This window comes from Megascapheus bottae, chromosome 17, assembly GCF_031878675.1.
Source record: "Megascapheus bottae isolate mThoBot1 chromosome 17, mThoBot2.hap1, whole genome shotgun sequence".
NCBI lineage: Eukaryota > Metazoa > Chordata > Mammalia > Rodentia > Geomyidae > Megascapheus > Megascapheus bottae.
Window position 1 is genome coordinate 36,194,775 of NC_143525.1, and position 137,394 is coordinate 36,332,168.

At 47.0% G+C, this 137,394-nt stretch overlaps 10 protein-coding genes across 16 annotated transcripts in view; 5 read left to right on the plus strand and 5 right to left on the minus strand.

The window, feature by feature from the left end:
• Positions 1-1,199, minus strand: part of Plekhh3 (pleckstrin homology, MyTH4 and FERM domain containing H3) — a 9,522-nt gene extending 8,323 nt beyond the window's left edge. For 3 of the 4 annotated variants that reach the window (XR_016538353.1, XM_090350925.1, XM_090350924.1), the window contains exon 1: positions 500-1,199. Coding sequence is in view for 3 of the 4 variants with exons in the window: in XM_090350925.1 (XP_090207051.1) it covers positions 500-661 (162 nt within the window). In the remaining variant the exon portion in view is untranslated. Of the gene's footprint in view, positions 127-499 lie in introns of those variants that run through there. The other variant, XM_090350926.1, reaches the window with a different exon arrangement.
• Positions 1,200-3,421: 2,222 nt separating this feature from the next.
• Ccr10 (C-C motif chemokine receptor 10) lies at positions 3,422-5,219 on the minus strand. Its single transcript, XM_090351526.1, has 2 exons — positions 5,196-5,219; positions 3,422-4,489 (listed from the first exon to the last, which is right to left on the minus strand). Exons 1-2 carry the CDS (start codon positions 5,217-5,219, stop codon positions 3,422-3,424), a joined length of 1,092 nt encoding a protein of 363 aa, XP_090207652.1.
• Positions 5,220-5,999: 780 nt separating this feature from the next.
• Positions 6,000-21,360, plus strand: Cntnap1 (contactin associated protein 1). The gene is made up of 24 exons (XM_090350927.1): positions 6,000-6,286; positions 7,176-7,277; positions 7,366-7,559; positions 7,990-8,137; positions 8,224-8,427; positions 8,882-9,066; positions 9,723-9,866; positions 10,490-10,751; positions 11,401-11,550; positions 11,821-11,992; positions 12,458-12,564; positions 12,706-12,825; positions 13,189-13,392; positions 13,565-13,721; positions 13,818-13,945; positions 14,241-14,426; positions 15,110-15,331; positions 15,643-15,882; positions 16,836-17,189; positions 17,327-17,454; positions 18,277-18,370; positions 18,527-18,772; positions 18,875-18,922; positions 19,991-21,360. Exons 1-24 carry the CDS (start codon positions 6,220-6,222, stop codon positions 20,323-20,325), a joined length of 4,197 nt encoding a protein of 1,398 aa, XP_090207053.1. The 5' UTR covers positions 6,000-6,219; the 3' UTR covers positions 20,326-21,360.
• Positions 21,361-22,190: 830 nt separating this feature from the next.
• On the minus strand, positions 22,191-62,949 carry Ezh1 (enhancer of zeste 1 polycomb repressive complex 2 subunit). Its single transcript, XM_090350928.1, has 21 exons — positions 62,901-62,949; positions 55,835-55,925; positions 53,918-54,045; positions 53,247-53,375; positions 50,812-50,931; positions 47,565-47,685; positions 45,408-45,584; positions 43,891-43,993; positions 43,018-43,181; positions 41,061-41,152; positions 35,473-35,653; positions 34,939-35,120; positions 31,465-31,556; positions 29,701-29,741; positions 28,962-29,087; positions 27,540-27,718; positions 26,314-26,409; positions 25,861-25,942; positions 24,901-24,981; positions 23,964-24,048; positions 22,191-23,719 (listed from the first exon to the last, which is right to left on the minus strand). Exons 3-21 carry the CDS (start codon positions 54,032-54,034, stop codon positions 23,659-23,661), a joined length of 2,229 nt encoding a protein of 742 aa, XP_090207054.1. The 5' UTR covers positions 54,035-54,045; positions 55,835-55,925; positions 62,901-62,949; the 3' UTR covers positions 22,191-23,658.
• A 13,667-nt stretch (positions 62,950-76,616) lies between these two features.
• On the plus strand, positions 76,617-78,488 carry Ramp2 (receptor activity modifying protein 2). Of its 2 annotated transcripts, none has more exons than XM_090351730.1 (4): positions 76,617-76,859; positions 77,305-77,370; positions 77,789-77,912; positions 78,038-78,488. In XM_090351730.1, exons 1-4 carry the CDS (start codon positions 76,733-76,735, stop codon positions 78,291-78,293), a joined length of 573 nt encoding a protein of 190 aa, XP_090207856.1. In that variant the 5' UTR covers positions 76,617-76,732; the 3' UTR covers positions 78,294-78,488. The 2 variants fall into 2 exon arrangements, with proteins under 2 accessions (XP_090207856.1, XP_090207857.1); XM_090351731.1 differs by having other exon boundaries at positions 76,620-76,859; positions 77,804-77,912.
• A 5,049-nt stretch (positions 78,489-83,537) lies between these two features.
• Vps25 (vacuolar protein sorting 25 homolog) lies at positions 83,538-89,508 on the plus strand. Its single transcript, XM_090350929.1, has 6 exons — positions 83,538-83,637; positions 83,845-83,990; positions 85,378-85,431; positions 85,821-85,909; positions 87,152-87,227; positions 88,851-89,508. The coding sequence occupies exons 1-6, from the start codon at positions 83,585-83,587 to the stop codon at positions 88,961-88,963; spliced, it is 531 nt and encodes a 176-aa protein (XP_090207055.1). The 5' UTR covers positions 83,538-83,584; the 3' UTR covers positions 88,964-89,508.
• A 962-nt stretch (positions 89,509-90,470) lies between these two features.
• Positions 90,471-108,151, plus strand: Wnk4 (WNK lysine deficient protein kinase 4). Of its 2 annotated transcripts, XM_090350932.1 has the most exons (19): positions 90,471-91,131; positions 92,546-92,718; positions 93,650-93,870; positions 94,118-94,275; positions 95,053-95,141; positions 95,304-95,520; positions 97,447-97,711; positions 97,906-98,027; positions 98,247-98,305; positions 98,406-98,523; positions 98,739-98,855; positions 105,138-105,275; positions 105,780-105,819; positions 105,909-106,507; positions 106,616-106,676; positions 106,786-107,170; positions 107,260-107,459; positions 107,568-107,665; positions 107,772-108,151. In XM_090350932.1, the coding sequence occupies exons 1-19, from the start codon at positions 90,517-90,519 to the stop codon at positions 107,772-107,774; spliced, it is 3,678 nt and encodes a 1,225-aa protein (XP_090207058.1). In that variant the 5' UTR covers positions 90,471-90,516; the 3' UTR covers positions 107,775-108,151. The 2 variants fall into 2 exon arrangements, with proteins under 2 accessions (XP_090207058.1, XP_090207056.1); XM_090350930.1 differs by having other exon boundaries at positions 107,568-108,151.
• Positions 108,152-108,846: 695 nt separating this feature from the next.
• Coa3 (cytochrome c oxidase assembly factor 3) lies at positions 108,847-110,604 on the minus strand. Its single transcript, XM_090350936.1, has 2 exons — positions 110,196-110,604; positions 108,847-109,191 (listed from the first exon to the last, which is right to left on the minus strand). The coding sequence occupies exons 1-2, from the start codon at positions 110,569-110,571 to the stop codon at positions 109,085-109,087; spliced, it is 483 nt and encodes a 160-aa protein (XP_090207062.1). The 5' UTR covers positions 110,572-110,604; the 3' UTR covers positions 108,847-109,084.
• Positions 110,457-125,311, plus strand: Cntd1 (cyclin N-terminal domain containing 1). The gene is made up of 7 exons (XM_090350935.1): positions 110,457-110,955; positions 117,480-117,555; positions 118,470-118,644; positions 119,613-119,775; positions 120,991-121,135; positions 122,609-122,705; positions 123,840-125,311. Exons 1-7 carry the CDS (start codon positions 110,787-110,789, stop codon positions 124,005-124,007), a joined length of 993 nt encoding a protein of 330 aa, XP_090207061.1. The 5' UTR covers positions 110,457-110,786; the 3' UTR covers positions 124,008-125,311.
• Positions 124,833-137,394, minus strand: part of Becn1 (beclin 1) — a 13,075-nt gene continuing 513 nt past the window's right edge. Inside the window, exons 3-12 of one of the 2 annotated variants that reach the window (XM_090350933.1) lie at positions 135,850-135,917; positions 133,649-133,707; positions 132,937-133,027; positions 132,697-132,833; positions 132,358-132,552; positions 131,158-131,304; positions 129,870-130,019; positions 128,110-128,170; positions 126,906-127,048; positions 124,833-125,599 (exon numbers count right to left, since the gene is read on the minus strand). In XM_090350933.1, the coding sequence (XP_090207059.1) occupies positions 125,431-125,599; positions 126,906-127,048; positions 128,110-128,170; positions 129,870-130,019; positions 131,158-131,304; positions 132,358-132,552; positions 132,697-132,833; positions 132,937-133,027; positions 133,649-133,707; positions 135,850-135,917 (1,220 nt within the window). In that variant the 3' untranslated portion in view covers positions 124,833-125,430. The remainder of the gene's footprint in view (positions 125,600-126,905; positions 127,049-128,109; positions 128,171-129,869; positions 130,020-131,157; positions 131,305-132,357; positions 132,553-132,696; positions 132,834-132,936; positions 133,028-133,648; positions 133,708-135,849; positions 135,918-137,394) is intronic. The other variant, XM_090350934.1, reaches the window with a different exon arrangement.

The following is a 137,394-nucleotide window of genomic DNA, read 5'->3' on the forward strand; positions in this document are numbered from 1 at the left end:
TTCAAAGAGCCACAGCCCCAGGCGCCCTCTCCGTGGGGTCCCCGCGGCGGATCCCAAAGCTCCGACGCCTTTCCCCCCTCGCCCCGATCCCCGCGGCGGCAGCTCCCGCATCTAGTCCCCAGAACTCACGAACTGGGAACCCAGGGGACCCAGGCGTTCGAGCCGCCCAGCCGGCCTCGCCACATTCCTTGGCGCTGGCGGAGGCGGAAGGAGACGGGATGGGACGCGGGCCCGGCGGGGAAGGGAGAGGCCGGGCCAGGTCGGGCCACGCGTGACGCCTCAGGGCCCCCAGCAGGTGGACAGCGCCCAATGTGCGGCGCGAGGCCCAGAGGCACATCGCGGGTAGGGCTGTTCCTGGAGCTCCCAGGGGCCCTGGCCTCCAGGCAAGAGCCTCCCCGGAGCCCCCGGAGCCCAGAGCGCGGCTTTTGGCTGCAGTCGAGCGCGATCGTGGTGAGAGGGGTAGAGAGCAGGCTGCAGAGCCCCCGACCCCCAGACTCACCCTCCCGCCGCCCGCTGGACTCGGGGTCCGCAGCTCGAAGGTCTCCTCGTCCTCGTCTTCGTCCCCGTCCCCGCTAAGCTCGCCGTCTCCGTAGTCCCGGTGCAGAAGAGTGAAGCCTCGACGGCAGCAGAGGAGCCACCACAATCCCCCGGGGAGAGGCATCCGGACCAGCCGCTGGGGTGGGGGGGGGCGAGGGCACCGGCAACCCCGGCCAAACAGCAGGGGATCGGAGAAACTGGCGGGGCTCGGAACCAGAGCTGGAGGGGGGGAGAAGTGGGGAGGGGGGAGAAGTGGGAGGAGAAGGGAAAGGAGCTGGGAGGAGGCGATGTCCAGCGCTGAAGTGCCGGGAGGACGCTAGCGAGAGCCTGCGGGGGGCTCACTGTCTGGGTCCCCGAAGGGGGATGGGGGAAAGCGGCCAGGGCCGTGGGGGGGGAGGTGGCAGAGAGCAATGTCCGGAGCGGGGAAGGAGTGTCCGTTGTAGTGTCCAGCCCCGTGGGGGGCAGTGTCCGGTGCAGTGTCCGAGGTGGGCAGTTGTCCAAGCTCCAGGGAGGGTCGTGTCCGGTAGGGCGTCCGGTGGCCGGGGCCCGGGCGGCGCGCGCTGCGCTCCCTGCAGCCCCGGGACTGGCGCGCTGGGGCCGCGAGCTCGGCTCCCGGACCCCGCCTCCCCGGCCCCCTCCTCCTGCGAGGTCCCCCCTCCCTTCCCTCTCCTTTCTCTCCTCCCTTCTTTACCAGGCAGGATCCACGTTTCGTCACCACCTCCACCTCCCAATCCCCATGCCTGGCGCCGGGCGCGGCCACCAATCAGCGGCTGGCAGCCGCGGCGGGTTGCGTCACGTGCTCCTGGCTGGGTGACAGCGAGGAGGGGTGGGGGGGGGAGAGCTGGGGAGAGGCGGGGCGACGCCGGCCACGCCCAGCCCCTGAGGTCGGGCGCGGGGTGCCGGCGACGTCACGGGAGCCCGCCTTCCGCGCCCTGCTTTTAACTCTTGGCTCACCGAGGGCAAAACCCTCTTGAGAAGGCGTCCTGGGCAGCGCCGGACGCCGGGCCGGAGGGAGGCCCGATCGTTGCCCGGAGACCGCCTGTCCGGCTCCGGGGGGCGGGGGGTGTCCCTGTGTGAAGGGGGAAGGGAGGACCAGCGCAGGTGACCCAGCCCTGCCGACGGCTTGGGAACTCCACACGTCCAGTTCCTAGATCTGAGTCACCTTACTTGTGAAGTGCAGAAGCCGCGGCGGGGACTCCGGAAAGGGGAAAAACTCGTACGCACGTCCAATCCTACCTAGAGCTCCACCAGGGACACTGGCTTGGGCTTTCTGGGGAATTCGGCGACGCACAGGAAGGGGTTAAACGGGGCGCTCGGGCGTCCAGGGCGGGGCTGGGGCGACAGCCGGAGCCGGAGACGGCGGGGCCGGGGCGCGCGCCTTGCTGACTCAGCGGCGATCCCCGCGGTCACCGGCGGGGGGTTCCAGGTTAACCCCCCCTCCCCAAGGGCTGGCGTCTGAGCCGCTCCTGCATCGCGGGCCCTCGGGGCCGCCGAGGCTTTCTGCGTCTGCGGAGGTTCTTGGAAGGACAGCTAGCCCATCAGGGCGGGGCAGGACCGGGCGGGGACTCTGAGGCCAGCACCTCCCCGGAGACCTCCCCGCCCGGCCCCGCCCTCCTCGCCCCCAGACTTCAAGCTGGGGCCGTGGGTACAGCTTTGCTGACCGGATGTTCAACTTCAACAATTATCACACGTGAACGCCATCCTGGCTTGTTGTGATTGCACAAGACAATGACCAGGAATCAATGCCACCATCTCTGTGCCCCAGATGGAAGTGGCGTGTACTAAGATTTCCTAGGACTGCAGACTTCACAGCCTTAAGCTTCCCTATCCGTCTGGATCCCAGGTCCCGGTCTTTAAAGGACTTCTTCCGGATCCCAGGTCCCGGTCTTTAAAGGACTTCTTCCAATGTCTAACCTCCTCCCTCTTTCCTGGGCAGCTCAGTGCATTTCCTCTTGACCTCGTCCCCAGGGGAGAGAGAGAAGATCAAGCACTCCTACCCAGGACCTTTTGGAAATTTGCGAATACAGTTCCTTCCTTGCTTCCACCACAACCCCCCCCCTCTCCCCGCCCAGGTGAAAGACCCCTTCTTCCCTTCCCCCTCTGTCTCTTTCTTCTCTTCCTTACCTTTCTCTGTCTCTTCCATTCTTTCTCCTTCCCCCCTTTCCTCTCTGAAACAGCCTCTTGCTGTGTATCCTATGCTGGCCTTGAAATTCGAGTATCTCCTGCCTCAGTTTCCCCAGTCCTGTGATGCACCAGTCTCGTGACAAACTCTTCCCCCCCACCCACCCCCCGCCACTTTCCATCATAGAACTTTGGAAGGAATTGTAAAGTGCTCATCTGACACAAACACCCACCCCAAACGAGACCCTCCACCGTGGTGCCTCCTTCCACACCAGGCCCAGGCACATATAGTCCCTAACAGCTCGGTACTTGCTAAGGCAGCCATTACTGGATAGCAAGCACCTTGGTTGTTAGAAAGCCCTGCCTTAAACGCTATTTCTAGAGGAACCCCCGCCCCTCCTAGGCTGGCAGCTTTCCCACCTCACCTCTCTTGGCAGAGGCGGAGTGAAATTGGAGGGAGTGTCAGTGCCCAAGGCTTTAGCAGACTCAGCAGGCCCCCTCCTGCCTCCCACTCGGGCGCGACCGCGGGGTGGGGGCGGGGTGGAACCCACTGTCTCGGCCCTGCCACAAATCGCTTCCAAGTCCGTGCTTCAAAAATAGTAACCGTTGTTTGGGGTTGCATCTCATTTCCTTGTTATCGATCTCTTACGGCAAGGATCCTGGAGAGCCTCACCTCTTCCTCCGTGTCCCCCCGCACCGCCTCCCCTCACCCCCCTCCCCATCTTCTGCTCAGCCCTCCCCCTCCTCTGGATTCGTAGCCTCCTCAGCCGTCCCAGGAGAGACTGTGGGTCTCGGTGGGAGGGGAGCAGGAAGAGAGGCGGGGCCGGCGGGGCCGGCGGCTGCGGGGCTGAGGCCTGGGGCTGCAGCCCCGCTCCCCGAGCAGCCTGCGCAGGTCCTGGCGGAAGCGCAGGCCCAGGAAGGCGTAGAGCACGGGGTTGAGGCCGCAGCGGAGCAGCGCCAGGCCGCCGGTGACCAGCAGGGCCACATCCTTGCGCTTGCTGGCGGAGCAGCTCCGCTCGCGGGCGGCCAGGAGGTCGGCTGTATCCAGCAGCAGGGCGAGGCTGTAGGGCAGCTGCAGCACCACGAAGGCCGCCACCAGGGCCACCACCACTCGCAGCGCCCGCCGGCGCTCGGGCCCCCTGGCGGCCAGCAGCGTGCGGCCCAGGAGCGCGTAGCAGGCTGCCATGACGCTCAGGGGCAGCGCGAAGCCCAGCGCCAGCTGCGCCACGGCGCTGGCCCCCTTCACCGCCTGCGTGAGGCCCTCGGGGAAGACGAGGCGGCATCGCCGCTGGCCTTCCCGGCGACCGTCCCGACTGAAGAGGAGCGCCGGGAGCGCCAGGAGCAGCGACAGCAGCCACACGACGACGGAGACCCAGTGCGCACGGCCCGGCGTGGAAGGCCGCCGCCCGGCTGGCAGCGCCCGCGCGATGGCCACGTAGCGATCGGCGCTGATGCAGGCTAGGAAGAGGAAGCCTGCGTGGAAGGAGGCCGAATAGAGGCCAGAGACCGCTCGGCAGGTGGCACTTCCCAGACTCCAGCCCTGAAGAGCCCCCACTGCAGCGAAGGGCAGGGTCAGGGCGAGGAGGAGGTCGGCCACAGCCAGCTGGAGCAGGTGCGCCGAGGTGGACGAGCGAGCAGTGCGGCGGGCCGCCAGATGGGTGGCCAGGACCAGGCCATTGCCGGCCAGGCCAAGGGCAGACACCGTCAGGGAGACGCTGGGTTGGAAAGCCCGACTGAAGGCCTGGACGTCCACCTTGTAGCAGATCTCGGGCAGTGGCTCAGCTGAATACGCCTCCTCCCCGTCAGTCCCAGAATAGGGGTCCCAGGCAACCTGGGGAGGTCAAAATGAGAGGAGGGAAGACTGTAGGAGACACTTTCCTACACAATGCCCTCCCCCCACGGATGTGACCAAGGATAACTACACCAGAAAAAGACAAACTCCTTTAGACTTTTCCTAGCATGTGCGGAACAGGCCTTGGCTTTCTTACACTTCTCCTGTTTCTCCTTCCAGTTTTCCTGGGTGACCTTGAGCAAGACACAAGGAGTGGTCTTTCTCAACCTCATTTTTCTAATATGCAATGCCCAAACCAGAAGACCTGTCCAGCCTACCTAAGAAAGGCTTATGGAGAGGGTTGTTTGAATGAAATAGGAAAGATCATGGATGTGCAGTATCTAGCCCTCTCCATAAACTAAGCATTTGTATTATTCATAAGCCTTAGTGCTTCTGTTCCCTTTGCAGCGCCCTCTTCTGGAAGGTGGGCCAGATGCAGGCTTTGCCTCAGACCTGGACCCTGGACTTCAAGGGAGTGGGTTTTGGTCTCCTTTCCCTTCTCCACTCCCACCCCACCTCTAGGTGCAGCACAGACACACTGAATCACACATGCTAAGGGGAGGGTCTCAGGAGTTGCCATGTAGCTTTCTGGGTTTCTGCATCCATCATAGGATGGCAGAGGCCTGTTGTCAGGTTCAAAATCCCATCCCTCCCCCTTCCACACCTTCTCTTTAGCCCTTCTCCCCCTCCCTGCCCCCACTCCCACCTGCTCTGTGGGCTCCGTCCCCATCTCTGGCTACAAGAGTTTCTGAAGTATAGCCACAGGGAGGGTGGGTAGAAATTAAATAACTAGTGAGACAGGAAGGAAGGGGCGGGGAGAGGGACCTAGCAGGCGGTGGGTATTGGGGTCTGCTGGCTCATTTTTCCATTCCACCTTATCTAGACAGTTTTCCTTTACCCTGCTAGTGTGGAAATAATGGCTTTTGGGATATCATGGTTTCTAGCTAGCTATATGATCTTGCATAGACTCTTTGACCTCTCAGAGTTGCAAGTCTTGCATTTCAAAAGTGGAGTAAGGCAAAAATGCAGAATCTCTAGAGTTAAGTTCCCAGCACCCAAGACTGGACCATAATCTGCCTTCAGGAAAATGTTCTGTTATTTACTCTTCATTCCATCTTTAAGCATCCTACTTCTTCCTGCCCCTTTCTTGGACTTTATTTTCTTTCAGGGTCCTTCTAGCTCCCCTACCCCACCCCCCTTTATTTTGGCCATCCCTGAGGCCCCAGTTTCTGCCAATCTTCGGTTACTTCTTTGCCTGGGGTATTTCCCAGTGGCTGGGGGTTCTGTGCTCCCACACTGTCACAGCAGGGCTGAGCCACGCGCTTGCGCGGGTTCCGGGAAAACGCGCGCGTGCCAGGAGAGAAAGGCTGGGGAGGTGGGGGGGGGGAGGTAAGAGGAGAGAGACTGGAAAGGAGAGGAGCGAGCAAGCGAGCGAGTGAGAAGGAGCAGAGACCCAGTGGGGGGGGAGGGAGAGAGACAGAGAGAGAGAGAGAGAGAGAGAGAGAGAGAGAGAGAGAGAGAGAGAGAGAGAGAGAGAGAGAGAGAGAGAGAGAGAGAGAGAGAGATTGAAGGTTAGCGGAAAGGGGAAAAAAGGAGGGGTGGGTAAGGAGAAGAAGAGACAGCGGTCAGCTGCGAACCCCAGGAGGAGACCTGGGAACCTGAGCCAGAACTGGAAGTCCAGCCAGAGCCGGGCACCAGGAGCAGGCTCCGGGGCTGGCCAGGCCTGCAGAATGCATCTCGGGCTCGTCTGCACCTTGCTGGCGGCCGCGGCCTCCGGAGCTCGGGGCTGGGGCTACTGTGAGTGCCGGGAGCGCAGGTGGGGTTGGGCCCCGGATTCCAGAGCCTGCAGGGCGGGTCCGCACCGCAATGCGGCGGCGGCGGGGTGGTCGCCGGTCTCTCTCCGCCCGCGCGCGCCCGCTCGCTCCCCACGTTTTCCTGCCTCTCCCCCGCGCTCCGCAATGCAGCTCCGAGACAGCGGCACGCGCCCGGGACTGGGGCTGGGATCCGAGCCGAGGATGGGGTCACCCCAGGCAGGGGTGTGGGGGAGTAATCCGAGAGGGCGCGGGTAGCAGCGTTTGAGGTTAGGCTTGGGCTTAAATGTGGTACTGGTGACACAGGCTAGGGCTAAGGTTTGGCCAGGGGGCTGGGACTCGGTTTTGGAGCTGGCCCAGGGGCTGGGGTTTGTGGCTGGGTCTGTTGTTTTTGTTTGTTTGTTTGTTTTTACTGCTGGTCATCCCGACTGGGACTGAAGGTGGCCGTGGAGCTGGCCTGGGTGTGAGGACTGGGGTTGGGAGGTGGCTGGGTTGGGAGCAAGACCTGGATTTGGGATTGGTACCCACTTGGGGAGGGGAGTGATGAGTGCGAGTGACACCAAGTTTGTGGCTGCCTTTGGTGGTGTTTTGGATTGAGTTAGGCTCTGAAAGACGCAGCAGTGCGGGCTTGTATTTGGGGAGTGCCCAGTGCGGGTAAGTTCTGGGACAGGAAGGGTCTGCCGCCGGACCCAGAGTTCTAGCTGAAGAGCATCCACCGGGAAAGGCCGCAGCAGCTGTTGCTGCAGCGCAGGCGGAGTGCGGATGGCTTTAAGGTCTGCCACAGGGGGCAGAGCAGAGGCTGCTGCAGCCTCTCCCTGGGCCTGGCCTCGGCAAAGCCACACTAACCATTCGTTTCTCCCCCCCCCCCACCCCAGATGGCTGCGATGAGGAGCTGGTGGGGCCTCTGTTCGCGCGCTCCATGGGTGCTTCCTCCTACTACAGTCTCTTCACCACAGCTCGCTTTGCCCGCTTGCACGGTGGGTGAGCATGCCGAGCTAGGTGGAGAGGGGGACCTCGCAGGGCTGCAGGATGATGGCTGGTAAAAAGCCCTTGCCTCTTCTATAGGCATCAGTGGATGGTCACCCCGCATCGGGGACCCGAATCCCTGGCTCCAGATAGACTTAATGTCGAAGCACCGGATCCGAGCTGTGGCCACGCAGGGCTCCTTTAATTCTTGGGACTGGGTCACCCGTTACATGCTGCTCTACGGCGACCGTGTGGACAGCTGGACGCCATTCTACCAGCAAGGGCACAACGCGGTACTCTCCGGCCCTGCTCGGGGGCACGTACACCTAGGGGAGTCCCTTCTGCCCCAGGCTCTGGGCTGGGCGCTAGGCTGAAGAGAAGGGGGAGGGGACGGTAGTGAAGGCGCCGAGGGGGAGCCGTGCCTCCACTCTGGGGATTAAGGACCGAGCTGAGCCCCAGGAGTGCAAGACACCTTCAGACCACAGGGTTTAGCACACAACTTCAAGATGCAATCTGGGAGAGCTTCCAGGAGGCCACACTTGATTTGAGCTGGGCGGGAATCGTGGAATGGTGGGAAAGGGCAGTGAGGGCTGGGGAAACGCTGGGTGTACAGGCCCCAGCCAGGGGACATCGAGGGTCTGTCCCCACCCCCAGCCTCAGTCGAGACCCGGGGGCGGAACGTAAGGCGGGGGCCGTGGTTACTACTCTGCCCAACCCCCGCAGACCTTCTTCGGGAACGTGAACGAGTCGGCCGTGGTGCGCCACGACTTGCACTACCACTTCACGGCGCGCTACATCCGCATCGTGCCCCTGGCCTGGAACCCGCGCGGCAAGGCCGGCCTGCGCCTGGGCATCTACGGCTGCCCTTACAGTAAGCGCGGGCGGGGGAGGCCACGGAGGGAGGCCGGGACACCGATGACGTCCGGGTCCCCGGCCCACCTCCCGTCCTTCCCGCAGAGTCCGACATCCTCTATTTCGACGGCGACGATGCCATCTCGTACCGCTTCCCGAGAGGGGTCAGCCGAAGCCTGTGGGACGTGTTCGCGTTCAGCTTCAAGACGGAGGAGAAGGACGGGCTCCTGCTGCACGCCGAGGGCGCCCAGGGCGATTACGTGACCCTCGAACTGCAGGGGGCGCACTTGGTGCTGCACATGAGCCTGGGTGAGGAGCCTCTTCCCCTCCCCCAGCCCTCTCCCCCCTCCCCCACCCGCGCCGGGCGTGCGCGCGCAGCCACCCGAGCCAGACCCATTCCCTGGAGGTCTAGCCCAGACTGCCCTTGGCTAGCACTGGGTGCTAGAAAAACAGGACTGGATTCTAGCCTTGGCTGTGTGACCTTGAGCAAGGCATCTCCCTGGCTTCTGTTGGCTCATTGTAAACACACACACACACACACACACACACACACACACAGCTTCTCATCACACCTGCAGGATTAGACACAACCTGAATTTCACCCATGGGGTAAGAGGCCCCTGAGGTTAAATGGCTTTACACGTTCTTCCTTTAGCAATCTCCCCGCCCCAGGCTCTAGGCTTCTCTCCCAGGCTGCCTGCTCTCGGCTGCTGCTCTGACTGGAGGCTCACTAGGCCTCACTTTTGTCCTGCTCCACCCTCAGGCAGCAGCCCCATCCAGCCAAGACCTGGACACACGACTGTGAGCGCTGGCGGCGTCCTGAATGACCAGCACTGGCACTACGTGCGGGTGGACAGATACGGCCGCCAAGCAAATCTCACCCTCGATGGCTACGTGCAGCGCTTCATTCTCAATGGCGATTTTGAGAGGCTAAACCTGGACACGGAGGTGAAGAGGCACCTTTTGGCTGGGTGTTGCTGGGGAAATGGGTGGAGGATGGTTCTCTTTCTCAAACTTTCTGCTGGTTAGAAAGGCCTGAGATTTTGTCTTGGGTCCACTTCAGATTCTGTGGAAAAGGTAGGAAAGTTGTTCCCTTGGAGGTTGCCACAATTGGAGTTAATGAAGACCCTGTCCTGAGTCATCAGTGACTCCCTCCTGAAATCCTAGCTACCCAGGAGGCTCTGATCTGAGGATCTGAGAGCTGGTCTAGGCAGGAAAGTCAAAGTTCAAGAGACTTTTTTATCTCAATTGGTTTTTTAAAAAAAGGACCTAGAAAATAGAGGTGTAGCTCTAGTGAGAGAGCCCCAGCCTTGAATGGAAAAAAAAAAAACTTAGCAACAACACCCAGGCTCTGACTTCAAGTCCCAGTACCAAACATATATGCACACACCCTATCCCCAGCAGGTCAAAAATTGACTTACAAGAGGCTTGCAGCCAATTTGTGATGGAGTAAGGGCTCAAACCCAAGCCTTGGGAGGCAGTGGCAAGCTGGGGAAATGTGTCAGGTTTGAGTTTGGAAAACGTACAGCCGCAGAGGAGGTGGGGAGAGAAAGGCACCAGGGTCTCAGTGCCCAAAGAACATCTTCCCCTGCCCCTTCTCTCAGATATTCATCGGGGGTCTGGTGGGCGCTGCGCATAAGAACCTCGGCTATCGGCATAACTTCCGTGGCTGCATGGAAAACGTCATCTTCAACAGGGTCAACATCGCTGACCTGGCTGTGCGGCGCCATTCCAAGATCACCTTCGAGGCCAGTGGGCTGGGGGAATGTGGGACAAGGGGGACCCCAAAACGGCTTGAAAAGCAAAGAGGCGGAGCAGGGAGGGATCAAGAGAGTCAGACAAAAGCTGAAGCTTCTCTCCTCAACCAGATAGATTCTCAGGAGGCACCAGAGCCACATACTTCCTAGCTAAGACTGTTTAGCCCATCACCTTAGATAACAGTTGAGAGAAAAAAGGTGCAGAGGCGGGGTGTGGCTTGATCAGGGCTCAGGCAATTGTGCAGAAACAGAGTAAGGGCTTGACTAAATAAGGATTCAGTGATCTCTGCCACTGGCCTCTGACTCTTGAGCATCTGTGCGTGTTCTGAAGCTGGGAAACCCGGGAGGGGGTGGCCTCCAAATTGCCTCCCATGCTCAAAGGAGGAGAAAGAAATGCTAACATGGCAGACCAGTGGGAAAAAGTATGTGCAGAGGGTCCCATGGGTCAATTTTTTTGGATTCCCCTTACAGACAGACTATTTGGTTGGGAAGAAGGGTCCCTCCCCAATGCCAAGGGAATGCTGGGACAGGGCCTTGGACACATGTGAAATTCAGTTCTGCTTAGCACATGGGGGTCCCTGTGCTGATTGATGCGTCTTCACTTTCTCCCCTAGGGTAAGGTGGCTTTCCGTTGCCTGGATCCAGTTCCACACCCTGTCAATTTTGGAGGCCCTCACAACTTTATACAAGTGCCCGGCTTCCCACGCCGAGGCCGCTTTGCAGTTTCCTTTCGCTTCCGCACCTGGGATCTCACCGGGCTACTCCTCTTCTCCCGCATGGGGGACGGCCTGGGCCACGTGGAGCTCATGCTCAGTGAAGGGCAGGTCAACGTGTCCATTGCACAGACCGGCAGAAAAAAGCTTCAGTTCGCAGCTGGTGAGGGGGCACAAGCAGGCTGGAGAAGGGTAAAGGGGTGCAAGGGAAGTTCTAGGCTGGGGCTGAGGCCTTTGAATACCGATGGGAGGAAAGTAAAAGGGCAGAGGGTCTTGAGGTGCTGGAAAAGTGGGAGGAGGCAGCTCTGAGGAACTAGGAATTCTGGGAAGGCTGAGGAAGGCGGAGAAATCAGGGATAGGTGAATTCCTGGAGGCATTTTCTTTTTCTGTTGTTTCTGGTGCCAGTCTTGAACTCTAGACCTGTGTGCTGTCTCTGAGTTTCTTTTGCACAAGGCAAGTGCTATATCACTTGAGCCATAGCTCAATTCTGGTAGCTTGGTGGAGGTAAGAGTCTCACAGACATTCCTGCTTGGTCTGATTTTGAACTGGGATCCTCAGATCTCAGCCTCCTGAGTAGTAAGGATTACAGGTGTGAGCCACCAGCATCTGGTTGTTGTTCATTTCTGACTTTGAAGACTCTATGTCAATTGCTGGGGCCCTGGATAGTGAAGAGAAATAATCAAAGACATCAGCATTCAATAATGAGATGCACGGAAGTTATTGGGGGCACAGAATGGGTGGCTGTTGCCACCCCCCTCCTCCTATCTATGTTACGGTTCCTCTCTCCCCACATAACCCTTTTTCTTGTTCAGGGTACCGTCTGAATGATGGCTTCTGGCATGAGGTGAATTTTGTGGCACAGGAAAACCATGCAGTCATCAGCATTGATGATGTGGAAGGGGCAGAGGTCAGAGTCTCATACCCACTGCTGATCCGCACAGGGACGTCTTACTTCTTTGGGGGTAAGTGAGGGACAACCTAGTCAGACCTTCTTTTCTGGGTGGGAAGGCCCCTTCTAAGTCCATTCAGTTGGGGCCACATGGAGAGTTTTGCAGAGATCAAGCTTTCTTTCACCACTGGGGCCTTGGGGAATGGAAGGTCATTGCTAAAGTCTACATTTTGGCTCTAGCCTCCTTTTTCCCTTTATAAATCTGACTCTCCCTTGGCATCTCCCTGGGGGAAGGTCTCTGGGATCTCTCCTGGGGAGGGCCTTACAGGGGTGGTTGCTCCAGGTTGTCCCAAACCAGCCAGTCGATGGGGCTGCCACTCCAACCAGACGGCATTCCATGGCTGCATGGAGCTGCTCAAGGTGGATGGTCAACTGGTCAACCTGACTCTGGTGGAGGGCCGCCGGCTTGGATACTTTGCTGAGGTCCTCTTTGACACATGTGGCATCACTGATAGGTATCCAGAAGCCCCTCTCCCTAACAAGAGGTGACCCCTTTGAAGTCCACTCCCACCCTCTCCCAGGGAAAGTGTCCTTTTCAATAATCTCCCTTCTCCTGTCTCAGCTCCTTAGTCACCCCAAGTGGGGAAAGATTTCTCTTTAACCTCCTACCTATTCTTTCTTTCTGTAAAGTGTACAAATGATCAGAGTAGAAACAAAAGCTCCTCATTTGCTCCTAGAAGGTTTTTCTCTTGGTGAAGTGGTGAGGGTGGTGGAATAAGGCATTTTTCAGTTGGAGGGAAGGGAGACTTAGCAGTTATTTGAGCCCTGGGGACCGCAGAGATTTTTTAATGGACTAGTTAGGCAGTAGGTATGTGCCACTGAGTTCTGGTGCTCTGGGGATTTGAGAGTGGAGCTTGCAGAAGTCAGACCCCCTCTCAACCTCCCAGTAAGGCCCCTCCCTTGGTGCTGACCCTCCCCAGATGCAGCCCTAACATGTGTGAACATGATGGCCGCTGCTACCAGTCTTGGGATGACTTCATCTGCTACTGCGAACTGACTGGCTACAAGGGGGTGACCTGCCATGAGCGTAAGCCGCATGGGGTGGAAAGTCTGGAGAAAGATTTCTGGGAATGATGAGGCTGCCAGAGATGGAGGGGCTAGCTTTCATCTAACTCTCAAAATTTCCCCTCCCTCCCCATTGCCTTTTCCCTATGCTGCCACCTACCAGCTTTGTATAAGGAATCCTGTGAGGCTTACCGGCTCAGCGGGAAAACTTCTGGAAACTTCACCATTGATCCTGATGGCAGTGGCCCTCTGAAGCCATTTGTAGTGTATTGTGATATACGAGGTAAGTGGTTCTGATGGGTAATGTGAGAACAGCTGGCCAGGCAATATGGGAGATTTGGGTGGGGTGCATGGAACACAGAGTGAGGGGCAGAGGAAAAGATGGAACTGATGTAGATGGATAAAGGAGGACAGAGGAGACATTTAGGAGTTTGTAATCTAGGTTTGCAGATACATTCCCATTTCCTATCCATTCCAGCTGTCTCATCGCTAACCTCCAAAATGGAAGGCCCACGGCTGAGCTGGGGGGGCTACTGGCCACATCTCTTGAGTCTGAGTGGCAGCTGTATTGGTGGCTATGGGCAGGGAGGTGGGTAGAGAATGTTTATGTCCAGCCAAAGTGCTGTCCCTTCCTTCCCCTCCCCAGAGAACCGAGCTTGGACAGTTGTGCGACATGACAGGCTATGGGCAACTCGAGTGACAGGTTCCAGCATGGAGCGGCCTTTCCTGGGGGCTGTCCAGTACTGGAATGCATCCTGGGAGGAAGTCAGTGCCCTGGCCAATGCGTCTCAGCATTGTGAGCAGTGGATCGAGTTCTCCTGCTACAATTCCCGGCTGCTCAACACTGCAGGTTGAGGCTGGCATCAGGGAGGGCAAGGAGGAGGAGCTGGAGAGGAGATGGGGGTGGGGTGAGGAAGCTGGAGGGTTCAGCTTAAAGGAGTCCAAGTCAGGGCTGGTTGGAAGGGCTTGGGCAGCCCAGATGGAGGGGCAGGGCCTGGAAGCTTCCTGGGTGTCTTCCCCAGGAGGGTACCCCTACAGCTTTTGGATTGGCCGAAATGAAGAGCAGCATTTCTATTGGGGAGGCTCCCAGCCTGGGATCCAGCGCTGTGCCTGTGGGCTGGACCGGAGCTGTGTAGACTCTGCTCTGCACTGCAATTGTGATGCTGACCAGCCCCAGTGGTGAGCTGGAAGGAGAATGGGGTTTTTGGGGGAACGGGATGGAGGGTCTTGGGTTGCTGAGAGGCAAGGTTGAGTCAATGCATCCTGTTCCCACAGGAGAACAGACAAAGGCCTGCTGACTTTTGTGGATCATCTGCCTGTCACCCAGGTGGTAGTGGGGGATACAAACCGCTCCAGTTCAGAGGCCCAGTTCTTCCTGAGGCCTCTGCGCTGCTATGGTGACCGTGAGTGGCAAACCCCTTTTGTGTGCCCTCTCAGATTAGCTCTTCTGTTTCCCAAATCCAGGCCATCTGACCAACTGGGGGTCTCTGGGCCACATTGCAAGACACCCTTGCTGTGATCTGACCATTTTACCTTGCTCCTCTGCACATGACTCTTCATTCTACATTTAGTCTCTCTTGGTCACCCTATCCATAGCTATGTCCTCCCTCCCTGCCCTACTGAGGCTTCTTGTTCCTCTACCCCCTAACCTCCCTGACAAGGCCTCCCTTTGTTTTTGTTTTTGTTTTTTTTTTATAGGTAATTCTTGGAACACAATCTCCTTCCACACTGGGGCTGCACTACGTTTTCCTCCAATCCGTGCCAACCACAGCCTCGACGTCTCCTTCTACTTCAGGACCTCAGCTCCCTCAGGAGTCTTTCTGGAGAACATGGGGGGTCCTTTCTGCCAGTGGCGCCGGCCTTATGTGCGGGTGGAACTGAACAGTGAGCAGCCAGATTTTGGGAAGGGTGTGGGGTAGAAAAAGAAATCACTGGCATAGCTGGGCAAGAGACCAAGACAGTCACCCATTTGAGAGGTAGTGAGGCAAAAAGAGTTTAGATGACTCTAGACCCTACACTTAGCTCTGACTTGATGATTAGCTTTGTAACCTTGGGCACCCATTTTGACTCTGAGTCTTAGGTTCTTTTTATTAGTTTTGGCCAGTCCTGGCCTTGAGCTCAGGGCCTGACCACTGTCCTTGGGTCCTCTAAAGATTAGAGCCCTATTACTTGAGCCACAGCACCACTTCTAGCTTTTTCTATATATGTGGTCCCAAGGAATCAAACCTGGGTCTTCGTGCATGCTAGGCAAGCAGTCTACCACTAGGCCAAACTCCCAATCCTGAGCTTTAGATTCTTTATGTATAAAGTATTAGACTCCTGAGGTCTCTCCTACCTCTAATAGCTAGTTAGGAGGTCTAGCTGGGAATCTGGCTCTCAAGAATCTGTGGTTTAAGAGGATGGAGGGTACATTTTAGGCAATTTATAGGCTTTGTTCCAGGTTGTAGGTAAATTGGAAAGACAGTCAAGGAACTCCTGCAGATGAAGAGAGGTTGTATTGGGCAGAGCTATGGGGGAACTCGGAAGTCCAAGCCCTTTCCCTCCCTGTTCCATGTCACATTGTCCAGCATCCCGGGATGTGGTCTTCGCCTTTGATGTGGGGAATGGAGATGAGAACCTGACTGTACACTCGGATGACTTTGAGTTCAACGACGATGAGTGGCACCTGGTCCGGGCTGAAATCAATGTGAAGCAGGCCCGGCTGCGGGTGGATCACCGGCCATGGGTGCTGCGGCCCATGCCTCTGCAGACGTATATCTGGCTGGAGTATGACCAGCCCCTCTATGTAGGTGAGCAGGTGTCCAGGGAGGCAGAGGGAGAGCCACCCTTTCAAGCACACATTCAGTGTTTCTAGGGACCTCATAGCTTACTCCTAGTTCCTTCTGCTTCAGAGTGATCCAGGGTGCCGCCGTAACCCTAAAATCCCTGGAGTCCCAGGACACCCTTCTAGCCCCTTGGCGCCCTTCCCATCCGGAATAGCTATTCTTGTCTCTATCTACATTCTGCCCCCCCCTTTGTGCTGGGGCTAGAACCCAGGTCCACTAAGCATGTTGCACCCTTGAGCCCCCCTCCTAAATCCCTCCTCTCATCTCTTGACTAGGATCTGCAGAGCTTAAGAGACGCCCATTTGTGGGCTGCTTGAGGGCCATGCGTCTAAATGGAGTAACTCTGAACTTGGAGGGCCGCGCCAATGCCTCTGAGGGCACCTTCCCCAACTGCACAGGCCACTGTGTCCACCCCAGGTTCCCCTGCTTCCATGGGGGCCGCTGCGTGGAGCGCTACAGCTACTACACATGTGACTGCGACCTCACGGCTTTTGATGGACCCTATTGTAACCACGGTCAGTGCTGCTGGTTATGGGGGAGAGGGAGCCATCAGGCAAAATGAGATCTAGAGAGGAAAGGAGAGAGGGTACCAAGTCAGCAAATGGGAAAACAAGCATTGCCACTGGGCTCCAGAGCTCTAGGCTATAGGAGCCAGGCAGTTAAAGTCATAAGGAAAAGGAGATGGTAAAGAGCTCAAAAGCATGAAGCCTATAATTTCCTGCATTTCTCCATTATTACTGAGGTAATGCAGGCTGTCCCTCCCTCATGCATATTGACTTTGGGGTGTATGATGCATTCCTAAAACATGTCTATAACCTATTCATGGGACTTGAACTCTGGGCCTGGGCGCTGTCCCTGAGCTCTTCAGCTCAAGGCTACAGCCTTACCCTTGGAGCCACAGCTCCACTTCCTGTTTTCTAGTGATTAATTGGAGGTAAGAGTCTCACCGTGCCGGGCTGGCTTTGAACCGCAATCCTCAGATCTCAGCCTCCTGAGTAGCTAGGATTACAGGCATGAGTCATTGCTTTGGGCCGCCTAGTTCTTGATTATAGAGCCTTGGCACTTAGCATTGCAAGATTTGGCAATTACCCTAGATGTATGTTCCCTAAGACTGACTCAGGGGGCTGAGTGAGTAGGTGGGTTTCTGAGAGAAGCCTAATACACTAGGGAAATACAGACCCATAGGGAAGTGTGAGAGGCGCATGTATTGGATGGCAGCAGGATATCTCAATTCAGATTGTGGCTCTCCACTTACTGGCTTTGAACCTCGACCCTCAGGTCCCAGCCTCCTGAGACACTAGGATTACAGGTGTGAGCCACCACACCCGGCTTTAAAGAGTCCGTTTTGTGACAGGGCCTCAAAGGGACCTAAAAGTAAATGGAAGATTATGGTAGTGGCAGGAACTAATGTGAATCTGTGTGTGAAGGGAGGGTCTGAGGCTTCTGACGTCACTGTCTTTGCCTCCAGATATCGGTGGTTTCTTTGAGCCAGGCACTTGGATGCGCTACAACCTCCAGTCGGCACTGCGCTCTGCAGCACGGGAATTCTCCCACATGCTGAGTCGGCCAGTGCCCGGCTATGAGCCTGGCTATATCCCCGGCTATGACACCCCAGGCTACGTGCCTGGTTATCATGGTCCTGGTTACCGACTGCCTGACTACCCACGGCCTGGCCGGCCTGTGCCTGGGTACCGGGGGCCTGTCTATAATGTGACAGGAGAAGAGGTCTCCTTCAGCTTCAGCACAAATTCTGCCCCTGCAGTCCTGCTCTATGTGAGCTCCTTTGTGCGTGATTACATAGCTGTACTCATCAAGGAAGATGGTAAGACTCACAGGGACTCCTTCCCTAGACTCTACCCTCCCCTGCCTCCATGTCTTAATTCCTATAGCTAGTGAGTCAGTAATTCCAAGGCCTCTGAGGGTGGCTGAGAGAACTTGTTTCTCCTTCTCACCCCACAGGAACTCTGCAGCTGCGTTATCAGCTGGGCACCAGTCCCTATGTGTACCAGCTGACCACCCGGCCAGTTACTGATGGCCAGCCCCACAGTGTCAATATCACCCGCGTCTACCGCAACCTCTTCATCCAGGTATGTGTGGAAGCAAGTGCACCAGTTCACTTACAACCTCATACTCTTAGTTGTTGCACCCAAGAAAGTGTCAAGCACTTACTATGTGCCAAGCATGTCTCAACATGCTGAGGATACCCACGTGTCACCCCATGTGTCTCGCATATCACCTCAGGCAAGCATTCTTTCTTATTTCCATTTGAGATATCAGTAAACAGGCTCAGAAAATAAAGTGGTCTTCTCACAGTCAAACCTCTAATAAACCACAAAGGCAGCACTCAGAATCGGATGGTTAAGTGGGTAGGGTGGTACATATCCATAATTCTAGCTGCTCAGGAGGTGGAAGCAGGAGGATATTGAGTTTGAGACCATCCTGAGCAAAGCTAGCTACCCTATCTCAAGAACAAAATAAAAGCAAAAGGGCTGGTAGCATAACAAGCATGAGGCCCTTGGGTTCAAATAAAAGAAGACAAAACCAATCCAGGGCCTGGAGCCAGGCCTAGTGGTAAAAGGCTTGCCTTGCATGCATGAAGCCCTGGGTTCGATTTCTCGGTACACAGTAAAAGCCAGAAGTGGTGCTATGGCTCAAGTGGTAGAGCCCTAGCCTTGATCACAGAGAGGCTTAAGCCCTGAATTCAAGCCCCAGAACTGGCAAAAAAAAAAAAACCAAAATCCAGATTGTATTAGAATCATACTAAGTCTTCCATCTGGGCTAGGGGTGGCCCAATTCATATTGAGCAATGACTTACCTGGATGGGAGCTACAGCTTGAGCAGGGTAAGAGAAATAATGGTCTTGACTATGTCCATCTCTGTCTTCCCTTCCTCACTGCTTCCCCCTTCAGGTGGACTACTTCCCACTGACAGAACAGAAGTTCTCATTGCTGGTGGATAGCCAGCTGGACTCGCCCAAGGCCTTGTATCTAGGGCGAGTGATGGGTAAGCTTAGCTGAGGGTGAGTCTGGGCCAGAGAGTTGTGGGTAAAGTCCCTGGAGCCTCAAGGAGAGTAAGGATGATGAGCAAGATTGACAGTAAGAGGGGCAGGACTTCCGAGTGGTCCAAGCCCTTCTCTTTCTGGATCTGCCTCTCCCTTAGAAACAGGAGTCATTGACCCGGAGATTCAGCGTTACAACACCCCAGGTTTCTCCGGCTGTCTGTCTGGTGTTCGATTCAATAATGTGGCTCCCCTCAAGACCCACTTCCGAACCCCTCGTCCCATGACTGCTGAGTTAGCTGAGGCCTTGCGAGTTCAGGGAGAACTGTCAGAATCTAACTGTGGAGCTATGCCACGTCTGGTCTCAGAGGTGCCACCTGAGCTTGATCCCTGGTATCTTCCCCCAGGTACATCTCCAGGACACACTAATGAGGGAAGGGTGGAGGACAGGGAGGGGAAATGATTAAGTTAGGGGAGGGGACTCCTAATTTGTATTTTCTTCTCTTTAGATTTCCCATACTACCATGATGATGGATGGGTTGCCATACTTTTAGGCTGTAAGTAGCATTGACCATGAACCTGACTTCTCCAAACCCTGACTATCTAGATTCCCTCCTTGCCCTATCCCTAAGCCTGAGGAGGGGCAATGGTGCTAGATGTTAATGATACAAAGAAGGATGGTAAGGCTTTGCTGAGGGCTAGAGATGTTTTAATGTTTGAGGATACTATAAATTTTTTATTAAAATGAAATATTAAAATGCATCTATAGTTAAAAGGCTGAGGAAACGGATAATTACTAGGCATGTGGAAAGAAAATGTTAAAAATAGAAGTTGGGCTGAGTGCTGTTGCCACATATCTATAATTCTAGCTTCTCAAGAGGCTCAGATCTGAGGCTCACAGTTCAAAGCTTGCCCAGGCAGGAAAGACTGTGAGATTCTTCTTTCCAGTAAACTGCCGAAAGAGCTAAAAGCGAAGCTGTGGCTTAAGTGGTCATTGTGCTAGCCTTGAGTAAAAGAAGCGCAGGGTGTGGTGGCTCACACCTGTAACCCTAGGGACTCAGGAGGCTGAGATCCTGGGATCAAGGTTCAAAGCCAGCCTGGGCACAATAGGACCTGAGACTCTTATCTTTAATTAACCTCTAGAAAATGGGAAGTGGGACTTGGCTCAAGGGTAGGGCAGTAGCCTTGAGTTGATGAGGTCAGGGACAACGCCCTGGCCGGGTAGGGTGGAAGCCTTGAGCTGAAGAGCTCAGGGACAGCACCCAGGCGGAGTTCAAGCCCCATGACCCACTAAAAAGAAAAAAAGGGTATAAAAGAAGTGCAGAAACAGCTGGGCACTGGTTCATGCTTGTAATCCTAGCTACTCAGGAGGCTTAGATCTTAGGAGCTCAGGGACAGCTCCCAGGACCAGAGTTCAAGCCTCAGGACCCACATTTTGAGAAAAGCAAAAAAAAAAAAAAAAAAAAAAATTCCCTGAACTCAAGTTAGCAGGGGAAACCACAGGAATTCAGACTTACCAGACACTTGTATTGTGTTTATAGCACAGATACAATTGACTAATGCTGGCTAAATGTGCGTGGAGGCGAAACCCCGCAATGTTGACTTGTCCTTCTTCTTCCTTTCAGTTTTGGTAGCCTTTCTGCTGCTGGGGCTGGTGGGAATGTTGGTGCTCTTCTATCTGCAAAATCATCGCTACAAGGGCTCCTACCACACCAATGAGCCCAAGGCCACCCATGATTACCATCCTGGCAGCAAAACGCCCTTACCTCCTTCAGGCCCCACCCAGGCCCCTGCCCCCACACCAACTCCCACCCAAGTTCCAGCCCCAGCCCCAGCTCCAACCCCAGTTCCAGCCCCAGCCCCAGCTCCAACCCCAGTCCCAGCCCCAGCCCCAGCCACTGGCCCAGGCCCCCGGGACCAAAACCTACCCCAAATCCTGGAGGAGTCCAGGTCTGAATGACTCAGAAGGGCTTGCTTCAAGGACCAAGTCCAAATCCTCTGAATTCTCCATTTCCTGCCTTCCCCCCTCCATCCCACCCCACCAGGGACATTTGGCTCTTCTTAGCTGGCTCTGCTCACCCTGAAGGTTCTCCTGCCAAGTTTGGTGGGCAGAGCTACATATGGGACCAAAGGGAGTGGCTGAGCTTCACTGCCTAGACCAATGCCCTGCTTACCCACTTTCTCAGGCTACTGGCTGTTTGTGTGCCCCAGAGGAGAAGCCTTATGGGGTAGAGACAGGCCCCTTCTTGCCATCTCTATCCCTGCTGCTGCCGGGGATTAACAACAGAGTGTAGGGGAGAAAAACTGCCTTCCTTCCCATGTACATCATCAGCAGGGACAGATGTGTGGGACTGCAGGGCTGCACAGGGCATGGGGGGAGGAGGCTGCTAATACACATACCCTCAGCCTCTCCCCTGCCCTGCTGAATGTCTTCCATCTGCTTCATCACTGTCCCTCATCCCCCCTTTTGTTTTTACAGAGATCAAGTGGCCTCAGTTTAGCACTTTAGTACCTCTGCTGCTTCACATGCTTTGGCCAAAGCCAAAAAAAACAAAAACCCCAAACCCTGCAAGTAGAGAAATAATGCAGATACCCTGCTAGCCAGTCCTCTATGCTTAAACCCTTTCCTGAGATATGCAATAGCCTTGGTGCCTGCCCACAGGCCTGGCCCCCTCTCCATTGCATGAGGAGCCCTCTTTCCTCCGCTCAGAGATGCTGCTTTGTCTGGAAGCTCATATTCTTTATATATATTTTTGGTTGCAAAGTCTCTCTCTAGAGAAACTATATTATTATTCTAATTTTTAAATTATGTTTATATATAAAAGAAAAACTCAGTCAGCTGTCCTGTCCTGTGCTGTGCCACAGTCCAGTGAGCTCCTCCTGGGTTGGACTCCTGAGTCCTGGTGGCCACTCACCCAGCCCACTTGGCCTAGGGCAGAGCCTGCAGTGCCCTTGACTCTGAGCTGGTCCAATAAAGCAGAGTGGCAGAGCTCCAGTCTGTGTGCCGTGGCTGGTGTCAGGGGTAAGTGGGGGGATTTTAAAAGAACTGCTCTGAAGGTCTGAGAATGTCTAGGAGTTCTGGGACCCTTTGTTTCAGGGGCATGATCTATCCTAAGGTCTTGGTGGACTCCTTACCTTGAAGAATGCTGAAGCTCCTACCTCCCATCCTGCACTCATCCCGCATCCTTCCAGCACCAAAGCACACACAACACAACTTGCTCGAGTGGATTCTAACAATTTATTAGATAAGAGGTCACAAGCCACAGGACTTTAAAGTGCATGAAATTCACTGGCGATAAAGTTGCACATACACCAGCCTCCCCCACCCAGTCCCCACCAGCTCACTCCATCATTACATGTGGGAGGAGGGGTTAAGACCCGTCATAAAAGGGAGGGGGAGGGGAAAGGGGAGCAAAGGATAGGAATGCTGAAGGAAGAGTATCAGTGGTATGGAACTGGAGAAGGAAGGCCTGACCAGTGATTCTGCTTGCTGAAAAGAGGGTGGGGTCAGTCTAACCTGGCAATGGCTGCCAAATTTTTTCTTTTTTCTTTTTTTAACCTATGTCTACTTCATGGGCTAATCCTTGCCATTTCAGGCAGCCCTAATGCCTTCATTTGTGTGGTTCCCCCCACCCCCCAAATTAATGATTAATTCAAAGCCCACAGGCTAGCTTGAGAATATCCTGATACACACAAGGAGAACAAACACAGCACACTAGGATTTCAGAATGATGGTGGGAGAAAGATGCTGCTGGACATGTGCTGAGTGTGGAGTGCCTACGTGTGTGTGTGTGTGTGTGTGTGTGTGTGTGCGCGCGCGCGCGCGCACACATGCGCGCGCAGGGCCCACACAAATTCCTAAGAGGCAACTTGGCCAGAGGGAGTCCCATTTCCTTGATGGGATAACCATTGATGTGGCGATTACAGAGTGTAGGAAGAGAGGCTCTGGTTCTCCAGAAAAAAAAGGGAAATGCCTGCTCCCCATTCTAATACTCCCTAGGCCAGCCCATACCTGCCTGAGCCCTTTCTACCCAGCACAATGTTCTTTGTTCCCTGCCAGCTCAGCACACCAGTCACAGATCCAGGGCAGCTTTTGCTGGCTCCTGACTTGTAAATTCTGTGTCAAGCCAGTTCCTCCAGCCTCTCCTCGATGAGTTGGGACTAGAGGAAAAAATGTCTAACCCCTCTTGACCCTCCTTCCTCTCAAATGGGATTTGGGCAGGAATAAGAGACCTTGGCTTAAATACTACTCCAATCTACAGACCTTCTAAAAGAAAGTTAAAGTGCTTTGTTCTACATGAATCCCAGAGAGAATGGCACCTTGGACTGCGTCAGGTGATTTGCCTGCTCAACACAGCAAACACCTTCTGCCAGTCTGCCCTGCACCATGACGCCATTCTAAATGTGTGCAACTGCGCCCCTCACCCATCTGCCTGCAAACATACTGCCAATTCACCCTTTCCTTTCCAAACAGCAGGTGCTTCAGACAGGGCCTAAATCATACCAATGATCTATCCCCTCTCTAATCCAGCCTCATTCCCAGGCACTTGGCCCTTTGGACCTAGCCTCTGGGAACAGAAAACCTGAAAAAAAACAAAAACAAAAAAAACTGGACAGTCCAATGAAGCAGACACACCAGGCGCTTTACCAGGAGCATGTAAGGCCTGCCTGCAGTTATTGAGCCACAACTTTGGAAGGAGATGGGGTATTGGTGCCTGTTCCCAGTAGCCTGAAAACACCACACCCCTCCAGAGCACAGGGAAGGACTTTTGAGACTTCAGTTTGAACCTAACTAGCAGGAAGAGATAGGAAGGAAACGAACTCCCTCTGTATACACTCTCCCTCTGTATTCACTCTGCATTAACTGCAAGCTTGCCTCTAACAAGCACAGTAGGCTCCAGGAACCAGACTTCATTCCGATATTCCTGGCACCCCACTTATAAGGACCCTTGTTTGGGAAAGCTAAAATGACAGTACTTGTCAGAAACTGCCAAAGTGGATTCCTGAGGTTCACAGCCTGGAGGGCTGAGGAGAAATCAAGCGTTGTCATCCAGCCCAGCCTCTGCCCTTTTCCTTTGAGGAGAAGGTTGAGATGCAACCTCCACATCTGAGCTTTCTTGCCTGGAAGACCAGGTCATGGTTGCTTCCGTCTTCCCTCTTCTCCTGGGACAGAGTGGAGGCCTTGCTACAGGAGGAGTGGGTGGGGTTTCTTGGTGTGGAAGACACATAGTGCAGGGGCTCGAGCAGCAGTGGTGTGTATATGAACAGACTGCCTGGTGTGGGGCCAAGAGGGCTAGAGGACATCAGTTTCCCTCTCAATCCCCACATACTTGAGGGCATCAGCTTGGCTGTACCTGTCCCAGAGCAGGGGGAAGAGATAGGTTACTCTTGAGGCTTTTGTGATTGTTTTACTTCCCCTCATGCTCCCTAAAGTCATTTGCAACATTCCCACTCTGAGTAAGGAAATGGGCATGGCGCTGACCAGTATGAGACTCCTTCCTTCATCCTTCCTACCCGCCATTAACCCCAAATCAATTCCAACAGCTATCCTGTTTGTTGACAAGGCTCCCTCCCTAGGGCCATTCTTGACCAGCTCACCTGTAATCAAAGAAGAGTTCTTCACCAGCCTGAATTGCCCTCTTTGCAAAGATCCCAATGCGATGATCTCCATTTACCATGACCACTGCAAATAGGACAAACCCAAGGCTAGCTTCCCAGTCTCTGTAAGTCACTGTTCAGGAGGATTCTAGGCTGATTTTCTCCAAATTCCCAGTGGAATAAAATGGAATTAGAAAGTGATCAATGATGGTAACTATCTCTATGCTTTTAGATCTGGGAAAAAATTATCTTTAGATGATATATATAGGATCTGTGTAATCATGCTTTTATTTTATTTTATTTTGCCTGTCCTGGGGCTTGAACTCAGGGCATGAGAACTGTCCCTGAGCTTCTTTTGCTCAAGGCTAGCACTCTACCACTTGAGCCACAGTGCCACTTCCAGCCTTTTCTGTTTATGTGGTAATGAAGAATTGAACCCAGGGCTTCATGCATGGTAGGCAAGAGCTCTACCGATAAGCCTCATTCCCAGCCCCAGATCAAGTTTCTAATTTTAAAAAGTGGGCTAGGTGCCAGTGGCTCATGCCTTTAATCCTAGATATTCAGGAGGCTGAGATCTAAGGATCAGGCTTCAAAGCAAGCCTGGGCAGGGAAGTCCATGAAACTCTTATCTCCAATTAAGCACAGAAAAACATGTATTGCTTTGGCTCAAGGAGTAGAGCATTAGCCTTGAGCTGAAGAGCTGAGGGACAATGCCCAAGCCCAGAGTTCAAGTCCCATGACTAAACAAAAAAAATTTTTTTTTAATTTAAGAAGTGGGTAATGAAAGAAAGAGAGCCTAAAATGATGCTAGATATTAATCACAGTTTATCTCTGGACAACAACAACAAAAAAGCTCAGCTATGAAAAAGTTGAACACAGAATAGAAATCATTATAAACAAGGCCTCCACTCCACCTGCTGGGTTACTGGGAACTCACCTTTGGCGTAACAGTTAGGGTTCACTGAATGGTTTGCAAATCGAATTTTGTTTCCTTTCCGGGTAGCATCTACTACAAAATCTGTATGACATATATAGAAAAGACAAGTGACTCCAAACTTCTTGAGTTAAAAACCAATTAAACAGTAACAGAAACAATTCAATTCAACAGTAATGTGAAAGCTAGGCGAGGTGGCTTACACCTGTAATCCTAGCTACTCAGGAGGCTGAGATTTGTGGTTCAAAGCCAGCTTAGGCACTAAAAAGTCCATGAGACTTTTATCTCCGATTAATTACCAGGAAACTGAAGTGGCACCTTGGCTCAACGGGTAGGGTGATAGCCTTGAGCTAAAAAGCTCAGGGACAATGCCCAGGCCCAGAGTTCAACAACAAAAATAGTAATGTTGCCTGTGAGGTGGCTCACGCCTGTAATCCTAGCTACTCCGAGGATCATGGTTCAAAGCCAGCCTAGGCATGAAAGAACATGAGACTTTTATCTCCTATTAACCTCTAGAAAATAGGAAGGAGGGCTGTGGCTCAAGAGCAGTATCCTTGAGCTGAAGAGCTCAGAGACAGTGCCCAGACCCAGAGTTCAAGCCCCATGATCCAAAAAAAAGTAACATAAAACCCAGTGTGGTAACAGGAGCTTGGGAAAGCATGAAGCTGGATTATTCTGGCTCATGGGACAGTGCTTCTTTTGGGTCCTCCTTTGTTTCAGTGGTGGCTCTTCTCCTCCTATCTGCTGAGCAGGGAAGTTGCTGAGGTATAAGCACTTAGTTAGTGCTTGTATTCCAAATGCAACTCCAAAATGGAGGTACTGTATTCAGTCTTAACGCCTTGTTCTGTGTATCTGCTGGAAGATTTAGAGGTGGTCTCAACCTAGACTACAGCAAAAGCAATTTGGTAGAAAGACTCACACATGACCATACAGGGACAAGAGAAAGAGCTACCAATGACATACCATTGTTGAGGTTGAAAAGGAAGCTGGACATATACTTGTCATAGACCTTCCCTCGTCGATCAGCTTCATCCTGAGAAATGAGCTGGAGAGATACACAAGGAACAACTGAGAGTTAGGTTGTCTGCTTGGAGCATAACACGTCACCTCCAGAAAGGGGCTGGGAAAGGGGCTTACTGAGTATTATGACAAGAATTATAGGTGCCTATGTTGTGTCCATTCCCACCCAGGATGACCAGCATTAGATGCCCCACGTCACTCCTTAGTCTGTCCTGAGGTGTCAAAGAATTGAAGAAGAGTGGTTTATGTCAGGACTGCAAACAGTTCTGTGGGATCCCCCAAGAGGCCACATGAGAACTCAGCTGAGTTATTTAGAGACTAAGTCACAGAAGCCTAACCCACAGAAAATCAGAGTTTCTCATCAGTAAGAGCATGGGCCAAACCCAGAGCACTCACCTCACCACAATATTCAGATATGAATTCATTTTTCTGCACAGACTCCTTAATGAAGGTGCCCCATCCGGCCACATCGGAAGGGGCCAACAGCAGGTGCTAGGGAGAGGGAGGCAAGCCTCAGATGAAAGGGTGGGTATCAGTAAGAAGGGGTGTATGGGGTGGGCAGGTGGAAAGATCTAGCAACTGTTAGGAGGATCTGAAAACAGAAAAAGGTCTAAGCTATTCTAATCTAGTTGGGGGAAAAACAAGACAGGGAGGTGGGGAAAAGAAACAAGACATGTCTTCCTCTTCCCCAGGGACCTCCTGGGCTATAGGAGAGGCACACATGGACAGTATTTGAGCTGGGAATATAGCTTTGTAGTATCATATTCCTTTCCACCTCTTTCGGTTAAAGTGGCCAGTTAAAGGGCCATTTTTTGATCGCACAGGATGATAGAAAATTTTAATTTGGTAGTGCGTGTGCGCATGTGTATGTGTGTGTGTTTATTAAGAATTATCAAGTGCTTTCACATATAAATCCTGTAAGAGAAAGGGCAGGGTACTGGTGGCTTACACCTTACAATCCTAGCTACTCAGGAGACTGACATCTGAGGATCTCAATTCGAAGCCAGCCTGGGGAGGACTTTTATATTTAATTAACTACCAAAAAGCTGAAGTGGAGCTATGGCTTAAGTGGCAGAGCACCAACCTCTAGCACTTTTCTTTTTTGCCAGTCCTGGGCTTGAGCACAGGGCCTGAGCATTGTCCTTGGACTTTCTCAAGGGCAGAGCTCTACCACTTGAGCCTCAGCACCACTTCCAGCTTTTTTTTTTTTTTAATGAATGTGGTACCGAGGAATCGAACCTGGGCCTTCATGCATGCTAGGCAAGCACTCTACCACTCAGCCAAACTCCTGGCCTTGAGCACTTTTTATCTTTATTTTTGGCCAGGCCTGGGGCTTGAACTCTGGACCTGAGTTGCTGTCTCGGAGCTTCACTTGCTCAAGGTTAGTGCTTGAGCCATAGCGCCACTTCCAGTTCTTCCAGAGTAGTTTATTAGAAATAAGACCGTCGTGGACTTTCCTGTTTGTGCTTGCTTCGAACTGTGATCCTCGGATCTCAGCCTCTTGAATAGCTAGAAGCTGAGCTATTTGGACCTGCACCCCCTATTTTCTCCCCCCCACACACAAAAAAAGAGACTATTCCTTTCATCCCACTCTATTATCTTAACCTGTGCAAAGGCCCCACCTTCTTGAGGCCACGTTGGATGCTGCAGTTTTTGCAGGAGACCACCTTGCAGTCCCAGTGCTCTGAAGCCCCACAGGTGAGGCACAGGTCAGGGTCACATTCTCGTACTGCCAGATAGCAAGGACACTGCTTGGTATTGCACTGGGTCTTACATCTACAGCCAGGGAAACGATTCTGACCTGAGTGGGGAGACAGGTAAGATCAAGAAGCAAGCTAATACTCAACACAGATGGACTCAGGGATAGCAGAGAAGTAAATACAATGTGGTTAAGGATGCTTGGCAAAACAGGACAGAAGCTTCCTTTCTAATAATCATATACTCCAGTTCTGTTTTTGCTTTCCAAAACTAAGTGCCTCACAACACTCTTATCTGTGAGTAGACAACAGGTGTGAGGCAATTGTGAAGAATCTACCAGAGATTCCCCAGCAGTGCCCCCACTTCCTTCCTTGTTGGCAGAATTTGAAGGGAGGTGGAGAGGACCCCAGAGAAAATGAAATCAGGACTTTTCACTGTTAAGTCCTCATCATCAAAACAAGTATCATTTTGAGAACGCAATGCATCCGTTTCACATCATCTTCCTCCACCCAAATCCCTTCCCACCACCAGCACCTCTCAGTTGTGGCAAGATCAGTATCTGCTCTTTATTAGAAGCTTCCTGAGCATCAACTTCTGCAGGGCCTGGAGGCTTCCCAAGTGGGGAAAGACATGGAAGGATAGGAAGGGAGAAAACTGCTTTTCACCTCTGCTGACATCCAAGCCATTGTCGCCTACCTGATATTTAAAACTTTGGCTTACTTTGTGTGCTAGAGATTGCATATAGAAATCCCATTCTTGAATACGTATTGGTAAAACTTGAAATTTGAAATATGATGTAAAAAAATCAATGTTAATAAAAAAACCTGGCTTATACAAATATATGGAAATGTCATAATGAAACCCTTCGCTTTGTAGAATTACATGTGCTGATAAGGAAAAGCTCTAAAAGGGCCGGGAGTTTGGCCTAGTGGTAGAGTGCTTGCTAGCATGCATGAAGACCTGAGTTTGATTCCTTGGTACCACATATACAGAAAAAGCTGAAAGTGGTGCTGTGGCTTAAGCGGTAGAGCACTAGCCTTGGGAAAGCCCAAGGACAGTGCCCAGGTCCTGAGTTCAAGCCTCAAGACAAAATGATCCCCCTAGCTGGAGGACATGGTACACACCTGTAGTCCAGTGACTCAAGAGGCTGAGAAGGATCACTTGAACCCAAGAGTTCAGAGAAGCTTTGGCTCTCTTTAAACAAAACTCTGACCTTTCCAGACTTTCAGCATATTGCTTCCCCTATTGACTGCCCATAAGACAAGCAAAAGAGGCGAGAAGGGGAGGCTGAGCTTCCTGAGGCTGAGTGCTTTAGGAGACAGTAGGGAAAAGTGTGGCTCTCTTACAATCTGGATTGCACTGGCAGAACTTCTCACAGAAGTTCTGAGTCATGATGCAGGGGCAGGCACTGTCACAGGGCCGGTCTGGGTGGTCACAGGGTTGATAGTTGTACACTTGTGTAGAAGAGTTATCTAGAAGAAAGAAGAACCAAGCAGGACACTGCTGAGACCAATCTCCCTTCCAAATGTTCCAGTGCCTGAGTCTAACCAGGCTCTGGCCTTGGATACGCCTACAGTGTCTGAGGTTCGAAAACAATGTGGATGACTGTTGTGCACCATCTATAATGGGGCGGTCTGTTTTGTGGGCAGCCTGTGGAGATAGTCTAGATAACAGGGCAGCCATTCTAGACATTAAACGAGGCTTGGAACCTGGCAAATAGCAAGTTAGGAAACTCAAGAGACCACAAGGCCCCTTCTAAGAGATCTTCTTAACAGCTATAAGAGGCTCAGCCCTTCTTAGCTGCTGCACAGAAATCTACTATCTGCGGAAGTGGCCAGGGTCAACAAGTGTAGCTGTAGGTGGGGCAGGGTGATATGGCCACAGACCTTGAACTGAAATGCTAAGTGATAAACTGGCATTATTTCCCCCCCCCTTTCTCTCTCTTCTTTCTTCCTTTCTACTTCTTTCTCTTCCTCTCTCTGTCTCATTCTCTTTCTCTCTCTCTTTTTTTTTGTGGTGTTGAGAAGGGAACCTGAGGCACATGGTAAGTTTATGTTCAGGCTACATTCTTAGCTTTGAACTTACCTTTCTTCAGCTGAATTTTCCTGCAGTGAGCAGCCCACAATCTGAAAAACAGAAGAAATGTGTTTGAATCACAGCCCTCTGGAGCTAAATAGAGGCCAGGTGATCTGCTCTGAGGCATTCTGATAACCTCCAAAATACCTTAATAGGAGGTGCCTTCTTTTGCTATATAAGAAGTAGAAGCTGGGCCTGGAGGCTCATGCCTGTAATTCACGCCTGTGTAATCTCAAGAGGCTGAGATCTTAGGATCGAGGTTCAAAGCACTAAAGTCCGTGAGATTTTTTGCCAGTCATGGGCCTTGAACACTTTTTTCTCAAGGTTAGCATTCTGCCACTTGAGCCACAGTGCCACTTACAGCCTTTTGAATGTATGTGGTACCACAGACTCGAACCCAGGGCTTTGTGCATGTGAGGCGAGCACTCAACCACTAGGCTATGCTCCTGGCCCAAGTCCATGAGACTTATCTCCAATTAACCACTGAAAACCAGAAGTGGCACTGTAGCTCAAGGAGTATAGTGGTAGCCTTGAGCTGAAATGCTCAAGGACAGTGCCCGGGCTCAGAGTTCAAGTCCACCAGACCAAAAAAAAAAATGAGGTAGAGCCCATCTTTTATTCTAGCTGGCCTATGGCTGTAAGATTTAATACAACCCCTCCCAAACAAATAGAATAAAAAGTAGCATAAAACTCGGGCTGAGGCTGGGAATATGGCCTAGTGATAGTGTGCTTGCCTAGCATGCATGAAGACCTTGGTTCAATTCCTCAGTACCACATACATAGAAAAACCAGAAGTGATGCTGTGGCTCAAGTGGTAGAGCTCTAAGAGCCTTGACAGTGCTCAGGCCCAGAGTTCAAACCCCAGGACTGGCAAAAAAAACCCAAAACAACAAAAAAAATTGGGTCGGGAGTTTGGCTAGTACAGAATGCTTGCCTAGCATGCACAAAGACCACGGTTCAATTCTTCAGTAGCACATACATAGAAAAAAGCCAGAAGTGTTGCTGTGGCTTAAGTAGTAGAGCTCTAGCCTTGAGGAAAACCCAAGGACAGTATTTAGGCCCTGAGGTCAAGTCCAGGACTAGCAAATAAATAAATAAATAACATTAAAAATAGCCCAGGCCTATATGTCTACTATAAAGTTATTATATCTCCTTCCCTCCTCTTTGCTGAGGCAGGGTGTGGGAGAGTTTTAAGACAGCATGTGGAAGGCCTTTCAAGGGATCTTCTCTGATTGAAGGAACTGACAAGTAAGAGCTGACAAGAGATATAAAAGGACTTCCTTCTACATCTGGAATTGGCATCAGTTCCTTCTTTTGGCAAGTAATAGTCACTGGGAAACTGAGCTACAGTGAGTACTGAATTTAAAAAGAAACTTCCAACCCTAAATAAAAACTGGTTACAAGACAGTGTTACACAATTAAGGAAAATAACATGTTGCTAAGCAAAGAAAAGGAATAAACTGTCAGAGTTGAGAAGTAGGCAACCACCCAATGAGGAGAAATGGTCTCAGTGTGGAGTCATGAGCCAGCTCACATTCTAATGGCCTGGAGATTAAATGGAAAACCAGACAGCTACTTCGGGGTCCATAAGACGTGGGGGCAGGGCCAGTCCCAGGTAAAGATTTTTAAGGAGCACTGAGAGTACGAGCCCTCAGCTGTGTGCTGACTAGCGGGTTCACGCTTATGCAATGGCAAAGAGGGAGGCAAGTATCAGCCCAAGAGATCAGGACACAACACATCCTGGTCATAAAAAGTCTTTTGTCTAATCCTTGCCTGTGCTTTCTTTTCTTCTTCTGTGATGGGTTCATGAGCTCATCTGTTGGCAACTTCAGGATAAGGGATTCTTTCACTGCAAACTGAAAGACCTGTAAGAGAAACCCAACAGGATCTGTCATACCTTCTAGAGTCAGATGACCATTAAATGGCCTAGCCAACTATTGACTTGGGGAGTTCTAGAGAGCTTGTAGGCAATAGATTGAATATCTATTTAGTCAGAAAGAAACAGAGCACCGAGTGTAATTATGGAACCACTGGCTGTGAAGGTTAACTCTTTAATCATTTACCCTGAGATTCAGGAAGGAAGAAATGGAGTAACACCTTCCCTTATCAGCAGCTCTCATCTACCACCCTTTCCACCACACCACAAGTGGGCTACTTCAACTCACAATGTGAGCTGTTTTTTTTTGTTGTCAGTCATGGGACTTGAACTCTGGACCTGGGCACTATCCCTGAGCTCTTCAGCTCAAGGTTATTGCCCTATTCCTTGAGCTACAGTGCCACTTCCAGTTTTCTGATGGGGAGTCGCTTGGCTTTTGTGCCTGGTCAGGCTTTGAACCACGATCCTCGGGTCTCAGCCTCAGGCATGAGCCTGGCTGTGTGCTGCTTTTAGAAAGAGTAACTGCATGTAACTGAGTAGAGTATGAACTAGTGCTAAGCACTAGCTCCCTCTGTTGGAAGATAGACATAGGAGCCTTGACTAGTTTGGTGGCATATCAGCTCAGGAAGGCTGGTATGCTCTTTTCAATAGGCTTCTTCCTGTTTTGTTTTTGTTTTTTGGCCTGCCCTGGGGCTTGAATTCAGGGCCAGGGTACTGGCCCTGAGCTTCTTTTTTTTTTTTTTTTTTTTTTGCCAGTCCTGGGCTGGAGCTCAGGGCCTGAGCACTGTCCTTGGACTTTCTCAAGGCCAGAGCTCTACCACTTGAGCCTCAGCACCATTTCCGGCTTTTTTCTATGTACAAGCTACTGAGGAATCATACCCGGGTCTTCGTGAGTGCTAGGTAAGCACTCTACCACTAGGCTAAACTCCCGGCCCCCCTGAGCTTCATTGCACAAGGCTAATACTCCACCACCTGAGCCACAGTGCTACTTCTGGCTTTTTCTGTTTATGTGGTAGTGAGGAATGGAAACCAGGGCTTCACGAAGAAGGCAAGGCAAGCACTTCACACCTAGGCCACGCTCCCAGCTCTGGGCTCTTCCTTCTTCCTTAATATCACTTATTTTTAGCTTTTTCTTTTTCTCAATGGCTGTGAGTACCATCTGAGATTTTGTAAAAACTATAAATCCCTTTTTTTTTTTTTTTTGCCAGTCCTGAGGCTTGAATGCAGGGCCTGGGCACTGTCCTTGGACATGTTTTGCTTAAGGCTAGTGCTCTGCCACTTGAGTCACAGCACCACTTCTGGCTTTTTCTGTGTATGTGGTACCAAGGAATCCAACCCAGGGCTTGAAGCATGCTAGGAGAGCACTTTACCATTAGGCTATGCTCCAGGCCCAAAACTATAAATCCTATCAGGAAAATATACAGGACATTTTTACTACTCAACTATATAGATTATTAGGTTAAGAACCTATGTTAAGGCTAAGAATGTGGTTTAGTGGCAGAGTGCTTACCTTAGAATGCATAAAGCTCTGGGTTTGATTCCTCAGTACCACATATACAGAAAAAAGCCAAAAGTAGCACTGTGGTTCAAGTGGCAGAGTACTAGCCTTGAGCAAAAGAAGCTCAGGGACAGGGACCAGGTGCTGAGTTCAAGCCCCAGAACAGGCAAAAAAAAAAAAAAAAAAAAAAAAAAAAAAAAAAAGAAAGAAAAGAAAAAAACGGAACTTACATTAAGGTCTAACATTGTGGTTTAGGCCTGTAATCATAGCTACCTGGAAGGTGGAGATCTAAGGGATTATGCTTTAAGGCCATCCAAGGGAAAAAGTTATATATGCATATTTATGCATTATAAGGAAACAAGTTAAGCACAAGGCCTAAGACACTTCAACTTATAATTATCTTTTTTTTTTTTTTGGCCAGTCCCGGGGACTGAACTCAGGGCCTGAGCACTGTCCTTGGGTTTTCCTTAAGGCTAGAGCACTACCACTTGAGCCACTGCACCACTTCCAGCGTTTCTATGTATGTGATACTGAGGAATCGAACCTGGGTCTTCATGCATGCCAGGCAAGTACTCTACCATTAGGCTAAACTCCCAGCCCTCAACTTATGATTCTCTTATAAGTTTTATATAAAGGAGTATGAAGGCCTAACAAAGGTTCTTCTGCAAATGTGAGGCCTAACAATACTTGGAGATCTGCCCCCAAGAACAAGCTATAGAAATATCTCCAGAATTTGCAGAGTTACACGAGAAGACCTGTCTGCTCCTTTCATTGCTTGGCATATTGGCTTGAACCTATGACTTATTCCTGTTCTGTACTGTCTTCTCATTGAAGTATTTTTGTTTTGTTTTAGAGCATCAGTGTTTGCTGATAAGAAAGATTGAGGTCTGGGCCCACCTATTGAGGGTGGTAATTAGAAAATCTTGTGATGTGAAATATGGAGAATGAAGAACATGAGGATGGAAGGAATAGCTGCTAGCATGTGTGTGCCACTAAGAAGATCCACAGGAGAACAGTCCTCTAGAGTTCAGGTATACATTTAGAAAGGAGGGAACTAGCCAGGCATGGTGGCTCACCCCTGTAATCCTAGCTACTCAGGAGGCTGAGATCTGAGGATCAAGGTTCAAAGCCAGCCTGGGCACAAAAGGACCTGAGACTCTTATCTCCAATTAACCTCCAGAAAACAGGAAGTGGGGCTAGGCTCAAAGAAGTAGCCTTGATCTCAGGGACAGCCCAGGCTAAGTTCAAGCCCCATGACCCACCAAAAAAAAAAAAAAAGGAGGGAACCATGAAGTAGATATAACTCAGGACCATCTAGAAGAGTCAAATAGCAATGAGAAACATAAGTAAGCATCTGGCAAGGAGGAGAGCAGAGGCCCAAGCATTGCAAGGCCTAAGATTTGCCTATGACTAGGAATCTGCTTCATGATTTGGAAGTAAAGATTCAGGCCTTCCAGAACTTAAGACAATTTATCTCCAGAAATATAAGATGATAAGATAGTAAAGGAACAGAGCCTTAGGTGAACAGGTACTAGTGGTAAGAAGAGTGCTTGCCTAGCATGCACAAAGCCCTGGGTTTGATTCTTCAGTACCACATACTCAGAAAAAGCCACAACTGGTGTTGTGACTCAAGTGGTAGAGCGCTAGCCTTGAGAATGCCCAAGGACAGTGCCTGAGTTCAAGCCCCAGGACTGGCAGAAATAAAGAAAGAAGGAAAGAAAGAAAGAAAGAAAGAAAGAAAGAAGAAAGAAAGAAAGAAGAAAGAAAGAATGAAGAAGAAAGGAAGGAAGGAAGGAAGTGATAAGGATTTAGTAAGAATGTAAGATTTAAGAAAGTAAGAAAGAAGAAAGTTAAGAGATGGGAAAATAGTTACCTGTAATGTCTTTGTCCAGTAGCTTGGAATGGAAGAATTGTTGAAGTAGGTGCCATGATCTAAAAGAGATTCTTCAGCCCCAGTCCACTCCACAGATTCTGAAGGGGCTTCCACAACACACAGTTGAGGTGGGGCTGGACTGGCCTTCTGTTTTGTAGGGGTCTGACAACGAGAGTTAGCCTCTAAGCAAAAAAAAAAAAAAAAAACACACAGAAGAAAATGAAATGCAGTAGTAGTAACAAGTAGTTTGCCAAAAACTCAGAATACATCATTCTACGTTATAGGCTCTCCCATTTCCAATACTGGGGTTTGAACTCTGGGCTTTACCTTGCCTAGGAAGCACTATACCACTTAAGCCAAAACTTTAGCCATCATTCTAATTTAAAATACAGAATAGTTAAGAACCAACTATAGATAAGCCAATGGGAAGAATTAACAGCTCCTAACAAGTAGAAATGCTGAGCCAGGTAGTGAGCCTGGTTTACCAGAGTCCTTGCACACAAAGAAAACTTCTTTATTTTCTGTTTACTGTACCTGAAGAACTGGAAGCCCAGTCATTGCCTGTGTCCCTGTCACTGTCCCCTTCTTTAGTCTCAGCCACAGCAGAGGCTGAAGTATTGGAGCAAGAAGCGCTGACTACATGATGCCTTCGCCTGCGGCGCCCAGAGCACTTAGAGCGGGGGTTATGGAGCATGGCGTACTCCTTTGCTCCTTCCTATAGTGGGAAGTAGGAAATAGGAAAAGGCATCATATTCATCTTTATCAACAACCATGTTTAAATGCAATTTCTTAAAAAATGATCTATACCATGTGAGACCATCTTATAATGACAGCTATTTGAAAACATTCTAAAATTTACAAACTTTTCACAAGAGGTTGTCTTATATCTTATTTAGAAAAAAGGTATCATCGGGGGCCGGGAGTTTGGCCTAGTGGTTAAAGTGCTTGCCTAGCATGCACGAAGGCCCGAGTTCGATTCCTTGGTACCACATACATAGAAAAAAAGCCACGGGGCCAGGAGTTTGGCCTAGTGGTTAAAGTGCTTGCCTAGCATGCACGAAGACCGGGGTTCAATTCCTCAGTACCACACACATAGAAAAAAGCCAGAAATGGTGCTGAGGCTCAAGCGGTAGAGCTCTAGCCTTGAGAAAGTCCAAGGACAGTGCTCAGGCCCTGAGCTCAAGCCCAGAACTGGCAAAAAAGAAAAAAGAAAAAAGAAAAAAGGTATCATATATTCATGTATACATCTTTAACTTGCCAGTGAATTGTATCTGAAATTCATTCACGATTGGAATTGAGAACACATTCTCCTGAAGATGAAGAAATGAAAGAAACTTGCTTGAGAGAATATGGTTCAATGTTCCAGACAGTATGCAAGAATCAGGGTTTTTCACCCTAAGCCGCCACTCTTCCCATGCTATTACAATGCCTATCTCAATAGTAAGTATGTGATCTTTGAATTGAAACTTTCTCTTTTATCTACAAATGAGCCTCAGAAAAATTCTATTGCATTTTTTTCTTTTTTTGGCGGGGGGAGGTGGTGGTCCAGGGGTTCAAACTCAGGGTTTAGGAACTGTTTTTGTGGTTGTTGTTTGTTTTGCAAGTCTTGGGCTTGAACTCAGGGCCTGGGCACTGTCCTTGGAAACTTTTTTGCTCAAGGCTAGCACTCTGCCACTTGAGCTACAGTGCCACTTCTGGCTTTTTCTGCACATTTGGTTCCAGGGAATCGAACCCAGAGCTTCTTGCATGCTAGGTGAGCACACTACTGCTAGGCCATGCTTCCAGCCCACGGGTTGTTTTGAGCATTTTGGGGGTGCTAGACTGTAGACAAGAGTCTCATGGACTTTTCGGCCCTGGCTAGCTTGAACTATAATTCTCAGATATCAGTCTCCTGAGTATCTAGGATTACTGGCATGAGCCACTAGTGCTTTGTTTCTTTTTTCTTTTGTAGGCCTTGGAGCTTGAACTGAGTGCATGGTCATTGTTCCTGAGCTGTTTCACTCAGGCTAGCACTCTACCACTTTGAGCCACAGCACCACAAGAGTCTCACAGATTTTTCTGCCCTGGCTGGCTTTGAACCACGATCTTCAGATCTCAGCCCTCTGAGTAGTTAGGATTACAGCATGAGTCACCAACACTCAGCCTTTGGCTTCTATTTCCTTCCTCCCTCCCTTTTTTCCCTCCCCTCTTCCTTTCTTCCTCCTCTTCCTTGTTTCCCTCCCTCTCTTTCCTTCCCTCCCTCCTTTTCTTTTTTTTATTTTTAAAATTCCATACCATTATAGTTATTTTTAAAAAAAAAATAAAATACAACTCGCTGCACACAGTGGCTCATGCCTGTAATCCTAGCTACTCAGGAGGCTGAGAGCTGAGGATAAAGGTTCAAAGCCAGCCCGGCACAAAAGGACCTGCGACTCTTTATCTCCAATTAACCCCCAGAAAAATAGGAAGTTGGGCTTGGCTCAAGGGTAGGGCAGTAGCCTTGAAAAGAGCTCAGGGACAGCCCAGATGGAGTGCAAGCCCCCGGTCCCCCTCAAAAAATACATACAACTCAATTTAACTATGGATGTTCTCTTTAGGCTTGGTTCTTAAAGACTTTTATAGCCGTTTCTGAAACGCAAATATACTTTTGCTTTGAGACAGAGTCCTATTCCAAATTCACCATCTTGCTTAGTCTTCCATGTGCTGAAATTATAGGTGTACCTCACCATGAATGACTATTATTCTATGTGTGTGTGTGTATGTATGTGTGTGTGTGCATATGTATGCATGTATATGTATGTTGGTACTAAGGGTTTAAACTCAGGGTTTTGCATTCCTACTTAGTTTTTTTTTTTTCACTCAAGGCTGTGTTCTGACACTTGAGGTACACTTCCACCTACAATTTTTTTGCTGGTTAATTGCATGTAAGAGTCTTATGAACCTTTCTGCCTAGCTTGGCTTCAAACCAGGATCCTCAGATCTCGGCTTCCTAAGAGGCGAGGATTACCAAATGAGATACCAGTGCCCAGCAATAAGGTACTCTAAACCATACATTTGGAGTACCTTAGCAAGCCTCCAGAGCTAACTACTAGTTTACTGGAAACAGAAGACAGAAGAGCAACTTGTGATACTTCCAGAAAAGAACAAATTCAAAATGTGGATGTTCCTACAAACAGCCAGTCTAGAATTTCAATGAGATGAAACAAGTGATAGAATTGAGATTAAAAGAAAGGAAAACATATAACCAGATGTTATGCCTGAATAGCTGATAATTAGTTTAAGAACAAAAACCAAACAGGCTGGAGATGTGGCTTAGTGGGTGAGCATATGCTTAGCATGTGTGAGGCCTTGGGTCACATTCTCAGCACTTCCTAACACACATACAGAATGAGTAAATATGGAAAATATTTTAAATCCAGAAAGAAGGTATCTTTCAACTTTTCATGATTGAAAAGGTTATTAATAAAAAGTTGGGGAATACTCTGGTTTCTTGTCAGATTACATAAATTGTTTGCTAAAAATTTTTGCTAAAGATTTCTATGGAAAGGAACTTGTTCAATTTCTTGAGGCCTTGTTTTTGGTAGAGCCAGACATCTTGTTGTAATTAAAGACATTGTCCTTTAGAAAAAACACAAAAGTTGAAGGAAAATAGTCCAACATTATATCTGACATGCATTCATATTTAAAAAGCAATAAAAGGCAGGGAGGAAGTGGCGTTGTGGCTCAAGCAGTAGAGCACTAGTCTTGAGCTGAAGAGCTCAGGGACAATGCCCAGACCCAATGTTCAAGCACCATGACCGACCCTCCCCCTGCACCCCCCCCCAAAAAAAAAGGAAAAACAGAAGAAAGAAGGCAGGGAGTGTAGTCTAGTGGTAGAGTGCTTGATAGCACACATGAAGCACTGGGTTCTATTCCTTGGTACCAAATACACAGAAAAAGCTGGAAAGTGGTACTGTCGCTCAAGTGGTAGAGCACTAACCTCGATAAAGCTCAAGGACAGTGGCCAGGTCTGAATTCAAGCCCCAGGACTAGCAAAATAAATAAATAAATTGATAGATAGATAGATAGATGTACAAATGGTCATAGTTACGTAAGTCTGGTATTGAGTTCTTTCCGTCCTCTCCTTCCCTCCTTCCTTCCTTTCTTCCTTCCTTCCCTTCTTTTTTGTTAGTCATAGGGCTTGAACTCTGGGCCTAGACCCTGTCACTGAGCACTTCAGCTCAAGACTAGTCCTCTACCACTTGAGCCACAGTGCTACCTCTGGTTTTTCAGGTGGTTAGTTGGGGACAAGAGTCTCACAGGCTGGCTTTGAACCGTGAACCTCCTGAGTAGCTAGAATTACAGGCACAAGCCACCAGTGTCCTGTATGAGTACATTTCTTTTTGAACAGTGTTATCCCTTCCCTCATTTTCTCCCATTTTTTGCCCTCCTGAGCCCCTACCCTCCCTGCTTTTAGTTTCTATCCCTTGGCTTAGTATTCTAAATTCTAAAGAGAACTTGCAATTAGATGATTAAGGTGTTAACTGTTAAATAATCTCCCTCTAGATTTTCTGAAGCCAGAACATCTGGTGGACCTTTAGATAACATCAGGATGTGTGACACTCCTGCTTACTTTTCACTTCTGCCAACATCTGACAAAAAGCATGGAAATTGCTGTGAGGTTTAACATACACAAGAGTAATAAGGCTATAGAACTACAGCTCATTGAGATAGGCCAGTCGGGGGGAAAAAAAAAGATACCATGCCCTGGATGATGAAGACACCAATCAGCATGTAGCTTTCATGTCTACTGTCTCCTGTTCCTTCTTTCCCTTTACCTAGAAAGGGCTCTTGTGTTCCTGAGTTCACTGAGATGGGGCTTTGAGGCAATGTTCCCCATTATCCATCTTTTCAAGATACTGGATGCTGAATAAAATGGATGTCCTTCCCACAAATCCTTACCTCTTGAGTACTGGGTTTTGGAAGTGGTACTGTGGCTCAAGTGGTAGAACACTAGCCTTGAGAAAGTTCAAGGACAGTGCCCAGGCCCTGAGTTCAAGCTCCAGGACTGGCAGAAAAAAAAAAAGTAAAATACTGGGTTTTGTTCTTTGCTAATTCCTGGAACTTGAACTCAGGGTCTGGGTATTGTCCCTGAGCCTTTTTTTTTTTTTTTTGCCAGTTCTGGGCTTGAGCTCAGGGTCTGGGGGCCTGAGCACTGTCCTTGGACTTTCTCAAGGCTAGAGCTCTACCACTTGAGCTTAGCACCACTTCCAGTTTTATGTGGTACTGAGGAATTGAACCCAGGTCTTCATGTATGCTAGGCAGCACTCTACCACTAGGCCAAACTCCTGGCAATGTCCCTGAGCTATTTTTTGCTCAAGGCTAGCCCTCTAGTACTTGAGCCAGCTCCACTTCTGGCTTTTTGGTAGTAACTGGAGATAAGAGTCTCATACTTTCCTGCTCAGGCTGGCTTTGAACTGTGATTCTCAGATCTTGGCCTCCTGAGCAGATAGAATTACAGTCATGAGTCCCTGATACCAGGATGAAATACTGGGCTAAGCAATCCGGATCTAGTTAACACAAACGACTTATTCCACAGCTCTCAAAATACTGCCTCCTCCATATAAGCAGGGCAGTTCATTCAGGCACACAAGGTCTGCCCATCAGGGGCTACCTGGTTGATTGCAATAAGATATCACTGCCTTCATGTGCTCTTCTTTCTATGATTGTATACCTTATATGCATTTAAAGGAAGAGAGCAAAGATGGAGTGCACTCTGGGAAACACCCACACCTTTTGGTGACGTTGTGACCAAACCGATGGTTTTGAATATGTTAGGCAAGGGTTCTACCACTGACCTGTACCTTTGGCCATCTCTGTTTCAAATCTAACAATACAATTTCAGACTTTAAAAATCTAAGTAGGTAATATTCAGAACAATCCTTTAATGTTCTTCAACTATCACTCTATTAGACTAACTTCTCAGTACTGTTGTGTCTGGGAAAGCTTCTTAAGAGTAGATGTCATGTGTCATTTGGGCTGTTCGACCCTTGGAGTGCTGTGTATGGCTCACTTAGCTTGTGCGTCCAGGACCAGAAAGTCCAAGGAACAATTCTTGCTCAATTTTAAAAGGTTAATAATGTTAGAATAGCTTAAGAACCTACCAGCAAAAGGAAGCAGTCTGTGCCACAGGGTTCTGGTTCAATCTTTATTTCTTTGTTCTTGCGTTTATACACATTAGGGGTGGCATGAAAGGCTGCAAAACAAAAATTGCGGTATTTCCAATGGTCCATCCACTTTAAAAAGTAGGGAAGAATAAAAATGAGTTATCGAGCTATTATAAGGAATTAAGCTAGGACTTGATATGAACAACTGTATACCATCACAGTATATAACTAGTATGAAGATAATATTTTATTTCTTTTCTTTCTTTTTTTATTTTCTGCCAGTCTTGGGCCTTGAACTCAGGGTCTGAGCACTGTCCTCGGGCTTTCTCAAGGCTACAGCTCTACCACTTAAGCCACACCACCACTTCTAGCCTTTTTCCATGTATGTGGTACAGAGGAATCAAATCAGATCTTTGTTCATGCTAGGCAAACACTCTACCACTAGGCCAAACTCCTGGCCCCTTTTCTTTCTTTCTTTTCTTTTCTTCTTCTTCTTTTTTTTTTCCACTCCTGGGGCTTGAACTCCGTACCTGGGCACTATACCCAGAGCCTCTTTGTGCTCAAGGCCAGAACTTCACCACTTGAGCCACTCTGGCTTTTTCTGAGTATCATAATAGAGATAAGAGTTTCCTGGACTTTTCTGCCCTGGCTGGTTTTGAACCAGGACACTCAGATCTTAGCCTCCTGAGATGTCTACAGAAAATCTTTTTTTTTTTTTAATTGTTCATGGTGCTTGGACTCTGGGCCTGGGTGCTATCCCTGAGAAATTCAGCTCAAGGCTACCACACTACCCCTTGAGCCATAGTGCCACTTCCATTTTTCTAGTGGTTAATTGGAGAAGAGTCTTGAGGTCTTTAATGCTCGGGTTGGCCTTAAACCGTGATCCTTAGATCTCAGCCTCCCGAGTAGCAAGGATTACAAGTGTGAGCCACTATGTGGGCAAAAGATAATCTTTTTAAAGCCTGGAGCTACCAGAAAGGCAATTATGTTGTTGACTAGTTTGTCTTCACCATGCAAAGCCAGTTATACTATAACTAAACAGTGAAAACAGCCTGGCCCTTTGTTATTTATTTTATTTAGTGCTGGTCCTAGGTTTTGAACTCAGGACCTGAGCCCTATCCCTGAGCTTTTGTGCTTAAGGCTAGTATTCTACCATTTGAGCTACCGCTTCACTTCCAACTTATTTGGTAGCTAATTGGAGTTAAGAATCTCATGGAAGAGGTTGGGAGTTTAGCCTAATGATATAATGCTTGCCCAGCATGCATGAATACCCAGGTTTGATTCCTTGGTATCACATATATAGAAAAAAGCAGGAAGTGGTGGTAGAGCCCGAGCCTTGAGAAAGCCCAAGGACAGCGCTTAGGTCCTGAGTTCAAGGCCCAGGTCTGGCAAAAAGAAAAAAAAAAGAATCTCATGGGGGGCCAGGAGCATATCCTAGTGGTAGAGTGCTTGCCTAGCACGCACAGAACCCTGGTTCAACAATTCAGTACCATATAAACAAAAAAAGCTGTAAGTGGCACTGTGGCTCAAGTGGTAGAACACTAGCCTTGAGAAAGCCCAAGAATGGTGCCTAGGCCCTGAGTTCAAGCTCCAGGACTGGCAAGAAAAAAAAAAAAAAGAATCTCATGGGCTTTCCTGCCCAGGCTGGCTTCAAACTATGATTCTCAGATCTCAGATCTTAGCCTCTTGAGTAGCTAAAATTACAGGCGTGAGTTACCAATGCCCAGCCTTTTCTTTCTTTTTTAGTAGTAGTCGGGTTTGAACTCAGGGTTTCATGTTTGCTGGGCAAGTGCTCTATCATTTGAGCCACACCTTTAATCCTAGAACTGGTGGTCCTTTGTGAAATCCCCATAAGAGCAAAGGCCAGGAATTCCATAGGACAAATTAGAACAACAGGAAAGGACTAATGCTCGTAGTTGATAAAGAGAAGAGAAAGTCAAATAGTCCCACTCACGGTGAAGGAAGCAGTCATATTTAAAGCAGCGTCGGCAAAAAAGGGTGTGGAAGGAGTGCAGAGATTGCTCCCGTTGCACAGACTTGGCATTGGGACCATCAATGTTGGGTGTGCACTGAGGGGGAAGTGCATTGGGATCTGACATTTCTGTCAGCTCTCGATACCTGTTTAAGAAAAGAAGAGTTTCTTCAAGAGAATGTCTCCAGCCAGGTGCTGGTGGCTCACACCTATAATCCTAGCTACTTAGGAAGCTGAGACCTGAGGATCACAGTTCAAAGCCAACCCAGGCACAAAAGACCATGAGACTCTTATTTTCAACTAACCACCAGAAAATTGGAAGTGGCACTATGGCTCAACGTGGTAGAGCACTGCCTTAAGCTGAGGAGCTCAGGGACAGGGCCCAGGCCCAGAGTTCAAGTGCCACATCTGACAAAAACAAAAAAAACAAGAGAATGTCTTACTGTGAAAATGAGGATTGGGTACTGACATTCATCCAAGCATATCCTGCCAAAGGATTATGGTCATTTTTCATGTGCTTGATGGATGTATATAACCAAATGGCTACACTATTGTAATTAATTATGCAGGGCAGGCATATGTCTGAAAGTTAAGGGAAAGATTTTGTGCTGGAGTAAGTTCCCAAAACAATGGCAGAGTAGAAGTTTTCTGTGCAGATTTACCCAAAAGCCAACACACAATGAATGACCCTTAATATGTCAAGGGGTATGCAGAGGTAAGTAAGCAACAAAGAACCACAACTATAGGCAAAATCATAAGGAAACTTATCATTTACAGGGGGTTTTATTAGCCAAAAGAACAGCTTGAATAAAAGTTTTGTCCAAATACTCTTATGTAAGGCCTAGATGTCCCTACCTCTCCTTCATGTCATCTGGGACACCATTTTCAGGGAACATCGAGGCAATGGCACTGAAGATCATATCATTTGGGAATTGTTTCTTGGAACTCTTTTTGTTGCCTATATTGAGAATGACAATAAATTCCTAAGTAAGCCAACTGACCCCTTTTCCCTTTGTCACAGGATTTTGATTAGAATAGCTTCGTTAAACACTGACTATACGTTGATAACAAAATTCACAGTCCCTGACAGACACTGAGTATCAGAAGTGTTTTTATGGAGATATAAATATAGAAAAATTCTATAATAATATTATGCTGAAGAGCAAGACTGATACTACAACTATTTTACAATAAGAGAGAGACACTGTATCTCTGGACATATAAATAACATACTCTAAGAAAATATTAAATTTCTATCTGGCAAATATCATGTAACCCTTTTACTAATTACAATAAAAAATGCAAAAAAAAGAAAATATTAAATTAATTAAACATTAGTAGCAAGTAAAAATCTTCATAAGCTTAGAGACAAAATTTTATGCACATACAGCACAAACCCAATTACACAGAACATATAAACTCACTAATACATATATATATGTATATTATATATGTATATATTAAAAGTCTAGTCAGAAATATTAATCTGGCTATTCTATGTATCAGGATTTTAGAGTACTTCTATTACTTTTGACAACTTTCCAGTTTTTATTTATTTTTAAGCCAGTCCTGGGCTTGAGCTCAGAGCCTGAGCATTGTCCTTGGACTTTCTCAAGGCTAGAGCTCTACTACTTGAGCCTCAGCACCATTTCCAGCTTTTTTTTTTTCTATGTATGTGGTACGAGGAATTGAATCTGTGTCTTCATGCATGCTAGGTAAGTACTCTACCACTAGGCCAAACTCCCGGCCCCCCAGGTTTTATTTATTTATTTTTTTTTTTGCCAGTCCTGGGCTTAAGCTCAGGGCCTGAGCACTGTTCTTGGATTTTTCTCAAGGCTAGAGCTCTACCACTTGAGCCTCAGCACCACTTCTGGCTTTTTCTATGTATGTGGTACCAAGGAATTGAACCCGGGTCTTCGTGCATGCTAGGCAAGCACTCTACCACTAGGCCAAACTCCCGGCCCCCAGGTTTTATTTTTATTTATTTATTTTTTTGCCAGTCCTGGGCTTGAGCTCAGGGCCTGAGCACTGTCCTTGGACTCTCTCAAGGCTAGAGTTCTACCACTTGAGCCTTAGTATCACTTCCGGCTTTTTTCTATATGTGGTACTGAGGAATCAAACCCAGGTCTTCATGCATGCTAGGCAAGCACTTTAACCACTAGGCCAAATTCCCGGCTCCATCCCAGGTTTTATTTTTAAACAAACATTACTCACAACTGATCATTCTTCAAGTTCTACTTCATTTTCCAACAGGATAACAGGCAACATAAGCTACTAGTTAATGGTCATATTTTCATTTAAATGGACCAGAAATATGCATTTCCAATTCTCCCTTCTTGTCTAGCCCCATCCATTTTAAAATAGCTATGCACCTTCAATAGCATGTCGTTTTCTCTTCCTTGTTAAAGGAAGATCTTCTTTGCTGTCATCCTGCTTTCCATCTGAGGTGTCATTATGCCCTTCCTCCTCTTCATCTGAGTGTTGATTCAGAGCATCTACCAATTCCAGGAAAACAGCATCACTGATCAGGACAGAGCCAGGAATCATCTCTGAAACATGAGGATTAGCAAGGTGAGTCATTGCCACTTCACACTCCATTAGTCCTACCAGGCAGGCTTTCTTGTACTCAAGTTCTAAGGCGAGGCCCTGATAAGGAATGTGTGCATTTTCATATGTAAAATCAGAGAATTATGATCATTTGATTGGATGTTATAATGTATAGTTCAGGTGGTTGAATAGAAAATTCCATTTATAGATTTTATTCTTATTGGGAAACTTCATTTCCTTAGTTATAAGTCAACTTTGTATTACAATTCAAAATCTCAAAGGAATATGCCAATAATCAAAGTTGGGCAAAGAAAGGATAAAAAAGTGAAAATGTATTTTATTCTTCCTCATAATGACTTCTCTAATTTGAAAACCACTTTTTCCTGAGATCCTACTTTATTGGGATTATATAACTCGGGAGAATGTCCCTGAATGAACACTAGGGGATGGTGTGGACAAACAGTGAATTTGGGTACTGTCACCACAGCACCAACAATTGTCAAGAGTAGGTAAGCAAATCCATGGCATATCTCTATCTACTTCTTACTTCCTGACAATTTTTTCTAGAATGACAGCAATTTCCAAAAAATTTACTTTTAGGAAGCACAGCTATTTAAAGCCAACTTCAGAGAGATCCAGAGGATACTTGGATCAAAGGAATATGACAAGTGTAGTGTGGCGTAGTGGTACAGTACTTGCCTGGCATGCATGAAGTCCTGGCTGGGTTCAATTCCTGGGTACCACATACACAGAAAAATCCAGAAGTGGTACTGTGGCTCAAGTGGTAGACCTGTAGCCTTGAGAAAGCTTAGGGACAGTGCCCAGGCCCTGAGTTCAAGCCTCAGGACTGGCAAAATAAAAAGAACTCAGCCTCATGAGCAGTTAGGATTACAGGTGTGAGATACCAATTTAACCAGGGGTGGTAGTGGTGGTAGTTGTGGGTTTTGAACTTAGGGCTTGGGTTCTGTCCCTGATCTTTTTCACTCAAGGCTAGCACTATACCACTTTGAATCACAGCATAACTTCCCATTTTCTGGTGGTTAACTGGAAATGAGTCTCATGGACATTTTTGCACAGGCTGGTTTTGAACTATAATCCTTAGATCTTAGTCTCCTGAATAGCTAGTATTACAGGCCTAAGCCACCAGTGCCCTGGCACTTGCTCATGGTGTCCAGGTCAAAACACTCACCAAGCTGCGAATTTGGCCTAGTGATAGAGTGCTTGCCTAGCATGCACGAAGACCCAGGTTTGATTCCTCTGAACCATATACATAGAAAAAAGCCGGAAGTGGTGCCTCTGAGGCTCAAGTGGTAGAGTTCTAGCCTTGAGAGAGTCCAAGGACAGTGCTCAGGCCCTGAGCTCAAGCCCAGGACTGGCAAAAAAAAAAAAAAAATTAATTGCCAAGGTGGCTCATGCCTGTAATCCTAGCTACTCAGGAAGCTGAGAACTGAGGATCAAGGTTCAAAGCCAATCTGGGCACAATAGAACCAGAGACTCCTATCTCCAACTAGCTTCTAGAAAATGGTAGCCTGGAGCTGAAGAGCTCAAGGACAGTGCCCAGGCCAAGCTCAAGCCCTAAGACTCACAAAAAAAATAAAAATAAAAATTTAATTTGCAGCTGCGGTGGCTCACATCTATAAACCTAGCTACTCAGGAGGCTGAGATCTGAGGATCAGGGTTCAAAGCCAATTTGGGCACTAAAGAACCTGAAATTCTTATCTCCATTTAATCACTAGAAAACAGGAAGTGGGGCTTGGCTCAAGGATAGGGTGGTAGCCTTGAGCTGAAGAGCTCAGGGACAGTACCCAGGACCAGAGTTCAAACTCCATGATCCACCAAAAACAAACATGCAAAAAAAAACTTGCCAGTCATACAATGACATTGACTTATTCTTCAGTATGTATCCTCATGGGAATAATGCTGTACCCAAGGTGAAACATTGTTCTAACAAAGTTTTCTCCCATAGAGCCCAACACTACTACCTTCTTCACCATGGACTTTCCCATCATAGTTATTGATCAGTTCTTCAATGAAAGTTTCATCTTCTTCTTTCACCTCATCTCCCATGTAGGGAATATTGCACAAAACAGTTTCATCTTCTACCTAAAATTAAACCAGATGTGATTCATTCCATGAGCCACTATGCATTTCCTTTTTTTTTTTTTTTTTTTGCCAATCCTGGGGCTTGCAGTCAGGGCCTGTGCACTATCCTTGGGCTTTTTCCTCAAGGCTAGAGCTCTGCCACTTGAGCCACAGCCCCACTTTTGGCTTTTTATGTATGTGGTACTGAGGAATCAAACCTGCGTCTTCGTGCATGCTAGGCAAGCACTCTACCACTAGGCCAAACTCCCAGCCCCTGCATTTCCTCTTTCTTATTTAGTGGAATCTTTGCTGGAATCTGTAATGAAATCTTGTTTGTTTTCTTTGAATTTCCTGAAAACTCCTTGGGCCAGAGAGTTTCTGATATTTCAGACTGGCCATTTTGTTTTACCAATAAATGCTATTCTTAGGGTACAGTCAGTTTTATTGGTATTGATACAAAATTTTGAGCTTGATACTAACATTTCCATCAACACCTAGATTTTGACAGTACATTTATTTTTCACAGTACCATCTCACTTTACCCACTATATATACTTATGAGATATGCATGAATAGCACCTAAACGGCAGTCAAAAAAGTCTAAAATTCTAAGCTGGGTGCTGTGGCTCATGTCTGCAATCGTAGCTACTCAGGAGGCTGAGATCTGAGATGGCGGTACAAAGCCAGCCCCGTCACTTAAGTCCTTGAGACTCTTATCTCCAATTAACCACTAGAAAACTAGGGGAAAGGCGGTAGTTTTGAGCTGAAAGAGCTCAGGGAAAACACCTAGGCCCAGAGGTAGGGCAGTAGCCTTGAGCTGAAGAGCTAAAGGACAGTACCCAGGCCCAGAGTCATGCTCCATGACTGACAAAAAAAAAAAGTCTAAAATTCTATTTTTATAATACAACATATGAACAGGAAGGCCTCCAGGGGTATAATTTACAACAGAACTAGAAAAGGAACTAAGCAACCATAAAACTGGAAGTTTAATAAACATGCTGAGTGTCCAATAATAGAAAATTATGGTTACAACTCATGCCAATCACACGTAGTGAGAACCTAAACTCAATTACACCATTGGTTATGCATATTTATGGGTAATAAATAATTCTAAAGACACAGGGGAAATGCTAAGCATAGACTGAAGACACATTCCTTTTTGCTTTTCTCCAAAAATGGGGATTCAACCAAGGACCTTGTACATACTAAGTAAATGTTCTACCAATAAGCTACAGTCTCAGTCCCAACAGTCATCTTTTTTTGTTGACATTCATGGGGCTTGAACTCTGGGCCTGGGCACTGTCCCAGACCTTTTCAGCTTAGTGCCACTCCCATATCTCTGGGCCTGGGTGTTGTCCCTGAGCTCTTCAGCTCAAGGCTACCACCCTAGCACTGGGACCACAGCACCACTTCCTGCTCCACTTCCCATTTAATAGTGATTAATTGGAGGTAAGAATCTCACTTTTCTCTAGTGCCCGAGCTGGCTTTGAACTGCGATCCTCAGATCTCAGCATCCTGAGTAGCTAGGATTACAAGCGTGAGCCACTGTGCCCAGTAGTCATCTTTATTTGTACGTGTGTGTGTGTGTGTGTGTGTGTGTGTGTGTGTGTGTATGTGTGTTCTGGGGCTTGAACTCAGTTTCTTGATCCTGTTCAGTTCTTGCTCCTTTAGGGATAGGACTTCCACTTCTACCTTTTTGTGGATTAACTGGAGATAAGAATCTCATACATTTTTTTCTATGATTTCAGTTTGGCTAAAATCCTCAAAACTCAGTCTCCTGAGTAGCTAGGATTATAAGCTAACACAAATTCTTAAATCTTCAAATTTAACAATCAAGGAAATTTACTCTATAGTTTTATTCTAAGAGATGGCTTATGTCTGTAACATATATCCTCTTCTCAATCAGCAATATTTCTATCAGTCACCAGGCACATGACAAACAATTGCTGCACATTTCAAAAGGACTGATTTCCAAATAGTCCCAAGCAGAGCTGGGTGTGGTGACTCACACCTATAATCTTAGCTACTCTGGAGGCTGAAATCTGAGGATCATTGTTCCCAGCTAGCCCAGGCACTAAAGACTAAGAGACTCTTATCTCCAATTACCGCACTAAAGACTAGGGAGATGGGGCTGTAGCTCAAGGGTAGCCTTGAGCTGAAGAGCTCAGGGACAGCACCCTGACCCAGAGTTCAAGTACCATGACCCCCCTCCGCCCCCCAAAAAAAGTTCTAGCAGGACTCAGTATAAAGGCCCAAATGAAAGCACTGTATCTATGTGCTCTCTGTTGTCTTGGTTGCCTTCACAGTATCTTGTTCTTCAAAGATTCAGATGTTTCCATGAGCAATGAGTCCTCAACTTGCTTATAAGTCAAGTATCTTAGAAGTATTAACTGTTACAAATGTTACAAATAGTGAATAATGTTTAAGAGATAAGCCAAAGCATTAAGAAGTAGGTTTTTTTTTGGGGGGGGGGTAGGGGTCATGGGTACTGGGTACTGTCCCTGAGCTCTTCAGCTCAAAGCTACTACGCTACCCTTGAACCAAGCCCCATTTCCTATTTTCTAGAGTTTATTGGAGTTAAGAGTAAGAGGTCCTTTTGAGCCCAGGCTGGCTTTAACCTTGGTCCTCAGATCTCAGCCTCCTGAATAGCTAGGATTACAGGCAGTGAGCCACTGTGTCCAGCTGAAAGTAGATTCTTTTTTTTTTTTTTTTTTTGCCAGTCCTGGGCTTAAGCTCAGGGCCTGAGCACTGCCCTTGGATTTTCTCAAGGCTAGAACTCTACCACTTGAGCCTCGGCACCACTTCTGGCTTTTTCTAAGTATGTGGTACTGAGGAATCGAACCCAGGTCTTTGTGCATGCTAGGCAAGCACTCTACCACTAGGCCAAACTCCCAGCCCTGAAAGTAGATTCTTGATCAGTCATTCAAAAGAAAATAATTAATATCAGTTCAGAAGACATTTTGGAGAGCATCAAAACTAAACAAATTAAAATGCATATTTTAGAGTAATTAAATTACAATAATGTTTTTACCAATATGCCCAAACTTTGTTAACATTTCTGACAATTTCTACTCAAAAAGGAGCTTCAACAATCAACATAAGACAAATAATATATTTTTAACAAATACCAATGTTTTCAATACATACCATAAAGTTCTGCTGAAGAGGGGACCAGGAATACATGATGGGAACCAATGCAACAGTATTCAGAGACCTCATCAACATATGCTGGCTTGAAAATCCTGGAAAACCACTCTCAATGGTGCACTGAAATGCAAGCAATGACATAGAGAGGGGAAGAAAAACACAATCCAGGAGAGAATTTAAGAATTTTTTTGTGGGGGTTGGGAGTGGGCATAGGGCGTGAACTCTGGGCCTGGGCCTTGTCCTTGAGCTCCTCAGCTCAAGGCTATGGCCCTACCCCCTGAACCACAACCTCACTTTCCATACTTCCCATTTTCTAATGATTAACTGGAGACAAGAGACTTTCGTTCTTTTTTTTTTTTTTTTTGCCAGTCCTGGGCTTGAGCTCAGGGCCTGAGCACTGTCCTTGGATTTTCTCAAGGATAGAGCTCTACCACTTGAGCCTCAGCACCACTTCCGGCTTTTTTCTATGTATGTGGTACCGAGGAATCGAACCCGGGTCTTCATGCATGCTAGGCAAGCACTCTACCACTAGGCCAAACTCCCGGCGACTTTCGTTCTTTTTGTGCAGTTCATTTTGTGCTGGACTGACTTTGAACTGTGATCCTCAGATCTCAGCCTCCTTAGTAGCTAGGATTACAGATGTGAGCCACTGCGCCTGGCCAGAAGTGAAGATTTCTTACAAAAATGGTCCTCAGAACCAGGAACCAGTGGCTCATACCCATAATTTTAGCAACTCAGGAGGTTGAGATCTGAGAGTCATGGTTCAAAGCCAGGAAGGGCAGGAAAGGCCAGAAATGGAGCTGTGGCTTGAAACAAAAAAATAAAATTCAGGGACAGCACCCTGGCCCTAAGTTAAAACCCCAGGACAAGCACACAAAGAAAAAATAACCTCTGTGTTCTAATTCTTACAAATAACACTGGGGTTGCTTTTAAAAACATCCTTGAGTTCTAATTCTTACAAATTAATAAACTGGGCTTTAAAAAAAATATCATCTCATTTGAGAGTAGGGATGGGGAAATGAACAATGACAGAAGGGGTGATAAAAGCCTTGTACTTATAATCTGACTGTAATTGTAATCCTTTTGTACAACTACATAGTAAGAATAATAAATCAGCTCCTAAAAGGCATTCCTAATCTAGAAGCCTATTTAAAACAAGAATTATCTCTTCCTATCCATCACTGCATCCTCTAGAGCGCAGTACAGTCCTTGTTACACTCAACTGTTAGTCTTCTTGGGGATATAACCCAACAGTAGAAGGCCTTTGAAAGCCCTGCAGTCAGAGATGAAGATGAGAAAGTTTCCTGAAGACCAAAACTTTAAGACAGTGGACTTTAATTTAGCTGTATAGGCCAATAGGTGATGGGGACCACATATGGGTAAAAAAAACCATGGTTACAGCCTGCTGTAAGAAAGGAAAATGCTCTCATTACACCGTCTGCTTTTTTTTTTTAATTTCTTAATAAACTAGAATTCTATTTTAAATTTTACAAATCAATAAATTAGTTTACAATAAGGGAGAGCTCTCTGACAACCATCATGGCAAAACTATCAAAGTCTTTTTTTTTTTTTTGCTAGTTACTGGGCTTGAACTCAGGGCCTCTTGCTCTCACTCAGATTTTTCACTCATGGTATTACTTGAGCCACACCTTCACTTCTAACTTTTGGCTGATTAGTTGGAGATAAGAGTCTCAGGAACTGTCTGCCTAGGCTGGCTCTAAACCTCAATCTTAGCCACCTGAGTAACTACAAAATTATAAGCATGAGCCACCAGAGCCCCAGCATTAGAAACCAAACAAGGCACTGTCATTTTTTAATCTACAGATTTACTATCCTAATTATTCACTTTACTATAATAACTGTATCCATTATACTATGTGTGTGTGTGTGTTCCAGTACTGGGGCTTGAACTCAGGGCTTAACACTCTTATTTCGCTTTATCTGCTTAAGACAGGCACTCAATGGACCTTGGGTTTGATTCCTCAGTATCACATACTGAGAAAAAGCCACTAGTGGCTCAAGTGGCAGAGCACTAGCCTTGAGCAAAAAATGTCCAAGGACAGTGACCAGGCCCTCAGTTCAAGCCTCAGAACTGGCAAAAAAAAAAAAAATATATATATATATGCTGGCACTCTAGCACTTGAGCTAAACCTCTACTTCTGGCTTTCTGGGGGTTAACTGGAGTAGTCTCACGGATTTTTCTGCCTGAGCTGGCACTGAACCACAAACCTCAGATCTCAGCCTCCTAAGTATCTAGGATTATAGCAAGAGACACCAGTATTCACCAGTTATTTGCATTTTAATAGATCATCCATACAGGAAACACACACACACACACACACGCACACGCATGTAAGCGCACACGCAACACAAACTAAAAAAATCATTTCAGGTTTAAGAAATGGAGGAAGGCTGGCTTAGATACCCAGAAGTACCTTTTTGAGAAAGGGATGCCCACTCACAGGCTTCATGGACTGAACAGGCTGAACACGGAGTTTCTTCCATTCTTCATTAAGAATCTGAGTTTTTTCTTGTACCTTTGCAAAATTTGCCACATACAGAGCCTAGTAAAGCCAAGGAAAAGACTGCTAGGACATAAAGATGAGTTAAAAAAAAAGTCCAACCCCCTCCACATGGGTAAATATCCAGAAATACTTAATATTTTACTTGGGAACATTTTTTTTTTTTTTTGCCAATCCTGGGCTTGAGCTCAGGGACTGAGCCCTGTCCTTGGACTTTCTCAAGGCTAGCACTCTACCACTTGAGCCTCAGCACCATTTCCGGCTTTCGTCTATGTATGTGGTACCAAGGAATCGAACCCGGGTCTTCGTGCATGCTAGGCAAGCACTTTAACCACTAGGCCAAACTCCCGGCCTGGGAACATTTTTTGTATGCTGGTCCTGGGGCTTGTATTCTGAGCTTGGACACTGTCTCTAAGCTTCTGTGCTTGAGACTAGAGTTCTACCACTTGTGACACAGCTCTACTTCCAGCCGTTTAGTGTTTAATTGGAGATAAATGTCTCATGGACTTTCCTGTCCCAGGCTGCTTCTGAACCTCAATCCTTGGGTGTGAGCCATCAACACCCAGCTTGGGACCAATTTTTACCTTTGCACCCATATTAGCCTGAAGTCGTTTGAGCTGTCGGAGTCTCATATATTCAGATTTCACTTTTCTTTTCCAGTAAGTGATGCATTTCGATGTTGGGGGATTTGGTATATCCATTTTGCTGTACTCTAAGAACAGAGATGAGACACAGAATTTCATTACCTGGGAAGTAAGCATTCCTTAAATTCAAACAAACATGGCAATTATCCTTTCATTCTTGTGTGTGTGTGTGTGTGTGTGTGTGTGTGTGTACGCATATGTATCCATCCTAGGACTTTAAACTCAGGGCCTGGGTATTGTCCCTGAGCTTCTTTTACTCAAGGCTAGTACTCTACCACTTGAGCCATAGCTCTACTTCTGGCTTTCTGGCTGTTAGAGATATGAGTCTCATGTACTTTCTTGCCTAGGCTGGCTTCAAACTCCAATCTTCTTATCTCAGCCTCCTGAGTATCTAGGATTACAGCATCAAGCAATCCTTTCATTTTTACTGAATTTATTCATAAAAACACCCATCTTGGCTGGGAGTGTGACCTAGTGATAGAGTGCTTGCCTAGCATGCACAAAGCTCTGGGTCCAATTCCTTGGTACTACATACACAGGAAAAGCCAGAAGTGTTACTGTGGCTCAAATGGTAGAGCACTATCCTTGAGAAAAATCCAAGGACAATAACCTGAATTCATGCTCCAGGACAGGCAAAAAAAAAATCTTAAGAACCCAAATATATTTTTAAAAAATTAAATAAAAACAGATCAATGGCTAGGCTTAGTAGTACACATCTATAATTTCAGTACTTGGGAAGTGGAAAAATTATAACTTTGGGGTTAGCCTAGGCTACATAGCAAGCCGCTGTCTCAAAAAAAAACGAGGGAGGGGCTAGGAGTTTGGCCTAGTGGTAGAGTGCTTGCCTAGCATGCATGAAGACTGGGGTTCGATTCCTAGTACCACATACATAGGAAAAAGCCAGAAGTGGTGCTGAGGCTCAAGTGGTAGAACTCTAGCCTTGAGAAAGTCTAAGGATAGCGCTCAGGCCCTGAGCTCAAGCCCAGGACTGACAAAAAAAAAAAAAAAAAAAAAAAACCCCGAGGGGCCGGGAGTTTGGCCTAGAGGTAGAGTGCTTACCTAGCATGCATGAAGACCCAGGTTCCATTCGTCGGTACCACATACATAGAAAAAGCCAGAAGTGGTGCTGTGGCTCAAGTGGTAGAGCTCTAGCCTTGAGAAAGCCCAAGGACAGTGGTCAGGCCCTGAGTCAGTAGTGGTGACTCATACCTGTAATCCTAACAACTGAAGAGGCTGTGATCTGAAGACTGTGGTTCAAAGCAAGCCAGGGAAGGGAAGTCCATGAGACTTTTATCTCCAAAAAAATTACTCAGAAAGGGCCAGGAGTTTGCCCTAGGGATAGAGTGCTTGCCTGGCATGCATGAAGATCTGGGTTTGATTCCTTGGTTCCACATACATTGAAAAAGCCAGAAGTGGTGCTATGGCTCAAGTGGTAGAGTAGTAGCCTTGAGGAAAGCCCAAGAACAGTGCTCAGGTGCTGAGTTCAAGCCCCAGGACTGGCCAAAAAGAAAAGTTACTTAGAAAAAGGCAGATGTGGCGCTGTGGCTCAAGTGGTAGAACGCTAGTTTTGAGCACAAAGAGACTCAGAGACAGTGCCTAGGCCCTGAGTTTAAGCCCCAGGACCAGCAAAAAAAAAAAAGAAAAAGAAAATGTAGAGGGCTGGGGATGCGGTTCAGAGGTAAGAGTGCCTGCGTAACATAAACAAGACCCAGGGTTCCATCTCCAGCACTACATACACACACAGTTTTCTCACAAACATATCTTAGAATATGGAACGCTATTTACTTATCTTGGTATATAAAGATTTGCTTTCAGGGTTCAAACACTTAAAGAGTGTATTGCAATGCATTTACTCACCTCGTAGAATGCAAGTAGAAGTGTTGAATTTTATAATATGTCTCTGTTCTTTGAAGGAAGAGCAAGATACATGGCTAAAATAAGTGTCGAGCTTTGCAAAAGAAAAGACAGTGATTGTATTAAATTGGTGCAGTGGGTTTTTTTTGCTTGCTTGCTTGCTTTTGCCAGTCCTGGGCTTGAGCTCAGGGTCTGAGCACTGTCCTTGGACTTTCTTAAGGGTAGAACTCTACCCCTTGAGCCTCAGAGGCACCACTTCCATCTTTTTTCTATGTATTTGGTTCAGAGGAATCGAACCTGGGTCTTCGTGCATGCTAGGCAAGCACTCTACCACTAGGCCAAACTCCCGGCCTGGTGAGTGTTTTGACCTGGACACCATGAGCAAGTGTTCTCTCAGAATTAGGAAGACATTAAGATCCTCTCCCTCCCCCCTCTCCTTTCTTCCAGTTCTCTACCACTTAAGCCATAGCACCACTTCTGGGTTTTTCTGTGTATGTGGCACTCAGGAATCAAACCCAGGGCTTCACACATGCTAGGCAAGCACTCTACCACTAGGCCATGCTCCTATCCCTTTTCTCTGACTTTTACATGTAAGTTGGGACTCAAAAATACTTGATGCCATTTGAGAAGCTTTTATTTGACAAAATTCTATCCTTCTAGTTACATGTACATACACAGTCTCACAGTCACTGTTAATAAATGCTTTTTGAACCAATTTCTAGGCTTAGCAAACAGACTCAACAATCATTAAATACATGTAAACACTCAAAATGCTCCATACTCTCTGTGACTTAGCTGAAAACTGAAGCAAAAAAGGCTAAGGTTATAGTTCAAAAGGTGGAGCACCTTATTAGCAATTTCAGACGCTGAATTAAAGCAAACAAACAAAAAAGAAGGTTTTAATTCCTTTCCTTCAAATTATATAAATCTCTCTTTTTCTCCAGGCCTAGGTGCTATTCTTGAGGGTTTTGTTTTGTTCTGTTTTTGTCAGTCCTGAGGCTTGAACTCTGGGCCTGGATGCTGTCCGTGAGCTCTTGAACTCAAGGATAGCACTTTATCACTTGAGCCATAGCGCCACTTCCAGTTTTCTGGTGGTTAATTGGAGATAAGAGTCTTATGGATTTTAGTTCCCTGGCTGGTTTTCAACCTCAATCCTCAGATCTCAGCCTCCTAAGTAGCTAGAATTGCAGACATGAGCCACCAGCACCTAGCTAAGCTTTTTTTTTTTTTTCTTTAAAGTACCAGTCCTGGGGCTTGAACTTTGCCTGAATGCTGTCTCTGAGCTCTTCAGCTCACAGCTAGTGTTCTACCACATTCAGCCAGAGCTCTACTTTCCAGTTTTCTGTGATTAATTGGAGATAAAAGTTTCAAAGATTTTAATGCCCACTAGAAAATCAGAAGTGGGGCTGTGGCTCAAGGGGTAGAGCAGAGGCCTTGAGCTGAAGAGCTCAGGGACAACACCCAGGCCAAGAGTTCAAGCCCCATGACCCACAAAAAAAAAAAAAAAATCCCACTAGGTGGAAGTAGTGAGGCCAGGACTTACCTTCTGAGTTCCAAATTATATCTTAGAGGAGTTTATTTTGTTGTCGGTCATGGGGCTTGAACTCACCCTGGGCACTGCTGTTCCTGAGCTCTTCAGCTCAAGGCTAGTGTTCTACCACTTTGAGCCACAGCTCCACTTTCTGGTTTTCTCTGGCTAATTGGAGATAAGAGTCTCATGGACTTTAGTGCCTGAGCTGACTCTGAACTGTAATCCTCAGATCTCAGCCTCCATTTGGCTCTTTTTAATGAGTCTTCAGTGTCTCTAAAAGTTTATTTTGCAGTTCCCCCACAGAGTATACGAAGAAGATGAAACATACCATACTTTAAGGGACAGATAGATATGAGGAAAATAAATACCTGAAGTACAACTGTAAAACATCAGAACAACTGAATCCTAACCAACAATTATGATCATAAAAAAGTAACATTTAAACAAAAAGGAAACAATAAGCAGCATTCACTAGAGCAGGCTTAGAGAGTAATAGGTCATCAATTTTGTGTGAAGGGAGTGGAAAAGAAAACTTTCATATACTATTTGATTTTCCTCTAGTTACTTATACAAGAACCAAATATTATGTTCATTTATATATTGAAGACAAACTCTAAAGTACACTTTTTTGTACGTACTACTACATAAATCCAGAACACAATACAGTAAATAGCTTCATGGGGTGGGCAAAACGCTGAACAAAAAAGACACAGGAGCAGGTGCGGTGGCTCATGCCTGTAATCCTAGCTACTCAGGAGACTGAGATCTGAGGAGACTGAGATCTGAGGATCAAGGTTCAAAGCCAGCCTGGGCACAAAAGAACCTGACACTCTTATCTCCAATTAACCTCTAGAAAATGAGAAGTGGAGCTAGGCTTGAGGGTAGGGCAGTAGCCTTGAGCTGAAGAGCTCAGGGATAATGCCCAGGCCCACGGTTAGAGTGATAGCATTGAGCTGAAGAGCTCAGGGACAATGCCCAGGCCCAGAGTTCAAGTCCCTTGACCAACCTGAAAAAAAAAATTCTGTAGGTAAGCCAGATGTAGGCAAACCCAACCATCTTAAGACTGTGGAAGAAGATCGTTGAGTTTGGTGGACTACCATATAAAGACTCCTTTCAGTCTCAAAAAAAAAAAAAGGTAAACTGGAGGCAATTTCACCTGCTTCACATTTTAAAATTCTCATTAACTTCAGAGTAAATAATAAAAGATTAATAGTGAGTTCACTAACTGTGCATGTGTTTCATATATGCTAATAATACATTAATAGGGGAAACTTGATGCAGGACTTATACAAATGCTCTGTATTCGTTTTATGACCTTTTTATTCATCTAAAAACAAAATATTTTATTAGCATATATTAGTTGTACAAGGGGAGATTCATACAATCAAATATCTATTATTTTCCCCTATGCCACTCCTACCTTCCCAAATAATTTTAGTACAGTTTATTAGTCTGATCTCACAGAAAATAATCTACTTCCACCATATTCATTCTCTCGCCCCTTTGTTATCCCTACCTTGTCTCAATGGCACAAAAAGAATTTTTTTAAAAAGAGTAATCATGCAGGGCAAGGTGGCTCATGCCTGTAATCCTAGCTACTCAGGAGGCTGAGATCTGAGGACAGTGGTTCAAGGCCAGCCTGGGCACTAAAGAACTTGAGACTCTTACCTACAATTAATCTCTAGAAAATGGGGAGTGGGGCTGTGGCTCAGGGGTAGGGTGATAGCCTTGAGCTGAAGAGCTCAGGGACAACACCCTGGCCTAGAGGTATGAAGAGCTCAGGGCCAGGGCCCAGGCCCAGAGTTCAAGCTCACAAAAAAAAAAAAAAAAAAGTAATCACCAGGAAAACTATCCTATTTGCATATGTCTACAGGAAAATCTATAAAAACTTAGAAATGTTTCCCAGAAATATTGGACTTCAATTTGCTCGAAAGGCTAAAACTAGAATGTCGTTTGTCACTAGCTGAAATTGGAAACACATGGAAATTCTAGAAAAGGATGAAACTATATGAATTTTCTCCAACTTAAATTCAGATCAGAATAAACAAGTTCACACAAAACTATTGAACTCTTTTACCTACCCAAGGACATTGCTTTGCAGAAATAGCTTATTATTTAAGAGCAAGTTCAACATCTTCATTATTTTATTCCTTAATAGTAATTTTATTAATATGCAGTGTAAGAGAGATTTTGGAGGCCAATGGCAAAATAGATTTAAATTTTTCCTTTTCAATTCACAGTAAAGCAAGAATGTGAATGTTAAGAATGAACCCACTGCCGGGAGTTTGGCCTAGTGGTAGAATGCTTGCCTAGCATGCACAAAGACCTGTGTTCAATTCCTTGGTACCACATACACAGAAAAAAAAAAAAAGAAAAGCCAGAAGAATAAACCTACTGCTGGGCATGGTGGCTCACGCCTGTAATCCTAGCTACTCAGGAGGCTGAGATTTGAGGATGGCGGTTCAAAGCCAGCCCAGGCACTAAAGAACCTGAGACTTTTATCTCCAATTAATAACTAGAAAATGAGAAGTGGGACTGTGGCTCCAGGGATAGGGCAGTAACTTTGAGCTGAAGAGCTCAGGGACAATGCCCAGGCCCAAAGTTCAAGCCCCATGACCAAAAGGAAAAAAAAGAATGAACCTATTTTGGACCAGGAATTTGGCCTACTGCTTGCCTGGCATGCATGAAGACCCAAGTTCAATTTCTTAATTTCTTGGTACCACATACATAGAAAAAGACACAAGTGGTATTGTGGCTCAAGTGGTAGAGCTCTAGCCTTGAGAAAGTCCAAGGACAGTGCTCAGGCCCTAAGTTTTGCCCCAGGATTGGCAAAAGAAAAGAAGAAGAATGAACCTACTGGGGCCCCGAGTTTGGCCTACTGGTAGACTGCTTGTCTAGCATGCACAAAGACCAGGGTTTGATTCCTCAGTACCATATCAGTACCACATACATCGTAAAAGCTGGAAATGTTGCTGTGGCTCAAATGGTAGAGTGCTAACCTTGAGAAAGTCCCAGGACAGTGCTCAAGCTCTAAGTTCAAGCCTCAGGACTAACAAAAAAAAAAAGGGTAGAGCACTCACCTTTGACAGAAAAAAAAAAAAAAAAAAACAGGTCCTGAGTTCAAGCTCCAGGACCAGCACCAAACAAATAACCAAGGCAGAAGTATCTAAAAGACTAAGAAAGGGACCGGGAGTTTGACCTAGTGGTAGAGTGCTTGCCTAGTATGCATGAAGATCCAGGTTCAATTCCTTGGTACCACATACATAGAAAAGCTGGAAGTGGTGCAGTGGCTCAAGTGGTAGAGCTCTAGCCTTGAGAAAGCCCAAGGACAGTGCTCAGGCTCTGAGCTAAAAAGCCCAGGACTAGAAAAAACAAAACAAGACTAAGAAAGCCAGTTTTCAAATTCCAAAACTGAAGTAGATGAAATGAATACCTTAAATCATTTTTATGTGAGTGTGTGTGTGTGTGTGTGTGTGTGTGTGTGTGTGGTGCTGAGTGGATGCCAAACAAACCCTAAGCTATATCCCCAACCCATAAATCATTTTATGAAAAGGTTTATAGGTTTAAGTTCAAAATCAGGCTTGGCAGGAAAGTCTGTCTGACTTTTATCTTCAATAAACTACCAAAAAAGCTAGAAGTGGAGCTATGGCTCAAGTGACAGAATGCTAGCTTGGAACAAAAGCAGCTCTAGGATCAGGAAAAGTAAAAAATGAATAGCTCATTTTCACTCCAGAAATTTAAAGCTGTGCTTCCAGATCAAGTTCCATCACTGACCTAAAGGTACACTGCCTATGAGCAGCAGAATTAAGAGCCTGATCTACTGACTTCTACTTCCATAAATTCTGTCATTATTTATTCTACAAATGTATACTAAGCATTCACTGGACAGTGTTCATCCGGGAATAAAACAGACCAATATCTGTGCTGCTGGACAGTTGATTTTCATTGTGACATATACATCAACTATAATTGTGATTATTAATATTTCTGCATTTTTATAGGTGATCCTTATGTTTGTATGTTTCAGCATCTCCTAATACACTCTTATGTAAGTCAGTCTTTTTTTTAAAATAAATGCCACAACCAGATTCCAAGCTTGAAAAAGACCAGTTTTCAAAATAACTTCTAATAGTATCTTTTCAAGTTTGAAAAGTTATTCAAATACTGTTCCCTTATCTTAAAATCAGTGGATGGAGGAAATGTTCTATTCAGAGGCACAGTGGTAATAGTCCTACAGAAAGAAACCTTTGAATGCCATCTTCCTGCATGCAGATGCAAGTTCTTCCTGTCTTTCCCTTAGCCAGCCATACTTAAACTACCATTTCCAACCCTGCATCCTTCACAATCAAAAGTTTACCCTAAGTGCCAGGGGCAAGTGGCTCACAGCTGTAACCCTAGCTTCTCAAAAGGCTGAGATCTGAGGATTGCAGTAGGAAGCCAGATCAGGAAAAAAAAAAAATCACTTATTAACCACTCAAAAACTGGAGGTGGTGCTGTGGCTCAAAGTGGCTGAGTGCTAGCCTTGAGCAAAAAGAGCTTAGGGACAGTGTCTATGCCCAGAGCTCAAATCTCAAGACCGACAACAACAACAACAAAAATCCACCCTCAATATTCCCCTCAATTTCCCCCGGGGTCACTTTTTTTTGTTTTGTTTTTTGTTTTATGCCAGTACTGGGGCTTTGACTCTGAACTTCTGGCTCTTACTTGGTTTTTTTTTTTCACAGCTAGTTGTTTTTTGGGTGTTTTTTTGCTTTTTAACCGAAATAAAAGTTTGTAGCACATTTACTTCCGGACAGGCATGTCCCAAAGACAACGCCTGGCCTCTGGCTTTTAGGCACTTTCCCTGGTGTCATCTGCCGCTCCGGAGAGTTTGAGGGGCGGGGAGGGATTGGAGCTGGCTCCCGGGCGAGGACGAAGGGTAAGGATTCCTCCTGCTCCGGGAAGGGAGCAGGGTGAGGCCCATCCCCGGCCAGCCCGGCGCGCGGGGAGGTACCGGTGGGGAGGCAGTCCCCGAGCACCGGCGTGCGGCGCCTCCGGGGCCCCGGGCCCCTCCTCAGAGTGCCGGCTCCCCCCCCCTTTCCTGCCGACGCTTCTTCCACATCTCCCCCAGAGCCATCACAAGTCCAGCCTCCTCCGGCCCTCAGGGTCACACAGCCCAAGGTCCCCAGCAATCCTCAGGTGCCACCGCCCACCGGCGCTCCCTCCCACCGGCCCAGACCGCCCTCCTGCGGGGTTCCGGATCCCGGGCCCGCCCCCGCCGCTCCTCCTCCGGGACGCGCAGCCCTGGGGGCCTCCGACGCGGTCCCCCGCCGCCGAGCGCTCCACCTCGCCGCGTCGCCCCGTATCCTCCACAGACCTCCGGAGAGAGGAGGAAGGGACGCCCCGCCGCCGCCGCCACTACCCCGGACGAGGCCTGCAACGTGTCCCTCAGCTTCCTCCCAATTTCTGGATCCCTTCGCCTGTCCCTCGCTCAGACCCTAGCGGCGGTGTGTCGAGGCCCGGCCCCACCGCCCGGCCGGGGCTTGTTTACCCACTCACCCTCCATCCCGAGCCGCAGGGACCGGCCGTTAGGACGCATGCGCGCCGTGGCCCCGCCCCCCTGCGCGCCGTGGCCCGCCCCCCTCCGCGCCGTGGCCCCGCCTCGCGCCCCCTTGGGCGCGTGCGCACTGACCCAGTGGACCACCTGGGCTTCCTTCTTCGCACTTCTGTAACTTGGCGCCCATCACCCTGACTCTGATGACCTTACGTGGTGCTGCCCAAGCCGAGTGGTTTCCTAGATGGCGCTGTCGGGAGAGGAAGGGCTGTAATTAAAAATCATAAACATCATAAAATTAAAATTCAAAAAAAAGAAAAAAAAACCTCCCTGGAGCACCTGCGTCCTGTGTGTGTGTGTGTGTGTGTGTGTGTGTGTGTGTGTGTGTGTGTGTGTGTGTGTGTGCTGGGGCTGGGGCTTGACCTCAACACCAGGTTGCTGTCCCTGAGCTTCTCTTGCTCAAGGCTAATGCGCTACCATTTCAGCCTCGTTCCCATTTCCGGCTTTTTTGCTTTTTTTCTTTTTTGTGGGTAACTGGGATGAGAGGCTCCCGGGCTTTCCTACTTGGGCTGGCTTGACACTTTGATCTTCAGATCTCAGCTTCCTGACATGGGTGGTCTGAGCCACCAATCCTGGGCATCACAGATAACTTCCTGAAGGTCCAGCTGTGCACTCTCTCCATGCCACAGAAGCCCTCGATGGTTTGTTTTTGTTTTGCTGGTCCTGGGGCTTGAACTCAGGGCCTGAGCACTGTCCTTGGGTTTTTTTCCCTCAAGGCTAGAGCCTCAGCACCACTTCCGGCTTTTTAATTCTATGGATGTGGTACGGAGGAATCGAACCCGGGTCTTCATACATGCTAGGCAAGCACTCAACCACTAGGCCAAACTCTCGGCCCCAAGCCCTCGTTTTGATGCTTTACAATTACCAGTGCCCCCAAACACTGATGTATGGGTTCTTTATTTACTCCTACTTACCCCATTTCTGTCCATAGTTCTCCCAGTCATACAAAGAAGAAGAAAAAGTAACTTGTATCAGAATCTCTTCCTACAAGATACTTAATATAGTTATGAGAGTGAAGGGAATTTCGCAAGTGAGAGCCATCATTAGCAATGAAAGATATTCTTAGTAGGTAGCATGCAATATGCTGTAATGCGAAGGGCTTAAAACCATTTCTGTATATCCTTGACAAAAAGGCATATGGTGAATTTAATTATGAGAAAGTACCAGATAAAAATAAGGGTGATCTACAAGAAGATTTACCATGTTTCTAATTCTATCACTCAGGAAACTGAGATCTGAGAATCAAGGTTCAAAGCCAGCCAGCCTGGGCAGGAACGTCCTTGAGAAAGATATCTCCAATTAACCAGGAAAAAATTAGGAATGGAATGGAGGTTCAAGTGATAGACTGCCAGCCTTGGTGAAAAAATGAAGGTACAGTGCCCAGATCCTGAGCACAAGTCCCTTTACTGGTACTGATATATTATGCCATTTGCAGGGTAATGGATGGACCTGGAAAATATTGTCATTATTATTATTATTATTATTATTATTATTATTATTATTATTATTTTGCCAGTCCTGCAGCTTAAACTCAGGGCCTGAGCACTGTCCTTGGTCTTTCTTAAGATAGCGCTCTACCACTTGAGCTACAGTACCACTTCTGGCTTTTTGTATGTATGTTATACTGAGGAATCAAACTGGGGTCTTTGTGCATGCTAGGCAAGCACTCTTACCACTGGGCCAAACTCCTAGCCTCTGGAAAAACTTATTTTAAGTGAAGTAAGTCAAGCCCAGGGAGACAAAGGATGCATGTTTTCTCTCATGTGTGGAAATTAACTTTAATATATAAATATATATGTAAACATATGAAGGGTCATATGAATGCACATACATACAAATGTGTTAACTAAAGTATAATACAGACAGGGGGGAATTTCAGTGGTATAACTCCTTTGAACAACCTAGTCTTTTTTTTTTTTCAGTCTTTTTTACAGTACCAGCACACACGCGCACACACATGTACACACACACACACACACACACACACACACACACACAAAGAGATTTATGCTGAAGTTGAGGTTGAGTCAAATAGCCCAACTCAAGTCCTACTCCCTCATTAAACTTCCCTGGCACACTCTGGACCTTCTGCCCCTCCCCCTCCCACCCCGGGGGCGGGGGGGTTCAACACCAGTTCTACTTCTTTTCTATCCACAACAATAATTGGCATAGGACTAAATGCAGTTTAGGAACCTGATTCCCTGGAGGATTGTAAAAATAACTTTCTACATCATTAGTAAGTGTGGGATTCTTGGGAATAAGTTGGTTTTGTTTGTTTGTTTGTTGTCATATTGTATCTCCTCATCCTACTGGGGGAGGCTTTTCCTGAGATCAGACTCTTTCTCCACACTCACAGTCAGCCTGTATTTGGCATCCTCTTCCTCGCCCTCCCCGCCCTGCCTCACAACCCTTCAGGTCTTTGTCTTATAAATTCATAGAAAAACTATTGGCAAGCAGTTTGCAGTAGGACCTTGGAAGCACAGTACCATCGTTCCAGTTCCACTGTTCCCACCCCACCCCACCCCATAGGCAGCAACAGCTGTGTCCCTCTTGGCTTCTCCTTGCTCCATCTTGGAGATGCTCAAATGGGAGGCCTCTCAGACTGGAAGGAACTGGACAGGGTGTGCTAGAGTCTAGGTCTAATCGGAATGGTTCTTTTTCTGAAAATCCCCTATTGCGGAAAAGTGAAATTATGTGTTTAATTTCTGAAACTTAATGCCTGATTTGCTTTGGCAGCTAGTCTCCTCAGCTTGGCTGAGAGTCTGGCAACACATGTATGCTGATTAATACCAGACCAACTTGCTCCCTGGAGAAGAGCATTATTTACTTGTGACTATTTTCTTAAATCCTCTTTAATTTGCTTATACTTTAGTATAATCGTTTTGGCTTTTACATGCTGTATCTTGGACCACTGGCCCCGATGAAGTTTGAGGAGTGACTTCCTGCTCAAAGCACTCACACTGTCAGCACAAAGAAAGATTTTGTTCACCCCAGTCATGTGTTTTGTTTGAGGAGTTGGTAGAGTTCTATATCTATATCTATATAGATATAGACATATATTTGTTTTGTTGGTCCTCAGACCACTGGTGGGAAGGGAAGGAGAGATAATGTTCCCCAGAATTCAAACTTGACTCTAACTCAGTACCTGCTGGTTTCGTTCATTGGCTGGCGCTCTACCAACAGAGCCATACCTCCAATCCCAAGGGCTTTCTATACTAGTTTTTCCTCCCGCCTAAACCTGAGTTGGCCTTGGATGGTAACCCTCTTAGTTCATTCTACCCCTCCCTTGGAGAGCCTACAAGGATATCAAATAGCAAGTCTTAGAGGGGACAAGATTTGGCCCCCTGGCTGGTCCCTGACCGGGAAGGATAAACACAGCTGTGAAAATGGGTGCAAGGCAATCCTTCCCTCCCCCACTTCCCACCCAGAAGCCAGGAAAGGCCATTCTGCCATGAGGAAATAAACAAGAAAACAAAGCAAGGCACAACCTCATCAGAAACTGGGGCTGCTGCCCAGGACTTGGGGCCAGTTCTAATGCCAGACCCCTCCCTGTACACTGAGAGGCCAATGCAACTCCAAGGTCTGGACCTTATGGAGCCTGAAAACATAGTTCAATTTTCTAAGCCTCTTCACTACTGAACACTCTGTCCTCTGATTTCAGAAAACCTGCTTTTTCCCTTAGGTACTTAGTTCCTGACCCTTAGTTGCTTGGGGATCATAATAATACATTCAATTCAGCAAGTAAGAACAGGCCCACAATAAACCCTTGTCTACCACTGCTGGAAGTTCAAACTCTGAGCTATCAAGCCAAAATATCAGACAGGGCTTCCTTAGCTTTTGTTAATTACAAAATAAATAATTCCAGCCCGAAGGGACATTCTCTTTTGGGGATTACATGGGTAGGATTCATGCCTTAATCTGTGTATATTCTTAAAAGCTCCCAACCCCACAGCGAGGGCGGTGCTACCCGGTTCTCACTCTGAGTTCATCACAGTTAATGGAGGGCCTTGCTCTGAGTTCATCACAGTTAATGGAGGGCCTTGATCTCTCAGGACACGCCTTTGGCACAGCCCTGCCTGGAAAGTAGTCTTGGTCGGCTGAATAGCTAATGATCTGTGCTTCCTTTCTGACCATTGGATCCACAACTCTAAAAGTGAAATGGTAGAACTAGAAGATGTAATAGCAGTTTGTGTTTACTGAGGGATCACTATGTGAGCTATGTGCTTTACTGAAAACATCTCATTTTATATGAAGTCTAAAATATTCTTAGCCAGGTGCCAGTGGCTCATGTCTATAATCCTAATGAGAATGGAGGATTGTGGTTCTAAACTATCTTGGGTAGGAAAGTCTGTAAGATTCTTATTTCCAATTAACTACAAAAAGCTAGATGTGATCAGGCACTGGTGGCTCACACCTGTAATCCTAGCTACACAGGAAGCTAAAGTGCTAAAATGCCAGCCTTGAGGGAACAAGCTAAGGGACAGTATGCAGGTCCTAAGTTCAAGCCTTATTACCAGTGTTGCGTGCGCACACGCACATGCAACACACAATAATAATAATAATAATAATAGAGATTTTTAAACTTATCTTTAAGTAATTGTATAAGGGAGATATCATTTAACAAAGCAGTATAGGAATACAATGCATCTTGATCTGTGTCATCCCTAAAAAAAAATAATATTCTTATCCTTATTTTATAGCTAAGGGAAGTTGTGCTTTATAAGATTCTAGATGTTTCCCCAGGCCATACAGCTAGTAAATGGTATCACCAGGATATGTGCTCTGTCATTCTGACTCTATGCTCAGAACCCGTCCACAATTCCCTCCTCCCTTTTCTGAGGTCTTCTACCTCTGACATCATGATTCTGGATTCGCTCCATGGCTCTCTGTTCTCACCAGTGGCGCCAGAAAGAGAATGTATTTGGGTCTCAAGTCCCAAGGAAAACAGCTCCTGAAAGTTTTGAGGGGCTCCTTTCTTCCTGTATAGTACAGATGCCAATCAAAGCTGGACACTGCACAGACCCCCATATCAGCAGGGAACAGCCTGTGTGGAAGACAAACAAATACTGGCCAGGAAGGAAAGGGGAGTTCCTCTTGGTTCTATGACTCTCCCTTTTCTCTTTCCTGGCTTATCAGTCATGCCCCCATGCTTCTAATATTTTGTGCTTTGAATCTGACTGTGGTTAGGAATGGGACAGAGGACAGAAGTTTACAATTTCAATGAGTACTCTCCTCACAATACCTAATCAACCCATCATATCCATGATACTGCATATAAAGGAACAAAAACAAATCAAAAGTTGGGTGTGGTGGTGCTAGTTTATAATCCCAACACTTAGAAGACAGAGGCACAAGAATTGTTTTTTATTTATTATTTTTTTAAAGAATTGTGAGTTTTAGATAAGCCTGGGACACATAACAAGACTTCATTTCAAAACAAAACAACAAAAGTTACCCTTTTTTGTACATTTTTAGCAAATTGCTTTTAACATTTACATAATCACTAGATGTTGCTGTAAATTTGAATCTATGTAACTCTTAAGTACAAAGGCCTTAATAATAATAATAATGTACATTGACTACGGACCAAGTTCTGTTTTATATGCTTTATCTCTAATAATTTAGAGATATCCTATTTTACAAAGGAGGAAAATATTGCCTTTTATAAAATTACTTAAGCTCATACTACAGATACCACATGTTAAATACTCATGAGCTAAGCCAGGCGCAATAGCTCACGCCTGTAATTCTAGCTTTTCAGGTGGCTGAGATCTGAAGATCAAGGTTCAAAGCCATCTTGGGCACTAAAGAGTGTGAGAGACTCTTATCTCCAATTAATCACTAGAAAATGGGAAGTGGGGCTGAGGCTCAAGGGGTAGGGTGGTAGCCCTGAGCTGAACAGCTCAGGGACAGCGCCCAACCCCATTATCGAAAAAAAACCTCATGAGCTATTACTGACTGTCATATTTGCTTAGCATGTTGTAGCTTTGTTATGATCAAGAACAGTTATCATTTATTTTTTATGTGTGTGTGTGCGTGTGTGTGTGTGTCTGTGTGTGTGTGTGTGTGTGTGTCTCTGTGTGTGTGTATGCCAGTTCTAGAACTTGAACTCAGGGGTGGGCACTGTACCTGAGATTTTTTGCTCAAGGTTAGTTAGCATTCTACTACCTGAGCCACAGCTCCACTTCTAGTTTTTTGGTGGTCAATTGGAGATAAGCATCTCATGGACTTTCCTGCCTGAGCTAGCTTCCAATTATTGTTTTTGTTGTTGTTGTTGTTTTTGGGAGTTTTTTTTGCCAGTCCTGGGGTTTGAGCTCAGGGTCTGGGCACTGTCCTTGGGCTTTCTCAAGGCTGGCACTCTACCACTTGAGCCACAGCACCACTTCCTGCTTTTTCTGTGTATGTGGTACCCAGGAATCAAACCCAGGGCTTTGTGTATGCTAGGCAAGCACTCTATCACTAGGCCACACTCCCTATCCCTAAGTAAAATTATTCATAAGAAGCACTGGGCATCCTGCATGGCATCCTTTGAGCCTGGTAAATGAATAGGAGTAACCCAGGCTATACAACAACATCAGGCTCTTAAGAGTACTGGCAAGGCAGAAAAGTTATCCCCAGTATGATTACACAGGATAGCCCTGAGAAATGAAGGGAAGGAGACAGAATCCTTGCCTCTGGCATTGGGTCCTGACAACAACCATGAGTCAGCCCCAGGTGCTGAGGGACTTGCTGTGTTCTCAGCACTGCTGGGCGTATGCTATGGTCACTTGGCTGTGGTCCTTTTCAGTCACGCTGTCTGAGTGTCATTCTTATAAATGTGGCCCGGGTTCTTTTTAGAAAAACAGCCTCTACCCTGTGATGTCACGATCCAGTTTTCTCAGGAAAGAATTGGGGAAGAGGTTTGTACACATATCTGAGAATTTTATATCTAGAAGAGTCCATCTGGCCCTGAGAGAAACTATCCTCTCTTCCTCTCAAGACCCATTAAGGGGAGTTTGGAGTGTAGCTCAGTGGTAGAACATGTGCCTAGCATACCTGGAGCCCTGGGTTCAATCCCCAGTACTTGCTCTTAAAAAAAAAAAAAGACCAAGTAAGAAGTCAGTAAGAGGGAGATGGGTGATAAGCCACAATGGTGAAGACATAAATATTAGTATTAAGTTCTGTTAGATTCAAAGACTGACATGATCATTGTTCTCTAACTTTACTATGTATTTATTTATTTTCCAGTCCTGGGGCTTCTCTAGAACTTTAGATTCTGCTTATTTCCTCATTTCACCCATGGAGAAGAGAATTCTCATGCTCTGCTGCTGATGTTTGTTGTTGTTGTTGTGTTTTCTGTTGTTGTTGTTGTTTGTTTTTTGTGCATTGTGGGACTTGAACTCTGGGCCTGGGCGTTGTCCCTGAGGTCTTCAGCTCAAGGCTACCACCCTACCCTTTGAACCACAGCACCACTTCCAATTTTCTGGTGGTTAACTGGAGATAAAAGTCTCATGGACTAAAGTGTACAGGCTGGCTTTCAACCTCCATCTTCAGATCTCAGCCTCCTGAGTAACCAGGATTACAGGCGTGAGCCACCACGCCTGGAGCTGCTGATGTTTTTTAAGAATGTCTGCAGTCAGGTGCTGGTGGCTCACAGCTATAATCTTAGCTACTCAGGAAGCTGAGATCTAAAGATTGCATTTAAAGTCAGCCAGAGCAGGAAAGTCTGTGCAACTGGAATCCCTGATGAACCACCAGAAAATCAGAAGTGGCATGGTGACTCAAAAGGGTAGAGAGCTAGCTTTGAGTGAAAAAGTTCAGGGATAGTGGCCAGGCCCTAAGTTCAAGTCCCATGAGCAGAAAAAAAAAATTATGCAGCAGTTGGGTGCATAATCCTGGGAGACTGAACTCCCAGGATTACATTTCAAAGTCAGCCCAGGCAGCAAAAGCCATGAGAATCTTATTTGCAATTAGCCAGCAAAAAGCCAGAAGTGGAAGTGTGGCTCCAGTGGTAGAGTGTCAGCCTTGAGTGAAAAAGACAGAGGACAGGGCCGGGAGTTTGGCCTAGTGGTTAAAGTGCTTGCCTAGCATGCTTGAAGACCCAGGTTTGATTCCTCGGTACCACATACATAGAAAAAAGCCGGAAGTGGTGCTGAGGCTCAAGTGGTAGAGCTCTAGCCTTGAGAAATTCCAAGGACAGAGCTCAGGCCCTGAGCTCAAGCCCCAGGACTGGCAAAATAAAAAAAAAAAAAAAAAAGACAGGACAACTCCTGGACCCCAAGTTCAAGTCCCAGTACCACATACACCCACACCTACACCAAAAGGTGTATAAAGAGGTTTGCTGTGTAGCTTAATGGGAGAGTGTTCAGCATGCATGAGGTCTTGGGGTCAATCCCTGCAAGACACACACACACACACACACACACACACACACACACACACACACATGCAAAGCTCTCAGTACCTGTATCAAAGAACATATACACAATCCTAATAAGCACTCAGTAAATGGTAGTTACTACTAAGCCCCCATCAGCCAGTGAACATGCCCAGCAACACCGAGTACACAGCTAATGGTTCAGAGCGTCTGTCAAGATCCAGAGCCAGATACAGATTCAGTCTCCTGTGCGAGATACCCAATGCTTCATGTAAATTATTTCATGTGAAGCTCTTAACTCTATTTGAACTAGAACTCCATCATTTTCTTTATATTTTAAACTTAGGAGTCAGGATTTTCTCCAATAATGATGTTTTCCTCTGAAAGGTAGGCAGGCTCCTCTGTTCAGGGATGGCATCATTCTAGACATAAGGAAGCTTGTGGCGGGGGGGGGGGGGGAGATAAAATAGTTGAGTCCCTACCATTCATCTTCTCTCCCTTAGCCAGCTGTTTGCAGGGCTGAAGTCTATCTTTCCTTCCCTCTGAAGTAATCTGTCTCTGCCCTCTCTCTCTGGCTTGGAAGGATCATCAACTCCAGCTGGCCAGGACTTTGGGCTTTACTGACCCTGACTCTCCCCCACATCTTCTCTTTTACTTTGCTTTTTATTTTGCAGACAGCTGTGGAAGAGGCCAGCATGTGTGAACTAAACTGCAGGGTGCTCTACATGGAAGGAGGCCCCCAGTGCTTTTGACTCCCTTCTGTGTTATTCTGGATTTGTGAGTGTGTAGGGGAAGGTCAAGGAATAGAAATGGCCCTTCTTCAAAGGACTGAGTCACCTCTTGCCTTGCTTCAGGCGGGATGGCCCTTGGCCTGCAACAAGAAATGAAACTTATATGGCAATAAGCTTTCTGCTTGTCAGGAATTAATCCACATTAGGATAGAGACACAAGAAATCTCATGACAATATCCAGCTGGACCAGAACCAGATCACTCTTTTTGCAAACACTGGGGCATGATATAGGAAGGAACCAGAGAAATAAAAGAATGTATAAAAAACACAAAGACTTATACTCCACTCCCTTATAGGAGATAGGACATAGAGGTGTATTGATACAGTATCATGGAAAGAAACCAGGACTTACTCAGTATAAAAAAGTCATTGAAAGCCAGATACTAGTGGCTCATATCTCTAATCCTGGCTACCAGGAGTCTGAGATCTAAGGATCAAGTTGAAAGCCTGCCCAGGCAGAAAAGTCCATGAGACCTTATTTTCAATTAATTACCAAAAAGCTGGAATCAGAACTGTGTTTCAAGTGGTAGAAAAAGCTGGAAGTGGTGCTGTGGCTCAAGTGGTAGAATTCTAACCTAGAGAAAGCCCATGGGCAGTGCCCAGGCCCTGAGTGCAAGCCCCAGGGCTGGCACACACAGGCATGTACATGCGCACGCATGCATCCACACTCAAGGAAAGTCATTAAATAGGATTGGGAATGCTCAGCATAAGATGCTTACGCCACTTTATGTAAAGTTCTGGTTCCATCTAAGCACTGGAAAAATAATAAGTCACTGAGTAGCCAGGCATAGTATTATATGCCTATAATCCTAGCACTTGAGAAGGATGTTAAAGTAGGAGGATCAAGAAGTCTAGGACAGCCCGAGCTACAGTATTGAGTTCCAGGACAGTCTGAATCACACAGTAAGACCTTGTCTCAAAGCAAAACAATTCACAGAATAAAAGGAACAGTAAATCTTAGTTATATTCCTTCCAATCCAAAACATATGGTCATGTGAGACAAGAATGAGAGTATAAACTTTTCTATATTAAGTATTTTGTAACTCATGTTTTATTTGCATTTAAAAAATATGTGAGGGGGCCGGGAGTTTGGCCTAGTGGTAAAGTGCTTGCCTAGTATGCACGAAGACCCAGGTTCGATTCCTTGGTACCACATACATAGAAAAAGCCACAAGTAGTGCTGTGGCTCAAGTGGTAGAGCTCTAAAGCCCAAAGAGAGTGCTCAGGCCCTGAGCTCAAGCCCCAGGACTACCAAAAAAAAAAAAAGTATGTGAGTTTTCCTTTATCTGGTACTGGGGGGGGGGGCACTTGAACTCAGGATTCTTATTCTCCTTTACCTTTGGAGCTCAAGGCTGAAGTTCTCCTATTTCAGCCACCACTCCATGTCTGGCTTCTTGTTGGTTAATTTACAGGTAAGAGTTTCATGATCTTTTCTGCTGGTCTGGCATTGAATCACCTCCTGAGCAGCCAGGATTACAGGTGTGAATCACCAATGTCCAGCTTAAAAAGCATATTTTTAATAGCAAAACAATCAAACAAAAAATCAGAAGGTAATAGCCCTTGGGGGTGGAAGAAAAAAAAACTTTCCATGAAGGAACCAGTTCACACAGTATAACAAAGCCATTTCATTCCCTTACTGCAGACTATGAACTCTTTCTTGTGGCTACTTGAAAGGTGAGGTCTCTAGCAGCCATTCTGTCCCAATGGATCCCCAAACAAACACCCGCCCCCACAACAAGTTGCAGGATGCCCTTAGCCCTTAGCCCTTAACGTAAACATCCAAATATCCAGCTAATATGAAAAAGTGGAAAATCAGGAGAGAAAAAAATTCCAAGATTTTATAACTTGAGAGTTTGGTCTTCAAGTTCAGGGATGACTTTAATAAGCTGTCCTTTGGAGGACTAAAAATAACACCTCAAACATTTTTTTCCATTTTGATTCTATGAAAATATTCAAAGAAATATCCTGCCCAAGTTCCCATAGCAAGATAGAGGTGGAATCTACCTTCTAAATCCTTATCAATGTCTGCAGTTTAGTGTGTGTGTGTGTGTGTGTGTGTGTGCGCGCGCGCGCACACACACACACACACACGCACGCACGCCCACTCTCCCCAGTATTGGGGCTTGAACTCAGGGACTGGGTTCTGTCCCTTAGTTTTTTCATTCATGACTAACATTCTGCCACTGAACCACATATCTCCTTCTAGAGTTTTGGTGGTTAACTGGAGTCTCACAGAAGACAGGTACTGGTGGCTCGGTCTATTGTAATCCTTTCTACTCAAGAGGCTGAGATCTGAGGATCATGGTTTGAAGCCATGCTGGGCAGAAAAGTCTCCAAGAGAGTCTGATCACCAATTAACCACTCAAAAACTGAAAATGGTGCTGTAGCTCAACTGGTAGCCTTGAGCACAAAGAGGCTCAGGGATAGCACTCAGGCCCTGAGTTCAAGCCCTCCAACTGTTTACCCACCACCACTACCATCATCAACCCAAAAACTGTGATTCACAGATCTCAGTCTCCAAAGTAGCTAGGATTACAGGCAGGAGCCAGAGACACTAGCTTGCTGGTCCTTGTCATCAATTATCCCATACTGCCTCATTTAACCTTGATCACAGCCCCAGTCCTAGCTCACAATGGGCTCCTGTGCTTATGACCACATTAATGGAAACGGTTTCATTTTCTTTCTACTGTTCCTTCTCCATTCCTCCCATCTTATCGTCCAATAACCCCCATTCATGACAATGTTTCCTGCTTGAAAAAGGTTGGAGGGAAGGGATAGATTTGGCTTCTAGCCTGAAGAGGCTCTGAGACTACCTGGCTCTTCTGCACCATTGCAGGAATGACCCTTATCAGAATGTCTTTGGGGACTTAAGTTAATGGGTTATCTCTCCTTGCCACTTAATGCCTTGCTAAAGCAGTCTCTTGATTCTAGCCACAAAAGACCACAGGCTATCTGTGGCCAAGACTCCAAAGCCTGAGATTCTGAGATGACTTTAAGTGCGATCATGAAAAATAATTTGTGGGGGACAGGAATCAGTAAACTGGGACAACACCAGCAGCTGAGTCAAGGGTCAGTGTCTGGGAGTAATTAGGAAAGTTTGGTGCTGACAGCTGTGTGTCTGGAGTTTGAATGTCATGGCCAAACCAGCTCCTGGGTTCTTCAGGCTAATGAAGCTTTGGCCCAGGGCATTGAGGCAGCTGGGCTGTGGAAGAAGACAGGTCCCTGGGGGCCCAGACTTAGCTTTGAAACTCCTCCCATCTATGAGATCTTAGATAAGTCACTCAGGAAAAGAAGAAGAAAAAGGAAACCATTTTTACATGAGAAGGTGGTAAGGCAAAGGTCTTTCCAACTGAAAAGCTGACAAGTAGGAGGATTAAAATTAGGACCCAGAGCTTCTGAATTCAAGGTCCTTCCATCTTTCCATGCAGCTTTAGTTTCTTCCTCTGTAAAAATGACCATAATAACATGATCTTCCTGGAAATTGGGAATATAGAGAGCTTCCCTAGCAATAATAAGTGTTGTAATTATCACAAGTCTGGCGCCGGTGGCTTATGGCTGTAATCCTAGCTACTTAAGAGGCTGAGATCTGAGGATCAAGGCTCGAAGTCAGCCAAGCCTAGACGAAAGAAGTCCATAAGATTCTTATTCCCAATTACTCAGCAAAAAGCTGGAAATAAGGCTGTGGTTCAAGTGGTAGAGCACCCCCCCTTGAATAAAAAAACTTAAGAACAGCACTCAGGCCCTGAGTTCAAGCTCCCCCCCCACTTTTAAAAAGCCGCCCATCTCATACGTGAAGTAGCACACTGTGCTAAATCCCTCCCGTCGTACTAGCAGCCTTAGTCTTGAAGAGTGAAGCAGCCTCTCCTCTAGGGAATGTAGTCTTCTTCCTTTACCCTCTGCCCCCACGACGCCCCTCTCCACCAGATTTGAGAGTCTAGGACCCAGGATGTGCCTTTACAAGAGGGCTTTCAGGGAGGGTATTTAAACTCAGTTGACCCCTCTAACCCACGCTGCCGACTTTCCCTCCTGCGGCCGGCCTCCTCCGTGGCGCTGGCTCTCCCTCCTCCCGGGTTTTGGCAGACAGGCAGCCATCAGAGGGTGTTCCCTGGGAAAAGGGCCCAGCTCCGGGCGCTCCTTCCCCCCGCGGCTCAGGCCAGCCCAGCCCCCTGCCCTAAGGTGCCCCCGCGAGGGTCCCTCCTCCATCTCCAGGTGGGGAGGGGCAGCGCGCCTCGATCCCCCCACCCCCCGAGAGAATCGGGGAGCCGGTGCCGAGAGACCCGAGGCAGTCTAGGGTGCGTGTCCCACGGTCGGTCGGGCCCCAGAAAATGGATCTGGGTTCTGGGGTGCCTAGAGGAGCTGTCCAGCCACCCGGGACGGACGGGAGCAGAGCAGGCGCCCACGCCCCCGAAGGCAGAGGGAGCCGCGGGCGCCAGGCGCGGGGCGCGGCGGCGACTCCCCCCTTCCAGCCCGCCGGCCCGGGGCGTCGCCCCCGCCCCCCACGTGGCCGCAGGCGTCCCAGCCCCTCCGAGGAAGCGGCGCGGCTTCCTGCGGCTCGGGCCGGGGATATAGGCGCCCCCGCCCGGGCCCGGCTCCGCTCTGCTCCGCTGCCCGCCCACCTCGCCGCCGCGCGATGGCTTCGCTCCGGGCGCAGGGCGCTGCGGGCGGCCCCCGACTCCCCGCACTCCGCGCCCAGCGGCCGGCCGCGCTCCGCCTCCCCCTGCCGCCGCCGCTGCTGCTGCTGCTGCTGCTGCTGGGCGGTGAGCACGGGGCCCCGAACCCCGGGCGGGAGGTGTGGGAGGCCCCGGAGGGGAGGAGGCTGGACTGCTGAGGCCAGCACTGGCCCGGGTTGCGAGTGTGGACCGACGTGCGGGGCTGAGCTGCCCTTCAGACGGCCCCGCGCAGGCTCGTGGCTCCCCACTTTGGAAAAGTTGGGGCACACGGAGCAGAGCCTCCGGAGAAGTCCTAGAAAGCCAGGGGTGGGCATGGAGGGAGGGGGTGGGGCCCGGGATTGAGAGCGAAGCAGCTGGTTCCAGCCCTCCCCCCATCCCCCTTCTCCCCCTAAGTCCTCCCTTGGCACGAAAATGGATTGCTTCTCTCCCTCTGCCAACGTAGCCCACCCTTCCCAGGGTCTCAGCTCCTACCCTCCCAAGCAGGCCCCGACTCCCACCATCCCCACACTTCCCTCCTAATATCTCTCCACAGCTGTCTTGAGCCCTCTGGACTCCCTGGCTCAGCCTTTACCCACCCCGGACAGCTTGCTGTTAGAAGGTGGGTACCCACAGATTGTGAGGCTCAAAGGCAAGATCTCTTTCTCACAAGGGAAACCCAGCCCTAGTCGGTGCCCCGACCAAACTCCCTGTTTTGGGGTTCTTTGTGATCTTTCCCTCTCCCCCCCCTCTTATCCCATAAAGTCCCTGGCCAGGTTTGAGCTGTCCCTCCCCACATGGGGACAAGAAGAACCTCAGCAAGGTGTATGTATGGAAGAGATTGTGAGGCTGGGATAGGAAGTGATGGACACATGGAAACCATTAAGGGCTTCCACATCCAGGAAGCTCTCCTCACCTACAAGTGTCTAGTTAGGGAAAACTTCTGGAGGGGTTCCTATAACTGAAGGCAGGGCCTTCACCTGAAAAGTACATGGGCCAGAGAGTTTGGAGGGAGGGCTAAGGGTGTGGTCTCTATTCAGCATCTGTACCCACAGGGCAGATGGTGGAGAATTATGAGACAAATGCTTTTCATTGCTGGATGGATTATAAGACTCTAATGGACTCCATTGAAAAGGATTGGTGTGACTGGACCAAAATCAGCAGGTAGGAGCAATCTTGGAAGGTGGCTCAGGCCTGGCCAGGGGTTGGGCCAACTCCTTGTGGGTGAAGTTGGAGTGAATATGCGATACTGCTATCCCTCCCTCACTCAAGTCCTCTACTGTCCTCAGGCCTTACAGTGACCTGCAACATTGCTTAGAATACAGTGCCGAGGTGTTTGGCTTGGGCTTCCCCAATCCCTGGGCGGAAAAGATCATCTTTGAGACTCACCTGATCCACTTTTCCAACTGCTCAATGATGCAGCCCACCTTCTCCGACCCTCCTGAAGATGTACTTTTGGCCATGATCATAGCCCCCATCTGCCTCATCCCCTTCCTTGTCACTCTTGTGGTGTGGAGGAGTAAAGACAGCGAGGCCCAGGCCTGAGGTGGCACAAGCTTCTCAACAGTGAACTTTCTCCCCTTGCCAACCCTGCCCTGCCCCCTCCCCCCCAAGCCAGGTCTCCTTCTCACCCTTCTCATCCCTGCTGCAGATTGTTGGATTGGTAGACATGGAACCCAGGTAGGATTATGATATAACTATATTTTGTAATCTTCAAAATAAAATTTCTTTTTTCTACAATGGCTCCTTCCTAGCGGGGCTAGTGTTCTTCCCATAGACCAAGTCATTTCTTAAGACTTTCAACTCTGGAGGACTGAGCTGGAAGAATCTAGATGTCCTTGCTATTCTCTTCATTGCACCTACCTCCACCTCTAATGCGCCCCTATACTCCTTCCTCCCTGGGAGGGGCCTTTCCTGCCCCTATCCAAACCCAGCTCCAGGAAATAAGCAGGAAGAGACTCCCTTCCTGTCTGGACAGCAGCTGGGGGATTGTGACTCAGGAGGTGTTTGGAGGAGGGGCAAGGGTGGAGTCTCTGCTGTGATTCCTGCAAGAAAGAAGAAAAGCTGCTCATTCTTTGAGCCTCTGAATACTCTCAGGGTCTGGAAAATGGACATCTGAATAGCAAGGGGAACCTATCCCTAAAAACTTCAGGCCTGGTACCAAAGACAGTGGGGGCTCTGAGTACTAGATTCACCATTCCACTTTCAGAGCTCTGGTCTTTATTCCCCTTTGTCCTAAACGGGGTGTGGCCTGTAGACTGGCTACACACTGCCCCCTGGTGTCTATTGAAGCCAACTATAACCCAATTTTTTTTTTTTCAGTCCTGTGCTTGAACTCAGGGCCTAAGCACTGTCTTTTGGCTTTCTCAAGGCTAGCGCTCTACCACTTAAGCACTACTTCAGCTTTTTTTCTATGTATGTGGTACTAAGGAATCAAACTCTGGTCTTTGTGCATTCTAGACAAGCACTCTACCACTAGGCCAAACTCCTGGCCCCAGAACCAAATTCTTAGTGGATGCATTAGCTTTTCCAAAACACCTGATAAAGGACAAAATATTACATTTGATCACAGCCTCAGAGGGCTCAGTCTTTGGTCACTTTGTTTTGTGATTTCTGGGGCACAGAGAGGCAGAATATCATGGTAGGGAATATGTCAAAGCAGAAAACTACTTACTTCATGGTGATTGGGAAGCAGAGAGAATGCAAAGACTGTGGACAAGATAGACCCTTCCAGGGCATGCCCATAGTGACCTACTAGTGACCATTCAGTATGAACTTACCAATGGATAAACCCATTAATGAAGTCAGTGCCCACATGATCCAATTACCCATTGTTAGTATCACTAGCTGGGGACCAAGCTTGAACACATGACTCTTCTAGGGGGACATTTCATCTCAAAATCATACAGTTAACCAGGCATGGTGACTCATGTCTGTAGTCATAGCTACTCAGGAGGCTGAGATCTGAGGATCGACATTCAAATCCAGCCTGGCTGGATTTGAAGTTTGTGAGAGATTCTTATCTCCAATGAATCACCAGAAAACTGGAAGTGGAGCTGAGGCTTAAGGGGTAAGTGGCTCAAGGGGTAACGTGGTAGCCTTGAACTGAAAGAGCTCAGGGACAACACCCAGGCCTAGGGGTAGGGCAGTACCTTGAGCTGAAGAGCTCAGGGCAGCGCCCAGCCCCAGAGTTCAAGCCCCACTACCAAGAAACAAACAAACAAAAATATACACTTAATGGAAAGTGATTACAGGATTGGCCTATAACAAGTTTTCAATGAGTGCATTCTTCTAAGGGAGAGAGTAGAAAGGGGAATGTATTAGTATGCTATTGTAGTAATCCACACCTGGATTACTCCTTCACTCCAATGAAGAAGTGAATGGAAAACAATTATAAAGTAGGTGATATGGTTTAATATAATAAAGGGAAAAGAAAAACTTGGATATGAGGACAGGAAGGGGTAAATTAGGATTTGAACTTGAGTTATTAGTACAAAGCTAGCTGCGATAGAAAAGGGTCATTAGGTGGAGGAACTAGCCAAAAGAAAAGGATTTGTACAACATAATGGAAAAATAGAACAAGTTTTTATCCCCCACAATGATTTAGCAATGGGTGTGGCTAGAGTGGAAAGAGATTGGATCTAGAAATGAAGGTTTGGGAGTCTTCTGCACAGAAATGCAATATGAACCCATAGGAGCAATGAGAACTCTAAGAGAAAATGTGCATTAACAAAGTCTCAGGGCCGGGAGTTTGGCTTAGTGGTTAAAGTGCTTGCCTAGCATGCATGAAGACCCGGGTTGATTCCTCAGTACCACATACAGAGAAAAAAGCTGGAAGTGGTGCTGGGGCTCAAGTGGTAGAACTCAAGCCTTGAGAAAGTCCAAGGACAATGCTCAGGCCCTGCGTTCAAGGCCCAGGACTGGCAAAAAAAAAAAAAAGGTTTCATATATACTCTTAGGAAACACCATTGAAGAATGAAGGGGAAGCTGGTACGGTGTCTCATGTCTAGAATACCTCAGGAGGGTCATTAGTTTGAGGCCAACCTGGGTTTCATAATGAGACCCTGTTTCAAGAAACAAACAAAAAAAGGACTGGAATTGTGGCTTAGTGGTAGAGTGCTTGCCTAGCATCCATGAAGCCCTGGGTTCAGTTCCTCTGTACTACATACACAGAAAAAGCCAGAAATGGCACTATGGCTCAAGTGTAGAGTGCTAGCCTTGAGCAAAAGAAGCTTAGAGACAGTTCCCAGGCCCTGAGTTCAAGCCCCAGAACTGGCATAAGAAGAAGAAGGAGGAGAAGGAGGAAGAGGAAGAAGAAGGGGAGAGGGAGGAGGAGGGGGAGCAGATGGACACAGAGGGAAAGATCAGAGAAATAATAGCAGAAAGGATAAAAATATGTCATAAAGACAAAGGTAATGGTGATCTCTGAATAGTCATTGTCAATGTTCATTCATCGAGCAAATGTTTTTAATTATACTGTGCCAGAAACTGCACTATTGCATTATGAAGGATGGACTTGACTGAGGGAAAGGTTAAAGGATAGGTAATCAGGTTAGGAATAGGTTATGTGTATGTGTGTATAATGTTATGCTGTGTGTGTGTGTGTGTGTGCGTGCGCGTGCGCGTGCACACGCATGTGCGTGCTAGGGCTTGAACTCCAGGCCTGTGTGCTGTCCTTTAGCTTATTCACTAAAGGCTGGAGCCACACCTCCATTTTCAGCTTTTTAGCTGTTCAGCTGAAGATAAGAGTCTCTAGGATTTGTTGGGCCTAGCTGGATTTGAACTGGGATCCTCAGATCTCAGCCTCCTAAGTAGCTAAGATTACAGGTGTGAGCCATTGGCACCCAGATGATACATATTTTTGTTTTTTTTTTTTGCCAGTCCTGGGCTTGAGTTCAGGGCCTGAGCACTGTCCTTGGACTTTCTCAAGGCTAGAGCTCTACCACTTGAGCCTCAGCACCACTTCCGGCTTTTTTTCTATGTATGTGGTACCGAGGAATTGAACCTGGGTCTTCATGCATGCTAGGCAAGCACTTTAACCACTAGGCCAAACTCCCGGCCGATACATATTTTTGAATAGAGATATTTCCCTGGTTGTAGCCTAAGAGGAGCCAAGGGAAAGGGAAAGAGCTAAGATGATGCAGAAGTTTTGAAGAAAGTTAGAAAGGAAAAAAAAAAGAAGATACTCCAAAGATATGTCTTGTAAAGCGTGACATATTTTTCTTTGAAGCCAAATGAAAGAAGGAATAAAAGTAGAGAGTAATTTTTGAGGACAGAAACAAATATAGTGCAAGATGAGGTTATATGGCTGGCCTCCTTAATCTCATAAAACAGGAGCCAAAGTCATTTGGCAGGGAGAAGAGAGGTAGGGACAAGTAGAATGGCTTGATGAATAATTAAATTGAGGATCCTTAGAATCAATGAACACAAGAACCATCACTGTGTTGCCCTGAAAGTTCAGTAATGAGATTAGATGGGAAATCTGGGGTTCAGTAAACATCCACTGATCTCCCCTTACCCCTACCACTTGTCCCAGGATTTCCTCATAGTCCAAGAGTGGAGGGAAGAGAAAGACTGGTGGTAGTGGTGGTTGTGGAGGTAATGGAGGAATAATCCTGGGTGAGCAACTAGCTAGCAGGTAGGCAGGTAAAAGGCAGAACTGAGTGGTCTAGGCTGGATAAAGAGTCAGGTACGACCTAGAGGGGTTTTTGGAGATGTATGGCAGCTCCAGCTCTTTGGATGGAGAAGATCCATCCTAGTGATACAAGCTAAAAAATATGCTCCCATGGGCACTGCAGAAAACCAAGAAATGCTAGAGCCAAAGGACATAGGAATAGAGGAGATTGTGGGATCCTGAGGTTTAAATGAAAAGATAGGTGGCACAATCCAGTCCCAAGTTGGCATGGTGGCTCAAGCCTATAATGTAGAGATGGAAAAAGTGGTTCTAGGCCAGACTCAGTATAAAATTTCAGGATATTCCATCTCACTGGCTTGATTTGGTTAGGTTTGCCTGGTATCCTCACTTCAGGGGAAGCACAATGGCTGGGTGCAGTGGCTTATTGATCTCGCAAAGATCCTGAGGAAGAAGCATAAATAGGAGAATGGTAGACTAGGTCTTGCCTGAGCATAACGGGAAACCGTACAGTGAAAATAACCAACATAAACTGGTTGCGGTGGCTCATGCCTGTAATCCTAGCTACTCAGGAGGCTGAGATCTGAGGATCAAGGTTCAAAGCCAGCCCAGGCACAAAAGGACCTGAGACTCTTTATCTCCAATTAACCTCTAGAAAATGGGAAGTGGCGCTGTGGCTCAAGTGGTAGAGCCTCCTAGTCTGGAGCTGATGAGCTCAGGGACAGCGCCCAGGCACAGAGTTCAAGTCCCACGATTGACAAGAATAACTAAATAACCATTGCAAAAAAAAAGAGATCGGAGTCCTGGCTCACGGAGCAGCGCACCTGCCGTTTGCAGTACTCAGTACCTCGGTACTGCCGGGGGGTGGGGGGAAATAATCATCATGGTTAAAATAGCATAATTACGTATTTAATTAAAATCTTAGTTCCGTGGAGACAGCCCTGTCTTGGTGTCTGGAAACCTGGGGTTCTACTTGCATGCCACGGCAACCTGCACTGCTCCCCGAGTCTGAGCCAGAAGACTTTCCCGGCCTCGGCCTTTCCCGCTGCACAGAGCTGAGGTTTTTAGGATCGTCGCGGGGGCGCGCGCCGTGGCTGAGGAGCGAGGACTCCGGAACCTTTCTGCTGTGCTTTCTACCCGGAAGTGCTGAGGTGGAGACCGGAAGTCCCCTGTCGGCAGGTTCCGGGCTTCCCGGGCTACTACGATGGCGATGAGTTTCGAGTGGCCGTGGCAGTATCGCTTCCCGCCCTTCTTTACGTGAGGCTCAGACCCCGAGAAGCCCCGCGGTGCCTCCCTCCCCTCCCCTGGGCTCAGCTTGGACGCTTCCTTTGGGGAGGGGGAGAAAGGAGCCGCCCGCCACCATCCTCAGTCCCTCACTTTCGCCCCCGAGACGTCCCTGGGCAAGTGATCCCTCTCGTCTCCTCACGCCGTCTGATTCTGCGCCCCGCTCCCTTCACCTGGCAGGTTACAGCCGAACGTGGACACTCGGCAGAAGCAGCTGGCCGCCTGGTGCTCGCTGGTCCTGTCCTTCTGCCGCCTGCACAAGCAGTCCAGCATGACGGTGATGGAAGCGCAGGAGAGCCCACTCTTCAACAACGTCAAGCTGCAGCGTATCCTCCCTCCGGCTCTTCCACAGCCCACACACGCTTTCCCACACGCCCAGGCTTCGCCGCTTCCCCTCTCCCTGCTACCCATTCCTACCCGAGCTGGGCTTGGGAAAGAAGAGACAGCGTGTGTGTGTGTGTGTGTGTGTGTGTGTGTGTGTGTGTGTGTGTGTGTGTGTGTGTGTGTGTGTGTGTGTGTGTGTGTGTGTGTGTGTGTGTGTGTGTGTGTGTGTGTGTGTGTGTGTGTGTGTGTGTGTAGCTGACATCCAGTTTACCTAGCAGATGCAGTACCAAAACCTCCTGCCCTGGACATGGATGCGTTTGGCTTTTGGAATGTCTGTTCTGAAACCCCAAGTTCCAAGCTTTTCATTAGGAGCCTTTTGAAGCTTATTTGCATCTCCTGTCCTTCCTTGGTGAAACTCAAACTTACCTTTAATAATTTCCCCACCTATCTCACTTCATCCAGGAAGTAAGGATCGTTTGTGTTTGTTGTCTGATTCATCCCTAAAATTTCTGTGGAGAAAAACTGAAGGAGAGTGAGAGGGCAGACGATTAGAGGAATAGTAAAACCTTTCATTTTCCAAAGATAGGGGGACAAAGAAGATGACCCTAACCTCTCACACTGGCCATGTCTCCTGTCCTTGTTTTGGAGATACAATCTTGCTAACTTTACCCCCACTGGCTTAGAACTTGAAACTTTCCTTCTTCCACTGCAGCTGAAATTATAAGCTTACACTTATAGGCAACATCTTCTATTTTTTTTTTTTTTCCCCTGCCTGGTATTGGGGCTTGACCTCAGGGCCTAGATGCTGTCTCTTACTTTTTTTCACTCAAGGCTGATGCTTTTAACACTTGAGCTACAGCTCCACAGCTAGGCTTTTGCTGGTTAATTAGAGATGAGAGTCTGATGGATTTTCTTGCCCAGGCTGGCTTTGAACTGCAATCCTCAGATCTTTGCCGCCTCCGTAAGTAGAATTATAGATGTGAGTCACTGGTGCCTCATGAAAACTTTTTTAAAAAAATCATTCGCTGGCCGGGAGTTTGGCCTAGTGGTTAAAGTGCTTGCCTAGCATGCACGAAGACCCGGGTTCGATTCCTTGGTACCACATATACAGGAAAAAGCCGGAAATGGTGCTGAGGCTCAAGTGGTAGAGCTCTAGCCTTGAGAAAGTCCAAGGACAGTGCTCAGGCCCTGAGCTCAAGCCCAGGACTGGCAAAAAAAAAAAAAAAAAATCATTCGCTCCACAAATCAGAAAATTTTAATTTTCATCTTGTTCTGGAATTTCATGTTTATACGTGTGAAAAAGAAAGGATAACATTCTCAGCATGCAAGTGACAAAAGTTTTTATCTAATACAATTCATGTATAAGCCATTCCTTTAACCTTAAACCAGGGAAGCTTCCCGTGGAATCAATTCAGATTGTGTTAGAAGAACTGAGGAAAAAAGGTGGGTTCGGTTTCCAAGATTATTTTTCTTCCTAGTTGGGATTGTCTGTGGGCTGAATAGGATAAGTGTTTTCTTGTTAATCACTTTTTTCTCTTCCCTGGCTGGAAGCCCACAGCTTTCACTACAGTAGACAGCCCAATTCCCTGTTCTGGTCTTCTCTCCCCCCCACCCCACTAGTACCCAAAAATGGAAACCTTTCTTAACTGTACCCTAAACCCGAAAAGAGGTGGGCTAAGGAGAATGGGAATTTAGTAAATAGGATAGTAAAATAGTAAAATAAATATTGACTCTCTCAATCTGAAAAGTCTCTTTCACTGTGTCCCACCTTGGTGTTAACCACTTCATCCCATTTTCAGAGCATGATGCTTTCATAAGTATCTGTTTTTCAGGGAACCTCGAGTGGTTGGATAAGAGCAAGTCTAGCTTCCTGATCATGTGGAGGAGGCCAGAAGAATGGGGGAAACTCATTTATCAGTGGGTGAGGCCATCCTGCTGCTAAATACTAAGCAATGACCTATGTTAAAGGAGAATTTTATCTGTGCCCAACAGAGACCTGATTTTTCCCAGATCCAGACTTGACAAAGTAGGGAGGGGGCAGAAGAAGGAAGTATAGGCCTTCTAGGTAAATGTCCTAGAGTTACTCAATTTCTTTTGGTTGCACGAACCTTTGCCTGTAGAAGGGCCAGAGGCTGCATGAAACGAGAATGCAGTGCTGGAAACTGGGAATGCTATTGTTGGCTGGAGCCTCTGGCCACAGGAGATAAATTGGGAAAGGAAGGAGAAAACACACACACACACACACACACACACACACACACACACACGTACAATCCTAGTGCCCTTCTTCCATTGTGGCTTTATTGGTCTGTCTACAAAAGTGAGACTTTCTGAACCAATGTAGGTGTGGGGTCAGAACGCTCCCCTACTAACTCTTAACCACCACCATCCCCAAATTTTCCCAAGGGAAAGCAAATGGGGGAGGAAACATCAACAGCCTAAATATAACAAATACACACCACCCATTCCTGTAAGGAAAACGAGAACGAATGGATCACTCTTCAGACACGTGAAGAACTGTGGTTTGTGGTTTAGAGGTTCCAAATGTGTGTGTACACATATAAATATAGCACCTGTAGGGTTTGTGGGCTTGGCGAATTGCAGAGGTGACAGTGAGTCCTGGTTTGGGAATAGGTATCATCCTGAATTAAAAAAAAAGAAAGTGGAATTGAGCAGGGTACTAGTGGCTCATACCTTCTATTCCTAGCTGTTCAGGAGGCTGAGATCCAGATATCTCTGTTTCAAGCCAGACTGTAAAAAAAAGTTTGTGAGACTCCATTTATAAAATAATAAGCAAAGAAACAGGCTGGAGGCATGACTCAAGTATTAGAGTACCAGCCAAGCAATCAAAGTCCTAAGTTCAAACCCCAGTACCTGGGCAGAGAAAGGGGGTTTTACCTTCTTCCAGGAGATCCTTGATTCTTTTTTTTTTTTTTGCCAGTCCTGGGCTTGAGCTCAGGGCCTGAGCACTGTCCTCGGACTTTCTCAAGGCTAGAGCTCTACCACTTGAGCCTCAGCACCACTTCCGGCTTTTTTCTATATATGTGGTACCGAGGAATCGAACCCAGGTCTTCATGCATGCTAGGCAAGCACTTTAACCACTAGGCCAAACTCCCGGCCCCGAGATCCTTGATTCTTATTTCTTCATTTTTGGTGTCTACAGGTTTCCAGGAATGGTCAGAACAACGCAGTGTTTACCTTGTATGAACTAACCAATGGAGAAGACACAGAGGAAGAGGGTAATGCTTTTTTTTTTTAATAACCTTTCAATTTTGGCATAATTCTCAAATTCTAGTTTAATTGATATTCTAACTATTTCTCTGTTTCTGAATTCTTTAACATAAAAGTTCTGGGCTGGGAATGTGGCTAAGTGCTAGAGTGCTTGCATAGCACGCATGAAGCCCTGGATTGGATTCATCAGTACCACATAAAGAAAAAGCCAGAAGTGGTGTTGTGGCTCAAGTGGTAGAGTGCTAGCCTTGAGCAAATCAGCTCAGGGACAGTGCTCAGGTTGAGTTCAAGCCCTAGGACTGCCAAAAACAAAAATGAAATTCTGAATCCATAGCCAGAAATACCATAAACTACCCTACCCAAATTCACTTGCAAAAATACTCTAGTTTCATTTGTGTGGATATATATACTTTTTTTTTTCCTTGAGGAGTAGAGTCCATATTACAAGATTTTCAAGGGCCTGTGTGACCCATGAAAGTTAAGAAATACTGCTGTGGAAGCCAGTTGAGGAACCAGTGCAACGGATTAATCCTGAAATCTCATTCCTTGCTGACTCAGGCTCTCTTTTACCCTTTCTTCTTATAGAGGGCTCAAGATTTGTGGGTGTCAGCTGAAGAAATTGGGCCAATACCCCCAGCCCATTTAAATACTTTGGGTTCTGGCCAGGAAAGGATTTGTATATTCTTTGGTTTTCACATAGTCTAAACACTTTCATCATTCTTTGCTCTCTGACTCCTTATTCTGATCCCCAGGATCACCAAAAGTTCTGGTCTTTTCTGGGGGTAATGTAAGGGAGTATTTGTCAAGCCTTGGTTGCTCCAGCAGAGTTTACAGGTCTTGGCTATTTCCCCCTTCCCTGCAGGCTTCTGCTTGCTACTTCACCATCACCCCATGACTTCAGCGCTGCAGCTTGGCCCAGCCCACCAGTCAGGCTGAGCGAAACAGGAGGCAAACTCCCTGACTTGAGCTGGGCTCCCACAGGGTGTGAGGTGAGCAAGCCTGTTAGGGCTTGCCTGCTGCCTGCCTTTCACATCTCTCTGCAGTATCTTACCATATCTCCAGATACTGGCCCTTGGCTCCTAGCCCTGTCCTTTTCACTCAGAAAAGGACAGATCCTGGTGCTGGACTTGAGCAGTGTACTACCTAGAGGTCTGGCTATGCTTTGTGTTAGGGCAGGGCCTCCTGATTTGTACAAACACGCTGTTAGGCTCAGCGTCCAGGGACAAGGCCCTAACCCCCCAAAAGCTGATTTCAGCTTTCGTTTTCTTTCTTGTGTTTGTTTTTGTTGTTGTTTTAAAGGCCCTTTCTTTGTGACCCCCAAGGCAGACGGGCATATTCACCAGACACTAAAGGGAGTAAAGGGGAAGGACATCCATGAACTGTGGGGACTGAGGCTGCAGAAAGAGGAAGGGGAGATAAACCAGAGTTCACTTCATATTGACTCAGGCCTTCTTCCATCCCAGACTCCCAAGGAGTCCCCTGGAGATGTGGAGAATGACTGCAGCAGTGCTGATGGCATACACATACCCTGGCTGGGGCAGGTCTCAGCTGCTGTCTTGACTGTTTGCCTCAGTTCCCTCCTCCCCCCAAAGGAACCAAGTATCCCTGACTACCCATCTCTTCCTATCCAGAGTTCCATGGACTTGATGAGGCGACCTTACTGCGAGCTCTGCAGGCCTTACAGCAAGAGCATAAGGCTGAGATCATCACCATCAGCGACGGCCGAGGGGTCAAGTTCTTCTAGCAAAGACCTGTCTCCCTTACTACTTACCTCCCACCTTTCTAGGGCTTGCAAAAGGAGACAGACCTATTGTCCCTACAGACTGGACACTGTAACTCCGCCACACTCAAAGGGCTCCAGGCCTAAAGGCTGGGACCTAGGGATAGGTTTCACTCATTCCCCCCTTTCCCTCCTTATCTATCCCTGGGATAGGATAAGCCCAAGATGCCACAGAGAAAGGCTGTGCTTCTTTTTGCCCTACCTTCCTTCCCATGGTAGACCATCCCCTGAGTCAGAGTCTGTAAACCTGACACTTTACATGTGTCCTCACACGTAAGTACACAATACACACATGAACCTGCACAAGCTTCTCTCTCCACCCCTTCCTCCCCCTCAGCTGCTGTTGCCTCCCTTTTTCAGGCTGGTGCTGGATCCTTCCTAGGGGTTGGGGGAAGCCCTGGCTGCAGGCAGCCGTCCAGGCAATATGAAAACAGGAGGCCCCAGGAGGGGCCTGGCAGTGAGAGGCAGGCCCACAATGATTTATGATATTAAAAGCTCAGTTCCCTCTGCCTGCCTGTGTCCCTGCTGGAGTGGGTTGAGGAGGGCTGTGAAGTGTTCCACCTGAGTGAAACCCAGCCAAGGGGAGAGGAAGCCTATGGCCTTTGTAAAGACAAAGAGCCTCTGGGCCTGGGGGTTCCAGTGGCCTGTGGTTTCACATGTGCTGGGTGGGCTGTGTGGGGGAGTGCTGATGGAACACAGCTTGGGGACAGACTGCTTGCTCTGTGAACTCAGTGGCTCCCCCATGGAAGCCCCTCCCTCCACCCATCTGGTCTGGGTGATGTAGTGAGGCCAAGGAGAGCTGGGGAGACGGAGGGGGGGGGACCGGATGTGGACTTTGGTTTATTGGAGACTTTGGCAAACAGAAGGGGGAGGAAAGAGAACCCACAGTGAAAACAGTCACTCCAGCCAAGGCTAGGCTGTGGCTAAGAAGGGCAAAGCTGGTCGGTGGCCCGGGGTGCCTGCACCCATCCGTGTGAAGTCCAGAGGGACGCCAGAGTCAGAAAACACTGCCACTCCACTGACCTCTGCTCAGCCTGGGGCTACTCCCGCAGATTAGCACTGGGCAGAGCTGGCTTATCTAGCGTGTCCAGGCCAGTGGTGGCCTCCCCCTCCACACCCCCGGACCATCGTCTGCAGATCATGGTCAGTCTCCTCTCCCTGCTGCAACGTCGTCTTCCTGCTCTGCCACCCTAAACAGGTTTTCTGGCCCAGTGCGGGAGGTGCCGCCGCTTCCCCCCCCCCCCCCCCCCCCCCCCCGCTCAACTCTTGGGTGGAAAGAGATGGAAAGTGGGTTGTGGGCAGAGGAGGGCGCACGGCAGCAGCGGCTCGGCTCTCGGCAGGCTCGGGGCAGGTCCTGGCTCAGAAGGGGCGGCCCTGGGGGGTGAAGGCGGGGCCGGGGGCGGGGCCGCGGCCGCCCAGCCCGGGGTTGGGGCGCCAGCTGCTCAGCCAGAGCTGCGCACCCGGCCGGTCCGCCTGTCCCGCCACCTCTCCGGCCTGCGTTGCTCGGCCCTTTCCCCATGCTTGCACCGAGGACCACAGAGACCGCGGTCCCCATGTCCCAGGCGGAGGCCGACCTGGCCCTGCGGCCTCCACAGCTCCTCGCCCCATCGGGGCCACCCCGCCTGGGCCCCCCGCCTCGCCGCGCGCGCCGCTTCTCCGGGAAGGCTGAGCCCCGGCCGCGCTCGTCCCGTCCTAGCCGCCGCAGCTCCGTCGACTTGGGTCTGCTGAGCTCTTGGTCCCAGCCAACCTCACTCGTTCCGGAACCCCCCGATCCTCCGGACTCTGCTTGTCCGGGCCCCACGAAAATCTCACCGTCCAGTTCCAAAGAGCCCCCCGAGGGTACGTGGACTGGAGGGAATTCTGTGGAGGCGACAGATCAAGTGCGCCCCGAATTCAAGGGACCCACAGGAGACCCGGGGCTGGGGGAGCCACCGAGGGTCCCAGATGCCAAGGCCCAGGAGCGGCGGCGCGAGCAGGAAGAAAAGGAGGACACTGAGACGCAGGCTGTGGCAACGTCCCCAGACGGCCGATACCTCAAATTTGACATCGAGATTGGACGTGGTTCCTTCAAGACGGTGTATCGAGGGCTAGACACCGACACCACGGTAGAGGTGGCCTGGTGTGAGCTGCAGGTGCGGCTGGGCGCCCCCTCAGTGCACCTCGAGGGTTGGGACCCTGTGGAGGTCTTAGGAAGGGAGACCCGGTCAACAGCATCAAGGGGAAGCTGTGTTTTCCTTGCCAACTTTCCTACTGTCCTTGGAGGGTGACCTGGCTGACTCTGGGTGGGATCAAAGGGATCAAAAGGTTCTCCTCCACCATAGACTGTTCATGGTGGCATGAACATTCTCACGTCCAAGTCTCCTTACGAATCCGGGAGAGTTGGGAAACAACGAGAAATTGGGTGGGAAAGCCAGTTCAGATCTGTGGGGAACTGGCCCCACCAGTTTCCTGCACGGGGTGCCCACTCTGTCTCTTCCACTCCCTTTCCCCTAAGTCCAGAAGTTGCAATTCTAATCATCTTGCTTTTCCTCCTCCCTCTTTGTAGACTTAAGAGTCTGGGATACTTCAAGCAGGAGCTGGGCCAGGGTCCTTTCCCCCTCCAGAAGGATGGGGGAAACTTGTGGCAGAATGTTACTCTCCTAGGCTCTTTCTGGAGCAGTCAGACTTCTGGATTTCTCCACAGCTGCCGAGAGAGGGAGGACAGGAAACTCCAGCCCTGGTTTCTATCCTCTGCCTACCTGAGCTGTCTCCTCTCACATCCAAAGGCTAAGCTCTTGAACTTCAGAAAGACATTGGTGGGGGTTCTTCCTCCCACCACTCTCTACAGATGAGTGAGGGGAGCACAGCTGTAGTCCAGAAAGTTCAGATCCATCCAGCCTGGAGGACAAAAGCCTGAGAGAAGAGTCCCTTCACTTTAGCCCTGGCATGGGTCTCAGCCCTTGCGCCTGCCAGTACCCCGCCCCAGGCTGTAGGCCAGTCCAAGAGAAGCGGCCAAATTAGAGGGGGGAGAGAGGGAGGGACAGCCATGGTGGGGTGGGGGGAGGCAGTCAGTTGGTGCTTGGTCCTGGATAATTTCTTTCTCCGTACCTTACTCCTCAGTCCTCCGCCTTCTTTTTGAATCTACCAGTTCCTAATTTCTGGGGCCAACCCCTTGGCGGGCCCCAATTCCCTGTCCGCGGTGAGCCTGCTGCCTGCCTGCCCGCTGCCGGGCACCCCCTCCCACCCTGTGGCCGGCCAGGACGGCCACAAAGGCGCTATTGAGCTCCAGGTTCCCGGACCGGGCTGCATAAAGGCGCTTGTATCCAGAAGAGGTTCTAGGGGGCCGACCCAGTCCAAGGATGGGTGTATCTTTAGAGCAACCCAAAAGGACCAAGAGTTTTTGGTATGGGGGGGGATGCAGCCTGTTCGGGGAGCGATCTTACCAACTCGACCCCATCTGTGGACTCCAATCCGCATCCCTTCCCGCAGCTCCACACCAGGTGTCCAGTCCTCCTTTAGGGTCGGGGTCTGACGCACACTCCCCACTCCCCATCCCCCTTCCCATAGACTCGGAAACTATCTCGAGCAGAGCGGCAGCGCTTTTCAGAGGAGGTGGAGATGCTCAAGGGGCTGCAGCACCCCAACATCGTCCGCTTCTACGATTCGTGGAAGTCGGTGCTGAAGGGCCAGGTTTGCATCGTGCTGGTCACGGAACTGATGACTTCAGGCACACTCAAGACGTGAGCTTTGGTCTGGGTGGGGGGATTGAGGGGGGGCATCGCTCCTGAAACTCCCTACACCCGGTGTTTAAAATCAGTTTCACTATCTCGCTCCCACCAGATTGCCTGGATGGATAGATGCCAATGTGCACTCAGAATGGCAGTCAAAAACTGGGGTATCTTAGTTCTGCCACTACCCCCAAGATTGATCTCTAAAAGTCCCTCTTTAAGTCTTCCCACTGGGCTTTCACTCTACCCTTGGCCCCACCTTGCTGGCGCCTCCCTGACCTGGAGCCCGAACAGCAGCAACTGAAAAGGACTTTATGGACTCTGCCCTCCCTAAATCTACCCTATCTTCCTGGAGATGAGGATCTTTTCCAGTGGTAAATCTAACCTTCTGACTCCCTCCTGAAAAATCTCTGCAAGATTTCCCACCGTCCTGGACATAAAGTCCACACTGACTAACTTATTCACAAAGTCCAAGGATCCTACCTCATCTTTCTTCAGCCTAAGTCCCAAACAAACAGAATTCCCAGCCACTCCTCCCACCCAGCCTTGCAAATGTCTGTGTCTTTTGAGCACGGGTCTGCGTCTTTGCCTGGAAAGTCTCCATCCCAGCCCCCCTTCACCCTTGAACTTCTACTCCTACTTCAAAACAGAAAAATTATTTCCTCTGTGAAGCCCTCCCCCATGCTTGAGACGGTTAGTCATCCCTTCCTCTGTTCCCACAGCACCTTGGCTGAGGCCCTATCTGCAAAGTTACACCCAAACTATTTTGTAACCTCCTGTCTATCTACTCAAGGACCCCCTCCCCCCATTTCTCTCAGGGGCCCTGTAAGGACCTAGGTTGAAAATTGAGGGCAAAGGATGTAGAGACAAGAACAAGAAAGGGGCTGAGGGTAACTTTCCAGTGGGGAATCACAAGGGATTCCGGTGTGCGCCCCTCTCTTAGCTACTTGAGGCGGTTCCGAGAGATGAAGCCCCGTGTCCTTCAGCGCTGGAGTCGCCAAATCTTACGGGGCCTTCATTTCCTGCACTCCCGGGTCCCCCCCATCCTGCACCGGGACCTCAAGTGTGACAACGTCTTCATCACCGGCCCCACGGGCTCTGTCAAAATCGGGGATCTGGGCCTGGCAACTCTCAAGCGTGCCTCCTTTGCCAAGAGCGTCATTGGTACGTGCCTCCCGGAGGGTCCTTGCCATTCCTCCATCTCCCCATGGAACCAGGAGACCATGGGGACACTGAGAGGACCTATGGCATCTCCCCCACGCCAGCACACACTGTATAGGTTGGGGTTAGTCACTTGCACTCCAGAATTCCTGGGGTTGCCCCCTGAACTGCCTACCCAAGGTATGCCCAAGTGGAGGGACCATGCTTGAAGGAAGGCTCAGCAGCCTGAATCCTGTTGTGGATCCTCCAGGGACCCCGGAATTCATGGCCCCTGAGATGTACGAGGAAAAGTACGACGAGGCTGTGGACGTGTATGCATTCGGCATGTGCATGCTGGAGATGGCTACCTCGGAGTATCCGTACTCCGAGTGCCAGAATGCAGCGCAAATCTACCGCAAGGTCACTTCGGTGAGAGGGGTGGGGCTGGGGAGGGTGGAGGAGGGGCTTCCAGGTGGCCCTCCCACTTTCTGCTCCGAGCAGCCAGCCGTCGGTGCCTTTTTCTGTTATGGAGATAGGCTAGACACAGAGTTGCACTGGTGAACATAGAAGAATTGCTGATGCACACATGCTTCCCCCAGTGCGAGCTCTTTGGAAACAGTGATGATGATGATGATGATGATGATGATGATGATGATGATGATGATGATGTGTTGTAGCATTTCCAAGAGTTTGCCAAGAGTTTTAAACCCAATTGTTATCTGATCCTTTGAGTTGCCCCCTCAAAGTGAGCCTGGCAAAAATTCTGCCCTGCGTTTTTCAAATGAAAAAAAAAAAAAGTCAAGCAGGAGCCTTGTTTCAAGGTCACAGTGTGTGTGGAGACTGGGATTTGAAATCAAATCTTTCGGCTGAGAGTTTGACCTAGTGGTAGAGTGCTTGCCTAGCATGCACGAAGACCAGGATTCGAGTCCTCAGTATCACATACATAGAAAAAAGCCAGTAGTGGTGTTGTGGCTCAAGTGGTAGAGCTCTAGCCTTGAGAAAGTCCAAGGACAGTGCTCAGGCCCTGAGCTCAAGCCCAGGACTGGCAAAAAAAAAAAAAAAAATCAAATCTTTCCATACCAGCCGCCAAACTTTGACAACTTAGTACACTGCGGGCGGTGGAGGTGTCCAGCCGAAAGTTGGGCCCCAGAGAACCTAAGGTCTCTTGCAACCCCTTCCTCTACCCCGCCCCCACCCTTCCCGCAGGGCACAAAGCCAAACAGCTTCTACAAGGTGAAGATGCCTGAGGTGAAGGAGATCATCGAAGGCTGCATTCGCACGGATAAGAATGAGAGGTGGGGTCCAGGGGCAGAGCTGGGGTCCAGGGGCAGGGCTGGGGTCCAGGGGCAGAGCTGGGGTCCAGGGGCAGAGCTGGGGTCCAGGGGCAGGGCTGGGGTCCAGGGCCAGGGCTGGGGCGGCTGGAAGCAGGCTGGTCTCACTGCCCCGAGGTCCCCCAGGTTCACCATCCAGGATCTCCTGGCCCACGCCTTCTTCCGCGAGGAGCGCGGCGTGCACGTGGAGCTGGCCGAGGAGGACGATGGCGAGAAGCCCGGCCTCAAGCTCTGGCTGCGGATGGAGGATGCGCGGCGCGGGGGGCGCCCCAGGGACAACCAGGCCATCGAGTTCCTGTTCCAGCTGGGTCGGGACGCGGCGGAGGAGGTGGCACAGGAGATGGTGAGTGGAGGACCGAGGATGATGTGGTCCGGTGTGTGTGTAAAGGGTTTCTCCAAAGCACCTCGGGTGACCAGAACCGGGCACGTCCTCCGGGCGTCTCCTCCCCCTCTCCGCCCTTTCATCCACCAGGACGCACGGTTCCTCCGCAGAGACCCGAATCCTCCCACCTCTCCGGTTGACCTCCTGCGGATGCGTTTAGCCTGGATGTCTCCTAACGATGTCTCTGTTGATTCCTTCCTTTCCCCATCTTTCCTCTTTTTTTTTTTTCTTCTTCCATGATCAGAACCACGCAGAGCTAAGATTTCAAAAAATCTTTCAGTACCAGTCGCCAAGCGCTGGCGACTTTCCGATTCCAGGAAGCCTTGTCCTTTACAGTCAAAGTTAAATACTTCGTTCCCTGTCAGTGAGTCCTCGATTACAGCTGCAAGCCATGGGTCTTGACTTTTTTTTTTTTTTAATACATTCCGATCTTTCTCCTCCACTTCACTAGAAACTCCCTAAAGGCAAAGGAGTATATTTTTCCAAATTGATTTTTCATGGGCTCAGCTCACAGTAGGAGCTTGTGAATACTCCAGGTTTTCCAAGGGGCTTAAAAACACATTCCCATGCATTTGATTATGGCTACCAGACCTTCATGGAGAGTAATTTTGTTCTGTTGATGAGGAAATGCAGATTTAAAGAGGTTGACTATCTTGTTTAAGGTCTCAAGTGAATAATAAGTGACAAAGCTGGATTTAAATTCAGGTAATTCAGATGTGAGGCACCACTTGCTTGACTTACACAGCAAAGCTAGAAGAGAAGGAAAGAGGATGAGATGGATGGATGCTGGTAGAAGTGGAGATATATATGGGGAAGTAGAGAATGCTGGGACAGAAGCTTGGGTCCTGGTTTAGGAACATCTGAGTAGAGGAACTGTCAGATTCTCAGTAGAGAAATTGAAGTTTCAAGGGCAAAGGTCATCTGCAGTGGATCAAGAGCCTGAGACTGTGTTTGAATCTTGACTCAATACTTATAAAGGATTTTTACTTGGCACCGTTGACATCTTCCTTTGGGTACAATGCTGGATATTGTAAGATGCTGGGAACAATCTCCTCCTCCTCTTCCTCCTCTTCCTCCTCCATCCTTTCTGCCAGGACTGGAACTTGAACTCAAACCCTTGCACTCTTCTCTTGCCTGGCTTTTATACTCGAAACTGGTGCTCTACCATTTGAACCACACCTTCACTTCATCTCTGGCTTTTTGATGGTTAATTGGAGATAAAAGTCTCAGGGACTTTTCTGCCCCAAGCATTGCTGCAAACTGCAATCCTCAGATCTTGGCCTCCTGAGTATTTAGGATTACATGATGAGACACTAGCGCTCAGCAGATGCTAGGTTCTACCTAGCACCTATCTTTTGGTTGTGGCAACTAGATATTGTCACGTCCACTGCCACATACATTAAAACCATTGATTTACAGTGTAATCATGAATTTGTTACTTAATTTGCTTTTCTCTAAAATGGGCTATAAGAATTATGTAAGCCAGATGGGGCTTACATGCTGTAATCCCAGCACTCAGGAAGCTAAGGCAGGAAAATTGAGAGTCTGAGGCTAGGCTAAGCTATATACACCAAGATTCCATATCGAAAAAAAAAAAGAGAGAGAGAGAGAGATTATAACACAATGTTATTAACAGGATGATTATGAGGGTAGGAGTCACTAATTAACTAATATAGTGAGAAATTAATACATGATCACTAATAAACCCTGTTGCCACTTTCCTTCCTCCTAAATCTTTATCTTTCTTTCTTTCTTGCTTGCTTGCTTGCTTGCTTGCTTGCTTGCTTGCTTGCTTGCTTGCTTATTTTCCTCCTAAATCTTGGTGCTCTCAAGGTGTCCTGATCTTTGAGGAGGTCCAAACTGTCTTCCTCACCTTCCTGACTCCAGGTTGCCTTGGGGTTGGTGTGTGAAGCTGATTATCAGCCAGTGGCCCGTGCAGTTCGTGAGCGGGTTGCTGCTATCCAGCGAAAGCGTGAGAAGCTTCGAAAAGCCAGAGAGTTGGAGGCCCTCACACCAGAGCCAGGACCTCCACCAGCAACTGTCTCCATGACTCCTGGTCCTTCCACTGCTTTCCCCCCTGAGTCTGAGGAGCCAGAGGCAGACCAACACCAGTCCTTCCTCTTCCGTCATGCTAGCTACTCATCTACCACCTGTAAGTTACCTGCACTTTGGGACTTAGGTGCCAGAACACTTAGCCTCTGACACCTCATCAAAGTGTGACCTAACAACCCTGATACTTCCCCCGACTTCCTTCTCAGGAAGAACTCTCCCATAGCTCTCTGCCTGCTCACTCAGGCTGCCTCCAGGTCTATTTATTTATTTTGATCTGTTTCCGCCCCTCATCAGCTGATTGTGAGACTGATGGCTACCTCAGTTCTTCTGGCTTCCTGGATGCCTCAGACCCTGCCCTTCAGCCCCCTGTGGTCGTGCCATCCAGCCCTGCTGAGTCTCATCTGTGCCTGCCCTCGGTGAGAAGGGGTTACATGGGAACTCTCAGCCATGACAAGATGTCTGTCATCCTATGACACCTCCACCCAAGCATATCCTCATGTCCCTAGAAATCTACCACTCTTGTCTGAATCTTCTCTGGATCCATCTCCCTAGAGTCCTCTGAGCATTCTTACCACCATCTCCCGGATCCTAACAGCTATTGTCCCCTGACCTCATGAACTCTTACCTTTTTTCAGGGTTTTGCCTTGTCTATTCCACGATCTGGCCCTGGCAGTGACTTTTCTCCTGGGGACAGGTATGTTCTGGTATGAGCTGGGAGGTGCCAGAGTGGATCATACAGAGCTCTGAGATCCCAGTGTGTAGTCAGCCATACCCATCTCCTTGTCCTCTTCTAGTTATGCCTCAGATGCAGCTTCGGGCCTCAGTGACATGGGAGAAGGTATGGGACAGATGAGGAGACCTCCAGGGAAGAATCTCCGGCGCAGACCCCGATCCCGGCTTCGGGTCACTAGTGTAAGGAGATGAAAAATAATCTACAGGGCCAGAAGGCAACTGTAAGGGGAAGGAGGAGGAGGTACCCAATGAGGCAGCCAGTCTAATAACTAACAATGAAATTTTGGGGTTAGAGTCTACTCTCCAAGTCCAAGGCCACCATCATCTGGCTGGATTAGAGTTTGAACACATGATAGAGACCCAAGCAATGACCTCTACTGTCTTTGACTCTGAAGGTCTCAGACCAGAGTGACAGAGTGGTTGAATGCCAGCTTCAGACCCACAACAGCAAGATGGTGACCTTCCGGTTCGATCTGGATGGGGACAGCCCAGAAGAGATTGCAGCTGCCATGGTGAGAGATGAGAACGTAGTAATTGGATCCTGGACAAGTATTGCCCTCCTGATGTTCACTGAGATAGAACTACTCCGATCCCACAAGTGCTTATAAAATACAAGTTGACATCACTTAGCATGGTGAGACTGTAAATGTCTCAGCCTTGTTTGGGGGAAGATTTTCTGTTTATCCACTTGGGTTTGGCTCCTCAGCTGGAGCAATTTGAGACTGACACCAGGGAAGGTAAGTGCTGTGTGTGGAAGTGTTTGTTACATTGAGGTTGGAGGTAAAGGTAGGGCAGCAGGAAGGAGCGGGACTTTCCCACTCATCAGTCTTGACTGATGGATAAGAGAAGTAGGGAAAGGTTGTAGGAGCAGAGGTGTAATATAAGGAAAGACATTGCAAGAAGGGGTTATCTTGGATTTTGGTGCTGGAAAGATTTCATGAAAAACCACTTCCACTGGAAGTAAGGGCTCTTATGGGAAAGTGTGGGATGTACATATGGGCAGGTCAAGTGAACATAGATCACATATTATCACCTATTATCATATATTAGCATTTTTGCTCACAGCTAGCACTCTACCACTTGAGCCACAGTTCCACTGACTTTTTGGTGTTTGATTGGAGATAAGAGTCTCGTGGACTTTCCTACTGGTTTGAACCAGTCCTCAGATTTCAGCCTCTTGAGTAGCTGGTATTACAAGTGTGAGCCACCAGCACCTGGCAAGAGATCCTATATTAAGTATTAGAAAGGATGGAATATGATGAGAATAGGTTTTATAAAGACCATTCAGGCATGGAATATGGGAAGGGACTGTCCCTAGGGAATCCAGCTGGGGGTGAACAAAAAAAAGAAAAAGCCAGATGTGGATGGGTTGAGAATGGATATGGGGGCACAAATCTGAGGGATGAATCAAGAAAAAAATTGCTCTGTAATCTACCAACCTATTGAAATAGTGCAGTACATTTTCCCAATCAATATTTGCTGAGTTGATGTGATAAGAAGTTAAGAAGAGGGGACATCAAGGGCGACATAGTTTGGAGGAATGAAGAGGAGTAAACCACCCAATGAGAGAGGAAATTGGGAAAGAAATTAGGCTTTCTCAGGGGTCATGATGAGCTTGAGTAGGGCACGGGCAAAGTCCTTTAAAGCAGTGGGATATAAATTGAGGCAGAGATGAAGAGAAGTGGATTTATAAGCTATTGATACAGAATTGAAAGTGAAAACATTGAACTGCAAGATCAGACACATAGAGGGTCTGAGAGTGTCTCAGCAGATGTTATCTGTTCCAGAAAGGGAAGGGCAACAGAGAATGGAAGGACACCGAGATAGCACCAGAAAGGTAGGAAGATGCTACTAAAAACTGAGTAAAGGGCTGGGAGTTTGGCCTAGTGGTAGAGTGCTTACCTAGCATGCACAAGTACCACATACATAGAAAAAAAAGCCAGAAGTGGTGCTGAGGCTCAAGTGGTAGAGCTCTAGCCTTGAGAAAGTCCACGGACAGTGCTCAGGCTCTGAGCCCAAGCCCAGGACTGGCAAATAATAATAATAATAATAATAATAATAATAATAATAATAATAATAATAAACTGAGTCAAGACTTTCAAGGAGGTGGCATATGGTAAGCCAACATAAGACAACACCAACTTTCGTTAGGTCTTTCTGAGCCAGCGCGCATGGCTCATGCCTTCTCTGGGGGCTGAGTTATAAGGATCAGGACTCAAAGACAGTTCAGGCAGACAAATCTGAGAGAGTCTGATCTCCAATGAACCAGCAAAAACCTGGAAGTGGAGATATGGTTCAAGTGCATAGACATGTGCATGCATGCGTGCGCACACACACAGGTTTTTGTGAGTGGGTTAGTAGATACCAGCCTTTGGAGTGATGGGAATAGAAGGGAGGAGAAAAACATCAGGTAGCTGTGTACTTGTGGCTCATGTCTGCAATTCTAGCTATTTGGGAGGTTGAGATCTGAGGATTGTGGTTCAAAGCCAACCTGGGCATGAAAGTTTGTGAGACTCTTACCTCTAATAAACTACTCAGAAAAATCTACAGGTAGCACTGAGGTTGGAGGTAAAAGTCTGGCCAGGGCAGCAGGAAGGAGTGGGACTCAAGTGGTAGAGTGCTAGCCTTGAGCAAAAGAAGCTCAGGAACAATGCCTACGCCCCTGAGTTCAATTCACAAAACAGGCACCTCCTCCAAAAGAAATAAAGGAAAAAGAAAAAGAAAAAGAAAAGAAAAATATCAGGTATTATCAGCTCTCTGAAATCGCTCCCCTATTACTTTATGTTCAGGACAAAAAAATAATGCACCTAAGTCAGGCACAGTGGTTTGCGTCTGTAATCCTAGTTACTCAGGCTGAGATCTGAGGATCGAGGTTCAAAGCCAGCCTGGACACTCAAGTCTGTGAGACTTTTATCTCCAATTAATCACTAGAAAACCAGAAATGGTGCTGTGGCTCAAGGGGTAGAGTAGTGGCCTTGAGCTGAATAACTCAGGGACAGTGCCCAGGCTCAGAGTTCAAGTCCTATGACCAACCAAATAATAATAATAATGCACCTGATATAGATTTATTATTTTCCATCAAGCCTCTTAACTCTCCCAAAACTTTTTTTTCCAGTAACACTGGTTTCTGAATTTTTTTTTTTTGCCAGTCCTGGAGCTTGAACTCAGGGCCTAGGCACATCCTTGGACACTTTTTGCTTAAGGCTAGTGCTCTGCCACTTGAACCACAGCACCACTTTTGGCTTTTTCTGTGTATTTGAAACCAAGGAATCAATCCAGGGCTTCGTGCCTGCTAGGCAAGCACTCTACCATGAGGCCACACTCCCAGCTCTGTATGGTCATCTTAAAAAGCTGAGTTCCATTCTGCCTCTGCCCCTGTTCAGGGATATCATCTCTGAGTTTTTCTCTCCTGGACTTTTATGTCCACTCAGAATCCATTTAGCCTAAGCTATCCTGTCTTTGGACCCAGGATCCTTCCTCCTCCTTTTTCTAAAAAAAATTTTTTAGGGCTGGGAGTTTGGCCTAGTGGTAGAGTGCTTGCCTAGCATGCACCAAGACCTGGGTTCGATTCCTCAGGATCCCACATACATATCAAAAAGCCAGAAGTGGTGCTGAGGCACAAGTGGTAGACTGCTAGCCTTGAGAAAGTCCAAGGACAGTGCTCAAGCCCTGGGCCCAATCCTAGGACTGGCAAAAAAAAATTAATTTTATGTCCTTACATCCATTCTTCTGAAGCAGAGTGCTCTTGAGAGTTAGATATGATCTTGCTGCTTTTCACCCTAAAATAGCTCACAACCAGCTATGGTTACAGAGTCTGATTCAAATTACGAAGCAGGATCTTTAAAAATCACAGCCCACTTAGAGTCTTATTTTCAGAATGTGCCATTTTTCAAATGTCTTTAAACTGTTTTCTGCCCTCCTCTCTTCTCTTTCTAATCAATGGAAGAAAGGATAAACTGTCATTAATACCTGAGTTTGTATTTCAGTGCTATTGAAATTTGGTGAACCTAGGGAACATTTTTTTCTTTCTTTTTCATATGATGGATGAGATCTGAAGCCTCTAACGTGCTAGGCAAGCACACTACCACTGAGTTTGTAACCCAGCCACTTAGGCAAGTTTCTTAAGCTCTTTGAGCCTCCAGTGCTCATCAAATGATAATACTTGTTTTGCAGAGATGTTCTGATATAATACAGTATAGTATAATGCATGAACAGTTCCACATGTGGTAGAGCCTCAATAAAAAAGCTGCTTTTAAAGTTCAGCTCCAAAGACTTTCTGGTGAAATTGTCACAAATTCTGCCCTATCAGGGTTGTATGATTTGCTCTTTTTACTGAAATAATAGCTTTATTTACTTATTTTTGGCAGAGACTAGTTATGGACTTTCTGATTTTTTGTTTTCCAGTACTGGGGTTTGAATCAGAGCCTTGCATGCAGGTATTGTGTCACTTGAACCACATCTCTGGTCCCCTTTTGTTGTTGCTGTCTTTTCAAATAAGGTGTTGCTTTCTGCCTAGACTGGCCTGGACCACAACCTTTCTATTTATACTTTCTGTAATGTGGATTGACAAATGTGTACCACCACATCCAGCTTTTTACCAGAGTAGGGTCTTTGTACTTTTTGTCTGGGCTGGCCTTGAATTGAAATCTGATTAGCTAGGAGCCTTCTGAGTAGCTAGGATTACAAGTGCATTCTTCTGTGCCCAGCTTAGCATTTTTTTAAATGTGAGCAAAACACAAAACAATATAAAATTTACCATTCTAATCCCCTCCTCTTTTTATCTGTTGGTGCTGATGTTTGAACTCAGGGCCTCAGGGTTGCTAGGCAGGTGCATTATACTTGAGTCATGCTCCCTGATCTCAATGTATGGTTCTGTAGTGTTCAGAAACAGATTGCTAAGTTTTCATGTTGCAAGTATGAAATTCTATATCCATTAAACAACAGCTTGCCTCCCCTACAATAGTATTTCTAGTAATTTTTTTTGGGTGGGTCATGGGGCTTGAACTCAGCCAAGGTTCTGTCCCTGAGCTCTTCAGCTCAAGGCTACCACCCTACCCTTGAGCCAAGCCCCACTTCCCATTTTCTAGAGGTTAATTGGAGATAAGATTCTCAGGTCCTTTTGTGCCCGGGCTGGCTCTGAACCTTGATCCTCAGATCTCAGCCTCCTGAGTAGCTGGGATTACAGGCGTGAGCCACTGCGCCCGGCTATTTCTAGTAAATTTATACTCACCCTAAGTAGTGTTCTTAAGCGTTTTACCTATCACAGAGTGACTTGCTATATGTTATGTATTTGTCTCTTCCATTAGATTTTGGGTTTCCTGAAGACTAAGACCTTGTTTCATGCTTCCATACTTTTCACAGTACCTAGCATAAAATGCATGGCTTATAGTAGATATTCAGTGGGATTCATGGAGCTGATTGTGACATTTGCAATTTATTTCCCTATTTTACTTAATTGTATAGATGACCATGTGACTTTAGTTGTTGTTGTTGGTCATGGGACTTGAACTCAGGTCCTGGGCACTGTCCCTGAGCTCTTTTGCTCAAGGCTAGTATTCTACTACTTTGAACCACAGCTTCACTTTTTTGGTGGTTAATTAGAGATAAGTTTCATGGGCTTTTCTGCCCAGGATGGTTTTGAACCTCTATCCTCAGATCTCACCCTCCTGAGTAGCTAAGATTATAGGTGTGAGCTTCCAGGACCAGGCATGTTTGGTATACTTTACAAACCCTCTGAGGGCAGGAATCGTGTCCAAAAGTATGTAAGGTGCTATATAAAGTACTCAGGCTCTAGAGTAGTAGAGTGCTTGCCTCGCATTTGAGAAGACCCAGGTTCAATTCCTCGGTACCACATATGTAGAAAAAAGCTAGAGGTGGTGTGTGACTCAGGTGGTAGAGCTCTAGCCTTGAGAAAGACCAAGGACAGTACCCTGTCACACAGAAGATACTTAATCAATACCTGTTTAGGTTTGTAATTGGCAGAAGCAGTGATATGATTCTTATTTGTGTGTGTGTACATGTGTCTGTTCATGTGTTTACATGTGTGTGCTGGCCTTGGGGCGGGCTTGAACTCAGGGTCTGGGCACTTCCCTGAACTTTCCTTACTCAAGGTTAGTGTTCTATCATTTGAGCCACAGCTCCACTTCTGGCTTTTTTGGGTGGTTAATTGGAGGTAAGAGTCTCACAGATTTTCTTGCCTGGGCTGGCTTTGAACTACAATCATCAGCTCTCAGCTTCCTGAGTAGTGAGCATTCATTAACAGGCATGAGCCACTGACATCCAGGGTTTTTTTTGGGGGGGGGGTGTTTTTTTTGTTTTTGTTTTTTTTGGCCAGACCTGGGGCTTGAACTCAGGACCTGGGCACTGTCCTTGGACACTTTTTTGCTCAAGGCTAGTGCTCTACCTCTTGAGCCACAGTGCCACTTCTAGCTTTTTCTGCATATGTGGTACTGAGGAATCAAACCCAGGGCTTCGTGCAAGCTAGGCAAGCATGGCCTATCGCTAGGCCACACTCCCAGCCCTGACACCCAGCTTTGATTCTTAGTTTGCGTGTGGTGTTCGGGATGTGCTTTAGGGCGTTGTATAAGCTAAGCAAGGACTCTTACCACTGAACTACATCCACGGCCCTTGGAACGGAACTCACTATATGGAAAATCTTCCTAACTCTACTTCCTTAGTGCTGGGAATTACAGGTGTCACCACCACACCTAGCTTGAGTGGTTGCTTTTAGAGAAGCAGCAGATGGTAGAGATGAGAAAACTGAGACGCCTCCCCATTCTGTTGACTCTTGCCAGGTATATAATGAGTTCATTCTGCCCTCTGAGCGAGATGGATTCCTGAGCCGGATCCGGGAGATTATCCAGCGAGTGGAAACCCTGTTGAAGAGAGATACCGGTGCCACAGAGGTTGCTGAAGAGGCATTAACCCCTCAGGTCAGGCCTCAGGACATCTCCAGAAGAAATTGTTGCCCTCAACAGCTCTTGGAGTTGGATTAATTCCTTTTCATCTCTGGGACTGTAAAAGAGTGGCTCTTACCCACTTGGAGAATGAAGAAAGCCACAGACTCTTGGTCTAGAAAAATGTGTTGAATGCATATTGTCAACTCCTTATTTTGAAATAGTTTCAGACTGGCAGAGAAAAGTTGCAATCATGGTAGAGAGAGCTTCTGAATATGCTTTGCCCAGATTTGCCAATGGTGTTTTCTGACTAGCTTTACCACTCTTCCTCTCTTCCCTCTGTGTGTCCGTATTCATATTATCCTTCCGGATCATTTGAGAGTAAGTTGGCACATCATATGCCCCTTTACCCCCTAAATATTCCAGCATATGTACTTGAGCTCCTCAACAATCATGTCTGCTGTCCTAAAGGCTCACAGTCCTAGTCACAGCTTTCCCAGCGTTTCCCACTGTGACTGTGGGTCCCTTTTTCTCCCTCAGGAGCCAGCACCATTGCCTGCCCTCCTAGATCCATCCAGTGGTATGTACTGATTTCTAACCGTGCTGGGTTGCTGGGAAGAGGCCCAGGTGTGGAGGACTAGAATCTCAATACTCCCTCCTCCCCAGCAGAGCTCCAGAGCAGTACCTCCCTGGAACAGAGCTGGGGAACCTTCTCCACCTCCCTACCATCTCCTGGAACCCCTGTGTCTCCCGGAAACCCATTTTCCCCTGGAGCCCCCATCTTCCCAGGCCCCATGTTTCCTATCACTTCTCCCTCACTTAATTCTAGCTCCTCCCTATTACCCCAGATTCCCTTGAGTCCCTCACTGCACCTTCCCAACTCTCCACCTCCATCCTCCCCCAGTGCACCTGAGTTTCCATACCCGTCCTCTCTGTTTCCCCCGACTTCTCTCTCCACCAGCCCTCCACCTCCATTCTCTCCTAGTAGTTCTCAGGTCACTGTGAATCCTTCGTTTCCTCCCTGTCCCTCTCCTCCTCCACTTCCCTCTACCACAGCAGCCCCTCTCCTCTCTCTAGCTAGCGCCTTCTCACTGGCTGTGATGACTATGGCCCAGTCTCTGCTAGCCCCCTCCCCTGGACTCCTTTCCCAGGCTCCCCCACCTGCTGTTCCTAGTCCTCTGCCTGGCCTGCTCCTACCCTCTCCCTCTCCTTTAGCTCCTTGTGGTCAGGAGAACCTTTTACCCCAAGAGGCTGAGATGGAGAATGAGGTGAGTAGGAAATCAAGTCCTCTTGACTTGATATAAAGGAGGGAAGTGGAGGGGTGCGGTAGCTCCATTTTGGATTATTTCCTATCTCATGAAACCCATATTTCATAGGTTTTCCCAAATCCTGTTCAGCCACTTATGGGTGAAGGCAGACTAGCCCCCATCTCTGAAGGTGAGGCCTCTCTGATCAGTGACTATCTCCTGGCCATTATCTCCAACCTGCTTTCCATCTTTCCAGATTTCTCCCATCCTCCATGCCTCCTTTCCTTGTCTCCCTGCAGAAGGAAAACCCCAACTTGTTGGGCGTTTCCAAGTGACTTCATCCAAGGAACCAGCTGAGTCTCTTCTCCTTCAACCACCATCCCCAACTCTCTCCAGTTCTATAAAGCTTCCAACTCCTCACCTGACCTCAGAGAGCTCAGACACAGAAGACAGCACGGGAGGCAGGCCGGAGACCAGGGAGGCTCTGGCTGAGAGTGACCGTGCAGCTGAGGGTCTGGGAGATGGAATGGAGGAGAATGGCGACTATGGGAAGGAACCCCCGAGCCATCCCAGCCCAGTGTGGATGAACTACTCCTATAGCAGCCTGTGTCTGAGTAGTGAGGAATCAGAGAGCAGTGGAGAGGATGAAGAGTTCTGGGCTGAGCTGCAGAATCTTCGGCAAAAGTGAGTCTGGGGAAGATGGCAGAGCAAGAGATGAAACGGGGAGAGCAAAGTATGTGGCTAGCCCTCTCCTGACCCTTGTGCACCCTCAGGCACTTGTCAGAAGTGGAAGCACTCCAGACACTACAGAAAAAGGAAATTGAGGACCTGTACAGTCGGCTTGGGAAGCAGCCCCCACCTGGTATAGTGGCCCCAGCTGCCATGCTATCCAGCCGTCAGCGCCGCCTCTCCAAGGGCAGCTTCCCCACCTCCCGCCGCAACAGCCTGCAGCGCTCCGAGCCCCCAGGCCCTGGTGAGACTGCAGCCACCTAGCTTCATCTGCTGACTTGGTTTTCTTCCAGGCCTTCGGGGGCTGCCCCTTTCCCTCACTTAGTGCTCTCCCTCCCCATCCTGCTCCCAGGCATCATGCGAAGGAACTCTCTGAGTGGCAGCAGCACCGCCTCCCAGGAGCAGCGGGCAAGCAAGGGGGTGACATTCGCCGGGGATATTGGCAGGATGGTGAGGGCGGGCCCAAGAGAGGGAGAACCCAGGGAATGGTAACCGGAAGCAGTTTCACCTTCCTCCCACCTTGGAGATTTCTTTAGTGCTTTTTTTCCTCCTCCAGTGAATTCAGAACAGAAGCTATATGTCTCCTCCATACCAGGGCCCACCACGGCGCTTGTGCTCTCAGTCTGATGCTTTTCTGACCAACTCAATTCAACAAGGAAGACCCCAGCACTGAGGGGGGAGAAGGTCAAAGGGGCATGAAGAGTGTGGCTGTATTACACTGAAGACTCCACACTTGTAGAACTTAGTTCCTGTGTTCGAAGTGCCTGTTCTGCAGCCTGACTTCACCTGCAACCCCTTCCCCAGCCAAGGGTCAACCACTAAGCAATCCCACCCAGGCCTAGATGTTTCTTAAGGGCCCACTCCCAGCTGGGAGACTAGGAGGTGTGCTCAACGTCAGATTTAGCAGCAGACAATAAAAAAAAAGAAGTACTGGAAATAAGGATGTGAATCTGTATCAAATCATACCTCAGGAACTAGAAGCAAAGACTTGTTGGGATGAAGCAGAAAAGGACTTAGGAAGGACTCTCTTTCCACAATGGCAGACAAGGTAGAATCTGCCCAGCCTGCTGGCTTCCTGCCACCAAGTCATGAGGAAACTCTAAGGCCAATGATCCACTTAGCCAAGCTAAGATACCCTCCAGACCCAACCCTAGGACTGTACGAGCAGGCACCAGAGAAGGTTAAAAGAATGAAGATTTTAGTCTTCATCTCTCTACCTAAAGATGGGAAAAGGCACTGAAGTTAGCCTTATAATGTGTTCTCTTGAGAGTAGAGGACAGGAGAGTGACCTTCCTTCTTCTAGTTCAGTCTCAAACAGCCCAGTATTCTCTCCCTTAAATCAGGTGGAAAGATCTCACGGAAAAAGTAATTCTAGTTAAACATTTACAGCTACCTGGGGCAAGGCCACAACTGTAGCTACTGCCCGTGGAGCTTTCTAGCATGAAGTGCCATGTGTCTTTCCACCCCCACATACTAATTTGGCTTCAGGAGATATGACTCAGTTTATTATTCTTAACTTGACCCTGTCTTTCCCACTTTACACTCCAACCACTGCCCCAAAGTTGCCACACCCACTCCCATTACAGTTGGGCCCCTGGGAGGAAAATGGAATAAATCACAAAGGCAGAAAGTTACAGAAGAGCCAAGGTTGCATACCTCTCAAACAAGGAGAGGACTAACAGTACAGTGCGTGTGAAACTGGAAATGGTCTGTTGATAGTGGCCAACATTGCAGTCTCTGGCTTCTTGAGCTCAATTACGTTCCAAAGTTAGGAAGTGGGCCCAATGTACAGTTTTGTACAGGGTCACGGGGTGTCATCCATCATGTGAGGGGCTCCGGAAGGTGGAAGATAAGCAATGATCACACGGTTCAGGGTCCTGATGCCCTTGCACGAGCTCGAGCTCGGGCAGCTTTGGCTTCATCTTCCAGTTCATCTAGGAAACGCTCTTGGGATACTGAGTAGAAGGTATAACCATCTGAAGAGAAGGGTTGAGGAAATTCCATGTTATATAGGCATTCTCTTTGCCTACCACCCGTTATTCTCAGTGATTCTGGAATCCCACCCTCTGCGCGCGCGTGCGCGTTCTCTCTCTTTCTCTCCCTCTCTCTCTCCCACCCTCCAGTCCTGGGGCTTAAACTCAGGGCCTGGGCACTGTCCTGGGGCTTTCTCAAGGCTAGTGCTCTACCAGTTTTTTCTGTGTATGTGGTACAGAGGAATGGAACTCAGGGCTTTATGCATGCTAGGCAAGCACTCTACCACTAAGCCACACTCCTGACCCCCTCAACACCACTATTATTACCAAATCATATTAAAAGAGCACCCTTTAAATAAGGTTAGCCCAAGGCTGATGGCTCATATCTGTAGTCCTAGCAACTCAGGAGGCTGCGGTCTGGCAGTTCAAAGCCAGCCCATACAGGAAAGTTTTCGAGACACATCTAACTAGCCATCAGAACCATGAAAGTGGAGCTATGGCTCAAACTAGGAGAGAGATATCCTTGAGCAAAAGAGCTCAGGGCACAGCATCCAGGCCCTGAGTTCAAGTCCCAAGACGGGCAAAAAACCCCCAAACAAACAAGGTGAGGTTAGGTAGTCACTCAGTTTATCCTACATTGAACTCTTGACTCAGCCTCCCCTCCATCCTTCTGCTAAAAAAAGGGGGGGAGGGGGCGGCGGGAGTTTGGCTTAGTGGTAGAGTGCTTGCCTAACGTGAGCAATGACCCCGGTTCGATTCCTCAGGACCACATACATAGAAAAAAAAAAAGCCAGAAGTGGTGCTGTGGCTCAAGTGGTAGAGCTCCAGCCTTGAGAAAACCCAAGGACAGTGCTCAGGCCTTGAGCTCAAGCCAGGACTGGTAAAAAAAAAAAAGGTTAAGTTAGGTATTCACGTAAGTTTCTCCTACATTGAACTCTTGGCTCAACTGCCCTACAAGCTCTGTCACCCTCCCCCAGTCCCACAAGCAGTACAGCCAGGATGGATACAAATAGCCAACACCAGGGCCCCGATGCCAAGCCCGGTCACGATGTTCCGAGTCCGCCGCTGTGGCAGCGTCTTCTGCCACTGGGCAAGCTGCACCTGCCGCATGAAATGAAGTTGTGCTGGAGTTAACTTCTCCCGAGTCGGGTCGATGCGCTGAGCGAACGGGGCCTTTTCATTTTTTGCATCCAGTGGCTCACCAGCTCCTGACGCCGCCATGTTGCTACACCGCCCTTCGGCAGTCCCTGAGCGCTGGGTTCTCTGGGAGTCGTAGTCCTTGTTCACCGCGAGGGATGCTGGGAGTTGTAGTGCGGGGCTAGAGCCCGGGCTTTCGGCTCTAGCGGAAGAGCTGGAAAAGCGGGAAGCAGCTTGATTTCTCATTGGCTGAGCGGGTCCGCGGGCCGTTGGGGCGAGAAAAGCTGGGGGAACTCGAGGCTGTGGTGGGCGCTGGGTTTTTCTGTCAGATTTGAAGCGAGGACAGACTCGTTGGTGGATGACGAGGAAGCCAAGTGTTGGCGGAGGACTGTGGAGTGAGGCCGAAATGGCCGGGGTATGGCTCCAGTGAACTGTCGCCGTGTGCCGCCAGGCTTGTGAATATGGACCGGCTGGCGAGGCCGAGGCTGGGCTCGGTCGCTGACTTCCAGTTTGGAGCCGTTGCCACGGAAACCATCGAGGACACGCTGCTTCACCTGGCTCAGCAGAACGAGCGAGCGGTGCAGCAGGCCGCGGGCCGCATGGGCAGCTTCCGGGAGCCCCGCATCGTGGGTGTGAACGGCCGGGACAGGGAGCCGGGTGGATGGGAGCCTCGGAGGCGCGAATCTTGGGATAGAATTCAGGCCAGGTCCCGGGGAACACCAGCACCCTGTCATAGATTTCCTCACGCTTAACCAACTGGACACTGGCAGATGAACTAAGAATGGAGTCCTTACTCTGAACCTGTGTGCCACCTTTTTTTTGGGGTGGGGGACGGTCAGGCAAATAGGCACATGTTAGGTACCAATGTAGTTGGAGAAGTGGTGTAGAAGGGAAAACAAGCTTCTGTGGTGATCCAAGGGAGCGATGAAGCGGTAGGAAGAACTGGGAGTGCTCCAACTGCGACCTTTGAGGTAGACCTTGAATAAAGGGTGACACTTGGGTTGTTGGTAGGTTGCAGAAAGGGACAACATTTCTACTAAACCAGGATAGCATGAGCAAAACTTAAAGACGGGGGGACGTGTGGGTACAGTATCACTCAAGAGCAGTTGAATTTAAGAACATAGAGGGATGCCTGCAGACATCCCAGGCGGAGATATGAACATCAAGAGGGGAGGAATTTGAAGGCATTTATACTTGGTTTAGTGGAAAATGTCAAGACATGGAAGGTTTTGTTTTTGGTGTGCATGGGAGTGTGTGTGTTTGCCAGTCCTGGGGCTCGAACTTAGGGCCTGGGCACTGTCCCTGAGCTACTTTTTGCTTAAGGCTAGTGCTCTACCACATGAGCCACAGTGCAACTTCTATTTTTTTTTTCTGCGTGGTACTGAGGAATCAAACCCATGCATGCTAGGCAAGCACTCTACCGCTAAAGCACACTCCCAGCCCCACACTGAAAATTTTAAAGCAAAGGAATGCTGTGGCTCTGAGTTTTGTCTTGGTTAAAAAAGAACAAAATATGTGATGTAACGGACAGATTTGATTGAGATAGGAGAGACACAGACCAGTGGAGCCTATGTTGGTAGCAGCCTAAGTGATAGGGCAAAGGGAATAACAGGAGGTTTGTATTAAAAAAAATTTTTTTCAGAGAAGTGGAGCTGTGGGTCCAAGTGGTAGACTGAAAAAAAAAAAGAGCCAGGTACTGGTGGCTCATGCCTGTAATCCTAGTTATTCAGGAGGCTGAGATCTGTGTATCATGGTTTTAAATCAACCCGGGCAGGAAAGTCCACAGGATTCTTTATCTCCAATAAACTACATTCCCCCAAAAGAGCCAGAAGTGAGGCTGTGGCTCAAGTGGGAGAATGTTAGCCTTGACCAAAAGTAGCTCAGAGACAGCATTCTGACTGAGTTCAAACCCCAGAACTGGCACATACACAAACAATAGCCAAAAACATTTCAGAGACAAAAAACAAAATCTGATTTGGGTGACTTTAAGAAATGAACATGGTAGTCCAATGTGGTGGCTCATGCCTGTAATCCTAGTTACTCAGGAGGCTGAGATCTGAGGATTCAATTCAAAGCCAGCCCGGGCACAAAGTTCATGAGACTCTTATCTCCAATTAACCACTAGAAACCCAAAAACGGAAGTGGCACTGTTGCTTAAGGGGTAAGGCAGTAGCCTTGAGCTGAAGAGCTCAGGGACAGTGCCCAGGCCCAGAGTTCAAGTCCTATGACTGACAACAACAAAAGCTGGGCAAGGTGGCTCACACCTGTAATCGTAGCTACTCAGGAGGCTGAGATCTGAGGATTAAGGTTCAAAGCCAGCCCAGGCACAAAAGGACCTGAGACTCTTATCTCCAATTAACCTCTAGAAAATGGGAAGTAGGCTTGGCTCAAGGGTAGGGTGGTACCCTTGAACTGAAGAGCTCAGGGACAGCGCCCAGGCTCAAATTCAAGCCCCATGACTCACAAAAAAAAGAAAAAAAGAACATGGGAAAGCTTATTATTCCAAAGGACTAAGTCTCAGAGACTAGAAGTATACCTGTGTCATTAACACACACAAACACACACACACACACACACACACACACACACATACATACATGCATGTGCACACATTACAAAAATAAAAGGAAATGTAGCTTTTTTTTTTGCCAGTTGTGGGGCTTGAACTCAGGGACTGAGCACTGTCCTTGGACATTTCTCAAGGCTAGAGCTCTACAACTTAAGCCACAGCACCACTTCCAGCTTTTTTTCTATGTATGTGGTACCGAGGAATCGAACCCGGGTCTTCGTGCATGCTAATGCTAGGCAAGCACTCTACCACTAGGCCAAATTCCTGGCCCATGGCTTTTTTTTTTTTTTTTTAAAGAATTACTTTGGGAGGCCGGGAGTTTGGCCTAGTGGTTAAAGTGCTTGCCTAGCATGCACAAAGACCTGGGTTTGATTCCTCGGTACCACATACATACAAAAAAAAAAAAAGCCAGAAGTGGTGCTGAGGCTCAAGTGGTAGAGCTCTAGCCTTGAGAAAGTCCAAGGACAGTGCTCAGGCCCTGAGCGCAAGCCCAGGACTGACAAAAAAAAAAAAAAAAAAAGAATTACTTTGGGTTACTTTGGGTTTGGCTCTGCTGAAGATCCAAACTTGGCACTTGAAGAACATCTAGAGGAAGGTTTCTAGCAGGTTACTCAATAAGATCAGAACTAAAACTAAACATTTTTGAATTATCTTCATAATGATAGTGTTGAAATGATGGCAGAGATGATCTAGAAGTAGAAAAGCAAGTAAGGACAAATCATTGGGAAACATTTTATGTTCAATGATTAGAGTCACGAGGGAACTAAAAGTGGTAGTTAGGAATATAAAATAAACCAAGGACTTTGGAAGCCCACAGAAGTATCCAGAAGGGGGGCTGGGAGTTTGGCCTAGTGGTTAAAGTGCTTGCCTAGCATGCATGAAGACCCGGGTTCGATTCCTCGGTACCACATACATAGAAAAAAGCCAGAAATGGTGCTGAGGCTCAAGGGCTAGAGCTCTAGCCTTGAGAAAGTCCAAGGACAGTGCTCAGGTCCTGAGCTCAAGCCCACGACTGGCAAAAAAAAAAAAAAAAAAGTATCCAGAAGGATCATGCTTAGAAGTTCCAGATGCTTCTGGAATATCAATAGAAATGAAGATTGCAAAAAGGCCATCATAAATCCTAGCTACTCAGGAGGCTAAGATCTGAGGATTGTGATTCAAAGCCAGCCCGAGCAGGAAAGTCCATGAGACTCTTATCTCCAATTAACTACCAGGAAATTAGAAATATCACTATGGGTCCAAGTGGTAGAGCTCTAGCCCTGAGCAAAAGAGTTCAGGGACAGTGTCCAGGCCCCAAGTTCAAGTCCTGCAACCAAAAAAAAATTAACAATTCAGGATATTTGCTAATGTGTGTGTATGCATGCGTGTGCGCGCGCGCGTGCATGCGCATGAGTGTTGTACACACATACCATTCTGGGGCTTTCATTCAGGACCTGGATGCTGTCTCTGGGATCCTCAGATCTCAGCCTCCTCAGTAGCCACTAGTGTGAGCCACTAGAACCCAGCATTTGCTGATATTTGAGATGATCACTTTAGCAAAATGGGAAGGTAAAAATTAAATTGAATATTAGGAAGTGAATGATGAAGCGGTAGCAGCAGGTATGTAAACCAGGCTTTCAAGAAATTTACTAGTGGGCTGGAAGTTTGGCCTAGTGGTAGAGTGCTTGCCTAGCATGCACAAAGACCCAGGTTCAATTCCTTGGTGTCACATACATAGAAAAGCTGAAAGTGATGCTGTGGCTCAAGTGGTAGAGCACTATCCTTGAGGAAAGCCCAAGGACAGTGCTCAGGCCCTGGACTCAGTATCTAGAACTGGCAAAAGGAAGGAAGGAAGGAGGGAAGGAGAGAGAAAGGAGAGAAAGAAGAGAGAGAAGGAAAAATAAATTCACCAATGATGAGATAGAGAAAACTGAATGAAGAGACTAGAAGCGGGGAGTCTTTTCCCAATACTAGATTTGAATATTTTTATAAGTGGAGTATGGAGAGTCAGTGGTAAGGTAAAAGCATTTTCAATTCTATAACCCAAGCTGCTTGATTGGAAAATCAAATTGGAAAACACACACACACACACACACACACACACACACACACACACACACAGAGGAGAGAGAGAGAGAGAGAGAGAGAGAGAGAGAGAGAGAGAGAGAGAGAGAGAGAGAGTCTTAAGTCCAGCACCAAAAGTACTGCTTTTAACACACATCAATATGTTCTATTGCAACTTGCTGAAGTGCTCAAGTAATTCCTGCACTGGACATCATTGCTAGTGGGGCTGTGGTTCCTATAACTATATGGCCGTACTAAGGACTAAGGGTTTGAATTCAGGGCCCCATGCTAGCTAGGTGGGAGCTCTTAGGAGGCAACCCTGCCCTCCCTGAGTTTGCTGGGGTTTTTTTGTTGTTGTTGTTTTACATAGGACCTTACATCCTGTCCCAGTTTGTACCTGAGTGTATCCAATTAGGCTTCCAGTTGTAACTAGGATATCAGGTGGGAGCCAGCACATCCAACACTTGGTTATGAAGAGGTCTCAGCCTGCCTCCTTAGGAGGCAGAGACCTGGAGATCACAGTTTGAAGCCAGCCGAGGTAGAAAAGTACCTGAGGCTGTCTCCAAAAATAATCAACAAAATGCCAGATTTGAGGTATTGTTCAAGTTTCTTATGGTTTACACCATAAGAAAGCCAAGCAGGACTTTGTGGCTCTGAATTTAAACTCTAGTACTGGCACACAAAAAGAGTTTTGGAGGCTGGAGGCTTGGCTCGCAGTAGAGAACAAGTTGAGCAAGTACGATGTCCTAAGTTCAAATCCCAGCATCTTCTGCCTGTACTATCTTCAAACCACCATCCTCCCAAGCACAGCTTTCCAAATAGTTACAATAATAACGTACATCTATCTATATGATTTATGTCAACTAGATTATTAAACTATTTGTGCTAGTTTGACATATTCATTGTCATTCTAAGAAATTCAAAGTTTCTTTTTTTGTCCATCATGGCTCTTTGGCATGGGCACTGTCCCTAAGCTCTTTTGCTCAAGGCTAGCACTCTACCACTTTGGGTCACAGCTCTACTGTTTTTTGATGGTGAATTGGAGATAAGTCCCATGGACTTTCCTGCATGGGTTTGAATTGCAATCTTCAGATCTCAGCCTCTTGAATAGCTAGGGTTATAAACATGAATCACCAGCACTCAGCTGAAATTCAAATTTTCTTTGAAGGCATGATAATTTGACTATGTGTATATAGTAGAAGAGAACCCAAAAGTCCAAACTTTGAAACTTGGGTATCAATATGATTCTCCAAAACTTTTGGATTTTGGTTAGATATGGTGGTAAGCACCAACTACTCAGTAGATGGATTTCAAGGGGATTGTGTTTTGAGGTCAGTCCAGGCAAAATTTTAGCAAGATTCCATCTCAACAAGCTCAGTACAGTAGCATGCACCTGTGGTCTCAGCTATGTGGAAGGAGAATCTTGGTCTGTGGCTAGCCTTGGAAAATAACTGAAGCATAAAGCGACTGAGGGAAGCAAATTATGCCAAAGGGTCGAGCCTCAGAGACTAGAAGTATAGCAGGGGAAGGCATGAGTCAAATGGCAGAGGATCTGAAAAAAGAAAAACACAGTTGGATTTTGAAGCATTTTAGAGCTCAGATTTCCAGATTGGGTATGAGAATAATTCCAAATCTGAATAAATTGAAATCTTAAGTCCTGGTCTCAAGCAGTTTGGATTAAGAATACTCAAAACTCGAATTCTTTGTTGATCAAAGCTAAAAGCTCTTAGGTCTGCAAATACTATTTGGTAAGAACTGACATTTACTCGTTTCCACCCTCTAATATTGCAAACTAAATAGAATTCTATCTGGGTCTGTTCTTTCAAAGAGAAACAGAAGCAACTAAAATCTTGCCAAGGTATCTTGCCCTTTCCACCTTTGCAACAATTCTTGCCTCCAAAAACTGAGCTATGTTCCCTGAGTGAGGGGATGTTTCTTCAAAACAAGTCCCTCCATAGTAACAAACTTGTTCCTGGGGAGAGGCCTAGCCACCATAGGTTTATCCAACAAGCTGCAGGTTGAGAGGTGGTGTGCAGCTGTAAGGTGAATGATGTTTATAAAGCAATGGGAGTTCTCCAGAGGGTGGTTACTAAACAAACAGTGTCCTAAAGATTATCAGAGCTCCAGGAGGGACCTTTCTGTTTCTGCCAACATTCCACAGAAAACAGAATATAGGGGTTAGGGTTTTTAATCCATCCAAAAATCATCCTTGAAGCTAGGGGTTACCAGCATGGTGTAAAAGGCCAACTAGGCCAGCTATTATGTTTGTGTGTAACTGGCCAAGCCTTTTATCAGCTGAGACCCACAGGAAGGCGCTACAGTCAGAGAAGGAACTTGGTAAGCCTTTGAGTTTGGTACTGAGTCAGCCTGCTTTCCATGCCTGTTGGCAATAAGGAAAACTAAGCTCAGATTTGGTTGTTTTAATCTCCTCCTCTTTTGACCCTCTTCTCTTAGCCCCATTATGGCTTTTATAGAATGCCAAGAGTTCACAGAACGGTTTTGCTTGCATCTTGCGAATTGAGCTCTTTTCCTGTTTTGGCAGAATTTGTTTTTCTCCTGTCTGAACAGTGGTGTCTGGAGAAATCTGTGAGCTACCAAGCTGTAGAAATCCTAGAAAGGTAAGGCCCTGTGCATTGGCCCTTGTAACCTTAAAATGACTAATAAGCACTCCCCCCAAATGTACTAGTTAGGATGAGGCAAATATGCCTTCCAGAGGAAATTGATAGAATGGTCATGGATCTGGAAAAACAAATCGTGAAATGAGATAAATACAGTAGAAGACATCCTTATGATGATGCAGATAGTTACCACATTGCTATAAAGCAGTGTCAAATTCATCAAGAAAGCCAATTGAGTTTATGGGGAAAATATAGCTGAAAGGAATCAGAATTTAGAGTGGGGAACAGCTGTTTAATCCCTTCATGAGCTGTATTTAGAAGCTTGAGAATGGAGTGAAATGTTCTAGCAAATTGAAAGTCTCTTCAAAATTATGTCAGCCAGTCAGAACTTAGTCTACGCCGCCCCAGTCAAAATATTTCATTTTATTGGTTGAATATAAAATGTATTTCTTATAGTGAAGATGTTTTGTAAAAACCTACTTTGTACAGCATGCTAGCTGGTGGCTGGAGTCTATAATCCTAGCTACTCAGAAGGCTGAGATTTGAGAATTGTGATCTAAGTCAGCCCAGGCAGAAAATTCCAGGAAATCCCATCTCCAATTAATTTGCAAAAGGTGGGATAGAGGCATGGCTCAAGTAGTACAGTGCCAGCTGCAAGCAAACTGAGTATACAAGGCACTGAGTTCAAGCCCTGGAACTGAAAACACACACACACACACACACACACCCTTTACTTTTGAAGTACTAGTAAGGGCAATGGAATAGAAAAGTACATTTCTAACTTCAAAATGTAAATTTCCTAGCTAGCATTTCATACTGGAGAGGACAAAAATATAGTACAATTTAAAGCACAAATTCCCTTAGATTTATGTGACTGCGGGTTGTTTTTTTTACTCCCCATCCCTCTCTTATAGGTTTATGGTCAAGCAGGCAGAAGACATCTGCATGAAAGCCCCAATCCAGCTGAGAAGTAATGAGAAAACAGAGTCTCAGAATTGGAAGGCTCTGAAAGATCAACTTTTCAACAAGTTTATTCTCCGTTTGGTGTCATGTGTTCAGCTGGCGAGCAAACTTTCCTTCCACTACAAAGTAAGGAGCTGGAGTTGTTCATCCAAGTTTCCCCTGTGTTAGAAGGAAACTAGCTCATCAAAAGTAGCTGTGAGAAACTTACTCCTAAGATAGATGATATTACTCACATCTCACATGGAAATTCCAGAGGCTAATTATGCTTCCTAAGTATATCTTCTACGGGCACACACACACACACACACAAACACACACACACACACACACACCATTATTAAATAGCCTGGAGTTCTGTTCCCAAAGTATAATTTCTGGACAGATGCCATTATACAGGTCACCTTTCCAACCCTAGAACTCAAGGAGAGTTTGTTTACATAAGGTACCTGAATTACCAACATACCTAGTATTAAAGGAAAACCATAGACTTAAAAAGAACAAAATGTTTCCATATTACTGTATAGTAAAATATCATTCATTTAGCAAATATTTATTGACTTTCTTCAGTGGCCAGATGCTGTAGTAGGAACCATAGCTACAACAGTAAAAATAAAATACTGTCTGTACTCAAAGGAATTCATTATCTAATGGGAACAGACATAAGCAAACAGGGTGAAAAGGTGCTGTGGTTAATGTAAATACAGAGGGTTAAGAATGTACCTCATTAGCCTTGGAAAGTGGAGGAAACAGACCCAGAGAAAAATGACTTCTTCAAGTAGGTAGGTAGAAGATGGGTGGATGCTCAGAAAGAGCAAACAAAAGGAGGGCAGGGAGAAAGAAGGAGTGGGGAGGAAAACGAGGTAAGTCTAGGTACAGAATGCAGAGGTGTAGCAGCTGGAAGAGAGGGAGAGTATTTTGGGTTTGGTAATTATAAATAATCCTGTGCAAACAAACTTAAGACTTTAAGGTCGAATTACTGAGAGAAGATTGTCAATAAAGACATGGGTTAAACTGTGAGAGTTTGTTGTGCATTCTGCCAAGGTATATGATCTGTATCCTGACATTTTTCTTCCTGTTTTGTTTTCTTTGCTCAGATAATCAGCAACATTACAGTCTTGAATTTCCTCCAGGCTCTAGGTTATCTTTATACTAAAGAAGAACTGCTAGAGTCAGAGCTTGATGTTTTGAAGTCCCTGAACTTCCAGATAAATCTACCTACCCCTCTTGCTTATGTGGAGATGCTTCTTGAAGTTTTAGGTACTTCACTGGGTCAGAAAATGTGGGTTGGGGGGCTGGGAGTTTGGCCTAGTGGTAGAGTGCTTGCCTAGCATGCACGAAGACCCGGGTTCGATTCCTCAGTACCACATACATAGAAAAAAGCCAGAAGTGGTGGTGAGGCTCAAGTGGTAGAGCTCTAGCCTTGAGAAAGTCCAAGGACAGTGCTCAGGCCCTGAGCTCAAGCCCAGGACTGGCAAAAAAAAAAAAAAAGAAAGAAAATGTGGGTTGGGCTGGGCACTGCTGGCTTATGCTTGTACTCCCAGCTACTTAGGAGGCTGAGATCTGAGGATCATAGTTTGAAGCCAGCCTGGGCAGGAAAGTCCCTGAGACTTATTAACCATCAGCAAACTGGAATTGGTGCTGTGGCCTAAAGTGGTAGAGCACTAGCCTTGAGCAAAAAGAGCTTGGGGACAGGACACCCAGGCCCTTAAGTTCAAGCGCCACATCAAGATGAGATTGGGGACGGGGGGCGGGGGGGGGGGAAGGAGAGAGGGGGGGAAAGAGAGAGGGAGGGAAAGGAAGATAACTGTGGGTTGGATACTTCCCTAGAGGGCAATTAAAAAACAAATGTGCCCAAGGGTTTGGGAATAGCACGCAGAACCTGCCTATGAGAAGCAGTAGGAAACCTGATGGTGTCTGAATAATTGAGAGAATTGAGAGTTTCCTCTGGCACTTGCCAAGGAAAAGTAGCTTAGGAGTCTCAGCAACTGGTTGCTATTTGAACTCTCTTTTTATTGCAAAATCAGAGAGCTGATTTTATGGAGAAGCATAAAGAAGAGAGGAACAAATACACTTTAATTGTACATACACTACAGATGGAAGTTTCTCTGTCCCTTTGTACTTTAAAATTGACTTCTGCTAAACAAGTTTTGCCAGTCCTAGAGCTTGAACTCAGGACCTGAGCACTGCCCTTGAGCTTCCCCCCCCCCCTTCAAGGCTAGTGCTCCACCATTTGAGCCACAGCACCACTTCTGCCTTTTTCTGCATGTGTGGTACCGAGGAATGAAACCCAGGACTTTATGCATGCTAGGCAAGCTCTCTGCCACTAGGGCATACTCACGTCCTGAACAAGTTTCTTATGGAACATAGTAACTGGGAAGCACCTTAGGTACTAAATAGTGTTGTCATAGACAATAGTGCTGTGACCAGGAAGCATTCATTTCATCCCCTCTTCCATGCTCACACTCTATCTAGGATACAATGGCTGTTTGGTTCCAGCCACGCAGCTACATGCAACCTGCCTGACCCTGCTTGACCTGGTCTACCTTCTGCACGAACCCATATATGAGAGTCTGCTGAGGTCTTCGATTGAGAACTCCACACCCAGTCAGCTTCAAGGGTAAGTAACTCATTTAGGATAGACTCCTTCCAGAAAAAGGGAGCAGGGGACAGATTGTAAGACCATGGGGAGGTACAGGTGTTTAGTTCAGTGGTAGAGCACTTGTTTGTCAAGTTCAATAGCCAGCACCACACAGCAACACAATAAATGGGGGAATTAAATTAGTTTACAAAGGCATTCAGTCCACAGATAACTTACACAGGTTACCTGCTTCTCATTAACTTCCAACATGTTGCTTGGATGCAGATGACTGAGCCCAATCAAAAAAAAACAAAAAAAACTCAAAAGACTTTTACCTTTAAATTACCTCCAATAATCAACATTTTCTTTTCCAGTTTTTGCCAGTCCTGGGCTTGAGCTCAGGGCCTGAACGCTGTCCTTAAACTTTCTCAAGGCTAGAGCTCTACCACTTGAGCCTCAGCACCACTTCCAGCTTTTTTTCTATGTATATGGTACCAAGGAATTGGAGTTGAGCCTGGGTCTTTGTGCATGCTAGGCAAGCACTCTACCACTAGGCCAAACTCCCGGCCCCTGTTGTCGTTGTTGTTTTATAGCAGTTTCTAATTTGAGATTACCAGACTTCCTTTTCTGGGTACTTGGGAATAAAAAGGCCAGTCACAAGATAACAGCTGGACAAAAGTGTTTGATTACTATAAAGACAGGTTGGTCAAAGCCTGTTAAATGTTTCAGAGACAGATGGAACACCAAAAGGTTTATAATCCATTCAGATACAAGGCTCACTTTTTTTTTTTTTTTTTTTTTTTGCCAGTCCTGGGCTTGAGCTCAGGGCCTGAGCACTGTCCTTGGACTTTCTCAAGGCTAGAGCTCTACCACTTGAGCCTCAGCACCACTTCCAGCTTTTTTCTATGTATGTGGTACTGAGGAATCGAACCCGGGTCTTCATGCATGCAAGGCAAGCACTTTAACCACTAGGCCAAACTCCCGGCACTTCTTTCTTTTTTTTTTTTTTTTTTTTTTTTTTGAACTTGGCCTGGGTGTTATCCCTGAGCTCTTCAGCTCAAGGCTACTGCCCTACACAGCCCAGCCCCAGTTCCGTTTTCTAGAGGTTAATTGGAGATAAGAGTCTCAGGTCCTTTTGTATTTGGGCTGGCTTTGAACCTTGATCCTCAGATTTCAGCTTCCTGAGTAGCTAGGATTACAGGTGTGAGCCACCGTGCCAGGAAGGCTCTCATTTTAATCCCAATTGAGTAGGGGGATGATGGGAGAGCAGGTTAATTAGCTATAACTTAACAGTTCCCTTCCACATATCTCTCTCTCTCTCTCTTGTCTCTTTCTCTCTCTCTCTCTCTCTCTCTCTCTCTCTCTCTCTCTCTCTCTCTCTCACACACACACACACACACACACACACACCCAGTCAACATAAACAATTCATAGTTGAATAGTTCTAGGACCCTAGAATTTAGAAGATCATGTTTCATTCTAGCTTCAAAATTAATGTTTTTAATTACTCAGGGAAAAGTTTATCTCAGTGAAAGAAGACTTTATGCTGTTGGCAGTTGGAATCATTGCAGCAAGTGCTTTCATCCAAAACCATGAGTGTTGGAGCCAGGTATGCACCACTGAGCAAGATCCAAATGGCCAGAATTCATTTGATAGAAAGCATTCCCCCATCACTTAAAAAAAAACAAACAACAACAAAAACACAAACAGAAGGCACCTACAGAAAACAAGTGCCATGACTCAGAATCAGGATTTGGATTGAGGGTTGAAGAACCTGAGCTCAGCATTTGAGAGGGTTGAAAAACTAGGTTAGGACTGGAAAAAAAAAAAAAAAAAAAAACTGGGAGGGGGAGGAGGTGGTCAGTTGTGGAGTTTGAACTAAGGGCCTGGGCATGGTGCCTGTGCTTTTCTGCTCAAGGCTAGTGCTTTACTTTGAGCCACAGCTCCACTTCCGGTTTCTGAATTAATTGGAAATAAGACTCTCATGGATTTTTCTACCCAGGCTAGCTTCGAACCACAATCCTCAGATCTCAGTTTCTTGAACAGCTAGAATTATAGTCGTGAGCCACCAGCACTAAGACTAGTCAGCTAGGGGGCCAGGAGTTTGGCCTAGTGGTTAAAGTGCTTGCCTAGCATGCATGAAGACCCGGGTTTGATTCCTTGGTACCACATACGTAGAAAAAAGCCAGAAGTGGTGCTGAGGCTCAAGTGGTAGAGCTCTAGCCTTGAGAAAGTCCAAGGACAGTGCTCAGGCCCTGAGCTGAAGCTCAGGACTGGCAAAAAAAAAAAAAAAAAAAAAAAAAAAACTAGTCAGCTAGGACTGAAGTGTTTTTCCATTTTTTCTTATGAAACTAGAAATAGAGGCTCAAGTTCAGCTTGTTCATGTTCCTTTATGAAGTCTAATACATATACCCCCTCCCCAAACAGAAACAATATCAAGTCCCAAATACCCATGAAGTAACTGATAGATTCTAAGAATGTGGGCAAATTTGGAAGTAATGATAATCCCCCTCAGATTTCACAAAATTATCTTCAACAGGGATAAATAAATAGCAGAGTTTTCAAGCTAATGCTTCAGGGCAAAGGTATCCATTTAGCCATGAACAAACATTTGAATCTGGATTTAATCTTGCCTGCACATTCAAAGAAATGGAGAAATTTATTTGGTTGGAAAGAACATCCCAAGCTGTGTGTACAGACATGTTGAGGTTATTTAGTAATTAAAAAATGTCTGTTTCTGAAGGTTGTGGGGCATTTGCAGAGCATCACTGGTATTGCCACTGAGAGCATTGCTGAGTTCTCTTATGCAATCCTGACTCACAGCGTGGGAGCCAACACTCCAGGACGACAGCAGCCTGTTCCTCCCCACTTGGCAGACAGAGCTCTCAGGGGTGCTGCTTCCTCAACATGAGGCAGGTTGAGCCCCCCAAAATATAAACACCTTCTATCACTACAATATTCCGTTTGTTTACTTTCATATTCAAGGTACAAAAGTTCCAAGTCTCCTTTGACCCAGACCCTGTATTCTAATTCCATGCATATTTTTATGCATCAGCTAAAGTGGACAAGTTTTGCCTTTTTTCTTAGTCCTCTCAGACTAAAAATGTCAAAGAACTAGGAGACAGGTTAGTGAAGTTGTTTTTTAACAAGCTGTTCATGGCTTTTCTTTAACTTCATTATATTAACTGGGAACATCAGACACACAGAAAAGTATTAACCTGGATTTTAAAAACAGACTATCTGGATAATGTTCACTGAGTTTTGTTAAAATTGCCTTTATTTCCCTTTAATTTCCATCTCTGTTGTATTACAGAGATCTATACAAATGGCTCTTCTGTAGTCATTTTCACTAGTTTGTTGTTTTCTTTGTGATACTGGGATTTGAACTTGAGGACTGCTTACCTAACAAATGCTTTACCCCTTAAGCCATCCAGTTTGTTTTGTAACTAAAATATCTCTATGTATGTTTCAACAGAACTTCAACATATTAATTTAGATAAAAACACACAATAGGCCTGGGAGTGTAGCTTAGTGGTAGAGTGCTTGCCTAGCATGCATGAAGCCCTGGGTTCAATTCCTCAGTACCACATACACAGAAAAAGCAGGAAGTGGCACTGTAGCTCAAGTGGTAGAATGCTAGCCAAGGACAGTGCCCAGGCCCTGAGTTTGGGGGTTTGGCAGGGGGAAAGAGAAAGAAAGAAAAAAGAAGAGAAAAACACAATAGTGCACTTCTGGATTGTTATCAGACTGTAACAAATCTTTTATTACAAAGATTTAAATCTTAAATCTCTCCATAATGTCTCAAACAGTATCAAACACCATTTCATAACTCTAATATATAGCAGAGTAGGTACTCAGTGCCAGAACTGAGTGAGATGTGTTCAATTTCAAGCTCCTGATCATATCTCATGGTGACCAGGCAGAATGTAGATGCCATTTTCCTGTTATTCCTGTTTCGTAAATTTTATTGTTGCAGTGGAGACCGAAGTTTCATAATTTAAGTGCAGGAAGTTGAGAGAGAAAATCCAGTGAAAACATATCAATCTCAATTCAACTCAGTTAAAAAAAAAAAAGGCAAACTTAAATTAGTTGTTTTGGGGGATGAGAAAGGAAGGAAGGCATGGGGTTAAAACCATGACAAAGGCTGGCAAGGTATACATGGAATATTGTAACCCTGGAATCTGTCATATTTTAAAATAAAGTGGCTTTTGTGAATTTTGTCTCTTGGTATTGTAAACATGTGGTGTTTAATATTAATCAAATTTAATTTAAAGCATTTTTCCAAACAAAACAAAATTTAAAACCTTCAAGGCAAATATCCCCGAAGGAAAAAGTCATTTGTTATAAAATTGTGAGGATACCCAAGCAAGACCCCACTTAAGATTTGTCAGCATGAACTTGAGAGCTTTTGTCCACTGTTCCTCAGAATTGAATTGCGTTTTGATGGAATAGGAGCCACCGCTGCCTCCTGTGTCTTCAATCTTGCCTTTCTCCACATCCATCCTGCAGATGGGCATAGCAGACCTTAATTAGTAACAGATCTGAGTTAAGTCAGTTCAGGCGAATGGTCAGCGACCTGGCCAAGAGACCAAGTGATCACATCACTTTAGCTCCTGAGAACTTTTAGCTCATTTAGAACTCTTGGCAACAACAGTAGTGTGTTTTGGATTTGCTTGAAAGCACCAAACCAAGAAGGCTGTCACAAGAGCCTCATTGTCATTTCAGAACACAGGACAGGACACACACCCAAAGAGATGAGAAGTCTAAACAGGGGTAAGTGAGGGTCACAGTACTCCTTCCTGTTCCCAAGATATTTCTGAACTCAGGGGGGAAAGGGAAGCAGAAGAAAAATAAAATAAATGCTTTGTTTTAGGATAGGGATAGGAACAGCTTACATCTATTTTATTTATTTTGAGGCAGAGTACCCTATATAGCTAAGGCTGGCCTGAAAACTTGTAACTCCTCTGCTTCAGCTGCTGGAGTACTACAATTATAGGCCTGGGACATCACACATATCTTTTTTTTGTTTTTTTTTGCCAGTCCTGGGGCTTGAACTCAGGGCCTGGGCACTGTCCTCGGACACTTTTGCTCAAGGCTAGTGCTCTGCCACTTAAGCCACAGTGCCACTTCTGGCTTTTTCTGAGTATGTGATATGGAGGAATCAAACCTAGGGCTTTGTGCATGCTAGGGGAGCATGTTACCACCAGGCTACACCTCCAGCCCACACCTATCAACTTTATACTCTTGAACTGAGTTTCTACTCATTACTAGAATCTGTAATATCTGACCAAAGGAAGCATCCTTATATATTTCCAAAGACTTCAGTAAAAATCATCCTGAAACTAGAGAGCAAGCTTAACTCTGTGCCAAGAGAATTCCCCAAATCACCTAGGACAATATTTTTGTCTACAGGCACCAGGTGGTCACAGTCTGGTGTCTGCAGTCTTTGTCTATTGGTGCCATGTCACTCTACATCATTTTTTGCTTTTTTTATTTTGGTTGGTTGTGGGGCTTGAACTCTGGGCATGGACACTGTCCCTGAGCTCTTCAACTCAAGACTACTGCCCTATCCCTTGAGCCACAGCACTACTTCTGGTTTTCTGGTGGTTAATTGGAGATAAGTCTCACAGCTTTAGGCCCAGGGTGACTCTGAACTGTGATCCTCAGATCTCAGCCTCCTGAGTAGCTAAGATTACAGGCATGAGCCACAGAACCCAGCTCCGTTTTTTGCTTTTGCCTTCATTCTTTCTGTCCAAATTTGTTCAGTTTGGCACTACTACTAGTTCACTCACCGACGGGAGATACTGACCTGTAAGGAAGACAAAATCGTGTCTCGCCTTTCTCTACCTCTTCTTTGAACTGCTGCACACAGTCCAGGAAAGCCACCATTGCATGGTCAAACTTGTTGTCCCAGAAAAATCGCAATCCCCCAGAACAATATAATGGCAGCTCCTGTCCAACAAGAGAGAACTGCCTATGAGCGAGCCACCAAGGCAGGTTTCAGAAACAGTCACGAGCTCCTATCTACCAAGTTGCAATTTCTCGGTATCCACTTGAAGCAAGTAGTACTGCGGGACTCTATCCTCTATAACCTTGAAACACTGCAAATAATAAAGACACCCAGAACAGTTTTCCCACCAGTGGAATGCACCGAACTACTTCATAGGGATCTCTTTTCTATTCTCATGCATGTTTTCCTCTGACCTGCCTAGATTCCTCAAAAGACTATAAAATCTTGGGGCCGGGAGTTTGGCCTAATGGTTAAAAGTGCTTGCCTAGCATGCACGAAGACCTGGGTTCGATTCCTCGGTACCACATACATAGAAAAAAGCCAGAAGTGGTGCTGAGGCTCAAGTGGTAGAGCTCTAGCCTTGAAAAAGTCCAAGGAGGCCGGGAGTTTGGCCTAGTGGTTAAAGTGCTTACCTAGCATGCACGAAGACCCAGGTTCGATTCCTTGGTACTACATACATAGAAAAAAGTCGGAAGTGGTGCTGAGGCTCAAGTGGAAGAGCTCTAGCCTTGAGAAAGTCCAAGGACAGTGCTCAGGCCCTGAGCTCAAGCCCAGGACTGGCAAAAAAAAAAAAAAAAAAAAAAAAAAGACTATAAAATCCTCTCCTTTTGCCCCCCCCCACAAAGAGGCTCAAAGAACTAAATCTAAATAAAACATTGGCCCCTCCTGAGATATCTTAGTCTGGGGAAAAAACAAAACAAAAAAAACCAAACGGGATCATGTCAGTATCTTCTTCCTTTTTTTTTTTTTTTTTTTTGCTGTCCTGAGGCTTGAACTCAGGACCTGGGCACTGTTTCTGAGCTTCTCTTACCTTCACTATTTTTTTTTTTTCAGTGCTAGAGATCAAACCCAGAGCTTTGTCCAAATTAGGCAAGAGTATATCTTTGAGCTAAATTTCCTGTCCCTAAACAAAACCATTTCATTCTGATAATAAGCACTCTGTAATACAGTGAAAATGGGGCATCCAAGAATACTCCAATGAAAATAGGGCATCCAAGAGTACCTTAGATTTGTCTGTCAGAGACTCCAGATAGGAATGATTTCCATACGGAACAAGTCGATACCTAAAATAGAAATGTAGAAAGATATGGGTACAGGACTTCTCCTGAAATAGCTGATCGAAAATGTTAACAAGCCAGGCACTGGTGTCTGTAATCCTATCTATTCAGGAGGTGTAAGACCTGAGGATTGTGATTTGAAGCCAACAGTAAAATCCCCATGAGACTCTTATCTCCAAATAACCACTCAAAAACCACTGGGAAGTGGCACTGTGGCTCAAGTGGTACAGCACTGGCCTTGAGCACAAGAAGACTCAGGAACAGCACCCAGGCCCTGAGTTTAAGCTCTACACCAATAAAAGAAAGGGAGAGGGAGAGGGAGAGGGAGGGGGGGAGGGGGGGAGGGAGGAAGAAAAATAACGTTAACACAATGATTTTTCAATCTGTACCCTATGCAAAGACTTATACCTAACACTTTCCCCTACTTCCCCATAAAATAGATGTTTGAAGAAGGATTTCTTGTTTTTGGTCAGTTGTGGGATTTGAACTCTGGGCCTAGGCGTCCCTAAGCTCAAGACTAGCACTCTACCACTTTGAGACAAAGCACCACTTGTAGTTTTCTGGTGCTTAACTGGAGATAGTCTCAGGGATTTTCATGCCTGTGCTGGCTTTGAACTGTGATCCTCAGATCTCAGCCCTTTGAGTAGCTAGGATTATAGGCAAGAGCCACTAAAGCCTGGCTGAAGACTTTATTAAAAACTAAACAAGGGCCGGGAATTTGGCCTAGTAGTAGAGTGCTTGCCTAGCATGCAGGAAGACCCGGATTCGATTCCTTGGTACCACATACATAGCAAAAAGCCGGAAGTGGTGCTGAGGCTCAAGTGGTAGAGTGCTAGCTTTGAGAAAGTCCAAGGACAGTGCTCAAGCCCTGAGCCCAAGCCCAGGACTGGCAAAAATAAATAAATACATACATACATACATACTAAACAAAGCTGGTGCAGTGGCTCACGCCTGTAATTCTGTAATGCTAGCTACTTAGGACCACAGTTCAAAGCCAGCACAGGCACTAAAGGCACTAAAGAACATAAGACTCTTATCTCCAATTAACCACTAGAAAACCTGAAGTGGCGCTGTGGCTCAAAGGATAAGGCAGTAGCCTTGATCTGAAGAGCTCAAGGACAGCACCCAGACCCAGAATCCAAGCCCCACAACTGATCAAAAACAAACAAACAAACAAAAAACCCACCAAACATTTATTATGTAACTGTCTGGGGGGTGGGGGAGTTACAGAACAATGTAGGTTCTGACTTAGATTTCAAAAAGTAAAAAGTAGCCGGCATGGTGGTTCATGCCTATAATCCTAGTTACTCAGGAGACTGAGATCTGAGGATCCAGGTTCAAGGCACTGAAAAATCCCTGAAACTCATCTCCAATTAATCACCAGAAAACTGGAAGTGGCACTGGTGCTGTGGCTTAAGGTTAGGGCGGTGGCCTTGAACTGAAGAGCTCAGGGAGAGCACCCAGGCCCAGAGTTCGAACCCCATGACTGACAAAAACAAACAAACAAAAAACCCACAACTAAACTTTCTTTAAATACTTGGGGACCACTGCTATAGTCACCATTGATGATTACTCTGTCAGTAGGAAGAGCACGTGATGAAGGGACAGTCAGATGTAGACAGCTTCTAGCCACAATAGAGAGCTGTGGGAAATTCAGACTATGTCAAAAACATATCATTCCCCATGGAAGAGCTGTACTGCTTACCTCTGAAATTTCAGACCCATCTTATTGGCCAGGGCATGGAGCAGCAACACTGTCTGGCCCCAGGCAGCATTAATCTCATTCCATTCAACAGGAACACTGGGTAGGCGACCCAGTCTGAAGTTGTTGATTGTGCCAAACTGCCCACTGTGCCTATCGACAAAAGCAGAACAAAGGAAATACAGATACTGCTAATCACTTTTGAGATTCTCTTCTTTCATCCAAAACTTAGCACAAATTTCTTATCTCTTATGTCCAAGCGCTACTTGGTATTTTAAATACATGCCAAAAACTTGAGGTATCATCTTTCAACCTGTTTTTCCTAAGGGCTAAAGCAAACACAGGTGTCATCCTTAAATACTTTCTCTCAGCTCCCTAGCCCAAAAAAACAAACCCCACTGATTCTGCCACCTACATCTTAAAATCTGTGCAACTCTCTCCAACTTAATGCTGCTACTACTCTTTTCCTATTTAGAGTCCACTAGCAAATCTCCTTAACTCCTTCCCTTAAGTCATTTTTTCCTAATGTAGGTAAAGCTATCATTCACAAATACAAATGTAATTATGTCACTCCCCTACCCAAAATGCTTGGTTGCTTCCTCTCCCTTTTGGATCAATTCCAAACCTCTTAATGAGGCCAATCTGATCCTTGGGAACTGGTACCTCTCCAGTTTCATATCCTGTCTCCCACCCCCTTATAATCAATCGTCAGTCACAAAGAGCTCTTTTCAGTTCTCTGAATTCACCACTCCCTCGTTCCTGTTCCCTGGCACACGATGTTCTTTCTGCCAGGAATAACTCACGCTGTAGATGTCTACTTTACCAACCCCACCAAACTAGGTAACACACTCCCACAATGCACTGGGCCTATTATCACACTTATTACACTTGCCCTATTTTTTTATCTGTCACTTCTACAAAATTGTAAATACCTGGAATACATGGTTTACTGTGGCGCTCCTGCCACATTGTATATATGAAACAGTTATTCATTAAGTGGATAAGAAACATCAAATAAGTTCACATATGGATGAGCCTGGGAGTAAGAAGCATGCACAAGACAGCTGGAGATTTCAGAACTTCTTTCCTCGAGTGGGTGATGTTACTGAGCTCTAGAATTCTAATCTCCTGTGCTCATCCCATCACAGTGAATGACAGAAACGTGAGCCAGGTGGCAATGACACACAAACCACTCATGGGGGAAGGAGGGCGCCCTAGTTTGGTTCTCTGCAGCGAGGGTCCAGATCTACAGCGCTCTCCAAGCAGCCCACCCCTTCGATCTCCCCCTTACCAGATGTGAAAGGTTGCATTAAAGACATTGGTTTTCTTCAGCTTGTCCAGCTGTATTTGGGCATATCGCATCTGGTTTTCTACACTCTTCAGTTCATCATCCAGCTCCAATTGTTGTCTTTTAAATTCACTGTATTCCCTCTGGTACCTAGGAACAGCAAAGGGGACCAATGACAGCTAGTGAGTTGGGAGATTCCAGTATCTTTCCCACCAGACCTCTGAATGATTTGTTCTAGTGATTTTACCTACAAAGAATTTTCTGAGTTTGGCATAGATCCCTTCCAGAGGAAGAGGAACATGTATGTTTTGCCTAGGAAGGACAAAAATGTCTCAAAATTCCAGCTGCCCATAGACAAAATTGCGCGCGCGCGCGCGCGCGCGTGTGTGTGTGTGTGTGTGTGTGTGTGTGTGTGTGTGTGTGTGTGTGTGTGTGTGTATGTGTGTGTGGAAACTTCTTCAGTTTTGAAAGTGAGGTTACCTCTCCCATAGAATGGCCATGATTAGCACTTCATTTCTACATGTTATTATCCTTTAAATAGTATAGGCCATTTCCAGTGAAACTTGTTATACCACTCTGTGTACATTTTTTTTTTTTGCCAGTGCTGGCTTGAACTCAGGGCCTGAGCACTGTTCTCGGGCTACAGCTCTACCACTTGAACCACAGCACCATTTCCGGCCTTTTCTACGTATGTGGTACTGAGAAATCGAACCCAGGTCTTTGTGTATGTTAGGCAAGCACTCTACCATTAGGCCAAATTCCTGGCTCCTCTGGGTACATTTTTCAACTTCAGTTAATGTGGTCATTGTATCTTCCACTAGACAGAGGGCTCTTCCAAGTCAAGAGGGTCCTTGAAATTTTTGCGTGGTGAGAGAACATGTGTAGTATGCTCATCTTTCCAGATGATGGCTGCAAAGTGGTTGACCTCTCTAAACAGGCTCTTTCTTTCTAGGACAGAGTCAAGACTACAACCCAGGCACTGATACTCTTTAACCAACCATCTTTTTCCCTTGTCATGTTGATCCTTCACATATAACGCTCCCAACTGTCTTTCAGAAACAGGGTCAGGAAACCAGGGTTTGGAGCAGATCTGCTGCTCAATGACGACTGACTACAGCTAACAAACTAATCAGAAACATGCAGTGGGGAGCTAGTATCTCCTAGAGTCTTGAGGGCAGAAAGATGAATAAAGTAAGCACTCACTGAGCTTCTTCCTGATCCAGTCTCTCGGCTTCAGCCTGGACCTTCTCCAGATTTTCTGCTACTACCTTGCGGTTCTTTTCCACATCTTCCAGCTCTTGGATCAGCCTCTCCTCCTCTAATACCAGCTCCCTCAGCTCCCTCTGTAGCTGTTCACTGTCGTCTTCATTTACTTGCTCTAGGATCTCCAAACAGCGTCTGCAGAGGAAGTAGACAGAATATATGTAACAGAGGGAACCTGTCATTCCATGTGCCCGAGCAGAGCAGAATTTCTGGGAAAGGGCCAGTCTCCCAAATCCATATCTATCTTAGTTGTCTGACCCTTGATCTGGGAGTACTCACTTGTAGTTCTGACACTCATTTTCAGTGACATTGAGCTGAGTGTCCAGCTGGTCTAAAAGAGTATCTGTGCACTCTTCACACAGTGGGTGATCCACATCTGTCTGGCCTGACATGATGTCAAAAAGGTCCCCAGTGACCTGAAAGCACAGGAGAGTCAAGGCAGGGCCTTGGTTATGCTACCTGCCCAGCCACCCCCTGTGTTACCCAGGTCTGCCTCCTGCTCAAATGAAGCCAACTTGCCTTGAGTCTTCGGCTAAGATTCTCCATGGTGCCACCATCAGATGCCTCCCCAATCAGAGTGAAGCTGTTAGCACTTTCTGTAGACATCATCCTGCAGACAGCCCCCCGCCCATGGGCCACATGAGGGAGCAGAGAGGTCTCCTCCACCTACTTGCTGCCAGTGGCAGAGACTCTCAAGGACTGGCTTCGGGGCCTCAAGGTGCATACCCATTTCTAGCCCAACTGACCTCCCAAGGGTACCTCTCTCCCAAGGGAAGGCCATGCTGGTCTTCCACAGGGGCACTCAGCACGAGGTTGGCCTGGATGGACTAAGGAAGGAGGGAGAGGGGGCATAAATAATTGACATGTGTCTCTAGCAAAACAGAAGGAGAATCAAGAAAGACCACTTGCAATTATTCTACTCCTCCACAAGCAAACTTTACCTGCTGCATCAATGAGAACTAAGAATCTGAATCTCTAACATGTACTATTTGAGCCCATCTCAATTATTCCTTCGTCATTTCTGAATTTGGCATCATTAGAGCTACTATCTATCTCTTCCCACATTGTAAATGACTACACACAAAAAAATTAATACTGAAAGGTGATGGGCCAGGCTTAAGGGAATACATCTTTTCTAAATGAGCCAGAAGGATGATGATTCAACTTCATCATCTAGCTCCAGAACTACTGGCCTTTGGCAAGGAACAGGGGGCTGAGAAGTAGTAGGCACCTGGCTGGGGGGATGAATCTGCGAGAGACACCATCCTGGCGAGTTTCAGTAAATGGCTCCTAGGAAAGAAATAGGGAACAATTAGAAAACCAGGTGCCAATGGTTCACGCCTGTAATCCTAGGGAGGCTGAAATCTGAGGATCTCAGTTTGAAGCCAGCCTGGGCAGCAAAATCTATAACTCTTATGTCCAATTAATCAACAAAGAGATGAGCTTAGTTCAAGTGGTAGAGTACTACCCTTGACCAAAAAAGGGCAGGGATAGTGTAGAAGCCCTGAGCTTAAGCCCTAGGACTGGCACATAGGGGTAGGGGGACAAGGAGAGGGAGACAGGGAAAGAGGGAAAGAGAAGGGGAGACGGAAAGAGAATATGAATGGGCTTGAATTTTGGCATAATCTGCTTTACAAACAGCCTTGGAATGATCACAACTATATTTACAGAACCATGGTACAAACAACTTCCAAGTCTTATTTGATCCCTCCTCCAAACAACATTTAATTTTGCCATACATTTATGGTTAAATTTGCATTTCTCAACACTTACCAGTCAGGTAAACTCACTAAAGCTGTTGAACAATATAGGGGCTAGGGAAGATGGGGGAAAAGAGTGATGGAAGAGATTAATCTGACTGAATTTTATAACATATGAACCTGTGAAATACTATGGTGAAATGCCTTTGTACACTTAAGATACATTTTTTAAAAAATTTAAAGCCTGGCATGGTGGTTCATGCCTGTAATCCTAGCTACTAAGGAGGCTGAGATCTGAGGATAAAGGTTCAAAGCCAGCCTAGGCACAAAAGGAGACTCTTATCTCCAATTAACCTCTAGCAAACGGGAAGTGGGGCTTGGCTCAAGGGTAGAGTGGTAGCCTTGAACTGAAGAGCTCAGGGACAGCACCCAGGCCGAGTTCAAGCTCTATGACCCACAAAAAAAAAAAAAAAAGAAATTATATTAAATGTCAGAAAAATAAAACTCCTCCATTGGGGGACAGGGACCCAGTGGAGCAGGGAGAGCTAACAGAGAGGAGAATATGATCTTTATAAACACATATGAAAATAGAACAACGGAACTTGAAACTGCTTTTAAGAAGGGGATAAAGGAGGATGACGAAGAGTAATGAAGGGATAAGTTTGGGGAATATTGTATCTGTGTATGGAAATATCTCAATGAAACCCCCTTGTACAACAATATATACTAATGGTTCATACAATTATACATACAAATTATTACATACAAATTATACATATATGATGTACAGGTTAAATATACATATACATATATGTGCAGGTTAAATTCTATCCTTGGCAATACACATCATCAATGACATCACAGTTTAAAAATGCCATATTCACTGAGTACTAGTGGCTCATGCCTATAATCCTAGCTTTTCAAAAGGCAAAGAATGGTGTTTTAAAAAAGCCAGTCCAGGCAGAAAAGTCTTGGAGACTCTCATCTCCAATTAGATAGGAAAAAAGCATCAGAAATGGAGATGCAGGTCAAGCAGTAGAGCCCTAGCCTTGAGTAGAAAAAGCTAAATGGGACTGCAAGACTCCCCTTTCAAGCCCCAGTTCACCAGCACAGCAATATAAATAAAATAAAAGACATGTTCTTTAACAATGACAATCAGAGCAGAGTGGCTAAGAATACCCTGATAGAACAGATGCAAAGCAAGAATGCTCTCTAACCTTAGGGTTGTGCCTTAAGGCATTCATTTTTTAATGGAGACCTTATTCAGTAATTGTTTGATCTCAGGTGTACTGTACCATTGATGTTTTACAATGACTTGATCATGTAGAATATCTCTCTTAAATCAGATTCTGAAGCCAGGTGTGGTGGCTCAAGCCTGTAATCCTAGCTACTCAGGAGACTGAGATCTGAGGATCACAGTTGAAAGCCAACCTGGGCTATAAAGTCCATAAGACTCTTATCTCCAATTAACCACCAGAAAACTGGAAATGGCACTGTGGCTCAAAGGGTAGGGAGGTAGTCCTGAGCTGAAGAGCTCAGGGACAACACCCAGACTCAGACAGAGCTCAAGCCCCAGGACTGACCAAAAAAAAAAAAAAATCGGATTCTGTTAACCTCCAGAGTCTGGAGTACCTTGCAAAAACCCAGCCTGAATTCCTGTGTTTTCATAGCAAGTGTCTCACTTTGCAGTTTTCTTCAATGAGGAAGACAAGGGAGAGGGCATTTCTATTACCTCTCCTGAGTTAGCCTCTTCCTCCTGGGTCTCTCCTGGTTTCACCTGGGCTGTGGTAAGTAATGGCGCTGAAGGCAAGGAAAATACTGAGTCAGAAACACTCTTACCAAGTCAGGGATACTTATCAAAGTATGGAGAAAATATCTAAAAAGCTTCATTAGTATTCCACCCTTAATTTTTTTTCTTAAAGTATCCCTTCACATGAAAAAGAATCTATTGTCTTTTTTCCTCCCTCTGCTGAATCAGATTAAGGAAGGTGTGAAAATTTGAAAGGCATAGTATCATTTTTAAAGAGTCACTTTTCCTTTTTAAAGTACAGAAATGTTTAGTCTTTATAGGTCAGTGATTACTTCAAAACAGTTCAGGGTAGAGAGGGTGCGGCTTACAGTGAAACATGGTCAACTGTGTTGGTAATTATTGAAACTAGGTGATCGCTATATAGGGTTTAATTACCTCCTATAAAAATTTCCATCATGAAAGTTAGCATCTATTTCACCTACAATGACTGTGAAGAAACAAGTAGGAACTTTCTGATAAAATGAAACTTTTCTACATAATATATATGTGTACCCATTTGCCAAAAATGTATTGCTAGGTGCCAGACACCAGTGGCTTATGCCTGTAATCCTAGCTATTCAAAAGCTCTGAGGGTTCTGGTTCAAAGCCAGCCCAGGCAAGAAAGTTGAGAGACTCTTAACTCCAATTAACTACAAAAGGGAAAAAAAAAAAGCCAGAAGCAGAGCCGTGATTCAACTGGTAGAGCATTAGACTAGAGCACAAAAGCTTAGGGACAGAGCCCACTGCTCTGGACTTTGAACAAAATGTTCAAGCCAGTGTTCAAGCCCCAGCATTGGCATGAAAAAGGAAAAACAAAACAAAACAAAACAGTACTGATGGCATGTAGCTTAATGTGCCTCACATGCACAACGCTCTGGGTTCAATCCCTAGCAACACACATAATCACACACACACATACACACAGAGAGATAAAAAAAATATAGATAGATATAATACACATAATAAATATTTATTCAGCACTCCAAATAATGAAATCCTTGCATTTGGGGGTCGTTTCACAGCTTAAAGAAACAAGGTGTTAGAGGGGTTCACGATTGTGTTTGCAGGGGACTCTATGCCCATGAACTTATTTAAAGTTCCTAATCATCTGTCCTTCCCAGAACTTTTGCGACTCTTCTTCCACTTAGCTTACCTCCCTAAACTGGAATTCATCAGTAAAATTATGCAACGACGGTACTTCTCCAGGGGTTGCGCGAGGAAGTAAATGACACAATCTATGCAATGCACAGTACACCGTAAATCCTCAACAAATGCTGTTAGGTATTCATTATTCGGGGGTGGGAAGCTTTCTTTTCCTCGTCAGAACGCCTTCACGTTTCCGATAAGAAAACACGTAGCCACGTCAATTCCCATGGCAAGTCCATGGCGATCCACGCAGACCCCCTCCCCCCAATACAAAAACAAACAGAAACCAGACTCAGGGCTCCACTTTCCACGTTCGTGACACCACACTCACTCCACAAGTCC

Coding starts and splice junctions, on each gene's coding strand:
- Ccr10 (XM_090351526.1), bottom strand. CDS start 5,219: ATGGGGACGGAGCCCACAGAGCAG. Junction 4,490..5,195: donor GGACGGAGCCCACAGAGCAG/GTGGGAGTGGGG, acceptor TGACCTCCCCAG/GTTGCCTGGGACCCCTATTC.
- Cntnap1 (XM_090350927.1), top strand. CDS start 6,220: ATGCATCTCGGGCTCGTCTGCACCTTGCTGGCGGCCGCGGCCTCCGGA. Junction 13,722..13,817: donor GATGCTGACCAGCCCCAGTG/GTGAGCTGGAAG, acceptor CTGTTCCCACAG/GAGAACAGACAAAGGCCTGC. Junction 17,455..18,276: donor ACCGCAACCTCTTCATCCAG/GTATGTGTGGAA, acceptor TTCCCCCTTCAG/GTGGACTACTTCCCACTGAC.
- Ezh1 (XM_090350928.1), bottom strand. CDS start 54,034: ATGGATATACCAAATCCCCCAACATCGAAATGCATCACTTACTGGAAA. Junction 43,994..45,407: donor AAAACGACATGCTATTGAAG/GTGCATAGCTAT, acceptor TTCTCAATATAG/GCAACAAAAAGAGTTCCAAG. Junction 24,049..24,900: donor CCCTAACTGTTACGCCAAAG/GTGAGTTCCCAG, acceptor TCCTATTTGCAG/TGGTCATGGTAAATGGAGAT.
- Ramp2 (XM_090351730.1), top strand. CDS start 76,733: ATGGCTTCGCTCCGGGCGCAGGGCGCTGCGGGCGGCCCCCGACTCCCC. Junction 76,860..77,304: donor GCTGCTGCTGCTGCTGGGCG/GTGAGCACGGGG, acceptor ATCTCTCCACAG/CTGTCTTGAGCCCTCTGGAC. Junction 77,913..78,037: donor GACTGGACCAAAATCAGCAG/GTAGGAGCAATC, acceptor TACTGTCCTCAG/GCCTTACAGTGACCTGCAAC.
- Vps25 (XM_090350929.1), top strand. CDS start 83,585: ATGGCGATGAGTTTCGAGTGGCCGTGGCAGTATCGCTTCCCGCCCTTC. Junction 83,991..85,377: donor CAACAACGTCAAGCTGCAGC/GTATCCTCCCTC, acceptor ACCTTAAACCAG/GGAAGCTTCCCGTGGAATCA. Junction 87,228..88,850: donor AGAAGACACAGAGGAAGAGG/GTAATGCTTTTT, acceptor CTTCCTATCCAG/AGTTCCATGGACTTGATGAG.
- Wnk4 (XM_090350930.1), top strand. CDS start 90,517: ATGCTTGCACCGAGGACCACAGAGACCGCGGTCCCCATGTCCCAGGCG. Junction 97,712..97,905: donor TAGCTACTCATCTACCACCT/GTAAGTTACCTG, acceptor GCCCCTCATCAG/CTGATTGTGAGACTGATGGC. Junction 106,677..106,785: donor ACTAGCCCCCATCTCTGAAG/GTGAGGCCTCTC, acceptor GTCTCCCTGCAG/AAGGAAAACCCCAACTTGTT.
- Coa3 (XM_090350936.1), bottom strand. CDS start 110,571: ATGAGAAATCAAGCTGCTTCCCGCTTTTCCAGCTCTTCCGCTAGAGCC. Junction 109,192..110,195: donor GGCCCTGGTGTTGGCTATTT/GTATCCATCCTG, acceptor CCTTCTCTTCAG/ATGGTTATACCTTCTACTCA.
- Cntd1 (XM_090350935.1), top strand. CDS start 110,787: ATGGACCGGCTGGCGAGGCCGAGGCTGGGCTCGGTCGCTGACTTCCAG. Junction 119,776..120,990: donor GATGCTTCTTGAAGTTTTAG/GTACTTCACTGG, acceptor CACTCTATCTAG/GATACAATGGCTGTTTGGTT. Junction 121,136..122,608: donor ACACCCAGTCAGCTTCAAGG/GTAAGTAACTCA, acceptor TTAATTACTCAG/GGAAAAGTTTATCTCAGTGA.